General features: G+C 45.7%; 4 protein-coding genes across 5 annotated transcripts in view; 1 reads left to right on the forward strand and 3 right to left on the reverse strand.

Moving 5' to 3' along the window:
* Positions 1-1,711, reverse strand: part of ogfrl1 (opioid growth factor receptor-like 1) — a 13,560-nt gene extending 11,849 nt beyond the window's left edge. Inside the window, exons 1-2 of the mRNA XM_061227354.1 lie at positions 1,398-1,711; positions 136-222 (exon numbers count right to left, since the gene is read on the reverse strand). Of these exons, the coding sequence (XP_061083338.1) occupies positions 136-222; positions 1,398-1,583 (273 nt within the window). The 5' untranslated portion in view covers positions 1,584-1,711. The remainder of the gene's footprint in view (positions 1-135; positions 223-1,397) is intronic.
* A 9,210-nt stretch (positions 1,712-10,921) lies between these two features.
* Positions 10,922-23,651, forward strand: b3gat2 (beta-1,3-glucuronyltransferase 2 (glucuronosyltransferase S)). Its single transcript, XM_061228082.1, has 4 exons — positions 10,922-12,131; positions 15,946-16,090; positions 21,426-21,574; positions 23,265-23,651. Exons 1-4 carry the CDS (start codon positions 11,598-11,600, stop codon positions 23,349-23,351), a joined length of 915 nt encoding a protein of 304 aa, XP_061084066.1. The 5' UTR covers positions 10,922-11,597; the 3' UTR covers positions 23,352-23,651.
* A 617-nt stretch (positions 23,652-24,268) lies between these two features.
* smap1 (small ArfGAP 1) lies at positions 24,269-96,855 on the reverse strand. 2 transcript variants are annotated; one of them, XM_061228011.1, is made up of 11 exons: positions 96,554-96,855; positions 74,755-74,888; positions 73,391-73,476; positions 70,486-70,561; positions 66,720-66,791; positions 64,860-64,937; positions 39,256-39,340; positions 36,251-36,381; positions 29,246-29,435; positions 27,002-27,312; positions 24,269-24,844 (listed from the first exon to the last, which is right to left on the reverse strand). In XM_061228011.1, the coding sequence occupies exons 1-11, from the start codon at positions 96,669-96,671 to the stop codon at positions 24,710-24,712; spliced, it is 1,416 nt and encodes a 471-aa protein (XP_061083995.1). In that variant the 5' UTR covers positions 96,672-96,855; the 3' UTR covers positions 24,269-24,709. The 2 variants fall into 2 exon arrangements, with proteins under 2 accessions (XP_061083995.1, XP_061083996.1); XM_061228012.1 differs by lacking the exon at positions 66,720-66,791.
* Positions 96,856-103,777: 6,922 nt separating this feature from the next.
* On the reverse strand, positions 103,778-107,972 carry tlx1 (T cell leukemia homeobox 1). Its single transcript, XM_061228825.1, has 3 exons — positions 107,504-107,972; positions 105,548-105,749; positions 103,778-103,988 (listed from the first exon to the last, which is right to left on the reverse strand). Exons 1-3 carry the CDS (start codon positions 107,970-107,972, stop codon positions 103,778-103,780), a joined length of 882 nt encoding a protein of 293 aa, XP_061084809.1.
* Positions 107,973-142,500: the final 34,528 nt, after the last annotated feature.

Consider the following 142,500-nt stretch of genomic DNA (forward strand, 5'->3'; position numbering starts at 1 on the left):
AAACTTTCGCTTAAACCTCAGACTCATACATTTTAATGCGATGTGCTCTCCTGGGCCGTACATCCAAATTGGAAAGCTATCCACATAACAAAACGCACAAATAAATAAGCAACTTAATGGGAAAAGACGACTCACCGGGTAGTTGTGGCGATACTTGTACAAGTCCTTGGCTGCATAAAAGCTCCGTTTCATTTTAGCTGTGGATTCCTGCGAGTCGTCGAACTGAAACACGGAATTTACAACATCTGCACATCTGTATATTCCCAGACAGTATTACCGTCAGATAACGCCGTAGCCTACGTGCTGGACAACTTTTGCCCTAAAACAGGAAAAGAGGCTCGCAGTAAAAGTGAGATAAATGACGTTGTCTACTAGCAGATTCGTCGAAATGTCATGATTATATAGGCCTACGACAACCAGTTGTGATGGTCCAGGTGCATCCTGTTTACAACGATAAGAAAATACATTAACTTTTGGCAAGTAGCTTACCACAACTGACTCGTACTGCCTTACTCTTCCTGAGATGAGCACACATCCGATATAAAGAACTAGGTCATAGTTTCGAGATAAATAGCCTGTCTGAGCGGCCTTGTAAGTAGGCTATAGCATGAATAATAGTTTGTGACATTTAATTCACCAACTGCGTGTCGGTTGGATGTAGGGGATGGGGTTAGAGGCAGGGGGAGACGGCACGTGCAGCCTATATCGACGACTGTCATCGTGAATTAATTCAGTGTAAATTTATTCTAATATAAACTACATGGTAGTCTACATTTAAAGCTTCCATTGTTAGTCACTGGAACTGCAATACAGGCTGATTTAAGAGAGTCTGTGAAAATAAATGACATGCATAATTAACACAGGACAATCCGTTCCAGAAATGAACGAAGAACAATATCTCACGTGGGTAGGCTACTACATCGTCACTATCAAAATAACATGTTTTGGCAAGGGAAAAAAATATTATACCTGAATATGCTAATTGTAGCCTATATTTTTGTACAAATACAGGTGGTCTAAATATACACAGTCTATATTTTGCAATCGCAATTTTGTTTAAAATGGAGCATAACCTATTTCCAATCCCGCCCATGAGAATCCTAGATATGCCATAAAATACGATAGCATAACACTTGACAAAATTCAGTCAGTTGGGGCATAAACAGCAGACAAAGTGCGATGACTCTAACCCCAAGCCCGGAATTTGTCAGTGAAAAAATATTTGAATTACATGTAAATTATTTCACAAATTCTATCATTTGATATTAACAGAGGTGGTCTTCTCCAGAGTGCGCGACTTCGTTGACGTTCACATCGTTAAGCCACAGTTGTTGCCACGTCCTATGATAGTTCTAGATTTCATTAACGTATTTTGCGCTGCCCGACAAATCGGTTACCTGCTGAGGAGAGACCAGCTGCTCGGCACATTTCCCCGAATCTGTCGGGCTGATGGACTCGGATATCCCACTGTCTTCCTCGCCTGGCTGCGGCTCGTCGCTCTCCGAGTCCGTCTCCCAGGTCGAGTCGCATTCCTCCACTGTGCTTGGCTCCTTGTACCGCCAGCTCCCCATCAGATTTCCCATTTAAACCCCGCACCAGTTCGCCGTTCTCTCCGGCTGCCAGCGTGGCTACATATTCTAATTTACTGGACGCTCCATATTCGTCACAACCCGCGTTGCTGTACTGCCGGCCTGTCCGTCTGAATTGTAAACACCGCGTTTATAATGGCAGAATAAGGGAATTTCCACCACAGGCTCCGTCGAAACGCTGTGGACACGCCCCCTCTTGTGCGAAGCGCGCCGTATCAGCAGAAAGCGAAACGACAGCATCGGCATGAGCGTCAGGACCATAGACAGCTCACACAGGATTCACTGGTGAATTGATTTAAAAAAAGAAACTTAAAAAAAAAAAATTATCTTTCCTATTTGCAGGAAAGGGCTGAAATAACTTTTTGGATTAATTAAGATAATCTTTTAAGACAATGGTATAGCTACTATGAACTGTTATAAAGAAAGGGTTAATTCTTAAAAAGCAGCAGGCCAATGTAGACCCATTATGACTAAGACCAATAATAGGCCCACTTTTCATATCTAGGTGAATGGTCCACTGGAATAAAAACTTGACAGATAGTTTCATTCAAATGCGCAGGAGTACAGAGCCAAAACAGCAGAAATTGTGTCAATTCTGCTGCTGTGAGTCAGTGAGCCAGCACCCAAACCACAGCACCCGCAGCACTAGACCTTTCTCCAGAACTGCAGGCTTTTAGGCACAAACTCTAATCTGGTCATCCAGTATTTGTGGCTAACTGGTGGTTTGATTCTTGCAGGAGAGTCTGTGCAGTTCTGTTCCTGAAATCCAAGTGACTCATCCAGGCCTGCCTCTGGAAGTGCTTCCGATCTGTCGGCCAGGTGTTTGGGGGGACTCTTTATCATGGTGAGAATTCTTCAGTCATCAAAGGTGAATTGGTTGAGCCAATTATAAAAGCTTATGGTTTGGCTTACCTGACTTTGGGTCATTGGCACAGCTCTGGTCCTTGTGTTGACAAGCAAGCTCCAAAGGCAAGGCAATGCAATTTAACCACATGTGAATTGTTTGATTACAAATCTAAAATTGTGGAGTGGATCTAAAATTGTCAATTGTTGTCCCAAACATTTGATATCTGTCGCAAACATTATGGATTATTTTACAAACTCAACGCTGAAAAATAATATTTATCCTCCATCACCCACTAGGTGGCAGTGGCTGTGTGTGTGTGTGTGTGTGTGTGTGTGTGTGTGTGTGTGTGTGTGTGTATACAGTGACAGAGTGAGTGAGTGAGTGAGTGAGTGTGAGTGTGCGTGTGTGTGTGTGTGTATATACAGTGACAGAGTGAGTGAGTGTGCATGTGTGTGTGTATATACAGTGACAGAGTGAGTGAGTGAGTGTGTGCGTGTGGGTGTATATACAATGACAGAGTGAGTGAGTGTGCATGTGTGTATGCTTGTGTGTGAGTGTGTGTGTGAGAGTGAGCACACTTAAGCAGTTCTGAGAGAAACAGGGGAGTGTGTCTGCTTCTGTGTGTGTGTGTGTGTGTGCGTGTGTATGCAGTGACAGAGTGAATGAGTGTGTGTGTGTGTGTGTGTGTGTGTGTGTGTGTGTGTGTGTGTGTGTGTGTGTGTGTGTGAGAGAGAGAGAGAGAGAGAGAGAGAGAGAGAGAGAGAGAGAGAGAGAGAGAGAGAGAGAGAGCACACTTAAGCAGTTCTGACTCTGAGAAAGACAGCAGAAACAGGGGAGTGCCACATCGGTTCAGCTTCAGGTCCCAGGCGCACGCGGTGCCTCGGGCTGTTTACATAGCCTCGGAAACCGCGCGGTCCACTCTTAACAGCCGAATGGAAACCGCTCATACTTAAGGGGAGCGGCGTGGCGTGGGATTTAAAGAGCGCAGCGGCGGAAAGATGCAAAGATTCCTGAAGGCATCTCCGCAGGGTCCCCGCTGATTACAGAGGAAATCAACCCCCTCCGCCATTTATGTATTTCAGAGAGATAACGCATAATTCGCCACGAATTGCATCCGTTGTGTAATTTGCCGCGCAGCCCAGGGTAGTTATCCCCGCTGAAGAGTTGACTCAGCAACGACGACGGTAAACGACTCCCCGCAGCCCCGATGCCAATCGTCCCCTCGGTTTGCCAGGCGAAAATGTCCAGAGGCACAGCGACAGAAACGTGTGGCCTGGGGGACTGGAAGAGAAACTGTGTCATATTAAAAAACAAAGCGCGAGCCATACATCCCTCCTCAGCAGGGCACGGCCCCCAACAGAGGCTCCAGTTCCTCCTCTTCTACAGCACAATCCTTTATCGGGCTCTGGAGATGTTTCCGGAAAGTATTGTTCCTATCACTGCTAGGCCTGTACACATTTCATATCTACCGGAATACAACAATACAATTTAATACATGGAGGGAATCGCATTTATGCCAAACCTTTTTAAATTGCTGAACAAGGACCCGTGCTTTCTCGCCAACAAATTCTTTATGTCTGACACTATGGTTTGAAATTAATATTTAATAGTAAAGAGTATTCCCACAGAGATTCAAAAATGAGATTTTGCAAGACATACTTGGCAGTAGTAATGAAAAAGTGTGAGTCGCTCTGGCAGCCAACACGCTACATCTCCTGTTTTCCAGCAAGAAAGTGCTGAAGACAGCAATCAATTCTCTTGAGCACCATAATCAGAGATAGTGCATTTGACTTTTGCTTAAATTAATTCAGCAAACAATGGGCTATAACTTGGCGAGAGATTAATCCATACTGTCAATCAAACTCAGTAAATCTTACACAGATTAGAATAGAAAGCTAATAGGCTGATTACATGATTCAGCTAACTAGCAATTTGGTTAACAAAACAGATGGTTGTTAAAGCTAAAATATGCAAACTTAGAATGTGCAGGACCATGGTGTAGGCTAATATGAAATTATGGATGAATAAACAAAGTTAACTGATAACTGATAAGTAGCCAAGCTCAGACAGCTGAAGGCTGTTATGGCGATTCGCTCAGGAGGCAGACACAATTTGTTTACGGTTAGGGGATCCGTCGAAGGGCAACAAGGCCAGACATGTTCCACAGCAGCTCAGTAGATTTTCCCCCGACCTCCGGCTCCCGATGCCACTGGCAGATGCTGCGAGGGCAAGGGCGGATTTAATCTAATGTGATTCTCCACGTCGCGGCGCGCTGCCCTTTTCTAACGAGCCTCCTGGCCAGCCGTTGCTTCGGCGCCCGTTTCCGTCGAAGCTGCTAACACACCGCCCGGAGCCTTGGTGAGCTTCCAGGACACGTTCGTGATGCGGCCCATTGGTCGGCAGTACTCAGCTGTTCCTCCGCGGATTGTAATTGATGGGTTTCCTATGCGTGGAGCACCAGCCGGGGAATCTCACGGCTTTCCCCGGTCTACAGCTGTAAACACGCTCCCCCTCACCTCACAGGCACCGGAACATCTGCGCAGCCGAGGCTTTCGGAGGACCTGCGGTCCCAAAGGAGACGCCCTTATTTTACCCCTGTAGCTTTTCAGCCTGGCTTATCCTGCACCGCGCGGGAGAGTTGTGTGAACATGAAGGCAGCCTTCTGACACATGCAAGGGCCCGGTTAACTGTTTCAGCTCAGTTCTCACTTCATTTTATTAGGGCCTTTTTATGGTTGATTCTAAATATGCCCAATAATAAAGCAACTTACTGTCTTTGCGGAACGCTGTGAAATGGGTATTGTAATCTACGTGTTGTTGTCCTCGGTTGTATTTGTAATATAAAATGGAAAGTGCCAGAAATGATGTAGCTCTTCAGTGTTTGCAGATATATAGTCGCTACATGGCTATGCGCGCACGAGGGGAAATATATCAAGGGCCTCGCTGTGCTGTTCAAGTTAGTCACAAGGGGGCAGCAGTTCCTACCGAATAATATACCGTCGTTTTTTCTCAGCTCCCACTTATAAAGCGCATCACCCATTTCATTTATTGCTACAAATTCCATCGGTTATAAATCTATTTAGTTTAATCCTGCCTTTGAGGCGCTGCGTTTAGTCCGTATTGTATAGCATAAAGGAGCAGGCTGGTCACTGGAAGCGAAGGCACCAGATGGGTCATTATCTGTACAGCCGTGGCAGCAGTTGAAAGCCACGTTTGTAGTGGAGATGACATGCCATTAGTCAAATCAAGCAGGAACAAGCCAGAGAAATCCCCCAGATCCCCGCGGTGTCCCCCACTCTGGCTCATTCACTCTCTCTCAGTGCACAGTCACTGCCTCATCCTCCAGTGCTCAGGGAGCCTGTTATCATCTCTCCTGCACTGAAACAGTGGCACAGAACCGCCCTGATGCATTAATAACACATGTGTCTTAGCCTAGCTGAGGCTAATGATCTCTGAGAGCTTTAGCCCAATGAAGAAAGGGTAACTCAGTGTGGGGGCGGGGTCTCCTTTCACCTGGGGGCGGGGGCAACCTTGTCTCCCATAATGCCCCTGCGACAGGCCTGTGCCTTTCCGGCACTCTTGATTTGATGGTGTGAAAACATTTTTCCTCGCTCTCTCTCTCTCATAGTATTTTCTCGGTAGAAGCCTTCATCAAGAAGATGAAAGGCTTGCAGCAGGGAGGCAGGTTTTATTAATGTTAGCTGTTAGCCATCATTAGCATTGACCGTCTTCATCACATCAGAGAGCGCTCCGGGCAAAGTGCAGCCTTCTGAGCCCTTTCCCGCGATCGATGGGGGCCGCGCGGTTATTCTGTGTGTGTGTGTGTGTGTGTGTGTGGGAGGGGATTCTCAACACTGCTTTCACATTATTGATAGGCGTCACTGCATCTCCAGTCTGTACGTTCCTCTGGCCCTAGACCCCCGTCACGCCACGGCAGACCCACGCACGGCAAGGACGGCGGCTTCTAATTAGCTTCTAATCTCGGTCTGGATCAGTGTGGGAATGCTGGGGGCTGTAAACACGCAGGGAGGGGAGGGGGCTTCGCTCATTCACACAGTAGAGCGGTCACGTGAGAACACATTAAGGATAACAACCCGAATATAATGAGAACCTCCGCCCACGCTCGCGAAAACGCGATTCTCAAGAAGTTTCGCGTCTCAGCACGCCCTTCCCGAGCGGACCGGAGCGAGGAAAGCGCCGCGGCAGCACTACGTGTGTGGAAACGTCAAGCGCCGGTGCTTCCATGTGCTCGCTCTGCACACCAAATTACACTGATGACTGCAGTGGAAGATTAAAGACGCACTAAAGGAGCGCGACTTTTGTAACAGGCAGCTGCTCCATATGGCCGTGTTGTCGCGAACGCTTCCTTCCTTCCTCTGGCGGGGGCCGTTCCTCCCGGGCCGGCGGGAGCGCGTGTTTACGAGCGCAGGCGCCGCTTTGGCAGCGCCTGCGTACCCGGGAAACCTGCGAAGGTTACAAAACCCAGACGCCCCTGTTTTATCGCCCGTCTTGTTCACCGTTCATAACTCAGCGTGTACGGGTAGGGGCTGGGGAGAGAAATGATTGAGGATTGATTGGTTGGTCGGGGCGGGAGGTGATGTAAGGCAGAGTAAATGACAGGGCCCGGTAGCTGACAGTAGAGCGCCGGGTGCGGATATCCGCTCCGCGTTAATCGCGGCTGCTGACCCCAGGGGCCCCAGCCCTGACCCCGCCTCTGGCCGCCGTTACCGCGGGGACAGCACCCCCTGCAGGTGAGGCAGGGTACGGAGCCTAAGGCATTCAGCAGCAGGAAACACATTGCATCCTCCAGGGTCTGCTATTCCCAACGGAAAAGCACACAACTGGTGCAACACAGAGAATGTGGACACGGTCGTGCATCGAGTTCTCTGGAAAAAAAACTGGAGGTTTTCCAGAGAATCTGCATGTCTCTGCTCTCAGATGGAGGTGCACGGGAGTGAGGTACGGCGTCCACGTTTTGGATCAGCTGCATCGGAAACAGAATTGAAGCGAACCCTGCTTCATAGTCCTCCCCTCCCCTTACCCCTCACAACATCTCACTGCTTTCTGCTCCTGTCCGGATGTTGGAGAACACATGAACACTGGCCTACAGCAACTGTCCCACACCAAACCATATTGGAATGGAATTCAACACAAAATGAGGTAGACAATAAATTAACCACACATTAAAATCCATTTTACAATGGGATTCGATACAATAGATGATAGGATAGGATAGACTACAGACGATTTCTCTTGACCAATAGGACCCACATCTCCTTGGTGATACACGTTAGATAGTTATTTGCACATGAAAAGCTAGTGGGTCATAAAGGTCAGAGATGACAGTGAGATGGGTTGCCAATGTGGATTACCCAGAATTCTGAACAAATAGTCAGACATATTTTTACCCTGGTGCCTGCAAGATGGATACCATTGTGTTCATTCAAAGTAGTTTACAACATGCACGCACAGGAATTCCTTGCGTAAACATGTCTGAATGGCGGTTTCATGTGTGTCAACTAATCTACCGAATCCAGTCCGCATCCTAATAGCGGTCTGTGTTGCCAGAGACGCGCACTTTTGTCATGCTAATTAATTCCGCAGCAGAAAATATTGCCGGTGACTCAAGGTTATTTAAACATAAAGTTCATTGTGCGGCAGAATCAGACACGTGTCACGTGATTCCCACCGACAATGCTCCCGTTCGGCTATCGTAGTCTAAACGATTACGTGATTGTGTTGGAAGATTATCTTTTAATCCACACATTGTACTTTGTTCAGAGGCAGCAGGGAGATATTATAGTTAAATATTTCATGAAATCGAACTGCTAAATTTATCATTCTATATATACATATCAAATGGAATAGATAATGCACATAAAAGAGAGCTGTTTAAATGGTGGGATTATTGAACACTGGAGTGTTCAGGATATACAGCAGAAGCTCTTAAATACAGCAGACGGGCTGTGGACCATGATGCCCTTGACTGATCAGTCGTTCTTTAAAGCATCTTTTTAACCAGCCTGCCCCCTCTTTTTGTGAAAAACTGTAATTATTTCAGCACTAGTCCTTTCAATTCAACATATATGGGGAATCCAAAGCAAGTAGGTGTTCTTTTTTTCGAGTGCAATTATGGATGACTGACAGGCATTAATAACTATTGTTCAGGCTGTCATTTTGCCTGGATTGCAGACACATAAAAGAACAGCGAGTATCTATTCTTGGTTTCAGCCTTTGTTTTTATCTGTGGAGATTGCATTGGGAGTCAGAAGGCATTCACCATCATGAAGACCAGAGAACTAACTATGGCTGAAAAACAACTGATCTGTCAGCTTAGAGAACAGAAGAATTAATTAAGAAGGATAGCACAGTAACTGGGCATACCAAGCACAGCAGTTTGGAAAGTATCGAGAAGTAAAGAAACCACTGTGTGTTTGTGTTGGTGACACACACACACACACACACACACACACACACACTTGCTCAATGCTTGCTTCATCTTGCTTAAGTTAATTTAATGCTATATTCAAATATTCAATCTTGGCCTCATAGAAATTTCAGGTTAAATAATAAAAAAGTAAATAAATAAATACTCCCAAGACTGAAGGCCTCAGATTGGAATGCTCTATTGAAATTGTTTCAGGAAAACAGAGGCTCAAAGTTATCAACCGCAAACCTGAATCAATTGTGTTATGCAGCAACAATTTATTGGAACAATTCTAGTTCGCGCTATAAAATAGAAGAAATTGAAAGTCATTTCTATGCAAATGCTGTTTACACATGGAATTTATAATTCAATTTAGATCTGTTCTCTTTTCTGCATAGATCTAAATTGCCTGAGTCTATGTGTAGTGAATCATGCTCTTAGCTTCTCTTCTTCAGCAGTATTTTGTTTTTAAAGGGCAATGCCAAGTTGTTAGTCTTTTTTTCCCCCTTTGGCATTACTGAAAGGCTTTATTGAAAGAGGAGATTTTTCCCTCTGTAAAAACACCAGTGCCTCTGGGGGTGCGGGTGATGTCACGATCTATCACTTTCTCCCTTAGAATGCATCCATACTGAGCCTCTATTAATCACCTGTCAAAGTACGGAGAGTCCACTGGGACAATATTCTAAACATATCTCTGTGACATCCGTGCGGCTGATATTATTCCGCATGTGAAGCAAGGCAGGACTGTTGAAGTTTATTATGTTCCTTGCAGCTTATCATTTCCTCCTGACTAAAAACACCAGCGAATACTGAAGCTTTTACCCCTCTTACTTAAGCATTGTAGCTTTACATTCAACATAGGTGGTGCTGTGGTAGTTTGCTTATAAACATTATGTCCGTTAAAATACCGTTTGTGACCGTTACACGTAGGTCGAAAGGCTAAAAGGCTCAAAAGCCAGACCATTGCTGCTATAGGCAAGCTGACCATCAACCAGGCAAGGTTTGAACATATTGGTTGGACTAGCTGCTAATTGATTCAACCAGTATTTTTAACATTTCAATAAATGGATGCAGTTGTAATGCTTCTTGTTAAAAATCTCATTCATATACAAGTAAATATGCATGCTTCTTGAATAACACTCAAATTAAAGTTGCAAATGCAATTAAATGAGCGAGATTACTGATTTCTGTTTTGGCAACGTACACGGTATCACTAAATTGTGGCTGCTGATGGCATAAGGGATTTTTGGATATGACTGCAGGTTTGATTTACAAGCACTGAACCTTTGAACAAAGTACTTTGTAGAACTGACTCAGTGAACAACCAGTGGGATAAATGAATAAGAAGTAAAATGAGAGATGTCCTTGATAGAGGTGTCTGCTATAATGCACAATGATATATTACTTTAAAACATTGTGGAAGACCACCTATGTTTAGTTGAAATGTGTTAAATTGTGTTACATTTAGATTTTTTATCTTTCCTCCCTTTCATGCATCTCACTGACCAAATTATGAGCTTTCAAAGTAGGTATTAATGCAAGATTATTAAATTGAATAAAATTCCAATTATTTAAATAATGTATTGATTACTTCACAACTGTCAATCAACGTAGCAGCACGTACGATGTGCTTGCTATAACCCCTAAAAATCAAATATTGACTAAAACCTCAGGCTTACAATTTCTGTGTGAAGCGTCTAGTTCTATGTGGCTTAGTGCATGCATTAAATCTGAAAAATAGAAAATGACTGCATCTATAAGTTACCCAGGAAAACCAAAATTTCTGCGCAATTAAAATGCAGTCTGTTGTGTGGTTGCATTTAATGTCAAATATGCAATAGAAATAAAGTATTTTGTTTAAGCAGTCTAAATCAATTTTAAAGGCCAATGGGTTCAAATTAAAATCCTGGTGCAAGAGCTACGTTGTTGACAATAATAAATCATATCAGAGAGCAAATGTTTACGAAATACGTCAGATGTCAGTATACTGCGGTGCGCATCTCTCTCTCGCTCTATCGTTCGCGCGCTCACTCGCTCCTCTCTCTCTCCCCCGAAGACACTGTCGGTGAATACGGTGAAGCTCTTCTCTCAAGTCTCAGTGGACACTGACGTTTGTAGGTGGCAGCATTACAAAGACGCTCTTTTCAGCGCTGTACGGGTTAGCTCATCGGTCTCCAAACCGCTCCGCTACGACGCCAGCTGCTTATTATAAACATTACAGAAGTATTGTGTACTAATTCGAATATATTTTCCTCTCATTACAAGAGGTTCTACAGGACCAAACGCATCCGGCAAAAACGGAACATTTGCAATACAATACAATACTCGCTGTGCTGACATAGCCTATTTGTTTTTGGCTTTTAAGGAAACGTATAGGACGAAGGCAATCACCTTTGGCATACCTGTTGTTTGCGATTTCGGCCGTCTTTTCACTTGAGAGCGATGAGACATCATCTTTCTTTTCCTGTTAAGCGGAGGCTCTGTGGCGGTCAGCAGTGCAGGCAGGATCAAGAGGTAACTGTGTTTTGATTCCCAGAACAGGGAAACTTTGGATTGCATAGGCTACGGATGATCCGGGGAGCTTCGATATATCAAATCTCGTGAGTGAATAATGTTTTGGAGAAATTGTAGTTCTCCATGATAAGCAAACGACGATACAGAATGAACAGCGAGTCAAGGCAAATAATTAATGTTTTCATTTAGCCTAATTTTGATCGGCGATCAACTTTTACATCATGAAATCTCTGTTCTACAGTCGGCTTTTTATTCTCTTGCCTTGGGCGTTGATTGTTATTATCATGATTGACATAGATACCAAGAGGACTTCTGTCCGGAGCACTGCACACTTCTACCTCTCCCGGCTGGGGAATCCACAGCGACAGGACCGGACACCCCGGACTGGCAGTAACCGCACTGCTCTGCCGGTAATTTACGCCATCACTCCCACCTACAGCAGAGCGGTTCAAAAAGCGGAGCTCACCCGGCTGTCCAACACCTTTCGCCAGGTGCCAAGCTTCCACTGGATCGTGGTGGAGGACTCGAACGTACGCACGGAGCTGGTGTCGCGCTTCCTCGCCCGCTCCGGACTGCCGTACACGCACCTGCATATCCTCACGCCTCGTAGATATAAACGGTCCGGGATGCCGCGCGCAACAGAGCAGAGAAACGCAGCTCTGGGGTGGCTGCGTCTGCACCGCGCGCCAAGGGACTCCGGGGTGGTGTTCTTCGCGGACGATGACAACACGTACAGTTTGGAGCTGTTCGAGGAGGTATACGTTTGCTTTACACTAGTTTTGACCAGTGTTTCGTCCACTTAATTGGCAATCATCACCATCTGTATTATTAAAGTTTCATCCCACATCGATTTTCCAAATATGCAAGGGCACGTTCAGGCATTAATTGTGGATCTTTGACCAGGGACAGCAGGTGAGTCAAACGCCAGACAGTGTTTAGAGATGGATGCATTGTGTGAACATGCTTCACACAGATAAGTGAAGAGGATGGACGGGGAATAGAAACTCAGTGAGCCGTCTCGTTCATAGCGACATCAATCTTGAATCGCAAGAAAGCGCGCACCTTAGGTAGCCTGGGTTGGGGTCAACTGGCAAGATAGGACAGGTTGCTATCGCCCGCACAATTTCATCACAATAACTGTCTCTAATTAAGTCCCACTGTAATAAATTAATTCGGCTATATAAGCCTACTTGTATATTATTATACAGAGTATTATTACTATTATTATTATAATAATCATCCAACTGCTAGGTTGATAATGATCTCAAACCACTATTAGCATAGCTACTTAAGGAGTTACTTCAGTCAGTCCAGGCAGAAGAATTTTAAGCCGAGAAAATGCAGACAATTCGTAGCTTTAGTTTTGCGTTTTGAACTTCCATTAGGTTTAATCGTGGACCGAAACCTACCCCGATGTGGCAGAGGTCACAACCACTCCACAATAATATGATAATCGATAGGGTTGTCGCTGAAGGATTTTCGACGAGACAGCAAAAATGCAAGCTTCTTCATTGCAAAAGTAGCTCGTCTCGGGTTTTTGGCTCCTCCGTCCGATAATGTGCTGAAAACGGGTTTAAAGCACACGTTAGGCTACACCTCTGTGCAATTAAAATGTCACTGAAACATTCATTTGAAGTGATTTCCTGCCTGTACATTATGTCAGTACGGTATACCCATTCGTGCGCATTAATGAGGTAAGTCCAATTAGACCCTTTCTCACAATTTTGCCTGAAAACACAAAAGACATGTCGTACAGAAGGAAATTGACGTATGTTGATTGGAAGGAAACAACCTGGTTCTACCGCAGCCATTGTGCAGGCAGGTTGCTCAGCGTCGCGCGTAATGCGACTTCAAAGTCCACTTCAATCAATAGCTATTTGCCCATGCAATTTGGTCATTCTCCCCCACGGGAGGTCTACGATATAATGAAGCCTCTTTTTGGTCGTGGTCGTCGTCATCGACATCATCATCAGCACCAGTAGCGTCGGTCAGATCCCCCAGCTCGATTGAGACAACCCTGAGCTCGTACCGAGGCCAACATATGCCCCACATCCACGTTATTCAAGGTAAAAGCGGTCCATACGCTTCTCGTGTGAATGATTTCACGAAAGACTGAGCAAATGGCACATCAGCTCTGGTAACCAGACAAAATCACAGCAGGAAATGCGCCCTCGGCACGGCTCTGGGACCAGGCTTTTATAAAGGCCAGTGGGCCAGTAAGAGCTCCAGGCTCTCTCTCAGTGCGGTCTTTACCCGGTCTCCAGCAGATCTACCACCCGGCTAGAGCGAGAGTGGAAGGTGCTGAACAGCGCGGTCGCACCGTGTCAGTCCTTGAGCAGCCGCGTAGCATCACGCATTTCAATCTCCGATTCAGCGCCGTTCCGTTGCTTCAGCCATGCGTGTCAAGGAAAATAAATGCTTGATTAAAACAGCACTGAGAAATGAGTACTGAAGAGAGTACACGTTTTAATGCGAAGAATAAATAATTTAATCAGCGAAGGAATATATGCAGCCTTGTAGGCCTAATTGAATTATGTACGGTAACCCGTCTAAATGGCATCTTTCACCTTTTGGGGCTTCGCTAAACCAAATTGAAATGCTACATGCAGAGTTTTAAAACAACTATCCTAGTTACAAAGAAAAACTACCAAAACGCAGGGCAGAATTTGCATTATGCATTACTAATCAAAATACAAAAGTGGGTAATCGAATATTGGAAACTAAAAAATACAACCCCAACTGTAATTGCATCATTACAAAGCCCTGCAACGCCAAGAGTCCCATCACACAGCTGGTCCTGAGGTTGACCTGACCTTAAAGCCTCAGTACAGCATCACCATGAATGAAATTCGAGACACCCAAACTATAGCACAACACAAATAAAACTATATCACCTATTCGGCCATACCAAAAAAAAAAAAAAAAACGAACTGCAATGTTATCTGGCCCAAAAGAGAGTATATCAATGCAGATCATCTGACCATGCTGACTGGCAATAACTGAGAACTTGATGAGCACAGATTGGCCAAACCGGGGAGGTTGCGGAGGAGGAACGGAGGAAAGGCTGTGCAAGCATGCCGTCTCAACTAAGTGGAGAGAGAGCCGCATTTTGTGAAAAACACATCGAAAATAGAAACAAATATTTTCCAAAAATAAGTCTGAGATGCCCTCAATTTGAGAACCTGCCAGAGATCCAAGAACTCCCCATCCTATTAGGAGAGGAAGAGCAGTGAAGTGGCAGCAGAATACCGAGCCCCCTGCCGCCGTCAGGGACAGTGACTGACATCAATCTTACGGAATACTAAAAATACGTCCAACCTGCATTTATTTACAACCCATTTACTTTTTCATTACGTATTATTACATGATTGGCCGATATCATTCGTCATCATCACCAGCATCATTATCATTATTATAATCATTACTATTGACTTTATGTAGCTTATTTAATGTTCAGGATTTATCATTATTTCTCGATGCCCATCAGTCACGAGAGAAGTTCTTGCTTTCAGGTGTGGCTTACTGTTCATTGTTTCCAGTCTTGCATTTCTTTGTTTTATTCAGTGTGAAAAGCACGTTTCAAACATTGTATGCTTTCATCATACAAAATTTTAGTGTTTTGTCATGTCAGAAAAGCAAATAGAATTTAGAGAGATATTGAGAGAGCCCATCGTCGTTACTGTAAAAATCCAAGGATACAGCAACTCTGACTTCCAATACTTGAAGGACAGTCACCAATTGATTAAGGCTGCATCCCCCCCCCCCCCCCCATTTCAATACAGAATAAAACAAAAAATGTGATACAACAACCCCCTCCCCTGTGATTTACTCCTAACCTGAGCATATTCAATATCAGTGCGGATCGGGATATTCATCATCAAGTTGCCCGCGGGAAACAAACTGTCACGAGCGCTCTCCATTGCTTCTCCTTTGATTCCTTCCCAGACAGCAATTTTCCATTACAGAGGAAGCGATATTGAGAATTTCTCCGTGTGCGAATGAGGGGGAGGAAATTGAGCAATTGATTGCATTAGAGCCGCGGAGCGGTGACACGGCGGCGCTGAAAGGGAAGGCTCCGGAGAGCAGCGCCAGGAGAGCGGCACGCTGCCCCGGGACATTGCTCTCGGCACCAGCTAGCGTGACATTCGCTGCGTCGGGATGGAAATGCATCTCCGCGAAATGATCTCCCCGCTGCTTAGTGTACTGTCACCTTCAGTCAATATTGCTTTTTGGGTTCGTTTCATTCCGTTGTCTGTCAATTTATCCCACTTCCTGTTTTGCATGGCTTGTTTTGTGATTCTAAAAACTCGTTTTCGAGAGCCACTTAATAAAAACGGCAAAGGGGCCAAATGATAAAGCTATTGGACAAAAACAGGATGGTGGCTGTTATTTGATATTTTACCCAGTTGAGAATAATTATGGTTTAAAATGGAAATGCACCACAGGCATGTAATGCGTTTGATCTACACCCTCTGGGATTACTTTCCAACAACAAACAAAATTGCTTTCTAACTCCCCTCAACATTAAGAAATCCCACCGCTCAAAAGCCGTGATTCCTCTCTTGGCAGATGCGATCCACTCGGCAGGTGTCCGTTTGGCCGGTGGGGCTGGTGGGAGGGCGCCGCTACGAGCGCCCCCTGGTGGAGAAGGGCAGAGTGGTGGGCTGGTATACGGGCTGGAGGCCGGACCGACCGTTCGCTATCGACATGGCAGGTAAGGACCCTTATTGGTCACTGAGGACAACCATTGGCAACAGGCCTTATGGAATTTAGTTACGGTGTCTCAAGTAGGCGGAGGCCATTCCCACATCCCCTCAGGGTGAATTACTGTAAACGCATCTCAGCGAATTGTCTCACCCGAAAATAGGCAACGTCTTTTTACCCAATTATACGAGATTGCTTTTGTCCAGCCGGAACCACAGTTCTATCTTTGTCTCGTAATAAAATGTTAAATTAAGGAAATGAAAGAGTGAGTCAGCTTCGTGTTTTAAAATTGCTTTGCTAATCCTCTGCTCACCGGCTAAATAATAACAATGTGGAAATGTGTTTTATTAACAATTTTTCAGAGAATAACAACGTAAACCCCTGTGGGGACTCACTCAGCACCGTGGGAAAGGCTTTATTTGCAGCTTCTGAATTACACTGGATTTCTCATTTTATTCTCCCCATTGTAAGGAATCGTTGAAGTATTTAAGTTTCCCGCATATATTTTAATCCTTAGCTCGGGGTAAGCTTGCGGTTCATGTTGCCTGTGGCACTGAGCACGGAGCACGGGGGCACGGTAAATTACGCTGGCCAATTTTCGCGGCCAGACAGAAAATAACCACAGAAAAGTATGTGTGATGGTTTTACAAAGCAGTGCGCACTGAATCCAGATGGGTCGGGTGCGGAACCCGACACAGCCTCCGCCAATGAGACGGTTCTCTCACAAACGGCACCAGGGTGATAACCAGCCACGTCAAGTCAAGTTTACGTCACGGGAGGAGACTCGTAAAACAGAATAAATCGTACAGAGAAGGGAAAACGTTCTCAGTCCACGCTAAGCACTGCTCTAGAGATATTCAGAGATGTCACTCATACCATCTATGTGTGACCATCATCAGACAGGGGGTGAACCATTCTCACTCTTCGGCAGAACTCATATTAAATATTAGGAAAATATCAGCACAGAAAAATATCATACTGCAGTCATAATGCCAGAGCAACATTCATGAATGGAGTCCTCCCTTCACACGGAGTCGATAATGTACTGAATAGAACATTGATGCTGTGCGACAGTTAAAAAGATAGAAGGCACGTGACGAAGTCTAGATGGGCTTAATGGCCTGTTCCACTCAAATATTCTAAGGCTACTATCCATTATTTTAATATATTTATTCATAAAAGAATCATTATTAATTGGATAAAAAAACAACAACACCAGGTTGATGAAGCGAGTTCTTTCAGCAGAGGGGGTTATGTGGGTGCTCTGTAGTGAAAAAAGTGAGGGATGGGTCTCAGGACACAAACTAACCCCCAGTTCAGCAAAGGATGTGTGGGAGAGAGTGTGGTACACAGGAGGAGAGAGAAAGAGAGAGGGAGAGAGAGACACAGAGACAGAGAGAGAGAGGGAGAGAGAGACACAGAGAGAGAGAGACACAGAGACAGAGACAGAGACAGAGAGAGAGAGAGAGAGAGAGGGAGAGGGAGAGGGAGAGGGAGAGGGAGAGAGGGAGAGAGAGACACAGAGAGAGAGGGAGAGAGAGACACAGAGAGGGAGAGAGAGACATAGAGAGGGCAGGGGGGTTGAGCAATCTTTATTCTCAGGCTACAGAATCGCTGCATCGCTCCGTTTTCATAAACGTCCGGTCACGGTGTGGAGGTGCAAGATGACATTGAGCAGTGTGACTCAGAGCGTGGAGGGGGTTAGAGCGCCGTCACAGGGAGTAGCATGTCACCGGGTGTCACGGCCCGTCCCAGGACACAGCCTGCCCCAGCCAACAAAGGCCCAATCACACAGCACTCACTGTTCCTCACATTACATCAGCTCTGACTCCTCATCCGGGTGCCGGCGACGCTGAAAGACCAGCTGAAATGGAAGTTAGAGCAGCACTAGCTTCCGCGGTATGGCGGGTGAAAGGGATCTTTCGGGGGGAGTTTTCGGAGGGCGGGCAGTCGACGTTAAATGATGAGGAGGAATCAGAGCCGTAGCCTCTGACTCTGGGGGAAAGGTACGCCCAGCTGCCTGAAAGGGCATTGATTGGGAGAGGAACGAAAAATTGACAGACATTTTGATCTAAATACACACCCGCTGGTACATGATGATGTAAAATCTCGTAATATTTATATATATTTCTTGGAATATATACTTTCGTATGGTTTTGAAGAATTTAATAAATTGTGGAAAAAGTGATTTTTGATTTTACCACAGGGGAGGTACCACATGTGAATAGTGGAAGAAAAAAAACATATGCAAATTAGCTCATGAATAATTAGATATACATTTGAATATAATTAGAAAAACTTTTTTTGTCTCAGTGGATTCATTCAGAGTTCATTTTTCTATTTCAATGAGATGAATGACTCAATTCTGACTTTTTGCAATTTTTCCACATAAAATATCAAAAGCCCCCTGTAATTCTCCAGCTATTTTGGTGAAGAAGCACAAAGTTAAATTTAGTAGCTTTATCTATTTACAATACACTACATTAAAGGCATTTAGGAGACGCTCTTATCCACAGCAATGTACAATGAGGTGCAAATCAAACCCAGGAACAAGTAGGTTCAGGACCCTAGAGGAAAGTACCCTTCCGAGTCCTAGCATGATCACATAGATACAAATGGAACCCTTGAAAAGTACATCAACTTTCCAACTAGCACACCACGGTTGGCAGCTAGAGTAACCCGAGTCCTACAATACCTATACTCAAGTGCTATTATAATCTATGACACAGACTAGGTTAATCATGGTAGTGGGGTAGGGAGGGAAAGGCGCAGTCTAAAGAAATGAGTCTTCAGTCTGTTCTTGAAAATGGTCACAGACTCTGCTGTTCTGACATCCACAGGAAGGTCATTCCACCACCGTGGGGCCAGAACAGACAGCAGTCGTGACTGAGAAGTGCAGGTGCGATGAGGGGAAGGTGCCAGGCATCCTGAAGTAGCAGAACAGAGGGGTCTTGCTGGTGTATAGGTTCTGATTAGTAATCTATAAGTTAAATTGGAAAGAAAAATATTTCCTGCACAAAAAAATGTTCAATCCAGAAAATGCCAGTTACGGTTTTTATTTTTGGTGTTGGTGAACATGACAAGGCTGCTTGTGCTGTAACAGTAAAAAGGCCAACAGGATTCTAGGATTCATATACAATATTTATACTCAATACTCTTGGCTAAGGAAGTTATACAGACCCTATGATACATATACAGTATTTATACTCAATACTCTTGGCTAAGGAAGTTATACAGACCCTATGATACATATACAGTATTTATACTCAATACTCTTGGCTAAGGAAGTTATACAGACCTTATACAATGCCCTTGTCAGACTACGGTCAGAGTTTTATTTGCAGTTATGGGGACCATACCACAAGGAAGATATTGGAGGTGCTGGAAAAGGTTCAAAGAAGGGCAACCAGATTGATTCCATGAATAAAAGATAAAAGTTATGAGGAAAGACTTAACTTAATCCCTTCAAGTTTAGTAAAAGGAGATTTAGGGGTAATTTGATTGTTAATCCCTTGAATTAATTTAAAAGCCTTAAAGTGAACTACAGGCGACTCAGGGTGAACTTGGTTAGCAGAATAAGGGGGCGTAAATGGAAATTGGCAAAGGATAAATTCCACAGTTATTAGGAAGTATTTCTTTCCCCCCACACATAGAGTCACTGTGGAATATCTTGCCAGTACATGCGGTGGAGGCAGAAACACTGGGTTTTTTTTTCAAGAACAGGCTTGATAAGGTGCTAGGTACCATTTAGCTTTTAGGCAATCTAAGCACTTTACTGGCAGGAAAAGGCGAGCATTGCTGGGCAGAATGGCTTATTCTCATCATTATGTTGTATTGTTAAAAACATGTAAATTAACAACTTGTTAAGTTTATATTTTATGAAACTACAGTCGTTATTGAAGCTAAATATCATAATATCTCTAAATTCACCGATCAAACCAAAATCGGGCTTTTCACCGGCTGTGCATCACCCTCGGACACGGGTTAATTAAACCGGATTCTGATTCAGAAACGTATAATCACTATTCATATGTGGCAATTTAAGAGCGACGGTTCTTCCAACGATATATTATTTATTTTCTTCAAAGTCTTGGGTCTATTAGATTTGTTGTGGCTAAAAAGCAGGAGACAATGGGATTAGTTAGTATTCCCTTCGCGCGCTTCCAGCCACTCGGCTCTGCCTGTGTGCTCCACAGCACAATGCGATGATCCGCCTGGCCTTTCTCCGGGAGCACGGCGCTCGCTTCAAGTGGGATTCGAGTGCCGTCTCTACTTGAAAGCTTTTAGTACAAATTAGCCTGTGATTTTTTCTGATGAGCCTATGGATTCAAATAATAAAAAAGAAAAAAACGCAATATATCAGGGGAAATTTAAGTGGTTCACGAAGAACTTTTGAACTGTGAACTGCGTTACGCAAGTAATCATCCATTTTAGTCTGTTGCGCATTTTTGATGGAACGCGAGGCTGCTGCTGCGTCACCTGTGCGCAAAAGCCACACAGCTCACCCCACGATTTAACAAGGACAGCAGATCCATCTCTGAGAGCAGCGTCTCGTTCAGCGAAATCATCAAAGCGGCGACTGCACCGTAACTAAATTATGGGCAGGGAGCCGTTCCAGGGCCTTATAAACTCACGCAGGGTAATGGTGTTTTTTTGCGGAGTGTCGAGATCTAACCTGGTTTAATGTGATCCTGGGAGAGCTGAGCTACCATAAGGAATGAGCTGTTGCCGAGGCTGAGATATATTTTTATTTCTCAGCACTTCCCCTGCGCGTCTGGAAGGAGCCCATAACGCTTCCAGCTCTAAGACTTTATACACAGTGGAGCCATCCTAGAAAACAACGAGCCGGTTGAAGATTAAAGGCTTCAAGTGCACAAGGCTCGAGTGGCTCAATCAGTAAAGGCGCGACCTAAATGCACGGGCATGAACGCCAGCAGTTCACTGCGCAGGTGCAAGTAGCACTGGCTACTCGAGAAAATTGCTCTGTAATAGAACTTGGGTCTGTTCCAGAAAGCAGGATCACTAATAACGGCACTGACTAAAACCCGGACTCAGCCTAAATGTAGAATGTAGAAATGTAGAAAACAACAACAACTCAGTAATCCTGCTTTGTGGAACATGGCCCAGGTGGTAGCCTTTGTATTGGGACCATTGTACCATTGACCATGTCCCATTTCTGCCCTGTAAGATTGCATTGTGGGAGCAACAGACAACAGACTTAGATAATTTTATGGGAACAGCATATTGGTTGAGAACAGTGACAGAAGTGATTGGTTGGGGGGGGGCTGTCAGATACGGTACTGAAAAGGATGGCGAGTTTAGCTTTGTGGTCGTTTCTCCTCCAGGGTTCGCGGTGAACCTCCAGGTGGTCCTGGCGAACCCCAGGGCCCTGTTCAAGCGCCGAGGGTCCCAGCCGGGCATGCAGGAGTCCGACTTCCTGAAACAGATCACCCGAGTGGAGCAGCTGGAGCCCAAGGCCCGGAACTGCACCCGGGTCAGTCACCCCCGACCTCACAATCACTTCCTGTTTCCAGTTTCCTCCTTTCTACCACCAACAGCACCACGTTCAAGCACACAAGACTAATATTAGAAAAGACAATTAACACCGCTCACATTCGGCTGCACTGTTGCCTAAATCACTCTGAGCCAAACGCACGTTCCATAAATACTCAGACTGTTTGGCTGCTGCTACATTCGCAGCACTAATAGTCTCAGACAGGTGGCGGGATCTAATGAAGATGAGAAGTGAATTAGCTAATTGTTTGTAATGCAAAACGCGCAGAATTTAAACTCGGCTCACCGTTTAGGACAGCTTATCAATTAAGGGATTGATGGTTTAAAGGCGATCGATTCTGCGGACCTGATAAACGAGTGGGGATTTCAGATAAGCAGCGGACTTGGTGGAAGCAGAAGAGGAAAATTATGATGGTGTGTGATGAGGAACATCAGAAGCCTTTTGTTGAACTGCTGTTGAAGGGCTACCAACACCGTAAGGATGCCTCAGCTATCTCTGTCAGATATTCTGAGCCCATATGCAGCCCACTCCCAGAATGCAGTTGTTAAGCTCATCAGTGTCTGTTTGAGATGGGGCTGAGGAGCTGGGAGAGAGTGAGAGAAGTAGGAAGAGAGAGAGGGAGGGAGGGAGAGGGAGAGAATAAGAGCAAGAGGGAGAGAGGTAGGAAGAGAATAAGAACAAGAGGGAGAGAGGTAGGAAGAGAGGGAGGGAGGGGAGAGGGCGAGAGTGAGAGCGAGACAGGAAGAGAGGAGCAGGCGGGAAAAGGAAAAGGGGAGAGAGAGGGGGAGAGAGAGAGAGGTGCAGGTGTACACACTCACCGCCCAGCAGTTCCTCATTACCGCCAGTCCACCGCTGCTCCGGCTGACCGGCCGCTCTCCCACGCCGGCGGGCCAAGGCTCCCCCGCAGAACCAGGGGAACAGGCTGACTGGAGCCTCCCTCAGAGCGCACCCCCCGCCCTAACCCCCACGGCTCCCCTGCCTGGTTACGTCCTGCCCCGAGGAGGGGGCGTGGATCTCTCCATGGCGACGGCTCCCGTCCGAGGCACACAGGGTTAGCGAGGAGCGGTGAGGTTTGGGGTTCTTTCCCCCCAGGAGGAGCTAGCCTCGGTCAGACTACCGTTCACTCCTGACTGCAGCCGGCCAAGACTTCTGCCAGTGCAGTGTGAACAGAGCCATCCGACCCTCCTCAGCCAGTCAGTCACTCAGTCACATCAACCACACAGTGAACGGAATGCATACGAGTGTCATTAAAAGAAGAGGGTGAGGTTGAGGTGCGTGTGCTAGATGATTCCAGGGTAGAGGGGTGTCATTCTATCCCAAAAGTTCCTGATTTCAAAAGTTACGAGACCCCAAATTAAAGAAAAAGTTGTTTTCACGTGTGGTTACTGTTAATTTGTTTCTAGTCTTTATTTGTGTTCAGTGTTGGTGTGCTAGACCACGTGATTTCACTAATTAGTTTACCTGCTTGGTTCAGATAATACGCTCATTAGTGAAATCGGGTGGTGCTGAATGGTTGGAGCGAATGCCTGCAGACACTGCGGCCCGCAGGAGTTGAGTAGCGCTGCTGTATGTTTTGGCGAAAGAAAACGTAGGTTTTTGTCATGCCAATGAATTGTAATTGAGAGAAAGAGAGATCATCCTTTTCTCACCCCACAATCCTCTTCCGCAGGTCCTGGTGTGGCACACTCGCACAGAGAAGGTGAACTTGGCGAATGAGCCCAAACACAGGCAGGACTCTGTTCTGATAGAGGTGTGAGGAGGAGGGGGTAGCTGACCCAAATGGACTTTAAGACTGAGGCCTCTCATTCTCACACTGGTGCTACCACTGACAGCAGCACTCACCCCAGCTGGCCCCTCCCACCCTTTGTGACATCAGCCCCGGTTCCCGAGAGACCGCTGCCCGGCGACCAGCAGGCTGTGCATCAGAACTACAGGAACGGACTACAACGTTCACTCCTCTACTCCAAATGACTCCATTTTAAAATAAAGGAGAACAGACTGAATGACAAAATAAAAAAACATCTTTACAATAAACGAGTCATTGGACAAAAACGATCAGACGACGTTTCATGGCTATTCACTGTTTAATGCACGGAAATAACATTTTAAATCTGTACTAGGCACCAGAAAATGTAAACACAAGATGGACATAAACCTGGAGGACCAGGTCGCAGCTAGTTTTCCGTTATTGCAAGGCAGAGAGACCCTGTCCATGTTGATTGAAATTCTGCCACAACATTCAACTAAGTGTTCATTTACCCACTTTGTTCGATTCTACCCCCCCCCCACTCAGTATCCTATTTGTACCCTCGAGACCCCCACCCCCATATAATCCTGTCTGACATACCCTTGACCCCCCACCCCAATATAATCCTATTTGTACCCTTGAACCCCCCAGCTCACAGAATCCTATTTGCACCCCGTAACCCACCCCTCAGAATCCTATTTGCACCCTTGACCCCCCCCCATCCCCATATAATCCTATATTCACCCCTTGAACCCCCATCCCACAGCGCCCTATCCCTACCCCTTGACCCCCCCCCCCCCCCCGCCTCCCCCCCCTCCCAGACATCCGCAGCAGCCTCTCAGCCGGAGCACAATGATTGGTCGTCCAGGTTTATGTTCCTCTGCCTAACTGTGCTTCTCTGCAGCGCACACAATAAAACACCACAGTAAGATGGAGGGTTTATTTCAACCGAACAGATGAGGGGTGAAATGAGAGGCGGTGTTCACGCGACGGCGGATATCTCTATTCATGGGAACATACAGCACATCTGGTCATACGCTACCGTCTAGGGGATCGCCGGGGGAGGGAGGGTTCACAAACATGATAGCCATATTTCTGCCATTTAAATACTATTACTCACTATTGATTTGGTACTGATATATTAGACGCTCGCGTAATTGGTCCAGCAGCTTGTTTCGCTGATATGTTTTTTTTAAAAGGAAATAAAGAAAAAGAAATGACAAAAGAAACACTCTTTTGCAAGTAAGACGGACGAAGCTGCCGGTCTGCAACTCCACACTGGTCACTGGACACACAGCAGGCGTCTCTCAGAGCGTTCCTGCCGGGACAGGAGGAGGTGTCAGTACGAGGGTAAGGTGGGGGCGTTCTCACTTCCACAGCTGTGTGCTGAGGGTCTGGCCTGAGGGGGGCGCCACCCAGCCCCCCACGCCGGGGCCCGGCTGCCCCAGACCCAGGGCTCCGCCCGCCCCGTTCACATTCAGCCCCGACATGTGCTGGTTCATCTGCAGAGACAGAGAGGCAGGACAGAGGGGTGAGAAGAGCACACACACACACACACACACAGTCACACACACACACACACACACAGTCACACACACACACACCCCCTCCACCACACACACACACACACACACCCTCAACCACACACACACACACACACACAGTCACACACACACACACCCTCCACCACACACACACACACACACACACACACACACACACCCTCCCTCAACCACACACACAGTCACACACACACACACACACACACACACACACACAGTCACACACACACACACACACACACACACACACAGTCACACACACACACACACACACACACACACACACAGTCACACACACACACACACACACACACACACACACACAGTCACACACACACACACACACACACACACACACACAGATACACAGAGACACACAGAGACACACACAGACACACAGAGACAGACACACACACAGACACACACAGACACACACAGACACACACAGACACACACAGACACACACACACACACACTCTGGCGGTTAGCGAGCTGTCCGCACATTCCCCACCATCCCCCTCCCCGCAGGCTCCGTGACGGTTAGCGGTGTTATAAATGCCCCGGAGCGGTCAGGTGGCAGGCTCCGCTATCGGGGCATCTGTGTCCAGGTGATTAATACCCAGCCCCTGCCACTTCCTCTTCCCCGCGACAGCGCACCCGCGCCGGCTCCATTAAACTCGGGACAAATATCTTCCAGCCCGGATGGCGGGGCGACGGCCGATAAGGCCGGGATAACTCTGATAAACGGACAGACAAGGGGACGCGGGCACTCTGTCAGGCACAATCGGCCCGGCTCTGCCTCCAGCATGACAAATCGCTCCCGTGTTTTAATTACCCGGGCTACCTCCTTACACCTGGTACACGCGAATCCGGGAGGGAGGAGAGAACAGCAGCGCGGCTCTTCTGGGACGCCGGGAGCGCTGTCAATCGGGCGCTATATTTACTCCTGCGAAACGGGCTCGTTAACGGCGGGGGGAAAGCCGGCTCCGCGCGGGAGGACCGGAGAGGGGGAGAGCGTGTTCCAGGCAGGACTCCGGGATAGGAGCCGGTGACAGTGACAAATGCGGAGCTCGGAGAGGCTGCCGTGCTCAAACGCTGTGACGAGGACTTTAATTAAAACAGCCAGACCCAAAGTGCGCTCAATCGATTCATGATATGCAATTAACCTCCTGGGCTCCGATATCGCCTACAATAACACAGGAGGGGCAGGACTGGGGGGAGCCACGCCCATGTGTACACACCCACCAGGGGTGTCTGAGAGCAGGGTCACTGGGCAAGTTGTGCCTGTGATATTACAGTCGCGTGTGTGATATTACAGTAGTGTATGATGTGTGATGTGGTCAGGCAGTCGTACCTGGCTGATGTTCCACTGTGATATTACAGTAGTGTACGTAGTATTACAGTAGTGTGTGTGATATTACAGAAGTGTATGGTACGATGTGGTCAGACACTTGTACCTGGCTGATGTTCCACTGCAGTATTACAGTAGTGTGTGTGATATTACAGTAGTGTATGTGGTATTACAGTTGTGTGTGTGATATTACAGTAGTGTACATAGTATTACAGTAGTGTATGTGATATTACAGTAGTGTACGCAGTATTACAGTAGTGTATGGTGTGTGATGTGGTCAGGCACTCGTACCTGGCTGATGTTCCACTGCAGTATTACAGTAGTGTGTGTGATATTACAGTAGTGTATGTGGTATTACAGTAGTGTACGCAGTATTTCAGTAGTGAATGTGGTATTACAGTAGTGTACGCAGTATTACAGTAGTGTATGGTGTGTGATGTGGTCAGGCACTCGTACCTGGCTGATGTTCCACTGCAGTATTACAGTAGTGTGTGTGATATTACAGTAGTGTATGTGGTATTACAGTAGTGTACGTAGTATTTCAGTAGTGAATGTGGTATTACAGTAGTGTACGCAGTATTACAGTAGTGTATGGTGTGTGATGTGGTCAGGCACTCATACCTGGCTGATGTTCCACTGCAGTATTACAGTAGTGTGTGTGATATTACAGTAGTGAATGTGGTATTACAGTAGTGTACGCAGTATTACAGTAGTGTATGATGTGTGATGTGGTCAGGCACTCATACCTGGCTGATGTTCCACTGTTGCTGCTGGCCCGGCTGCATGGCGTACATGTTCTGGGGGGGCACCACTCCGGGCGGGACGCCCCCCCCCTGCGCCCCCATCACCCCGCCGGGGGCCAGGCCCATCACCCCCGCCTGAGCGGCCCCCATGAAGCCGTTGGGCATGGTCATGCCCACCATCATGCTCTGCCCCATGGCCGGGCCGCTCTGCCCCAGCACCGTGCCCATCATGGTGGTGGGGGGCGCGAAGCCCTGGTACCCCTGCCCCGGCTGGGAGGGGAACTGCATCTGAGAGGGGCCCATGAACATGGCCGCTAGGGAGGAGAGAGGAGAGGAACATGACCGACCACCTTCAGACACAGAGCCAGGACTCACCGCTTCAGTGGGCCCCTCTCCCAACCTCTCAGACATTTATAATTACTCCAGTTCTGCTGGAAGTCCTTCTTTGTACTTACCTATGGGCAGTCCCACGGCAACAGACATTACAACTAGGGCTAGCACGATATGCGGAAAATCTGAGATATCCAATAACGTTCAATATTGCAATGACGATATGACTTGTGGTAAATAAACAAATATTTAAGTGTGCACAGTTCGGTCTTTCAGCTTTAGGTTTACTGCTAACATAGACCCCAGAGAATGAATAGCCTATGCCCAACAAATAAAAGTAAATAAATACATTACTTATATCCTAAATGCTTTTATTGAATAAATTGCACATGAACAGCCAATCAATTTAATAGAACATCAATTTAAATAAATACTATGCATCGCAGTTCAAGCAGATTTCTGCGATGTTTTTATCTTGCATGTTCATATCTTGATTTGTGTGTATTTGTGTGATGAGCTTCTATACCGCTACATAATAGACTGCTCCAGATGGTTATAGAAGCTAATATCAAATAACCCTGTCTCTCTTATGTAGCTGTATTGCACTTTACCATGCAGATATACTGCATTTATAATGTTGGCTTCCATGGAATTGCCTCTATCCTGGTTTCATTATTATTGCTAGCTTCATGTTTGCCAGGACTATTTTACTGATAATTTTTTTGTTTGTCTTTTCAGCAACCCCGCTCTTCAAAAGAAAGACTTCAAAGGTGTGAGTGAAAAGAATTAAAAAGGTAACAGGAATAGAAGCGAAAGTTGAGGAAAAGGTTAAGAACGCCGCCAACCTGGCGGAAGAAAATCTATAAGTGAGCACTTTCCCTTTTCCGTCTTTTTTCTGTACGGATTTAAGTGCAGAGTCCGCGGGTAGAGTCGGGCCCCGTCCAGCGGGACTGGAGTGCGGAGCCGTGGCGGGGGCTGAATTATTGATGCCTCCGTTAATGGAGGCTGCGCTTCTGAAGCCGCCCGTCACATCCACACTCCGCCCACTACCTAACGGGAAGGGGAGGGGCCTCCAAACCAGGGCGTTTATCAGCATTACACCTTCAGATCTGCCACACTATTCTAGTCCCATCCATCCATCCATCCATTATCTGAACCCGCTTATCCTGATCAGGGTCGCAGGGGGGCTGGAGCCTATCCCAGCATACATTGGGCGAAAGGCAGGAATACACCCTGGACAGGTCGCCAGTCTATCGCAGGGCACACACACCATTCACTCACACACTCATACCTACGGGCAATTTAGACTCTCCAATCAGCCTAACGTGCATGTCTTTGGACTGTGGGAGGAAACCGGAGTACCCAGAGGAAACCCACGCAGACACGGGGAGAACATGCAAACTCCGCACAGAGAGGCCCCGGCCGACGGGGATACGAACCCAGGACCTCCTTGCTGTGAGGTGGCAGTGCTACCCACTGCACCATCCGTGCTGCCCACTATTCTAGTCCATCTCAGGAAAATTAAAAGAGCCGAACATACAGACCAACCTGGCAAGCAGGTATCTGTGGATAAGTGATGCATTCTGGGATACAGGGGGTGTTTTCCACACATTTACATGGATCAGCATTACACCTTTAGATCTGCCACACTATTCTAGTCCATCTCAGGAAAATTAAAAGAGCCTAACGTACAGACCAACCTGGCAAGCAGGTATCTGTGGATAAGTGATGCATTCTGGGATACAGGGGGTGTTTTCCACACATTTACATGGATCAGCATTACACCTTTAGATCTGGTGCACTATTCTAGTACATCTCAGGAACATTAAAACAGCCTAACATAAGGACCAACCAGGCAAGCAGATATCTGTGGATAAGTGATGCATTGTGGGATGCTGGGTGAGTGGGGTGCAGTACCAGGGGCAGGCTGTGGGGGCAGGCTGCTGGTGCTGTAGAGGGACAGGATGGAGTCCTTGGAGAGGAGCTTCTTGGCTGAGTCTTCCGCCTTCCCGCTGCCGCTCTCGGTGAACAGGTCCAGGTCTCCCTGGGCGGGGGCCGAACTTCCTGCTCCCGCTGCAGGGGCCCCTGTGGCTTTACTGGAACTGGCCTGCGGAGGTAGGGGGCGGGGGGAGAGACAGAACAATTATTGTGACCTCCGCGTTCACCTTTCAAAACTTAACAACAACTGGTTTCTCCGTTTGAGCCCACCTGTATTGTCCCTTTTGAAACCAGGACGCAGCGGGACACTGGTAAATGGGACATGAAAAAAAGAAAAAAAAGAAAACAGGGGCGTACGGCAAGACGACACAGGTGTGACCTCATTCAGACTGCTGAAAAAAAAACCCCAATGATCAACCCTTTGCAGTGTAGGATTTTTGGAACGTTGTTTTGAACGTTCCAAGTCAGTGTTCTGGAACTCCATTGCACTCCATTACCAGTAGTGATTGTGACATCAGCATTAAAATGTTCAGTTATAAGCATCCATTTGTGATCTTCCACACCAACGGGTTAAGAAAACTGCACAGGCAATGACTGAGCGCCTACAGATCGAGCAGCAAGCCAGCAGATGAAGCGCGCTACAGCCGTCTGCTCTACACAACGCTGCGTTGACGTGGATGCAGTTTAATTGAGTCAGATATAGAAGACGGTCATAAAGCGCCGAGGAGCATCCTCCACTCGGCAGGGGAGTGGGGGGGGAGGGCGGGTAGGTGTCATCGCTCCAAACGAGGCGCCCACTTTACCGCAGCCTCCGCAGTTAACCTCATTACTGAGGGATGATGGGAAAGGAGCGGTCCTGGCGGAGGCGGGCTCCGGACCGTTCCGCGGAGCAGCGGATTGGGAGTCAGATAGCGCATGAATAATGCATGGAGCAGGCCCACTGCAGGCCAGGACTGTCTCTTAAAGATCTTTACCGCGCGGCTGACGGATAGTAGCTCTTCTGTGAGGACGGAGCAGGGCTAACAGAGCTCCAGATAAGCTCCGAGGCGTGCGGAGGCTACGCTAGCGCTAATTTAGAGCCCAGTCTCAAGGGCACGAGGCAGTAGGCCAAACTCAATCAGACACCAGACAAACAAACACATTCAAAATGGCCGCCGTAAATCTTCCGATAAAAGGTCGGCTCGCGACACGGCAGAACGGACAAACCGGGACATAAAAACGCGTACGCCATTTCAGGGTGGCTTTATTGTGACCATTAAAATTATGATGGTTATTTTATTGGGAGTGTTGAGCGTGTGTTGGCTTGCTTTTCCTGACTGTGAAGCGAAATTAAAATGAATAAAAGAAAAAAACAGGAACAAAAAAGAAAACCTTTTTATGTGCAAAAATAAACCAGGCTTTTTGTTCCCGGAGCTTTATTTTTGGCTGAAACAGCCGTGTGTGAACAGGGATAGAGGAGTGGCTGTTGATGGGCACACGCTGCCTCTCTGGCTGTCACTGTGATGACTGAGGGACGGGGGGGGGGGGGGGGGGGGGGGTGCATCGACCCTTCACAGTGGCACTCTTCCGAATCGGACGGCTGACGGGGGTCCGCGTGGCATCCCGAACCTGCAGGCTCTGGTTCCGCTGCGACGCGGCTCCGATTGGCAGCCGGCGGCTAGGAATGCTGGGGCATGCGCAGGCCGCAGCCAGGCCAGCGGAGCAAAGCGGGCTATCTGACAAGCCGAATAACGCTGCTGCTTTAACGTACAACCTCAGCTAACTAACGTAGCGCTGCTTTAACGTACAACTACAGCTAATGTAGCGCTGCTTTAACGTACAACCTCAGCTAACTAACGTAGCGCTGCTTTACCGTACAACCTCAGCTAACTAACGTAGTGCTGCTTTAAAGTACAACTACAGCTAACTAACATAGCGCTGCTTTAACGTACAACTACAGCCAACATAGAGCTGCTTTTACGTACAACTACAGCTAACTAACGTAGCGCTGCTTTAACGTACAACCTCAGCGAACTAACGGAGCACTGCTTTAACATACAACCTCAGCTAACAAACGTAGCGCTGATTTAACGTACAACCCCAGCTAACTAACGTAGCTCTGCTTAACCGTACACCAAAGTATCGTAGCTCTGCTTTACCGTACAACAAAGCAACATAGCTCTGCTTTACTGTCCAACAAAGTAACATAGCTCTACTTTACTGTACAACAAAGTAACGTAGCTGTGCTTTAGTGTACAGCTAACTAATGTAGCGCTGCTTTACTGTAAAGCCAAAGCATAACTCCCAGATAATAGCCAGTGGCTCAAACAATGTGACAATGTGTGGAGAAGATCCATCAAATGGAAGGGGTATGCAAACGAGGAGGCAGGAGGGGGAAAGCCAATCTGAATAAATAATTCATGGGGGAGGGGGCGGTACACACTGCCCCTACATCCAGTAACTCAGGGACAGAACAGTGCTGTGTGTTTGGGGAAATTCTCCCTTTCCACTGAGACGCACTGCTGACCGGTATTCCTGAGAGACCTGAGCACGCACACACAGCTGACTTGTATCCCAGAGAGACCTGAACACATCCACACCCACACACAGCTGACTCGTATACCATTGTGTGGCATCAATATTCCACCCTCACACATGCATGCACACACAGACATCACATGCATGGCGCAAACACACACCACAGAAACACCCACCACACATATGCACGCATACAGCTGACCCTGCACACACCACTGTGCTCCATCAATATTCCACCCTCACACACGCATGACACACACACCATGTGTGCGGCACACAAGCACACACACTCAAATGCAAGTCCAAATAACCCAAATTGAAAAGAAAGAAGATTCAATTGATTGCTAATTCTGACAAGAAACCATACACGGTCAGTCAGACTGCACAGTGCTGATTACACACCCACAGTGACCCCTGACCTTCCACACAGTGACCTCTCCTGTGCTGCATACGCAGTGTGCTATCTGTGTGCTGCAGAGAGCTGAGGCTACATCCCCAGGGGATCAGAGAAGCCCCCCCAGGCTGTCAGAAGCCCTTCCCCAACCTGCAGCAGGGCGAAATGAGCACTGTGTGAAGTGGCCTTCTCCACAACCACCCAACCCCCCAGACTCTGCCGCCCTCTCCTCCCCTGCTCTTCTAATGGAGCTGCAGATTATCTCCACGCCACAGGCAGCTCCGGGCTCACACGGCCGATTATTATTATGTGTGTGTTTGTGTGTGTGTGTGTGTGTGTGTGTGCGCGTGTGTGTTTCTGTGTGTGTGTGTGTGTGTGTGTGTGTGTGTGTGTGTGTGCGTGTGTATGTTTCTCTGAGCGTTTGTGTGTGGGGACGGTGGGGGCAAAGGCCACGCTCGTTGCGAACAAACCTCACGGAGCTCGAGCGCTTTCCAAGAAGAGGGCACGGAAGGTTCTGGAGACAGTAAATTAGAGCCGTTTCACAGATAAATTATGGTGGTTTGCCGATGCAGCGCTTTCCCGTTTACGCATGCCGAGGCTCTTTACGGTATCTTACGGATTCACACGCGGTCAGAAGAGCCAGCATCCCCCCCCTCTCGTCACATCTCTGCCGAACATCATTAGCGCGTTTAGCTGTCTGTTCAGAGCCTTATCTGCACCGCACCGCTCCCGGCTGCCTGGAGAGTGCTGGGACAGAGCAGCCTGTGAAATAAGCCAATCCTCAGGCAGAAGGGGCCCAACCTCCGCCAGTCAGGGGAGAAACGGATGGTGTCTGTGTGTGTGTGTGTCTGTGTGTGTGTCTGTGTGTCTGTGTGTGTGCGAAGACTAGTGCCTCTCCCTCATCACCCCTCAGGCAACAGAACGCACAGAGATGACCACTCACTGAGACGGCAGTAAGCTCACTCAGGACAGCTCTCGTTTCATAAGGACTTCCTTCCAATTTGAATACATCATGCAACTTCACCGCTGGGAGGAGGCACCTTTTAACAGGGATGCTGACCGCGAGGGCTGCGCTGATGAGCACAGTCACCCTTTATATCTACACAGGGAGAGGACAGGCTACGCGCGCGCTCTGAGAAATAAACACACACGTGGGTTTGAGACCGTTCTGCAGGCAAAGCATCAAGCACCATCGGCACATAACGCGGGATTCACGGCCGTATGCCCAGAACGGTGGGCCCTGGTGCGTGTTCGACAGAAAAAGGCCCTCAGTTAGGACAGCCAGTCTCCGACAGAGGACCTCTGAAGAGAGCCTCAATGAATCCGAAATGGCAGTTTGCATGTGAATTAAACTCCTACTTCAGGCTGGTAGAAATAATGACAGCAGGCAGAGAGTTCACTCTGAGTGGGGAAATGAAAGCATATCAATGGCAGACTACGCAGGTTAGATTTGAAAGCACTCCACCGTTTCATCATCTCTCCAAAGGGCTCAAACTCATTATTTCTGTTATCAAATATTGGTTCCGATGCTTCGGTTTGCCTGGTCGCCATTCGTTGGCATTTGCCGGCTTTAAAAAATCAGCTTTGTCTTTTCATCTGATTTTTCCATTGTGTTTCATTGGGGAATGTAGGGGTATGTTCCAGAAATTCATAATGGTGCGAATGACCTTTAGACCACTGGTTAGCATGCCAAAAATCATGAACCTGATTCATCAAAATAAATGTCCACTATCGTGGGGTATTCTCCACCCATAAATAAACTTCACGTATTTAATATCCAGGGCACACCCCCTTTCACAGGTTTCAGGACTGCCAAGAGGTTTATTTAAACCGCATTATAAAAGCTTTCAGAAAATGGTCCAGGACTGTAAATAAAACACAAAAGCCAGCTCTGACTGCACACACTGCCTATGCCCTTTTGAAAACCAGGCTCAGAAGTCTTTTCAGGTCTTGCTGGCAAATTCTTTCAAACGGCAAAAATATTTTGCGGAAGTTTCAATAATTCAGGCTGATGTAAAGAAAACGTACATCATGGCTCGCAATTAATATTTCAGCAATATTTTCCGTCTCCCTCTCTACAGTTTCCCCGGGGTTTTATTGTGCGGATGTGATTGAAAAGCGTAGGCCATAGGCCTACCAGCAGATTGTTGAGTCTGACTTACAGCTGAAAACTGAACGCAAGAGTCTATTGGCTGAAGGACAAACTCTGATTGGATAGGAGGGAGAGGAGGCCACACCCTGCTTTCCTGCCCACTCTCACAGCTCTGTTACAGCGGAGACTGAACTCCAGACCGTGTGAACACCATCTTTAATCTGGGTTCTGAAAAGGTGGAATTCAGGACCTGCCACCGGAGAAAAAACCTTGGCCTTCTGTGCACAACTTTAAGGGCTGGTTTCCCAGATGAGGATTAAGCAGTTCCTGACCAAAACATGTTTTTAATGGAGATCTTCATTGAATTTTTCTTTTAGTCTAAGACCAGGCTTAATCCCTGTCTGGGAAACCTGCCATAAAAGTTTCAAAGCGTGCAGGGTTTTACTCCAGAAACACACCCATTAGGGACTTATGACTCTTGTCAGATAAATGGCTGACTACACACCTGTCACTGGCTGACTACTTTTAGAGGTATATTCAAGGTTTGCCAATTCCTTTCGTGAAAATTATGGCATTGGAACAATATGTCCCCACTACTGCAAACACCCCTGTCTGGCTACTTTTCAGCCTCGGCTAGCTCGACTGGCTTCACCCTAACCCCCCCCACAATGTGTCTCCACTGCTGCGAACACGCCTGCCTGGCTACTTTGCTGCCATTACTGCCTACTTTTCTCCCCAGGCAGGCCACTTTTCTCCCCAGGCAGGCAACTTTTCTCCCGAGGCAGGCAACTTTTCTCCCCAGGCAGGCAACTTTTCTCCCCAGGCAGGCTACTTTTCACCCCATGTAGGCAACTTTTCTCCCCAGGCAGGCAACTTTTCTCCCCAGGTAGGATCCCCCTGCTGACTATAACCTTCACAGAGCTTCACCCGTCCCAGAGATGGGGAAAAGCCTGCCTCTCCCTATCAATAAAACACCCACTGCGGAGCAAAGTGCTTCTGCTCGCTGCGAACCACAATCCCAGCCCAGCTCCTCACAGGCGAGCCAGAGGCTCCTCCAGCCCAAACTCCCCTGTGGGACGGTGTGAGGGACACCCGCTCTTCACAGCCTCTTTCCCCCCGGACAGCCTGGGAAAAGGCCGGAGCAGCCGTGTCAGGGGGAACGTGTCCCCTCGGGGCGTCTCTGGAGAGGAAGAGTCTGAAGCCGGTTGGGAGAGCCACGGGGAGCGCCTGGTGCAGGCCTCAGAGGCTAACGCTAACACTCCTGCATTATGCGCTCACATTCTCCAATCTCACACACCCCACAAATCAATCCTGCCAGCGGAGACCAGACAGGTAAATATAATCTCTCCACTCGCAGAGAGGAAATTAAACAAGAGCACTACCTCTCCTCTCTACTCTCTCTCTCTTTCGGGCAGTGTGTGCACATATTTGTTAGGGTCAGGGTTGTACCTGAGAGAGGTGTGTGTTTGAGGGGGTTAGGGTTGTACCTGAGAGAGGTGTGTGTTTGAGGGGGTTAGGGTTGTACCTGAGAGAGGTGTGTGTTGGAGGGGGTTAGGGTTGTACCTGAGAGAGGTGTGTGTTGGAGGGGGTTAGAGTTGTACCTGAGAGAGGTGTGTGTTTGAGGGGGTTAGGGTTGAACCTGAGAGAGGTGTGTGTTTGAGGGGGTTAGGGTTGTACCTGAGAGAGGTGTGTGTTGGAGGGGGTTAGGGTTGTACCTGAGAGAGGTGTGTGTTGGAGGGGGTTAGAGTTGTACCTGAGAGAGGTGTGTGTTGGAGGGGGTTAGGGTTGTACCTGAGAGAGGTGTGTGTTGGAGGGGGTTAGGGTTGTACCTGAGAGAGGTGTGTGTTGGAGGGGGTTACGGTTGTACCTGAGAGAGGTGTGTGTTGGAGGGGGTTAGGGTTGTACCTGAGAGAGGTGTGTGTTGGAGGGGGTTAGGGTTGTACCTGAGAGAGGTGTGTGTTGGGGGGGGTTAGGGTTGTACCTGAGAGAACTGTGTGTTGGAGGGGGGGAGGGGGTTGGACACCATGGGGCCGAAAATGTCCAGGTCATCGCTGAGAGTGGCGGAGGCAGCAGAGCCACTCCCACCGTGGGCAGCGGCAGCCGCAGGGGCATCTGGGAGAGAGAGAATAAGAGAAAGAGAGGAGAGAGAAAAGGACGACAAATTCAGCAGGGTCTCCTTCAAAGACCAAAAAAAATCTCATTTGGCCACAGTTGCTAAGGACTAGACATTTTTTTAAAGAAGCTGACAGTTACATTAGCCGGGCTGCTCCACAGACAGAGTGGGAGAGAGAGGGAGGGAGGGAGGGGGCTGGAGGAGGAGGGGAGCAGAGAGACACGGGGGGGGGGTCAAGTGTTACGGGGCAAGCGAGAGTCATTGGGCTCATTCCAACCGCTTATTTTTCTCCTCATTTTTCTTTTTCTCGCTCTGTTTTCTACTCCCAGCTCCACCCATCTTGAGATTAAATAAAAGCGGTAAGAAAAGAGGACAGAAAAAAAAAAAATAATAAGTGAAGATGAGGAAATTGAAAAGACGTGAATTAGGCAACTGGGATGTCCTTGTCATGTCAGTTACAGACTTTGCAGATGTGTGGCAGATGGGAGAAGTGGACGTAGAGATGCATGTACTCTGAGAAGGGCCGCTCGGCCGTACAGCTGAGGAAACACCACGAGGAGAATCATGCACACTGTCCCTCCCTCCCACTCTCCCTCCCTCCCTCCCGCCCGCTCCCTCTCTCTGTGGAAAACGAGTGAAATGCATCAAAAAGCTGTGCAGGATCTAGGTGCTGCAGTTAATCTTCACACTGCCCCCCCCCCCCCCCCCGCTACAGGATGCTGGAGCTAATTACGCAACGGGAGAAAGAAAAGACCTGAGGTGATGGGGAAGGAGCAGAGGAAGAGTGTGATTGGGACAGAGCAGAGGAAGAGTGTGATGGAGAGAACGATCAGAGGAAGAGTGTGATGGAGAGAACGATCAGAGGAAGAGTGTGATTGGGAAAGAGCAGAGGAAGAGTGTGATTGGGAAAGAGCAGAGGAAGAGTGTGATTGGGACAGAGCAGAGGAAGAGTGTGATTGGGACAGAGCAGAGGAAGAGTGTGATGGAGAGAAAGATCAGAGGAAGAGTGTGATGGAGGAATGTGATGGCGTGGTCTGGGCAGGACAGAGGAAGCTCAGCCTGATCACACACCACTGTGCCTTTAATTACCATTAAACATTGAAGAAGAGAACACTCCTGAAGAGAAAAAGCCCACTCCTTTATTTAAGTGCACCCACTCCACCGTGGCTTCATCAGTGCTGAATGGAGAGCAGCAGATACGAGGAGGGAGGGGGAGAGAGAGAAAGACAGAGAACCAGCGACAGAGCGAGAGAGAGAACCAGGGAGAGAGAGCGTGTGAGTGAGAGAGAGCGTGTGTGAGAGAGTGAGAGAGAGTGTGAGAGAGAGAGTGTGAGAGAGAGAGTGTGAGAGAGAGAGTGTGAGAGAGAGAGAGTGTGAGAGAGAGAGTGTGTGTGAGAGAGAGCGTGTGTGGGAGAGCGTGAGAGAGAGAGAGAGAGAGAGAGAGTGTGTGAGAGAGAGCGTGAGAGAGAGCGTGAGAGAAACATTTAGGAGAGAATCTTGAATCAGTGAGTGAGAGAGCGAGAGAGAGAGCTGGTGAGAGAGAGCAAATGAGAGAGCGAGTGAGAGAGAAAGAGTGAGAGAGAGCGAGGTAGACTCCATTAACAACCCCCATTAAAACGGCCCTCCAACAGTGCCCCTGGTAACTATGGCGATGTGGCGGCAGCGGGAAAAGGCCATTTCATCTGTATTTACCGCGGGACGGCTGCTCTGAAGGCGGCCTCACTCAGAGTGCAGAAACGCATCAGACGCGGGGCTTAGCCTGAGTCCCATCACTCCCTCAGCCCCACACCCGCCTGGTACCCCCCCCCCCCATCAGCGCCCCCCATAACCGCCCGCATCCCTGCCCAGCCCAGGAGATAAACCATCCAAACAACACTCTCGCCTCCCGCAAACCCCCACCGCTCTACACACTGGCGCCATCGAGAAAAGATAAAAACACGCCAAAGAACATACCCAGAGGCCTAAAATAATAATAATTACATTTAAAAAAAACATTAAAAAATGTGTCATTTTGGGATAAATAATGGGCCACTGCTCTGCTCTACCTGCGGTGACCGGAGCCCGGCAGATGGACGTGGTAGTGACGCTCTGGCTGAGGGGCGCACTGTCTCCCTCTCTCCAGAACGGGGCCACTACGCAGCTGTGGGATTGTGGGTGGTGGGGGACCAGGAAAGGTGCTTTTATAACACTGCGCTAACCGCTGCGAATGAGTTCTGTCTGATACGGCTGATCTGGGAGGCCCGCGTGACCGCACTCAGATACCCACAATTCCCAGGGAGGGCCCCGGAGTGGCAAGAAGAAGCCAGCCGGCCAAGCCAAGCTCAGATTATTATTCAGTCTACAGAACGGACTGCGCCTTGAACAGTGCAAAGCCTGGTCTTGAAACCCCGTTTTCAAGTTCCACACAAGCGCATTGACTTCAGTGTTCAAGGGATTTAGTTTGCCTATATACATAATTTGCTTCTTTACCAAGTGAATCTTGCAATGGGCGACCATCACAGTTGACATAACCACACCCTATATGTTTTATACATGCAGGACTCTTAATTCCTTAACCTAGTCCAGGATGACCCCGAAGGTCACAGGCCATGTCCTGTGTGTTCTGTGCTGTGCGCTGTGTCCTGTGTCCTGTGCCCTGTGTCCTGTGTGTTCTGTGCTGTGCGCTGTGTCCTGCGCGCTGTGACCTGTGTCCTGTGCCCTGTGTCCTGTGCGCTGTGACCTGTGTGCTGTGCACTGTGCCCTGTGCCCTGGGCACTGTTTCCTGTGTGCTGGGCACTGTGTCCTGTGTGCTGGTTCTGCCGATTAAAATGAAGTACTAAAGCCTTAATGCCATGATCGATGGCACGATCGGCAATCCATTACTCGGGACTTACCCAGGCCTAACAAGTCGATGGCTGGCTCTGCGTGTTTCATGGGGCTGGGCCGGGGCTCTGGCTGGGGCTCGTCCCGTTTCTGGGGCTGAAAGACAAAGAGAACACAGTCTGACTGCTGGCTCGGGTACCACAGAGCAGGTTGAGCTAACGCATACAGAACTACAGGCACTGCCACTCTCCATTCTCTTTCAGAGGTATCCAACCTGGCCAAGCCACTCAAACCAGCCCACCACAAAATGGAGCCAAACCCGCACACCCAACATCTCTCCAGCAACATGAACTTAGCCTGGACCAAGTCTTTACCTCACCCTTAAAAGGATGTTTCACGTGGGTATATCACAAGTTACCTTCTGGAGATTACCACATTGTATTTGCATAACACGAATACTAGCAACATCAGCTATTCCCGCTGACCGCTAGCGTCATCGCTGTTAGTCCCGGCCAATGAAACTTCACCTGCAACTCTCTCCAGCCTATTGAACCGTACGTCTTGGGTTCAGCTTTTTAAAGTCTTTTTGATTCTACGTCGGCGGAGAAAAGTCAGTCTCCCAGGCGAGAGACAGAGCCTCAACCCAAACCGACTTCTCCAGATCGATAGACCTTCTACGGCAGTGTCAATCAAAGGGGGACGCAGGCCTGATACGCCCCGCGACGCCCACGCGGAGAGCGCAGGAAGGGCCGCATTTCCAGCACCGCCCGATCCTGTCTCCTGCCCCGTCTCTGCCTTCTTCAGTCTGCAGCCGCCTGCCAAGGCTGTCGTATCTGCATGAAAGAGCCCTACCCAGCACCTGCCTTATTAGCAGCATGAAAGGGCATAATAAAGATGATTTTGTCTGGATCTGTCAGACGGCCGACTGGAAACACCCAGACGGGAACGAGGGTGGGCGGGCGGGTAGAGAGGGGGAAGGATGGAGAAAAATCCACCCAAAAAATAAAAAATAAAAAATAAAAATCTAATACTGTAGACAATGCAGGATAAGAAAACCAAATTTCACGCAAGGACGTCTCCCGATTGTTAGCAGGGCTCAGGGAACTGGTCCAAAATATAAATGAAATATCAGTAGCTGCCCGCTAAAAGTGTGAACCGCGACCGGCTTCAAACCACAACCGCTCTATTAAAAAGGCACTCACATTTTCGCATGAATATATAAATAAAGAAATAAAAATAGGAGAATATCTCGGAGGCTTCCTTCCAGGCTGAAATTGGGTTCAGAGCCGCGCTGTGGCACGACGGCAGTGTTGGCAGGGCCTGACCGCTCATGTGACCACTGTGCAGAAGAACCAGCCAATTACGCAGCGGGGAGAACTCCACACAGCCTTCATCTCAGAGAGAAGAGAACACGCACTCAAAGACACAGAAAAAAATAACTACTTTTACTCCGTGAATCCACAGCCCCATTAGCTGAGACGCAGAGAGAGAGAGATGGACAGAGAGAGAGCGAGAGAGAAATCCAAGAGGTGGTACAATAATGGGGGTGAAGGTCAGTAGAGAAGTGTGGAGAGACGAAGGGGGAGCCACGGAGGGAGAGAACGAGAGAGAGGGAAGAGGAGGAGGCCGGGGGTGAGTTTAAAAAAAAAAAAAAAAGAGCACAGAAAAGAAAGCGCTTTTGCTCTTGTGCTCAGAAGGTGCGATTCTGGGGGAGAGCGTTTCTGAAGCAGAGGTGGTTGACACAAAGCCATCGTCTCCAGCTTCAGCCCCGCACTCAGCTCCCCAGCGCCATCGGGACCGCCGCTGATCTCGGTCACCTTTCAAAAGTCCCGTCTGCAAAGCAGAGCCCCGATCTCACACATCTCGTTTCTGCCTCGCGCAACGCCGCAAACTTTGAGCTCACATCCAGTTAATAACCTATTATTATTTTCCCCTTACAGATACTGTTGGCGGGTTTTAATCTAAACAACGGTTAAGGCTGTGCATATTGATCATGCCTTTAGACTGGGTAATGAGTCCTTGATGTATTCAAATGCGCTTAGACCGTGTTCGCCACTGCGCTCGGGCTAATTATCTCCTGTAAATGTGAAAATGAAACGCGTATGAAAATACGATCCAGATAAACAAAGATTTTATCGCGGGTGACCTTTCCGCGCGGGCCCGTTGTGCATAAAAGCTGGAACGCGTGAGGACACCGCGGCGTAAAACTGTCAGGGAGACGGAGGGCTTGTGGCTGGTCAGGGTGACGTGCCGCACTACCCGAAACGGCTTTAGCTGAACAGCCCGTGGTTACCGGAGAACTGCCTCTAAACTGAAGTGGCGGCAGACTTCTGCAACACAAAACACACTCAAATATGGACAGTCATTCCAGCAGCCACTTGGTTTTATAAAGGTAGTGAAATCGGTGTTGTCCGCCGCACCACTTTTTATTTGTTTGTTTTGTGTAATGCGACTGCATGCCAAGGCATTGAAACCAAATTAATTTAGCCACAATGGGCTAATAAACCGTCACATAACTTCTGCCTTTCTCCTCTTTAAAGCTGCACTAGGTAACATTTCCGTCCTGTTGACCTGCATCAGATAACACACGAATAGCACTGAGGCCATCTAAACCTTCCAACGGGCCTCCCTGCTGCAAAATCCAGCTATGCCAGCTTGACCAGCCTGACCAGCTTGAAAACTGAGCTGGTCATGAAGCTGGTCTCGCTGGGTAGGAGCTGATCAACCAGCTTGTGCTGGTTACTTGTCTGAGCTGGTGTCCGATCGACCAGCTACCAGCTATTTCAAAACATAGCTTGAGCTCGTCAAACCATGTCAAGCTGAGAGCTGGACTGAACTGGTCAACAGCTACCAGGTGTTTCAAAATCCTTTTCAGAAGAGCTTCATGGTGAAATCATTCAGTCAATACTGGCCTGCAGACACACAGATGCAGACACGAAACACAGTCCCATAGTAGCTCAGTGATGATTTTTCAGTTCAGGTCAGGTACGAGGCTGCACACGGAAGTAGACCCACAGACACAAGGTTTCCTCAGGAACACAGTTCTCATAGGGGCGAAGCCTGGAGCTGTAACAGCACACACTTCCACGGCCCACTTAAGCGCAAGCGAAAACGGACCCACGACCAAACGGATTAACATCAATCGGCCGTGGCGCCTCACTCATTTCACAGCTCCCTTTTCATCCGTCCTTGGTTTCCCGCGGAAGGGATGAACCCAGGAGAGCGTTTAGACGAGTGCAAGCACTACTCGCGCTGAATCAAACGGCGAACAAACCGAACGGGCTTTTTCACTTGGGAAGCGCCGCGAGGAACGATCGGTGACATCAATGCGGCGGACGCATTCCGTCAGGAGACGGTGAAGGCAAACGCGCGCTAACCGCCCCGCGCTAACCGCCCCGCGCTAACCGCCCTGCGGGTGTGGAGCCTTCTGTCCCACTGGACAAACACACACACACACACACACAAACACACACACACACACACACACACACACACAAACACAAACACAAACACACACACACACACACACACACAAACACAAACACACACCACACACATACCAGACACCACCAGACACACACCACAAACACACACCACAAACACACCTAAAGCGAGGGACGGCATCGACCCGCGCTTATCTCCCGAACGCAGAGGTGGAGAGGCGCGGTCACGGTGGATCCGGGGAGCGGCGGGGCGTGACGAGCCAGAGCAAGAGAGGGAGAGAGGGAGAGAGGGAGAGAGGGAGAGAGGGAGAGAAACGCGCGCGGCGGCGGGGAGCCTGTTCCAGCCGCTTCAGCCACACTCTCAACATCAAAGCCAGCTGTGCGGCTCGGGGGGTACGGCGATGGTACCCCGTAACCATCGCTCCCGCACGCACACTCCAACAGCGTCGCTAGGAGACCGGGCCTTAATGACCTCATCACCAAAATTATCCTTTAGAGAAAGATCCTACACGGAAACACTCAGAGCTTCTGAGAGAGGAGTCCGTACGGCCAGCGCAGAGCACTCATGGCCCAAATGTACATTAAGACTGAACGCAAGGGTACAATCTCGGTACGGCTCCAACAATGCGGAAATGTTACTTTCACGTACTTGTACGATATGAAGGGCCCGGACTCAATCCATGTCCTTATTTCTCGTCAAGTTAAGTGCCAATTTATTTTCCTTCACGGTTTGGTCAATTCAGCACTCCACAAATGTAACTGTGAAGATAATGTGACAAGAACAAAGGCATTATTTTTTACATAAAATTTAAGAACAGCTGCTGATTAAACAGGGATGATAATCTCCCAGGCCTGGGTTGCCAGGTTATCAACAGGGAGGAATTAGAAAAAAAACAGTGTGAGAGCACCCGCTAAGAAACAGTCCCGACTTTAGAACGGAAATCTTCACCATCTCGATTGTGTTGCGTACTGCCATGCACCAAATAAGACCGTTCGGCTGTGCTTCTTGGAAGCTCTTCACGGTTGATACATCTTTGTGCTTTTGCCAGGATGACTCTGAAGCAGAGCTAAAACAAAAACCTGCAGCCACACCGATCCGTCCTGCAGAGAAGATACGACTCGCTCGAACGAACAAACAAATCAACGGGCGAACGAACAACCGAACAAAGGCATCGGCCGATAGTTTGTGAGCTCAGATGGAGCTTGCTGAGTGGAAGGAATCAGGGAGGTAATCTACGGCCACACACAGCTCAGCTTCTCAGCTGACTCGACCTGTAAGGGCTTCTACCTCAGGACTCTGAGAAAAGAAAACACCAATTTGCTAAAAAACTCCCAACGCTTCAGTTCTGGTTTTCCCAGCGCTAAACACACCTGACAGTGTGGAGTCTGGGGGTGTCTTCTCCGCTGGAGGACAGCAGGTGTGTGTTTAGCATCACGGGACTGGAGTTTGAAGCTGCGAGTTCTATCACGCCCTAGAGGGTGCTGGGAAATCAGTCAGTCAGGAGCGCAGAGGAGACCTTCCAAGAACCGTCAGTCACGTGGAGGCCAGGTTCCCATTGGCTGAGGGCTGTGACCTCACAGTGCGACACTGAGGAGCAGTGTCAAGCCGGCAGCCATTTCCCACCCGCCACCAGGGATTCATTTCACAGCTTCTCCCACATCCAGCCCAATGGGTTTCATTTATTTATTAAAAATGTCCACTGAGACGTGGTGTGACCAGCTCTATACAGGGCTAAATAAAGTCTTGAGCCTGAATTCTGCTGAAAGCGTATTCGTGCAGAGCAGGAGACCAACATAGCAGCATGCGTAACACGAACTTTTTGACAGGCGCAGTAGAGAAGTCTACTTTTATTCACTTTCTTGTTATTTTTCAGACCCTTTTGCACACCGGGCCTCCTGCAATCGCAGGGAGGCCATTCATTTATTCAGTTTAAACAGCTCCAGACAAAGAAAGGTTGATCGATCAATTGTTATTTCACAGTCTATTTCCTGACTGCAGGCAGCTACTCTTTCATGGGAAGCTAGGGACGTCATTCCCATGTACAGCAATTGAAGCGGTTGACATGGAGGTCCTTGGACCGGGGCATTTTAAACCCTAACCTTGTGATAACAGGAGCACTCAGCGTCTCGCTGCGGGAGACCCACCCCTGCTCTATGTCTGCACACCGTCTGTCTGTCCATCCGATTAAATCTACTGAAACCATCTCGTCTCACCACATCAATCCGCAACGACATTGACCTCCAGGCAACAAACGCCAGCGTGGCTCGATTCCGACTGCTACCTGTACCCCTCTTTCTCTCTCCCCCTTTCCCTCCCTCCCTCCGGGCACGTATCCCTCTTTCTCCATCACTCTGAATAGCCCTCTCTCCCTGCCCCTCTCCGACCAAGCGTCTCATCAAAGCCATGATAAAGGCACACTCCAAAATCCAATAATGTAATAAAACAATAAACGGCTAACACGATGACAGTGAATGAACAGAACAAGACTGTTGAGCGATGTGAGGAAGCGTTCCCTAAAATGAATAGACGACATCAGTGTTCTGTGTTCTCCACGGCCCGGATCAGGGTGCCGTGTCCAGATGACTGATGGGTAATGTAGTGTCAGTCTCGGGCAGCGAGGTTAATGGCCGGCTCCCCGCTGCAGCACTGATGAAGCTCGTGAAGGATTAGCACACGGGCGATCAGAGCCCGAGACAGCGAGATACCGTGCGTCACGTCCCCGGCAACAGCTCCATCACCGGGGAGAGGGAGAGGGAGAGGGAGAGGGCGAGGAACCCCTGTCCGGGACGTTCCGGCTCGTAACGCCATGGCGGGACACACCGTGCCTTTTTCACACGGACAGGCCCTGGCCCTGTCAGCTCTGACAGCCGCTCTGACGCAGTACGCAAACCAAACCCGCGCCTGGCGCCGTAAAATGTTTTCCAGCTTATTATTGTCCACAGCCCATTAAAACGCATCCAATAAAAGCACAAACCCCGAGCACAATGCCCCGGCCGCTGCAGACATCTGAACGATGCGTGCGCAATGAAAGAGCATCCTGCGGCAGTATTATAGAGCATGGCATTATTCCCCAATAAATTACGCGGGGGCCCTTTATTCCCCTGTTACGAGTTAAAGCGCTGAAATACGGCCGCGCTTTATACGCCACAACTCATGTTTACACACAACCTAACAGGACCGGGCAGGATGACACACAGCCCGCACAAAACGCTCGGCAAACGCTGCGGCAACGTGGCGGCAACGTCACTCCCGGCCGAGGGAGATCCGCGTGTTCGAGGAGAGACATTAAAAGCAGGAGTAACGGAGAAGGCAATTTCAGACCCTACCGGGAGCTCCGAGTTATCGATCAAGACGCGAGATGGAATCAGAAGCGCCCGCAGCTAGAGACGGCAGAGAGGGATGTGGAGCGAAGGAGATAAAACCGGCGCGGGGTTTAACCAATCGCCTTCTCTCGCCATAGGGCTGGATCAATCTGGGGCCCAGCCTGGTTACCGCTGGGATAATTGCTTCTCGGAGGGGAGCCGGTGGGTAATTGGGGGCCGAGTAACAGGACACTGTGCTGCAGGAGACATGTCTCCCCTGCTGAAGATGAGAGGGTAAAAGACAGGGTTCCGTCTCAGGGTTGGCACTCGCCACAGACCGTGGCAGAGTCCCTGGCCAGCTGTTGGAGAGAAATACGGCTGCCATACATCACCCATGAGGGATCTGCATGTTGTCAGGGGGCCAGTTTACCTGCTGGCATTAACTCTTTGAAGAGTAGGCCTTGTCAAGATGTTTTCTAGAGTGTTCACAATTCTAGTGTTCTAGTTCTAGTGTGTCAGTGTTCTAGAACTCAATTTCTTTCAATTACCAGTCACAATTGTCACATCAGCATTAGAACGTTCAGTTAAGAACATTCTAATCGTACATTTGTGAACTCGGACCTCCAAGGGTGAAGGCAACAAAAGTAGTCTACAGGGAGTACACAACATGCATTTCATTCAAAATAATGTTTCTCCACTAGTTTGTGCAAGTGCCTAAGAGGAGTTATTTTTCTCCAAACATTTTTATCAACCTCCCACACATTTGAGTATGTGTGTAAAGAACAAAACGAAGAGGAATCAAGTGCTGCACTGAACTCTGATGCACGTTCACTTGCAGCCAAATTGCGGAGCAGTCCACAAAAGCCCACACAGCCCAAACGGTCCCATCATGCCACAGTCAGGAATCAGAAAGCTCAACACGAGTGAAATCTACAAGAACATGCTCGACTCCAGTCTTGGAAGTGAAAAATTGAAAAAGGACAAAACTCAATCAGCGAGGAAACAAATTGAAAAAGGGGACAATGTTGTAAGAGGCTTTCAATCTCCCTTTATGTCTCTAATACCAAGTTCACTCTCCCATTACATTGCGTTAGGTTAATTTAGCAGAGCGACAGTGTGAATTTTAATCTCATACTTAAAATCTTTTTCTTCTTTTTTTAAAAACTTTTTGCTAAATAAGACAAAAATATTGGCAATGGAATAAGACAATTTCACTGGTGAAGAAAACATTAAATCCTCAAACAAGGGCATTTTCTATTTGAGAGAAGAATGCTTGTTAAGGCGGTCACATTTCGCAATGGAGACGAACGAAATATAAAATCTAACACCACAAAAACACTGATGGAAATCAAGTGAAAAATCAAGAACCAGGGTGCAAATCAGCAAGTTAAAGACAGGCTTTTAAAGCGAGGGGGTGTTTTTGCCTTTGAAAGTGCATGGTGCCCAAAAGCGTTTTCTGCCAGCAGACGTGTACGGGTGAAGATTTTCAAAAAGCCTCGGCCTTGAATAATGCAGGGGCGAGAGGAGCGGATGAAAGTCAAAACCCAGTGAACCTTAACACGGCCGCGCGCAAACCCAGCGCAGACCCAACGCACGTCCCAAACGCACAGAACCCCCGCCCCACCACACACCAGCCTGGGCTCCTTCTTCATCCCAGCTCTCCTCAAACATCCTCCTCTTCCTCACGGTGGGGGCGAACCTTCACCCCCTCAGCTGAGGAAACGCACCTGAGGGTTGAGTCACGGTAACGGCAACGCTCGACCAAAACGACAGAAAACAATATATTTGTGTCAGAGAGACGATCCAGAGCCCCTCGTGCCTATCGCAATAACAGACAGTCCATGCAGGGGAAACGGAGGGTGAGACCCTGGAGAAGCCGCAGGGCTGAGTGTTGCGTTAGCCGCAGGGGTTTAGTGAAGCCGGTGAGAACAGAACCGCAGGAGTGCAGAGGAGGGCAGCAGGGCCCGGAGGACGAGCCGCACAGAGGAGGTGTGAGAAAGGGGCGGAGCCTCCGTCCAGCGAAAGGCTGAGGCCCGGTGTCCCGCGCGAGACGCTCTGATGTGAGGGGAGGAAATGAGCATTTGCTCACGAGGCGGCCGGTCATAGCGGCTAACGCGCGTCTTATTTCCGCACTTATTAAACGGAAGCTGCGGCCGCTTTGCATAAAGTAATTGGATTTGTGTTTCTGCCGGGCCGACTCTAGCGGGAAGCCGGACGGGAGTCCTGGGAGGGGTTAGCGGGGAGAGCGGCCGCACCTCCGCTCAAAGCTGTGTCTGTGTGTCTGTGCGTCTGTGCGTCTGTGCGTCTGTGCGTCTGTGCGTCTGTGCGCCTGTGCGCCTGTGCGTCTGTGCGCCTGTGCGTCTGTGCGTCTGTGCGTCTGTGCGTCTGTGTGCCTGTGCGCCTGTGCGCCTGTGCGTCTGTGTGTCTGTGCGTCTGTGCGTCTGTGCGTCTGTGCGTCTGTGTGCCTGTGTGCCTGTGTGTCTGTGTGCCTGCGTGTCTGTGTGACTGTCCATACGAGTGAGCCTCATCCCCGCTCAGAGTGTCTCTGGCTCTGAGATGCGGAGATCTCCTGCGGCTTACGCTAGCGCTGTGGAGGCCTGCTCTTCGTCTGCCTGCCTGACAGCGATAAAGTTTTAATTAAGACTTTTTACAAGCTTATCTTCACCATGAATGTTCCGCACAAGAATAGAGCAAGTTCTGTCTGAAGCCCATTAATGGAGAAAAAATGTATGATATCAGTAATAATTAACCTGTGTTAATAAGAATAAATAAAAATTATAACAATAACAACAATACAACTAATAATATTGGGGCTGCTTTTGGGGTGACGTTAGCTCAGGAGGTAAGAGCAGTCGTCTGGCAGTCGGAGGGTTGCCAGTTTGATCCCGTCCTGGGTGTGTCGAAATGTCCCTGAGCAAGACGCCTAACCCCCAAATGCTCCTGACGAGCTGGTTGGTGCCTTGCATGGCAGCCAATCGAAGTTGGTGTGTGTGTGTGTGTGTGTGTGTATGAATGGGTGAATGAGAAGCATCAATTTTACAGCGCTTTGGATAAAGGCGCTATATAAATGCCAACCATTTACCGTGTGTGTGTGTGTGTGTGTGTGTGTGTGTGTGTGTGAATGAGAAGCATCAATTGTACAGCGCTTTGGATAGGAGCAGAGAGGTGCCGCGACCACCACACAGCGTTAGAGAAAGAGCGGCAGCTTGATCTCCCTCCCTCCCTCCCTCCCTCCCGTTCCCGGAGCTATCGTGGCTGTTTGAAGAGTCACTCTGCAGGCCACCTGCAGCGAGGGCCTCTCCTGCACTGGCACAACCTGGCGACTCGCGCAGGCTTGTTCTGGAGTACGTTTTGACGGTGTTAGTGTGCAGAGCGAGAGCGGGACTCTTACGCACTGCGGGGAAGCTCTCACACACTGTAATGGGCAGTTTGGTGGTGTTAACTGAGCAGTGCTCTCTATGTGCCTATTACAACGTTCAATGGAATATCATCTGCTTACAGCTGCTCCAGTTCTGCTGAATTGGCCCTGTGCTGCTCTGCTGTGGGGCTCTCAGCTCTGCTGAATGGGCCCTGTGTGCTGCTCCACTGTGAGGCTCTCAGCTCTGCTGAATGGGCCCTGTGCTGCTCTGCTGTGGGGCTGTGTCAACTCTGCTGAATGAACCCTGTGCTGCTCCACTGTGGGGCTCTCAGCTCTGCTGAATGAACCCTGTGCTGCTCTGCTGTGGGGCTCTTAGCTCTGCTGAATGGGCCCTGTGCTGCTCTGTTGTGGGGCTCTCAGCCCTGCTGAATACAAGAACAACCAACAGTACAGCAGTCAGATAACAGATAATAGACTCAATACAAGTACAACAGACACCAGCCACAACACAAAACATACACCAGCCACATACTCAATACAGAACATAGGGCCAGATGTACAAAGCCTTTTACATCGATTTTGCACATATGACACATTCGGCCAAGGAAACATGCCTTGTATGTATCAAACTGGCGCACGGGGCTAAATGTAGCTGATTATGTATTCTGTTGAATTTAAGTTTCACGCAATTAACAAGGGTTGAACTGTGCGTGAAATGCATCTGCCTCTAAAGAGCAGGTGTAAAGCAAGTGCAACACAGAGACACAGATCTAGGCTTCCAAGATGCACCGAAATAATCTTTGCAACAAGAATCACACTATTACAACCCCCAGAGCAAGAAATCATCAAACAGATTATTAATAGTAAATATTAATTAATGATTGCAGCCAAGCAATAATTAAGGCTGAGTGTTTGTCACAGAAAATACTTACAAAATTATTTATGAAATTAACCAATCTCATACGAAGCAGAGAGAAGCAACTGAAATAACATGTTCAACCGTAGTGACAGTAACTGAAGTTTCCTCTAGAAACAATGAGCAGGCTAAATGCAATGATACGCTGCTTTTAATCGCTTGTGTCCATCGTGGAAAGAGCTTGTGTTTATTTTGATTAGTTATCCTCTGAAACAATCACGGAAAAGAAACTGCCAAAAGAGCAAAAATCACCTGTGAGTTCTGTGACAAACACCCAGCCGTACAAGTAATTCAGCTTCTGGGAGAAATAAAAGATGTCCTGGAACCGCCTGCACAACGTTCCCATTCTATCCCGGCAATAGTGACACACATCTCACATTTAATTAAACCGACACTAGCTGCCATGGCTGGAATACGTACACATTTTGTCCTGCGCTGGGTAGATTTTTACGTGGCAGCCGGTACATGGATATCGCCAGACGCAGTGAAGATATTCAAAGCGCTGAACACCTGTTTTAACTGCGCTGTTTAAGATCCGTCTCCAGCACAATGCGGTTTGTAGGCAGTCCCATTAACTGATTTGCGTAATGGGCTGTAAATAAGGTGTTAATTTCAGGCAGCCTGCGACCGCACCAACTCACCCTCGTCAGGCCGCATTGTGCGCTGGGAGCTTGGCGTGCGTAAATCTGGCCCAGAGAGACCAGCCGCAACTCAGCACAACAAAGAGACCCACCAGGTACTCGGGAACAATCGAACACCAGCAAGGACATAGACAAGGTGACAGAATCCCGCGTCAATGCCAGGACAGAGGCAGGGAAGGCGCTCAGCTGTAAGACGCTGCAGAGCTTTTCCAGTGAAGTGGTCTGAGATGATGAGGCAGTGGTTTAGGCTCAGTGCAGTGTTACAGTACTTCACACAGAGCCTAGAGCACATGTATTAGCCAATCTCAGGTTTAATCTGTGAGCATTTGGATATTCTCGTCTACAGAGCGTAATGGATTTCCGTCCCGCCGTGCATGATGAATTACGGGTTTGTAATCGTCAAGACTGGGAACATGATGAGCGATCGATCGGTTGACGGACTGGATGACGAAATGATTGAACGACTGCCTGCTCGACTGATTGATTGACTGATTGACTGAAATAAGCGACGTGTTCAGAGGGCGGCGTGAGATGTAGAGTCTCGGAGGAGCGGACGGCTCGCCAGGCAGAGAGGATGCTGGGAAACGAGGGGCCGTCCCCGACGTCCCGGCTGCCAATCAAACAGCCCCGTGCCAAAGAAGGACGACAAGAACGAAAGTGGTCAGAGAGTGGCCCCGCCCAACGTGTCAGAACACGCCCATCCATCCCAGCCGTGAGCTGGCAGAAGCCGTCCGTCTGTCTGTCTGAGCTACTCGGTCAATCACTACTGAACCCGTCCTTCCGTCTGTCCGTGTGAGCCACTCCGCCCCGGCCTCCTCAGTGCGGCTGGCAGGCTGAAGTGGAGAGAGTGTCAGGCCCCTGCAGGTGACGGGAGAGCCGCAGAAGCTTATTAAACTCCCATCATGCCCCAGAGGCAGGGCTCAGTCAGCGCAGTCACTCAGAGCGGAGAGGGGAGGGGAGGGGTATTCTGGCTCTGACTGTCTCAGTGCTCCTCAACATTAATTACCACCGCTGGCCTGGGGCGAGGCTCTGCACACTGCAGTGTGTGTCTAAACCCCACCACGGCAGCCGGGAACTTCCCTCCAGTCAGCCGGCCTCTTGGTCACCAACCCCCTCCAATCAGCCGGCTTCAAAACCAACTCTAATTCAGTCAAACACTGTTGCAGGGGTAAGACTAGGGCTTCCCAACACTTTCGCCAGCGCCCCTACAAGCAGCATCACAGGCGATTTTATACACTAGTACATGCAAGTCTCATTTCTACACCTTTACATAATCATAATAAGATACTACGTCAAAAATGAATCGCTAATAAATACAATATCCACAATATTCAGAATGAGGCTTAACCCAGATGAGGCTTCCCATCCTAAAATATTTCAGAAATAAAACTATGGAAATCCAAACAAACCGGTCTTCAGAGGGGATTTTTCTCCATTCTCTAAGAGAGCCCTGGGGATGCCTGGGTCCCAGGTTGGGAAGTTCTGTCAGGAAGCGAGAATCTGTGCTTTCAAAGTGAGGAAACGCACAGCCTGAAGACTACAGCTCAAACGTCCCGTGTTTCACTTCAGTAAAGTGCTTTACTTCCTTTGACCAGTAAACTGAACAGAAACTCTCTCCTCAGGGAAAGGATTTCCCCTGGTTCTCTCATAGGTGCTGTTTCAGGATATGAGGCTGTTCATAGGAGTTTTTACAAGTTCACATTCACATTAATTATTTAGCAGACAATTTTATCCATGATTCGACAATCCGCCCAGGAGCGATGCCGGGTAAAGGGCCTTGCTCAAGGGCCCAACAGCTGCACAGATCGTATCATGGGCGTACACCAGGGCTTGAACCACCATCCAGGTTGCAGTCAAGCACCTTAGACACTAGGCTCAAGGCTGCCCCAATCTGGCTCGCCCCAAAGGCTGCTGGAAAACTGACGGAACAGACCCGCTGACACATGCCCTGCCTCTACCACCCTGGAGGGGCCTCCTAAGGGTCGCTGGGGCCCAGGGGCACCCTGGCCTGCTGCTCCTCCAGCAGGAGCGCACTGCGCCTCCTCCTCCTGTTTAACTCTAGAGGCTTCTGCCTGATTCCACTGCAGCAGCGTTAACGTTCTCTTCAGAGGAGGAAACTAAATGCTTAACCCTTTAAGGCGTGATATCAGAAAAAAGCGATTACAATGTTCTTAACTGAACAGTCTGGTGCTGATGTCACAATCGCAACGGGTAATTAAAAGCAATGGTGTTCTTGAAGGCAGCCTTTTGGAGACATGGCTCTCACACGCACAGCCACTCACACACACACACACACTCACACACTCACACACTCACACACTCTCACACTCTCACACTCTCACACTCTCACACTCTCACACTCTCACACTCTCACACTCTCACACTCTCACACTCTCACACTCTCACACTCTCACACTCTCACACTCTCACACTCTCACACTCTCACACTCACACACTCACACACTCACACACTCACACACTCACACACTCACACACTCACACACTCACACACTCACACACTCACACACTCACACACTCACACTCACACTCACACTCACACTCACACTCACACGCCCCAGGAGCGAGCCGGCCCAGCTCTCAGACAGGCTAACTCCGTGAAGGCCACAGTAAAGCAGGAGTTTCTGCCACTGAGGGGGGAGGAGGATGTAAAAGACTCCCTGTTCATTTCCCCGTCCTGTCGTGTGCAATAGAGAGTGAAATAAGGCTGCGGTAGTGTAGTTCTCCACAGCGACTGGGACCTGGACCCGTTAAACTCCACTAGGATTTCTGCATGCGTACATTCGCTTCGCTGTCGTTCTCCAGTAAATAACTGCTAAAGGACAGACGCGCTTTTCTCAAGGTCGGGGTCTCGTGTCGCCGGCAGGCTTGCGTCTCCAGATTTGCGGGAGAATTGTGTGTGTGACCGACATGGCGAAAGTTCACCTGGGATTTGGAGAGCTGCAATATGCAGGGTCACGGAGGCAATTACTGCCAGTCCTGTAGCTTAAATACATTCACATCAGATACAAGGGGACTGGCTGAGTCCTGTTGCTTAAATACATTCACATCAGATACAAGGGGACTGGCTGAGTCCTGTTGCTTAAATACATTCACATCAGATACAAGGGGACAGGCTCAGTCCTGTCGCTTAAATACATTCACATCAGATACACAGGGACCGGCTGAGTCCAGTCGCTTAAATACATTCACATCAGATACACAGGGACCGGCTGAGTCCTGTTGCTTAAATAAACTCACATCAGATACACAGTGTGCCGCGATGGAGGAGGCTGTCCCTGCCACAGGCCTACAGGGGCTGCAGGATAAAGAGCAGGGCTGTGGCTGTGCCTGGGGCTGGGAGTTCCCCCAGTTCTGAAGTAGTCAGGCACAGCTCAAAAGTAGCCGCTATTGTCCGTTTTCTCTTCCTGATTGTCTAATTGCTTGTTACATACGGCCATTGTATTACACATTGCACTTCATTGTAGGTAATAAAATAATAATCCAAAGCGATTTATCCAAAGTTGACTGACCAGGGGACAATCCCCCCTGGAGAAATGTGGGCTTAAGGACTTTTCTCAAGGGCTCAACAGCTGTGCAGATCTTGTGGCTACTCCCAGTCATGTACCTTAACCACAAGGCTACAGGCCGCCCCGTCAACTCCACTCAACCGACAGTGTAAGGAGCTTATTTTTCATCAAGTTTAGTCAAATGAAGCCCTTCAGCTGAAGATGCGATGTTACTGCCCGTGCTGCCTGCGTCTATACACCTACATCATCTTGTGAGATGCTGGCTCTAAGGATGCACATCTGAGACTAACTGACCTGTTGCTCTCTCTGCAGCTGGATGATCAAAGTCATCCTCACTCTACAAAAATAAACAATTCATTTTTATTTAATCTTACAATAACTGTTCAATGAACCGTTCAATGTTTAAATATTTTCTCTACCTTCGAATAAAAATGAAGATGGCATTATGCACAGAACTACAAAATTGGGAGCGATCAAGCTCGATAGGCTACGCACATGTGTATATAACTACATATTTCATAAGCTACCAAAGATATATGTTGACTCAGAATGTGAAGAACACACTGTTTTTGTGTTCACATTCTCAGCAGTAAAAGAACACATTGCTCTTTTTTAACAAAGCCAGTGATTGTCCGCTGCCCACACTTCCTTGGGCTTCTATTTTCGTTGGCCACGGTGGAGCTGTAAAAACACTGAAGACTGCACAGATTACACTAGGCCAGGAACATCGGAAAGCATGCACGACCGTGAGGCTATATTGCCAATATCAATGCGCACGTTTTTTCTGAATTATAGCCAACTAAAGCCGTAGCGTGGCTGGGATTTGTTACCCTCATGCATACGCTAATCTTCCGCTGTCAGCACCGCGGCCCATGAATTTTCTTTGAGCTGCGGTGGAGGCTGCGTAAGGAAAACATCGAGACGGAACAGAGGAAAGTGGGGACTTTTCTCTACTTGATCAAATTTCGAGTGGGATTCCGTTCTGACATCAGCTAGTTTGAGCTAGACAGCGGTGTGACAGCAGGGAATGGTCGCTTCTGCGTGAATCAGGCTTTAGGTTATGTTTTCATTTGACTAGCTGCAGTTCAGACAACGGCGAGTTAACAAAAAAAAAGCAAAATTATCTGGCACAAAAAAATAGGTAGGTTACTTAGACAAACTGTAGGATGAACGGTCTGTTTAACCTGCCTCCCAAAGCATACTGAAGAGGCAAGTGCACGTTAGACACATAAGACTGGTGAGAGTACACTCTGAGTGCTCTCTGGTCTTGGCACTGGATGCTCTGAGACCTAATAACCAAACACACCAAACATCTGTGAGCTTGCTGCAGTTTGTTTTTGTTTTAATTGGCCAAGAGGGCTCAAGTTAAAATCCGTGACTGACGGGATTGGAAAGAGGATAGGTGGTCTAGACTATTGAAAAATCAACATCAGGTTGTATTGGGCGGCTAGTTCCCGCACGTTTTGCTCCTACAGAAGTAGCCGGGCTTTACCAGTGCAGTAGCCGGCCTATATAGCCGGCGGCCGGCTCTTGTGGAACTCACTGCCTCCAGGGGCTGCCTGTGCCTGGGGCTGGCTGTCTAACGTTCCAGAGAAATACACAGCTGCAGGGACCATTATGCTCAAACAAACCCACTGCCAATACTGTGCACCAACCTACTCTCAGAACTGCGCACTAACCCACTGACAAAACAGCTCTCACTAGCCTAGTCTCAGAACTGCATTAACCTACTCTCAGAACTGTGTACAAACTAACCCACTGCCCAAACAACGCTCTAAATAGCCTACCCTCAGAACTATGCATTAACCCACTGCCCAAACAACGCTCTAAATAGCCTACTCTCAGAACTGTGCACTAACCCACTGCCCAAACAGCGCTCTAAATAGCCTAGTCTCAGAAGTCAAAGCAGAGAACTCAGAAGCAGAGAACAGTCACCCTGGGCGGTGTGGAGGATTTCCATACCGCCCTTTACATTGTGCATGAGGTCTTCTTTTCTCTGGCTAAAAGATGCAGCTCTGACATTTGTTACTGCTTTCGACACGGCCTTAAATATCTTATCAGCATTAATTATGCATTACACCTCGGAGGGAGTTGAGAGAATAGATCACCTGCCAGCAGTACACATACATTATCACAAGAAGAGGGGGCTGAGCCAGAGAAAGGAAGACCTCATGCACAATGCAGAGGGCGGTGAGTGAATCCTCCCCATCCGCCCAGGGTGACTGTTCTCTGCCTGCACAGCGCGACTGAGCCTCTGATATACAAACACAGGCAATATCTGCGCCGGAATGGAGGGCCGGAGTCCATCCCGGCTCAGATAAAGGTTTGCTGCTGCAGGCTCGGGGGCAGGGAGGCTCTTTCCCTTGTCACCTTCGTTCAGCTCTCTGCCCTGGCTCAGGCCCGAAATCAGGGGGCGCATGATGCAATGCAGCTACTACTGCAGTGGGTTAATTAGCTATGGTACATTAGCATGCAGTCAGTGCTTTAGTACATTAGCATTCTGTTTACCTGCAGTGGGTTAATTAGAGTGTTAGCTGCGGTGTATTAGCATGCGGTCAGTGTGTTAGCTGCAGTACATTAGCATGTGGTTTACCTACAGTGGGTTAATTAGAGCACGTTAACTGCAGTACATTAGCATGTGGTTTACCTGCAGTGGGTTAATTAGAGCATGTTAGCTCCAGTACATTAGCATGCAGTCAGTGCGTTAGCTGCAGTACTTTAGCATGTGGTTTACCTGCAGTGGGTTATTTATAGCATGTCATCTGCAGTACATTAGCATGCAGTCAGTGCATTAGCTATGTTGAGCAAGGCTTTGTCAGTGGGTTAGGTAATGCACAGTTCTGAGACTAGGCTAGTTAGAGCACAGTTTAGTCAGTGGGTTAGTTAGTGCGCAGTTCTGAAGGAAGGGTAATGCAGTTTAGTCAGTGTGTTAGTGCACAGTATTGGCAGTGGGTTTGTTTGAGCATAATGGTCCCTGCAGCTGTGGATTTCTCTGGAACGTTACACAGCCAGCCCCAGGCACAGCCACAGCCCTGCTCTTTATCCTGCAGCCCCTGTAGACCTGTGGCAGGGACAGCCTCCTCCATCACGGCTCACCCTGTATCTGATGTGAGTTTATTTAAGCAACAGGACTCAGCCGGTCCCTGTGTATCTGATGTGAATGTATTTAAGCAACAGGACTCAGCCGGTCCCCTTGTATCTGATGTGAACGTATTTAAGCTACAGGACTGGCAGTAATTGCCTCCGTGACCCTGCATATCGCAGCTCTCCAAATCCCAGGTGAACTTTCGCCATGTCGGTCACACACACAATTCTCCCGTGAATCTGAAGACGCAAGCCTGCCGGCGACACGAGACCCCGACCTTGAGAAAAGCGCGTCTGTCCTTTAGCAGTTATTTACTGGAGAACGACAGCGAAGCGAATGTACGCATGCAGAAATCCTAGTGGAGTTTAACGGGTCCAGGTCCCAGTCACTGTGGAGAACTACACTACTGCAGCCTTATTTCACTCTCTATCGCACACTACAGGACTTTTCTCTGCGCATAACGTCTTCAAAAACAGACCAGTCTCGCAGTGCATCTTCACGCACTGTAGCTGTAAGATTTTCGTCAGTGCAAACAGCTTATCAGATCTTGCAAACAGCTGTTGTCTGTTTTGAATTCCCTAACGTATAATTCCGATTCTAAAATGGAGCTTTGGCAAGATTTGTGAAAATGGCAGAAGTAACCAGAGTCATTTCAACATGCGTTAATACTGGAGATGTGGGTAAAATCTCGCTCTGGCAGCAAGACGCCGGCCTCGAAAGCGTCACTCGCCCCGGCAGCAACGTGCCGGGCCTGGAGCGGGTCCCGAACGGAAGCACAGGAGGGAGCACGGCACTGTCAGTGGAGGACCACGCGAGCCTGGCCGCCCTCGGATCAGCTGACCCGGCGTCACTGCGAAGGCCGCTTTTCCGGGGCCTTCCGTCACCACCGGCAGGGCGAGGCGGAGGGCGTGGGGCCGATACGCCCCTGGTGTCCCCTGACGGGGGGGGGGGGGGGGATGCACCCCCACATCACACACGCTGAAACAAGGCCAGCGCCACTTTCAAAGCAAGGGAATGGCACGGGCTCTACTTTGATAATTTATTCATGCTGCAAAATAAAGAAAACATGCACTTCCTCTCCACGGGAAGAGAGAGAGAGAGAGAGAGAGAGAGAGAGAGAGAGAGAGAGAGAGAGAGAGAGAGAGAGAGAGAGAGAGAGAGAGAGAGGAGAGAGAGAGAGAGAGAGAGAGAGAGAGAGAGAGAGAGAGAGAGAGAGAGAGAGAGAGACGTACGTTTATATGATACGTTTTATATCATAACAGTTCATAGCTAATAAATGCTGGAACAGTGTTATAGCCGTTATTTTTGCCACACTGTTTGTTTTGTTAGTATTATTACTATGATTGATTGACTGTTGTTGTTGTCATCTTCATCACTATGCTTTGGCAATACGTATTTTGTAGCATGTCGTGACAATAAAGCATTTGAATTTCATTGAAAATTAAATTGAGAGAAAGAGAGCGGAGAGGGATAGACGGAGAGAGAGGGAGAGGGAGAGGGAGAGGGAGAGAGGGAGAGAGAGAGGGAGAGGGATAGAGGGAGAGAGACACTGCAGCCTCGTGCCCCTCCCCCAGGTCATCACTCCCACGGTGTCGGAGGAACGTGTGAAATCTGCAGCTTACACACATCTCTGCAAGAGCATATGCGCACACACACATTCAGATACGCATGCATGCGCACGCGTATACACACATTACTGAGCACACATGCGCCAAGACATACATACATGCACACACACACACACACACACACACACACACACACACACACACACACACACACACACACACACACACACACACACACACACACACACACACACACACAGGCAAACAGGATGCACGCACACACAGAATTTCTGATTTCTGGGACTGTCAGCAGCTTAAAGAAAGAGGACAGGAGTGAAAACAAGGGGCAAGAACAACAGGATTTAAAGGGCTTAGAGAACGAGAGGAAATACTGCAGGTATCAGTCCTATCTACCCTCCTACTGCCACACACACACACACACACACACCTCAACCACGCACACACACACACACACACACACACACACACACACACACAACCAGAAGCCAGTGTGTGAAAACACCTGCATCACACACACACTCCCCGGCTGACCTCCGGTGACACTTGCGTAATGCTGGGAAACAGCCAGCGACACGGTCAGGCCACAAACGCGCTCATCAGCCGCACAATCCCGCTTTAATGAGGACAGGGAGCTGCTAATGGCGCTTCTACTTAAGGCCTGAAAGGGCTCTGTTCCTCTTAATGAGCACACTGAAGACTGCACAGCTGCACGCGTGTTTCCAAACTCAACATCGCTCCTCTTTCCAGCTCTAGCCAGGCCTCCAATCAAAAGCCAGCGCCCACCCCTCGCCCCGAGTAGCCTCCTGACTGGCTCGTACTGTTAAGGCACTGTTCTGCGGCACAGATGGGCTCCAGGGTGTGGTATCGAACCCGGGCCGAACCAGAGCCGTGCACAACCGGCTGAGGATGAGGGCGACTCTCTGACGCGTCGGAAGGCCGGAAGCATGTCGGTTGAGTCGGTCTCACTCTTCCCCTGACTCACGTCTGTGTGAGTCTGGCTTGTGAACGGAGGCGCGATAAGAAGCGGGGCTCGTACGACACGCCTGTCTGCACTCGCCAAGAGACCACCTTCCAGGTTGCAGCGATGACAAAATGCATGATAAAATAAGCCTGATGTGATAAAACATGCTGATAAAAATAGGATGGCCATTAAAAAAAAAGTGGAGAAAAAGTAGAGAATTTTTTTGTTATGATAAAAAAAGAGCCTCCCTGTCTGAGACAACACCCACTCTGAACCGTGCCAAAACTTAACGATCCTCGGTAAACCCAGCCGGGAGTACGCCGCTAATGCTAATGCTACAGCTAATGCTAACGTTAATGCTACCGCTACTGTGTGTCGCTCTCTCCATACCCGCTGATAGACAGCCGGGTGCATGAATGTGGTCACAATCAATCTGGAGTAAGCCTTTATCTGGAGCTGGCAGTGGTCTCGAGAGGAAAGGGGGGGAAAAAAGAAATAAAAATGAAAAATCAGCACAGCTGCGTCTTAACCGGGAAGATCTCCCCGCTCTTCGCAGTCCTTCTGTAAGCCTGGCTGTTCTCCTGCCCCAGCTGGGGGAGTAATTATTTTAAAAGCTCTGCTCGTCTCAGACTGCTGAAACGCATTACCAGGACAGCGCGCTGCGTGGGCGCTGGGATTCGCACCGCCGTTTAAGGGGAAGAAAGCCTCCGTTAGCGCAACTGTCAAACGCCAGCGCCATTTCAGCGTTTCAGAGAGGAGAGCCCCATCAGCATCAACACACGCTGCAGAGAGGGCCACTCACACACACACACACTGCAGAGAGGCCCATTCACACACTCTCACACACACACACTCACACTCACACTCACACTCACACTCACACTCACACTCACACTCACACTCACACTCACACTCACACTCACACTCACACTCACACTCACACTCACACACCGCAGAGAGGACCCATTCACACACACACACACACACACACACACACACCGCAGAGAGGACCCATTCACACACACACTCGCACACACTCACACACTCACACACACTCACACACTCACACACTCACACACTCACACACTCACACACACTCACACACTCACACACACTCACACACACTCACACACACTCACACACACACACACACACACGCTGCAGAGAGGACCCATTCACACACACACACTCACACACTGCAGAGAGGACCCATTCACACACACACACACACACACTCACACACACACACACACACACACACACACACACACACTCAAATACAAACACAGCAGAGAGGACCCATTCACTCACACACACACACACACACACACACACACACGCTGCAGAGAGGACCCATTCACACACACACACACTGCAGAGGACTCTCACACACTCTCACACACTCTCACACACTCTCACACACTCTCACACACTCTCACACACTCACACACACTCACACACACTCACACACACACTCTCACACACACTCTCACACACACTCTCACACACACTCTCACACACACTCTCACACACACTCACACTCACACACACACACTCACACACACACACTCACACACACACACTCACACACACACTCACACACACACTCACACACACACTCACACACACTCACACACACTCACACACACTCACACACACACTCACACACACACTCTGACACTGCAGAGAGGCCCCATTCACACACACACACACACACACACACACACTGCCGAGGACTCACTCACACACACACTCTCACATACACTCTCACACACACACACACACACACAGGGCCCATTCTCTCTCACACACACACACACACACACACACAGGGCCCATTCTCACACACAGACACACTATAATTATGCCTACATACAGGCGCACAAGCGCACCCTCATAACTATGCCTGCGCACACACTGCATTAACCAGGAGATTTCTCCTTGACATTGTGCTGAACTGAGTGGAATCCAGCTGATGGTGCCTCTGATGGTACAAGCAAACGTGCATCCCCGCAATTCAGCCATGTTCACGCGCCGTACTGTTGTACAAACAGCCTTTCAGTGCTCGCAGAAACATGCAGGTGTACAGCTTGGAGCACGGTCGCTTAACAGCTTAACCCGGGAGAGCCCGACCCCCGGCCGACAGGGATGGGGAAAAAACGTCACATGACAAACCCGCCAGGCCCGCCCACCGCTCCAGACCTCCTCCTGACCCCTCTGCGACCCCAAGGGACCGCTCCGCTGCATCTGAGGGCCCCGCCTCCCGAGCAGGTAACCCCCAAACCCGCCTCCCCAGCTCCCCCTGCCTGTCACCCCGCATTCCCACAGCTGCACAGTAACCGCTCCGCTAGTTCAGCCCAGGGGCCGTCACGGTAGTCTTTTTATTCCCAGCATGCTTTTCCAAAGCGGGTGGCCCAGGCGACCCCCCCCTTTACCCCCCGGTCTCCCCCCTCCGGTGGGCTGCTCAGGCACTGCACTGGCCCAGGCGGGGGCTATGAATATCACTGCGCTCCTCTCTCTCCCCCATTACACAGGCAGGTCTGAAGCGCGTGGAGATTAACCGGCAGTGACAGGTAAATGAAGGCGGGTGATGGGGACGCATTCCGCTCCGTGGCGAAGGCGCGGCTCAGAGACGCGCGTGGACAGCCCTTTTCGCCGGGCCGTTCCGGCGAGCCCCGACACGATTAAGTATTGATGAACAGCTCCCGTCGCCTTCCCGCTCTCCGGCTTTCCGGCGGGGAAGCGCGGGCGGGAACAGAACACGCGTTTAAACGGCTGGGATCGCGCGCTAAAGTGGCGACAACACACGCTCATTCGCTCTCACACTCACTCTCACTCTCACTCTCACACTCACACTCACTCTCACACTCACTCTCACACTCACTCTCACACTCACTCTCACTCTCACTCTCACTCTCACTCTCACTCTCACTCTCACTCTCACACTCACACTCACACTCACACACTCACACTCACACTCACTCTCACTCTCACTCTCACTCTCACTCTCACTCTCACTCTCACTCTCACTCTCACTCTCACACTCACTCACACTCACTCTCTCTCACTCTCACTCTCACACTCACTCTCACTCTCACTCTCACTCTCACACTCACTCTCACACTCACTCTCACACTCACTCTCACACTCACTCTCACACTCACACTCACTCTCACACTCACACTCACTCTCACACTCACACTCACACTCACTCTCACACTCACTCTCACTCTCACACTCACTCTCACACTCACTCTCACACTCACACACGCACGCACACACACACACGCACACACACACGCACGCACACACATGCTGCTGTAATTAACGAGGCGGAGGCAGCCAGGCGGCCGGCGGGAAGAGCGTATCGCCGCGGTAACCTCCGCATCCCAGAGAGGTGAGCGGGCTCTCTGACCCACGCCCGCGCCTCACTTCCTGCGGGAGGAAGTCCGGGACCGCGGGAGGAGAGAGTTGGCGGGCGGGGCCTCGGCGAAGGTCAGCGCTAATAAGTAAGAAGGACGGGGCCTGCCAGCAGTGTTCACGCTTAACGGACAACCTGATTATGACTTATTACACGCCACGCCCGCGCTCACACACAGGCCTGAGGAACCAGAGAGAGTGGGGCTCTACTGCACCCTGCTAGTGCATTTTACACACACACACACACACACACACACACACACAGCCCCACACTCATTTCACACACACACACACACACACACACACAGCCCCACACTCATTTCTCACACACACACACACACACACACACACACACAGCCCCACACTCATTTTACACACACACACACACACACACACACACGCACTCATTTTACACACACACACACACACACACACACACACACACACACACACACAGCCCCACACTCATTTTACACACACACACACACACACACACACACACAGCCCCACACTAATTTTACACACACACACACACACACACACACGCACTCATTTTACACACACACACGCACACACACACACGCACACGCACACATTTTACACACACCCCCCCACGCTCATTTTACACACCCCCACACTCATTATGTTCACGGTTCATTTCTCCGATACCCTGTAACTCAGAAACTGTCTAAGTTAAAAACCCTTACGTTCAGTATGGGGACTGTTTGAGGAATTTGACAATTACTTGCAGTATTATGGGATGCATGTGTGTAGAGCGGCACAAACAGCCCGGTGGAATGCACAGAGCTTTGAAGAAAAGGACGTGTAATTATCCTGCATCAGCCACAATGAGCCAGAAGAAATGCTCGCCCACTGCATCACAAGACTGTGAGATCTGTGCTGTGTGTGTGGGCACCGTCCTGTGTGACACGCATGTATGGCTGTACACACACACACAGATATGATGGGAATCTCCAGAGGTTAAAACCAGGCCAGCTTCTTGGCATGGAGAGGGGACTGCATCTATAATCCACCCACCCCAGAGGCTGAACCCTGGACCCAAGGTCCCCCCGTCCTCCCCAGCCAATTACAGCCCTCACAGAGAGAGAGCAGCTTCCTGCCCAGCTCTGTGTGCATAGCATGCTAATCTCACACACACACCCGCCACACACACACGCATACACACACACCACACACATACACACACGCCACACACACACACACACACACACACACGCATACACGCATACACACACACACACACACACACACACACACACACACACGCCACACGCCACACGCCACACACACACACACACGCATACACGCATACACACACCACACACCACACACCACACACCACACACCACACACCACGCATACACACACCACACACCACACACCACACACACACTTCCACTGCTGCCCTCACCTTCTCCAAGGAGCTGGGCTTGGTCCCTCTTTCACTCTCTCTTTCCTTCTTCTTCTCTTCCTTCTTCTCCCTTTCTTTCTGTGAGAGAGAGAGGGGAGGGAAAGAAAGAAAGGGTGTAGAGATGGGAGAGAAAGAGAAAGAGAGGGGGGAAGAGAGAAAGGGGGTAGAGATGGGAGAGAAGGACAGAGAGAAAGAGAAAGAGAGGGAGAAGAGAGAAAGAGAAAGAGAGAGAGAGAACTGGTAAGCGGCAGCTTTGGAGTAGAGTCATTTACAGTCCAAACATGTGGGAATAACACTGCTTCCCTGGCAGAGGGAGATAAGTTGGGAGAAAAATGTTGATTTGATGAGAAGAAAGAAAGAAAAAAAAAAAAGGTCTGCTAAGTTTGCAGGGTTCAAAGTGAAGCCGAGAGAGATAACTCTGACAGATTATCTCCTGCAGTTTGAAATGAGGCAGGGAAATCAACAGCCCCCACCCCAAAGACAGGTTAGCAGCCTGACAGACTCCAGCGCGTTGAACAAATTCCTGCTCTGTGGGGATATCCTGCAATCAAATTAGACCTCTGGTGAGATGCCAGAGCAATTATGAATAATGAAAACCTCATAAAGAGTTCAAACACTGTTATCGAACAGACATGCCCACCCCACCCTCTGCTCCCTCCTCCCTCTCCCAGGTTGGAATAAAATCAATTTTCGGAGAAGAGAACTGGCATATCTCTCTGGAGCGCGTTTTAAAGACAAATAAGCGTCTGCATATTTTCATGGCAAAGGAGCGCTATGATTAGCTTTGAAAGGAATAAAGGGGCTGCTTAACGAGACCCTTTTTGCACATTTGCAGATTTTATGAGCATATTGATCAGCCCAAGTCTTCCTCCTTTACGGACTGGGCACAGGCTTTGATCAATTTTAACGCTCCTCAGGACAGACGTACGGAAAACACTGGACAGATTGCTATTGTGGCTATTGAGAACGGCCAACCTAACAGAGCCTTACAGAACTGACCTGATAAGTGTGTCATAAAACACACATACCATCTAGCAAAAATGTTATGGCCCTAACGGAAGATCCATAACAAATCTTTGTCTCGGGAAGCTTGGTTTCCATGGCATGTTTCCCAACTATCGTCACTGTCAGTGCCGGTTATAGTTGTGGTGTGGTCTCCGGTATCCATTTCAGTTACAACGATTTTTAAAATGACATTTATAGTTATCGTTATAGTTATCGCTCTTGGTGTGGATGGGTCTTTATGTCTTATAAGTTGTTTGTATTGTACGTGCAGTTTGCCTGGTCTTGTACTCGTTCCCGCCTTGTGGTAGTATTCTCAAATAACATGTCCATGTTGAGTAGTACTCCAGACTTCTCCCACAGGAGGTCACGCCCCCCCAGCTTTGAGTGACAGCCTGTCTGTGATGTCGCTCCTCTCCCACAGGGCCTGGGCTACAGCACTACAGACCCTTCTGATGTCTCCCCGTCTGACAGGAAGTCCCCTCTCTCTCACACGAGAGCGCTTGGAGTCTTCCTCGGAGGAGGGCTACGGTGTCAGATCACAGACAGGGTTGGCCAGGCTTTGTTCGGATACACCAGTGTCAGAAGATGACGTTTCCTCCGCTTTCCGAACGGAGCGGTCGGCAGGCTGCGGCCCTATGCCCTGACTCAGTGATGTCACGCTAGACTGCGCTCAGACTCACAGGGAGATGGGACATCAAGGCTCCACAGAGCTGGTGTCAGCACATTTTTCACATGGCATATAGAACAACAAACCACATGGAAAAATCACAGTGTAGCACAGGGCACAGAGACGGCAAAGTGTAGCACAGGGTATAGGACAGCACAGTGCAGCACAGGGCACAGAGACTGCAGTACCTCCAGCTTGCTTTTCTCAGCTTGGTGCGAGGAGGGCGAGGAGGCCGAGGGAAGAGCAGCATCATTAGACTTCTGCACAGAGAAAGGTAGAGGGAGAGAGAGGGAGAGCAAGGCAGAGCGAGGGAGAGGGAGAGGGAGAGAGAGAGAGAGAGAGAGAGAGAGAGAGAGAGGGCAAGAGAATTAGCGCGAGAAGGTGAGCAAAGGAGGGGGAAGAAAGGGAGTGAGGGGGTGAGCAAGAGAGGGGAACAGAGTGAGAGAGAGAAAGCGAGAGAGGAGGAGGGCAAGAGAAAGAGAGAGAGGCAGATGAAGAGAAATCAGATTTAACAGGCAGCAGTGACAATGCCTACACACTGCCTAATTATACCGCCTCTGGGAGATCTGGAGAGAGACAACACTGTGATGTTCAGAAGCAGAAAAAACGCCTCATAAAGAATACAAATGGTCCCATAAGAAATTCCAGGAAAGAAACGCAGACAGACACTTGAAATGAAGCAATCAGAAATGAGGCTCACAGAAAGCAGCGCACACACCGCACAGGGGGGGCAAGGGGACCAAAATCCAACGGTTGAGAATTAGTCTTGGCTGCGGACGTTGTGACCGGGAGAGGCAGTAAAGTCTATCCGGTGACGCCGTACGGGTTTAGACTGATGCCCCCGCTGACCTCCGCAGAGCGCCCTGACGGGACCTCGCTGGGAGGACGCCAGAGGTTCCGCGGCCCCCGCGTTCGATCCGCCGGGCGAAAGCGGCTCCGCCCGGGCCCCAGCTCTCCACACCCCGGGCCCTGGAGGCCGCGGCGGGGCCGGGTTATTGCAGAGTGTCGGGGACGGCCGTTATTCGGCTGATGGATTCCCTCATAAGGCGCCTTTTATTGGGTTAGCATCAACGGGACACTTAGGCCCGCCAGACGCCCGGATTCATTAGAGGCCGGCTAAGTAATACTCTTCAAAACTTCCTCGCCCATTAATAACGCAAACGGCATCATGGGAAATAACAGGAGGCGGCGGGCTGCAGCTCGGCGGGGCGAGCCGGCGGCCGGTCAATACGCTGTCACGGCAACCCTCCGAACGCGCAACTTCATTACATTTACAGACCTGCGAACACTCGGCTCCGCACCGCGCGCGGAGAATCGACATCCCGGTTTACTTTCACACGCTCTGCCGCTTTCAGGCCAGAAGAAGAATACATTATCAATACATAAGCGCGCTTACTTACAGGGGCTGCACCGCAGCCCACAGTACAAATAACGAATTGATAAACAAATTGAATAACTGGAAAAGGAAAACAGTCAGTAATTACGCTTTCCTGGAGGGAAGCCTTTTCTAGATTTCAGACTTTGAGCAAAGAGGAGTTGAAAGAGGTGCCAGGGGGCACGAGGAAACACACGCACACACGCACACGCACGCACACGCACACACACGCACACACACGCACACACACGCACACACACGCACACACACAGGCCTGTGGCCATTGAAGACGGGGCACAGTCTGTTATCCAAAACGAAATGCCGAACTCGTTTTCGCTAATTAGGAAAGCCCTCTGGGAAATCTAGCGAAATAATTTTCTTCATTTGTTTTTCCTACACACTTTAATATGGAGGAGTGGTGAAAACATTCTTTCAATTTTATTCCAACAATGGCCATCTCCTCCGACTCTTGTTACTCATCCAGCGCTCCCCATGCAGAAAGGCCTCGGAGTCATTTTGCTCCCTCATAAATTTAACTGCATTACTTTATTTTTCTTTTCCATGTGGGCACATTTGTTTTGATGCTCAAAATAACATCAAAAAATGATGACAAGAATGCATAAACAAGGAAGACGGCTGACGGTAAATCTCCAAGGACATTGATCTACTCCGCTCCCACATCTGTGCGCAGCGGGCAAAAGCCATTCAAATAATAACGCAATTACTCCCGTACGAAAGGAGGGAAAAAAGAAACCAGAAATCTCACGTCGAAATAACCCGGCTATGGAAAGTGATCAGGAACAGTGTGTGACTATTCTGCTGAACCGAATGCACTCCGGTCACCGTGGTTACCAACAATGCTGATGTCACAGAGGACTCGAGTGAATTCTGCCTCGCATGCATCCTCAAACAGGCCTGTAATACCACTGCGTAATTTGCTGTTCCTGACAAGAGAACACAGAAATCTCTGTCACTCACACACACACACACACACACACACACAGAATGCGCTGTCCTCACTCTCCATTGAGGCAACCCGTATCATAACTCCTATACGCATTCAATGGGGGATGTTTTTTTTTTCTCCTACGTCCTCCAGCTGAGATAAGGACTTAAACTGATAAGGAGTTGTTTTTAATAATTCATCTGCATATAAAAGGAAGCGCTTGTGTAGGCGGCTCTCGAAGAGCAGTCTTACTGTGGACGCTTCGTCGCAGAAGGGGCTGGCAGAGGACTGAGAACGGAGCAGAGGAACCTGCGTACAAAGGCCGCCATTCGAGAAGCGACAAAAGCCAACGGGCAGCTTCAGAATGAGGGTGGAGGTGACCCAGGCCAGGACTGAGGCAGGCTGATGCAGACGGTACACAGAGCTCTATTCAGGAGCCCGGTGAAGGCAGCGCTCACAGCACAATGCCACAGTGAGTCCCTCATAACTCACATCTTTGTCAAGGTCCCTCGAACAAGCAATAGTTTCCAGCCAATTCATCCCATTAATTCCTTTCATGCATTCCCTTGGGAGTCGGGAGTTCGGAGTCGGGAGTTGGGAGTCGAGAGTCCAAAGGAGTCATCTACAGACTGAATCTAATTTAGGCAGCGTAAGCGTACCTGCCTCGTTGCTTCAGTCACACAGAAGGATCAGCCAATGTCAGGCAACGGTCCAGAACTGGGGGTCAACTGCATTTAAATTCAGTAAATTCAGGAAGGGAAACTGAAATTTTGATTCATGACCTAAAAGTGCCTCTAATGTTCCAGGAGGATTTTAGAGAATTAATTTCCCAAACAGAGACTGATAAATGGGAGTGACCTCCCAACCCTGCAGCGTCTCCATGACTACAATAAGCAGAAGTGCTCCTCTCGCTGATGCGGCTCTTCAGAGGGGTGCATTAGAAGAATCTGCTGCTGCCTTCCCCAAACTGTCCAAGGGATCACACAGGCTGGGCGAAACGGCTGTGCACCAATCAGACGCTGTCCTGCATGTCAGAGAACCAGCCCATTGGCCCGGGAGGGGAGGTTCAGGGTTGAGCGATTGGTTTGGCTACTTCTGTACCTCTGACTGAGCTGGGAGGCTTAGGGAGGGCTGGGGGGGGGGGGGGGCGATGGAGGGGGGAGATGGAGGAAGGAGAGAGAGGGGGGGGGGTGAAGGGGGAGCTGGAGTTCTGGAGGAGGTGTTGGGGTAGCAGCTGAAGCCCTTGAGGTGGAAAATGGCTTCCTGGCCTCCTGATCCAGAACAGCCAATCAGCCTGCCTTCCCACCACAGCTGCAACAGCTCAGAGCGCACTGATGAGCATTTAGGGCAGAACGTGTGCGTGTCTCTCTCGCTCTCACACACCACACACACAGCCACAGCCACGTCTCACACACCACACACACAGCCACGTCTCTCACTCTCACACACCACACACACACACAGCCACAGCCACAGCCACGTCTCTCACTCTCACACACCACACACACAGCCACGTCTCTCACTCTCACACACCACACACACACACAGCCACAGCCACGTCTCACACACCACACACACAGCCACGTCTCTCGCGCTCACACACCACACACACAGCCACGGCGACCATACTTACGAGGCCACCGTTGATGGCGTTCTTGTCGTAATATTTCTTCCTCTCGTATTTGTCCCGGATGAAAAACTCCACGGCTCTGTGGGTGGGGTTAAGGAGATAGGACACTGCTGCCACTGGTCATGGCTCATGGGATTTTGGACTGTGAGACAGGGGCAGGGGCCTCTGTTAGGCGACAGCAGGGTAGCAGGAAGCCAGTGGGCGAGGCCGCCCTGGCCTTATACATCCTGTTTTCCTTCAGTATGCTGCTATTTCTCTCTCCCACACCTCTAATGCTCCCTCTCTCCTCCTACCCCTCTTTCTCATCCTAGTGTTCGCTTCTCTTGCTCTCTCTCTCTTTCTACTTGGTCTAAACAACTCTGCCCTTCTACCCTTTCTCTCCTCCTCTCCCTCCTGTTCCCTCTCTGTGTGCAGCAGGGTCAGTGGTGTAGGAGGGCAGTAGGCAGGGCCGGCCCTCAGTGGTGTGGAGATCAGAGAGAGGAGAGCAGCGGGGCTCCGGATCTCCCTCAGAACGCCCCACCTGCTCAGCCTCCACATCCTTTTATCGGATTCACACCTTCATGAAACTTTGATCACAACACAATGGCACAGCTAATAAAGAATGTATAAGCTAGAGGCAGGGGAGAGAGAGAGAGCCGCGGGCTGTCAGGATCAAGCTGCAGCACGCAGCACGGGCTGGGGAGAGGGGGGAGGGGAGAGAGACCCCGCGAAGGCCTGTACGACGTACCTGCATCCCACAGAGCACAAACCAGAAAAATCTCAATTTAAAAACAAAAACGTAAGATGAAAATACTCAGAAGAAAAATATGCTTTTAAGGAAACATGCTTAATGCGGGGGAAACGTGCCAACGGGAGGGGAAACATGCAAATGGGAGGGGAAACGTGCTAGCTGGGGGGGGAAACGTGCTAACGGGAGGGGAAACGTGCTAGCTGGGGGGGAAACGTGCTAGCTGGGGGGGAAACGTGCTAACGGGGGGAACACGTGCTAGCTGGGGGGGAAACGTGCTAACGGGGGAACACGTGCTAACGGGAGGGGAAACGTGCTAGCTGAAGGGGAAACGTGCTAGCTGGGGGGGAAACGTGCTAGCTGGGGGGGAAACGTGCTAAGGGGGGAACACGTGCTAGCTGGGGGGGAAACGTGCTAACGGGGGAACACGTGCTAACGGGAGGGGAAACGTGCTAGCTGGGGGGAAACGTGCTAACGGGGAACACGTGCTAACGGGAGGGGAAACGTGCTAGCTGGGGGGGAAACATGCTAACGGGGGAACACGTGCTAACGGGAGGGGAAACGTGCTAGCTGGGGGGGAAACGTGCTAACGGGGGAACACGTGCTAACGGGAGGGGAAACGTGCTAGCTGGGGGGGAAACGTGCTAACGGGGGAACATGTGCTAGCTGGGGGGAAACGTGTTAATAGATTAAAATCAGCTGTGCTGGAGCTCAGAGGCAGTCTGGATTTTAGCAAAGGCACCTCATTTAACTGGAATGAAGGAAGGAAAGCCGAAGCGTTTCTCACGCTGTCGGCATGAAGAGGGAGAGAGGGTTCGAGCACAAATCATTTCTCCCCACCGCAAGAACACAAGACCGACGATAGTCCTACAAGAGAGCGGCAATTTTACCCGTCATCCTCCCCGGGCCTGCCCTGGTACGGCAATTCTCACATCAGCGAAACCACTAACGCTCTGTAACGGGGGCACCCGGGCGAGATCGCTAACGCTCTGTAACGGGCGAGACCGCTAACGCTCTGTAACGGCGCCCCCGGGCGAGACCGCTAACGCTCTGTAACGGCGCACTCGGGCGAGACCGCTAACGCTCTGTAACGGGCGAGACCACTAACGCTCTGTAACGGGCGAGACCGCTAACGTTCTGTAACGGCGCCCCCGGGCGAGACCGCTAACGCTCTGTAACGGCGCCCCCGGGCGAGACCGCTAACGCTCTGTAACGGGCGAGACCACTAACGCTCTGTAACGGGCGAGACCGCTAACGTTCTGTAACGGCGGCCCCGGGCGAGACCGCTAACGCTCTGTAACGGGCGCACCCGGGCGAGACTGCACCGCGCGATGCAGGGAAGCAGGGAAAAGAAAGAAAGAAAGGAAGGAAAAACGAATTAGGGATGTGAGAATTCCATGCCGGAGAACACATTTCCATCAGGAGGGTGCCTTGGGGAGGGCACCTGTGGTAACCAGACGAATATTTCTGCGCTCAGGAATATTGTTGCGGAGCGGTCAGCATACAAATGAAGCCATTTACATAAGCGCACTAAACACCGTATCAGAGATAAGCGCGTCGTCGCAGAGAAATTCAATTACAGCCAGCAGAGGCTGGGTGGAGGAGAATATGGAATTAGCCGGGCTGCCTTGCGGCCCCAATTAGAGCAGCACTGAAAGAGGGGCCATTAGGGCCCCCCGAAAGGGCTCCTGGAGAGGAGAGCGGCCCCTTCTGATTCTGCATCGCGAGCGCAGGTAAGAGCTTTTTTTCCACCACGCTTTTGGTGCCCGAGGCTGGCTCTGACTTTGGTCCGGATCTGTCTGGCCGAGCTGGTCCAGGTAAGTGACTGTGTGTGTGTGTGTGTGTGTGTGTGTGTGTGTGTGTGTGTGTGTGTGTGTGTGTGTCTGGGAAGTGATGTAGCAAGGAGTGTCCTCACAGTGCACTGTACTTCTGACGCAAACCCCAAAGTCACTGCAGCCGAGTGCCCAGAAACGCATGCCTTTGTCACATGCACACACAGAGAAAAACAGACAGATGCGCGTGCGTACGCATGCACGCATACGCATGCACACACACACGTACGCATGCACGCATACGCATGCACACACACACTATATATATATATATATATATATATATATATATATATATATATATATATATATATATATATATATATAGACAGGTGAAGGAGGAGGATACTGGTCCGTTTGGGGTCGTCTGAAGTTGTCTGGAAGAGTGGCCTCATACAGCCGCCTGGCCCTGGTGTTCCCCATGTCCTGCACACTCTACAGGAGGAGAGAGAGAGAGCTGTCACTCACAGACACAGGCAGAGAGAGAGAGAGAGAGAGAGCTGTCACTCACAGACACAGGCAGAGAGAGAGAGAGAGAGAGAGAGAGAGAGAGAGAGAGAGAGAGAGAGAGAGAGCTGTCACTCACAGACATAGGCAGAGAGAGAGAGAGCCGTCACTCACAGACACAGGCAGAGAGAAAGAGAGGGAGCTGTCACTCACAGACACAGGCAGAGAGAGAGAGAGAGAGAGAGAGACGTCACTCACAGACACAGGCAGAGAGAAAGAGAGAAAGAGAGAGAGATGTCACTCACAGACACAGGCAGAGAGAGAGAGAGAGAGAGAGAGAGAGAGAGAGAGAGAGTCATCACTCACAGGCAGAGAGCGAGCTGTCACTCACAGACACAGGCAGAGAGAGAGAGCAGCCACTCACAGACACAGGCAGACAGAGAGAGCAGCCACTCAGACACAGGCAGAGAGAGAGAGCAGCCACTCACAGACACAGGCAGAGAGAGAGAGCAGTGACAGGTCCAGCTATAACATCACTGCAGCCATCCCACAACAACATTACTGTCTACACCCTGCACAGTACCTCACTTATCATATTCACCCAACAGAAATGGACACACACACACACACACACACACACACACACACACACAAGCTGTTCTAACAGAAATGAACACCTGTCACAGCCTTGAGCCAAAACAAAAGCGTGCGCACCCACTCACACACACACACACACACACACACACACAAACACACGGCTGACATTGTCAAAGACAAATGAACACAGAGATGAAAGATTTGATTGAGTGAAGAGGGGGGGGGGCATCATCACCCATCAGGAATTAATTACCCATTAAAATGTCTATTAACATTCAGAGAGGCGACGCAAGGCAGCCTTTGTGCGTTCAATCCGCCATATAAGAATTAATTACCACAGAAACCAGTTTCTCAAGTCATCTGGGACTGGGCCCCCATTTTGAAACTCCCAAGGAAATGGAGAAATCAGACTATTAATTCACTCACATTTGTTTTAATGTGAGGTTTAGCTGTGCTTGGAAATGACTGAAAGAGTAAGCAACATTTTCATTAGCGTGTGGAATATTTGCGGGGCCTTTCCCCAGCTTCCACACACACACACACACACACACACACACACACACACACACACACACACACACACACACACACACACACACACACACACACACACACACACACACACACACACACACACACAGTAAGAGTAATCTAGATCCACAGGGATACCTGGATCTGTTCGGGGGTCCACTGGTCCAGGTTGACGGATTTGACGCGTGATATGTGCACGCCCAGGTTACGATGGATCCCAGCACAGCGGATACACATGAACACACCCAGGTTCCACGAAGCCCATCGAGGACCTACAAGGAGGGAGAACAGGATGAGTATACACCATTAAACACAGCCTACACCCTTACAGCAAAGCCTCTACTTTAAAGCAGAGTCTATACCTTAAAGCAGTGGTTCCCAACCTCGGTCCAGGGGGACCCCTGTACACGCTGGTTGTCCTTCCAACCACACCTTGATTTGTATTCTTCACAGCAAGCATACCCATTTCAGACATAAAGCGGCTTAAGAATTTAACTAAATGTCCCCTTAAGCATGAAAAGCACAAAGAAAAATGAACAGCTTATCAGCAATTCTGGGATTAAAACTGCGGTTGGAACAAAAAACAGCATACACAAGGGGTCCTCAGAACCAAGGTTAAGGTATACACTAAGTCCCTATGGCTCAGTCCACACAGTATAGCATATATAGTCTATACCCGTTAGAGCCTATACTGAAGGTTGTAACACCTTATAGGCCTTTACGCTTAATGTGGGAACTCCAGCAAAAATGAAAATCTGAAAGCAAATGCCTTACAGGCTCAATATTTGTTAAACAGCTTCTGACGGTAACGCAACGCTGAGTTTGGCACTTTTCTGAGGCTTTGAGAAATTGCCCTGTCAGCCGGATAGACCACAGCCACATCTGGGCTGCAAGAGACGCCTGCTCCCCACTACGTTCACCACTAACGACAGAAATCAAATGTGACAAAACCAGAGCCAGATTCTTGTTCTGTCACAAGGTCTGTGACAGGAAATAAAATTTACAAAAGAAAAAAAGAAAAAAGGGAAAATCATTATTTGCAGATATTGAGCTTTTCCGACAACCTCCAATTTCTACCCAAAAAAGCAGGCGCGTTGAGTTATATGCGCAGTAATGTGTTTTAAATGATTAATTACCTGTTCAGTAAAACTAAAACCAGCAGAATGGAGCTCTGCAAGACCAGGGCTTGGCTCCCATGATATGTCTAATACACAAAATGTCCTCACAATGTTGCTGCGATGTAGTAGCAATGTTATAACCCTCACATTGCAGGGACGCTTTGTGTTAGCTGGACTTATCACAGGAGCCAAGCCCTGGTCACCACACTCTCAGTTTACTCTCAGTGATACGCAAACTCCGCTACCTCCATCTCCTCCAACCCTGCATTCAACCCGACTTAGACGAGGTGTTCGCTTTCATTTTGTGCATTCACTGGCTCAGTGTTAGCTTAGCATAAAGACTTGAAGCCTATTGCAGTCAGTAGCCTACCTCCTTCAAAGTGAAGAAATACACCTTATAGCAACTTCGAAGCGGTCTTATTTACATGCGGTATTGTGTCTTTGAAATATACGTGGGGGAAGAAAGAGACGAAAGAGACATTACATTACATTACATTAATGGCATTTGGCAGACGCTCTTATCCAGAGTGACGTACAACAAAGTGCAAAGTGCATACCCATAACCAGGGATAAGTGCGCTTTTTCGGAGAAGATCTACCTTTAAAAAATACCTTCAGAAGGTGCAAAGATTACTGCACTCAACCAGCGGAAGATGGAAGAGGATACATGCGTGTTCAGTGGTTATAACCTACAACCTAACATTTCCGAAAACGTCTCTCGTTTAAATTAACTTCCTGCATGTGTATTTCAAATAGACAACACCTCGTGTAAATAATATAATATTCTTATTTATAAATAAGCTTCGGAGTTGCAGTCGGGTGTATTTCTTCACTTTGAAGGAGTTCTCGAACAGTGACTTCGAATTTTGAAAAGTTGGAGTCCAGCCCGAAATAGCGTATCCCCAGCAACCACACCGAGCTCTCTCTGAAGCCTGAACTGTTCTCAACTGCACTGAAAGCCCCTCTGGGTTTTGGGAGCCGTTCTGAGACGGGTTTAATCCTGAGTCTTCTGCGGGCGGCCCTTAGGCGCGGTGTATTAGTCTGAGCCCGGACGTAATCCCGCTTCTTCCCTGACCAATCAGAGGTTGAGGTCTGAACATCCCTGACCAATCAGAGGATGAGGTCCGCACATCCGCCCAATGTGAGCGCCTCCGTCCCAATCGCACGCACATTCATAATTTGAATAAATAATAACAGGCTTCATTTTCATTCATTTCCCCATCTTTATTTTCACATCATCCATAATTCACACACAACACTCAATTGGCCTGGGTATCAACACGCCTTCAGAAGGGAACACTGGCCAAGCAAACAGGAAACGAGACCCACCCCACCGACGGGCTCGCGAAAACAGAGACAGCGAGAGAGAGAGATAATTATATTCAGAGACAATTAGCCTATTATCCTGTTCTTTTTTTATTCAATCATATTACAATAGTTATTTTCCTTTGTTTAACATGTTCCTTGCCATGTTATCGCAATACAAATGCAAATGCGAATTTTGCCACGCCAATAAAGCAATTTGAATTGAGAGAGAGAGTTGGGAGATAGCGAGAGAGGGCGAGCGAGAGGGAGATGGCCTCGTTCCACAGCCCAAACGATTATGCACATCGCCACATCTGGGTTAGGACAATTAACAGCGTGCTGTATGCTCACTGGAAGCCCCGTCCTGCTGAGAGAGATTTATGGCACCAATAAAGCTCTGAGATTGTGCGTTGCGCAGGCCGGGAGAGCAGCATACTGTGGGAACATGAGTGAATTGCTTTAATTTGTCATTCACTCCACATCAGTGTGGTTCCCCCCGCTCCCAGAGGGGTGAGGCCCACGCTCCCCCCGCCCTCCTCCCGGTAAAACCCGGGGGTTTGTGGGTCACAGGACAGCGGTGTTCTCCTCTCGGCAGCTGGCCCAGGCAGATGCCCGTGGTCGCAGGTCATCGCAGCGGTTAACCCCCCGGCGGTCAGGTGGGCCCGCTGTGCGACCGTGACCGTCCGGGACGGCGTGTCCGGCCCTGACCCAAGGCCCCGCCCACTACGGTCGCCCTCCCGGAATCGGCCAATCGCCGAGCTTCCCTGCCCAGCAGACAGAGCTGAATCTGAGCCGACAGCGGGGGGTGATTCATGTGCTACAGAGGGGCCACTAATGCACAGTGTTGCGCTCATTCCATAAGCCAAGCTGCAGATAGCCCAAGACTGATTTCTGTGTACATTTCCACAGTACAGACCCTGAACGGGCTCAACAACCGGAAAAACACACATTCAATTAAACGCGTCCACGTAGCGCTTTTAACCGCATCATAATTCACATCGGGCACAAAGTCGTATTTCGCAGATACGATCTTCAGCTATATACCAGACCCCGTAGCCTTCGCCGTTTCATAGCTGTTCGTGTTGCTCCTGGCTGCCAAGTAAACAGATAAAAACTGAAATAAACTGGATCAAACCCAGATAAGCCACCTGTAAGCAAGTCGTTTGACTTTCAAAATATTCAAATTTTTACTGTCATGTAGCCTTCGGAAAAATAACTAGAATTCCACAGGGACATAGATTACTTTGCGATGCAAAAGAGAGATCGATCTTTCGCAAATCTCTTCGTGCTCAACATACCGTCCAAAACACGTTTAGCAATTCTACTCTGGTGAGCAGCACACATCTGACAAGTCTGATGGGAAGCACCGTAATTGATATTAATGTTGCAGTGAAATACTCATAAAAAGTGAAACACACGTAATAAAGCCTGTAACCTGAAACCAAGCTACTTATTTGGAAGGTCCCACGTGGGAGGCCCTGTGCACAGCATAAAACTAAATACTTCTGAAAATGTCAATGTTTGTGGATCAAATACTTTGCTTCAAGAAAATTCCTGAACCATTTAGAAACCAATAAGATTTCTGTAGGATGACACATTTTCACCCATATTCAGAGTGCAAATCATTGAATATGATTGTGAGTTCTGGGAAGCAATGTTGACCTGAAAATATTCAGGGGACTGATGTATAAAGAGTTGAAGCAGAAATGCAGTACATATTTGTTGGCAAATGTGGCATCCTTCATCTTAGCTGCTCATAATAAAATACATTTGTTTTTCCAGGTAAGGGTTTCAGCTTCTCTCCATGTCTTTACACAGCTGGCTTCAGTCCCCTAAAGAAAACCCTTTCACAGGAAGGCACTTCTGCTGTAATCACTTTGGTATTTAAAAAATAAATGAACAGGAAAGTGCACGCCGAGTTAATGTTCACATTTTTAAGATGCACATTCATTTATGTAATTGTATCAGCTATCCCGCTAAGTGGGCATTCCGGGTCTATTAAAATAAGGTGCATACATTTCAGGCTGACTGTTCATGGAGCCCCATTACATAAACTTTACACTGAGCACTGAGTCCCATTACATATATTTTACACTGAGCACTGAGTCCCATTACATATACTTTACACTGAGCACTGAGTCCCATTACAGAATCCCATTACATATACTTTACACTGAGCACTGAGTCCCATTACGGAGTCCCATTACATATACTTTACACTGAGCACTGAGTCCCATTACAGAGTCCCATTACATATACTTTACACTGAGCACTGAGTCCCATTACATATACTTTACACTGAGCACTGAGTCCCATTACATATACTGTACACTGAGCACTGAGTCCCATTACATATACTTTACACTGAGCCCCATTACTGAGTCCCATTACATATACTTTACACCAAGTACCATTACATGCAGTATACTTCACACTTTAGGCATTAACAGAAGCATTTATCCAGAGTGACAAACCCAACTTTAAATTGCATACAGTGCATTTATAGGGCTGGATGTTTACTGCCGTAAATATCACGTACACTCAGGTAAAGCACTCTGCTCAAAGTTACTACAGTAAAGCTGAGCCGGCGACCGGACCTACAGCAGGCCTGGTACCCTCAGCACTGCACCACACTGTATGAGGGAGTCTGCAGCGGGTCAGAACCGGGCCAGAACAGTGGTACTGGCGGTTTCGCAGTGTCCTCCGCCGCGCTTCGATCCCGGCACACCGGCGGGTCAGCCGCTAATCCCCAGAGAGCTTCCGGCACCTGCTCCACCGTCAGCATCGATCGGCCGCAACGCTGATACCGCCAGGGTGAGGAGAGCTGCCCCGCCGTCATTAATCACAGGCTCTGTGCACAGTTTAGCATCCTCTCTCTCTCTCTCTCTCTCTCTCTCTCTCTCTCTCTCTCTCTCTCTCTCTCTCTCTCTCTCTCTCTCTCTCTCTCTCTCTCTCTCTCTCTCTCTCTCTCTCTCTCTCTCTCTCTCTCTCTCTCTCTCTCTCTCTCATGTCTGTTACAGTGCGTGTGGAACAGGATACTGAGCTCACAGATTCTCTGTGAATGATGCATCACAGTGCCACTCTCACAGGCTCTGTGGGTTCAGGGCCCTCTTCCCTTCTCTCTTGTTCCAGAGGAGGCACAACCCATCCCCTTCTCCCCTTCCTGTCTCTGTTCCAGAGTGTATGGGACATGTGGAACAGGATACTGCCCTCACTCTGGCAGTATTCTATCAGCAAATGATACATCTCCGTCCCATCATCCGCACTGCAACATTACCAAAAGGACCCTGTAAATGTTGTGAGCCGTTATTAAACACGGCCGTCTCAGAAGGGCAGGGATGAGGCGAGCTCCACACAGGGAATGCAGAGGGAACGTACAGCGCTCTGAATTAGCTTTAACGAGGTTGTCGAATGGAGATTCCGTGTAATGGTGTTTCTGATGGAAGGACAGAGCAGTACCTCTCACCTTTTCAGGATGTTTCCTGTGTGTGTGTGTGTGTGTGTGTGTGTGTGTGTGTGTGGAGAGGTGAGTGCGCGTATGCGTTTGTGTGTGTGTGGGGAAGTGTGCCTTTATGTGTGTGTGCGTGTGTGCATCTGTGTGTGTGGATGTATGTGCGTGTATGTGTTTATGTGTGTGTGTGTGTGTGTATGGATGGATGTATGTGCGAGTGTGCATTTATGTGTGCATGTGTTGCTCTGCATGCGTGTGTGTGCGTGGGTTTCTGTGCGTGTGTGTACAGAAATAATAATGGACAAGGAGCCTCTTTCTCTCCCTCGCTTTCCTGCTCCCCTGCTCTGCTGGTGAAAGGCTGTCCGTAGTACTCTGTCAGCATCACCCCGGACACAACAGCAGCACATTCATGAAAATTAACAATAGCCTTATTCTCCACCCAGCCACACACTCACAACACATACGAGGTGGAGGAGAAAGAGGGATCCCTGCTTCCCTCTCTCCCTTTCTGAACGTGGGAAAGGGACGTGCCGCGGAGTAAACGTGATATTTTTGGACCTCGTCAAATACACGTTCGCGAGACGCCCCTTTGTGTCGCCTCGCCGTGGTCGAACCTGCGGCCACCGGGACCGGGCCCCGCCCACAGACCTGAGGGCCCCGCTGCCATCGTATCAGACCAGGGCTCGAACCCGCGACACACGGCTTGTGACTGCCAGGAGCCTGCCGCGGTCACACAGGCCTCAGGCCAAGGCATAGAGGCCCCACGGTGTCTTTACGGAGTGCCAAACAGGCTGTTTACCAGGGGTTTCCGCACAAACACGAACCGACACATGCACAATTCTACATATGAATAATTAAAATATTAGCCCATTACACTGAGCATAATTACAAACAGAGGGAGAGGATGAAGAGAGAGCGGACATGGGAAACTAATGAGGGCTTTCAGTAAATGCGCAATATGCTCTCATCAAGGACAAGCTGGTGGAACCAAGAACAGAGCGGGAAAACGCACACATACATAAACGGGCGCACACACACACACACATTGACACACACACGTGCACACGCATACATAAACACACTGACGCACACTGACACGCAAACATGCACAGGCATACACATAAACACACAAACACACACACTAACACACACACGTGTGCGGGTGTGTATACATTTTTGAAGGTGAACGTCAGTGTGTGCCCCACAGGCAGGTCCATGCACGTCAGCCATGACTAAAGCCCGCCTGTGAGCATGTTCCTAAACGTCCCCGCTGCAGTGTTGTTCATTTTAGTCCTTTAACAAGTAAACTGAAATGGGCTGGACCTCCATTAACTGCCTGTCAAAAGCACTCTGGTTGGTGGGTCCCCATCTGCACAAGCTGAAGCTTTACTACACCAGCCTGAGACATTTAACTCTGTATTACAGGGGGGGGGGGGGGGTCAAAGTCCCCCCAGAAAACCCACCCGCATCTCACTTTTCTGAAAATAAAATCTGTCAAACTACTAATGAAACCTGTGTGGCCTTGCGTGCTTATGAAGGCGAAGAAGCAGACATTCAGAGGTAGTAAACGCGCTGCGGTCTTCATGCTTCCCTGACCCTGCTCCATATTCAGCCCGCGTCACGGGGGAGCGTCTTCAAACGCCAATGACAGCCAAGGCGTATGTTCCACAGCAAATTTAAATAAATAAACGGAGGAACAGACGATCGTGAAAACGACCTTCCGGCCCGGTGCCCTGGGAAGCGCGGTGCATCGTGGGATAGGGACGCGGCGGTCTCCGGCAGGGGAGCCGACAGGCTGCGCTAATGCTGCTAATTGCTGTTGGTAGGGGTCTAATGTAGTGAAACGGCACAGCCGCGCTCCACTGCTCCCGTCAGCAACACTGCCGCATCCTTCCCCCATCTGCATCTGCGTGCGCGCGCGTGTGTGTGTGTGTGTGTGTGTGGATCCCGCAGGCCTCCGCTCCCGCTCCCCTCTTCATCGGGGTAAACAGAAAGGAGAGGACGGAGAACGGGGAGAGGGCAGGAGTGGAGATGCGCCGTTTTGACCGGAGGACAGGGAGAGTGCAGCTCCAGGCCGGCTCGTGCAGGCTATCGGCCTTAGCGTGTGCACACAGCGCCCCCTGGTGTCCCCGAGTAGAACTGGTCTCGACCAATGCACACCGGTTATGGTTACCGGACCCATGTGACCTCACACGGACGCAGGACTGCGATGATGTTGGTGTGGGTAGGGTTTCAGTCAAGTCAGTCTGACAGCGAATCAGAAAACATGCATATTCACCATGGTGTGAATGTTGAGTAAATTAAGATGAGGAATACAGAGCTGTCAGTCAGAATGCACAAACCGCACCCGTTCAGCAATTCCTGCCACGGCAAACTGGCTTCTGTATCACCACCACTGCTAAATCTATGCCAGACTGAGTCACCCTGAAGAAACTTCCAGAAAAGCAGGAATAGCAGAATGAGGGCTGCTGTGTGACGATGAGAACAGATGTGAAAGGATGAGGACAGACACCCACCAGGATGTTTAACCAAAATGTGGCAGAGACTACAGCTCTGCAGAAAGCCTTCTCAAAAAAAAAAAAATCACACGGAACATCCCAGGTGACTGCCAAACCGAGGGATATAAACGAAGATTAATCGAAGAAGCGAGAAGTTATTCATCTCGCACGTTTTCTAAATGTGCTTCGCAGTCACTGCGACCTCCATTCCGTTACCGTGGCATTTTGGAAATACTGTGAACGGCCCGTCACAGTTCCCATGGTGATAGCCTGTTCCTCTTTCCACCTTCTACAGCAGAGTTATCACTGACATCTGGGCCCCAAACTAATTCAACCCCCTACATCTGCCGACCGCCTTTGCCAATTATTTAAACCATTAAAATTACTCACCTCAACTACCGAACTGCCTAAAAAGTACCAAGCCGGGAGAGCGACAGAAAACAAATGCCCGCGATTCGCTCCGGTTTCAAATTAGCCTCCACCACTCGTAGTGCAGACAAATGCGCGTTCAAACGCGAGTACGTCTGCAAAAAAACTACTCGGGTGAATAACATTCCGAGTAAAGTCCAAATCTGTTATCGGCTTTAAATAATCTAAAAAACATCTCGCAGCGAGCGTCTCGGAGCAGAATTTATTATGTTGTCGTTTATCTATAAACAGCCGGCGTCCTCGCGCTGCTTTTCAGCTTATCTCAAAGCTTCCGAGCCGCGGTCCCCTGCATGCCAATTACCGCCCGCGAAAGACGCATCAGCAATCAAGTCAGAAAATTCTAGATGTTCGTTTGACAACCCGTTCTCAATCAATGTCGGGGAGAAACGCGGTGTTAACGCAATTATTTTTATATCCGAGCTGATGCATTCTGGGAGCCAGCTCCTTCTGACAGGCTGAGGGGTCTCAAAGCGGACGGGACTCTTTATCGCAGCGACTCTCTACACTCCAGCTCACAAGCTAGCCTTCAGAATCACCGACTCCTCTTTACTGAAGAGCACCGAGGAGCCACAAAGCGCCAGTTAACGTCAGTGGAAAGATCAGTGAATGGATTCAGACTACATTGTACATGCTAAGCATCAGCAAAATGAGAACTCGAATGCATTACAATGTGGAATCGAATCCTGAACGGGGCCATTCTGTGTTTGCATTTAGCCATTTTCCAGCCGGTAATCCCTCTACCGACCTTATCCCTCTCCCAGTCTCCCACCTTCTCAAATACAATTTACTTGTGGGTGGGACATTTGGAGCTGAGGAGGGAGGTGGGGTGGCAAAGCAGTTCGGACCACACCCATACAACCTTGAGATTGTCTTCAATACAGACTTTATGTCGGATTTGAAATGTGTGTCGTTACAGTTATTGACATTACTTTGAATGCATATTTGGTGGATGTCTTGTGGATACATCCCATTGTGATAATAGTAACAATACATTTCCAGCCACAGTGACTTTAATGTTTGAAACTTGTTTCGCCTAGTTAAGCCACATCGTGCTCGTAAATGTTTGAAACTTGTTTCGCTTAGTTCAACCACAACCCGTTTCCTCTGCTTTTGGACAATCCAAGCTAAATTTGATTTGGTCAAACTGGGGGCCAGCCCTATATAGTTGCTACTACAATCACGTCTCCTCTCGGCTCTTGGCCAGCCAAAGCTACATTTGATTTGGTCAGCCTGGTGACCAGTGCTAAATAGTTGTTACTTTTGACACGAAATGTCTACATTCATAAGACTTTATTTTTTTATAAAAACAAGAAAAGGATAGCTAAGGATCAGCAGACTATAGCTGTAGCTTTGGATACGGATGGCAGTATTAATCATTGTAATGCAAACACCAAGCAAACAGTAAGCAGTCAATGAAAGCCATAGATTCTAGGACTGGCACACGTCCCAATTTAGTGTTCCTCGAAGCAGAAGCGATGGGGGTTGGACCCGATCCAACGCGACTGTTCCCACCCTGCCGGGCAGAACCGGGAGGCGAGCCGGCACACCTGGCTGGGGCGGGCAGAGAGCCGGTCTGTCCAGTACAGGGGATGGGTCGGGCCACAGAACCAGATGGCCCACAGCACCTGTCCTGAGGCGTACAGAGGACAAACCGGCCCCCTCCATTTCCACATCCACCCCTTTCTGTACGTCCCTCCTCATCCTGCCAGGGTCTAGTTCAGGACAGCTGAAAACCACGTCCCGACTCGACTTCACCCTCAAGGGGGTTCAGTGTAGACTCACAAAAACATCTCCGAAATCTTCAGCAATAAATCACCGGTGCCGTGCAGCCTCCTGGTGCCAACCTACATATGAACTGGGCAGCCCTTCTAGTCCGGCGGGCTGATCTCAGAGCAGCGCTTCGGACTGTTCCGGAAAACCTGCGAGGAGGCGAGGGCAACATCAGAAGGACGGACCCATTATCCCCACAGGCGCCGGGACAGAGAGCATGCTGGGTAAAAGCAGCCGCAGGATACGACCTTGAAGCGAGACGCGGGTCAAAGTGTCTCAGCGGGCAGACCCGGCGCTGGTCTCTAAACCTCAAATCAAAGGCCTGAACGGGCGAGGTGAGAGACCCAGCGCAGCGCCCGCCAGTAAGTTATAACTTCCATTAAAAACACTGGAGGAAAGCGGCCGTCTTCTCAGCCCAAAACAAAAAAATGTCATTACTGCTAAAAGCACATTAAAGGCACCTTAATGGGTAATGGAATAAAGGCGCTGATGAATAGGAGAGTCGGGGGGCGGTGGAAAGGGTGTCTCGCCACACAGAAACATTAGATCACCAGTAAAAGGGAGGATTTACTGCGCCGCTGTGTGCAGTCGTTCCTGTTTATTCATATTTTACAGGAAGTACACGATTCTATCTCCGAAATGGATGTGCGCTATCTTCAGGTCTTTTGACGTCTTGCCAGCTGCTGAATACGGATGAATGAATGCGTGCGTAAATACATGCAGCGGGGCGTGGAATGCGAGAACACTTATTATGAAAAAGGTTCAGTTCAGTTCTCCTTTCCTGATAACGCTCCCCTCCCAGTAAAAAGAGCCCAGTTCTCCTTTCCTGGGTCACATTTAACCCTGGGAAAAGGTAGCGTAACGCTTATTTAAACGGAAATGGTGCCGTGTTGCACACCCTGACGCAAACCGTGGACTGACGTGGGTACGGTTTGCTCCTATGGCGTCCGAGAAGTTATTCTGCGGGCTTTAAAGCGCAGGCCGATGTCATTATTGATTCAGGGCTACACCCCCGACACACATCTACATTTACATTTTAGTCATTTGGCAGACGCTCTTAATCCAAAGCGACTTACAAGTGCATAGGTTGCACACCCACCAAACGGGAGAACACATACCTCAAAGGCTGTTGCAAAACGTTGACACCAACAAGAAGAAACATAACGTTCAACACAGAAACCGTAGCAAAACGTTTTCCGATTGAACGTGCCCTGGTTACGAGCCCCACCCAGCAGAAAGACCTCAGTTCAGCTTTCGCTCAGAGGCTCACCAGGGTCCAAAATACCCCAGCTTGAGCTCACAACACCTCCCCTCACTGCAGCCCAAATCAGAGTCACTGTCCACTTACAGGTCTCACTGGAGCTCATACACGGCACGTGACAACAGATGTTAATCTCAGTGTGAGTTCCCTGGTTAAGTAAAGGATGGATGGATGGATGGATGGATGAATTTCTCAAAATTATGAGTGAGTGCTCTGGAACTCCACTGCTTTCACACAGCACTAGAATGTTCAGCTAAGAGCTTGCCTCACTCACCTTAAAGGGTTAACGCAGATTTATAAATGGAGAAGGGGGTTGTGCTGCCCCCTGGTGGTGAGAAGGATGCATTGTAACTCAGTGTCACGTTTGAGAAAAAGTAATTTACCAGCGGGTCGATGATGTTATTCTACTCAGAGGATACAGAAGCTGGTTCTCTCCCTTTTCCCTCTCTGGCCAGAGCTGGCATGCCTACATTTATGGCAGGCAGACTGGTACACTGGCTTAGACTTCAATGGGACTAGATTCACCAGGTGCAGACCGCAGGAATAGGATGATGAACTCAGCACCCTAAACACGTTTCCTGGCATCCTCCCTTGGCTCTTATTCTCCTACAAGATGCAAGGTCCTACCATTTTAACTTCTTCCATTTTTAAAATGGACACTGAACAGTAACAGCCACACATAAGTTACATTTAATGTATCTGGGCAAATAAGTATGAGCATTAAGAAAGGCCTGAAATAGCTTCAAGCAAACAGGCAGCAGGAGTTTTCTGAACACTCCTCACACGCCACACAGGCCTCTAGCGCCATCTGCTGGGTGTTGACTGCAAACAGAAATACTGTACAGTGGCCACTGTATCAGCTCTCTGTGGTACATGGGTCAGCAAGGAGATCAGCTTTATTGAGACTGGAGGGAGACTGCAGTATCTGAGAGTAAAAGGGTCATAGTTTTCTCCTACCTTCAGGTTGTTATTCCTGACCACTTTCATATTTACTAAATGAGAACTATGAACACGGCAATCAGTTTCTTACTTTAGAATGTAAATGAATGAAAGACTTTTAGCCTCATTTCTGCAAGGGGAAGACTAAGTTGTGAAGTGTTTAAATCATATCCATCCATCCATCCATCCATCCATCCATTATCTGAACCCGCTTATCCTGAACAGGGTCGCAGGGTGGCTGGAGCCTATCCCAGCATACATTGGGCGAAAGGCAGGAATATACCCCGGACAGGTCGCCAGTCCATCGCAGGGCACACACACACACTCATACCTACGGGCAATTTAGACTCTCCAATCAGCCTAACCTGCATGTCTTTGGACTGTGGGAGGAAACCGGAGTACCCGGAGGAAACCCACGCAGACACGGGGAGAACATGCAAACTCCGCACAGAGAGGCCCTGGCCGACGGGGATTCGAACCCAGGACCTCCTTGCTGTGAGGCGGCAGTGCTACCCACTGCACCATCCGTGCCGCCACGTTTAAATCATATCGGCAATCAAAATATAATTCAATCCCAGAATTATCCCAGAAATATCACAACTGTGCAAATACCACAACATTAATGTAAGTGTAAAGTTGATTCAATCATCCATCCAACCATCATGCCCTGTTGAGTTTTCAGGGAAGCTGACCTGACTGGACTGACACACTCTCCCACTGACTCTCATATCCCACCTGGCAGCTGCCAGCTCATGGGAGTGATCTATGCGTCTGTATGGTTGGAGTTAGAGGACAGAACGGCTCGAAAGACAGCTTATCAAGGATAAACAGGATAAATGTGCAGTACTCTGGGTGAGCAGGAGGGGGCAGCAGAACCCAGCAGTATTCATTCCACACAAGCCAGGTTCACCACACACTCACTGTACGATGAGTGTCCTCCGGGTAACCTTCACCAGCATACGGCCCTTTTGTTATATATAACATAATAATAATAATATATATGCAATATATAATCCTTGACTTACAAATATAAGCAAAATGACCATGTTTTTATTAATGAATGTCAATCAGCATTACATGGCAACTGTACACACTGGTTCATTTGCCAGAACAAACTCATGGGTATGACGCAGGGTACCCAGGGGAATACCCTGGGCTATGCGCTCCTTCATTTACTGTACAAACACGCTCACGCTTCCCTGACCGACCTTGAGTCATGAGCTGTCCGCATCATTATCGCCGTGACGACTAACGACGGCGTCAGTGGTGTCATAATGGCATTGAGTAACTGTCAGAGCCCAGCCTGAGAGCAGCACTGTGGGGCCCTCAGGGCAGCCTCAGGGGGGAGCTGAGCTATCAGACACAAGGACAGCTCTGCTAACTGCAGAAACTGCAGGGCAGAGCAATTCTGAGGCTGAGAGAGAGAGAGAGAGAGAGAGAGAGAGAGAGAGAGAGAGAGAGAGAGAGAGAGAGAGAGGGGGAGAGAGAACGTGTGTGCACGAGAGAGTGAGAGTGAGAGAGAGAGTGAGTGAGAGAGAGAGCATGTGTACACGAGAGAGAGAGAGTGAGAGAGCATGTCTGAGAGTGAGAGTGTGAGTGAGTGTGAGTGTGAGTGTGTGAGAGAGAGAGAGAGAGAGCGTGTGAGTGTGAGACAGAGAGAGAGGGAGGGAGAGAGGGAGGGAGGGAGGGAGGGAGGGAGGGGGAGAGAGCATGTGTGAGAAAGAGAGAGAGCGTGAGTGAGAGAGCGTATGAGAGAGTGTGAGAGAGAGAGAGAGAGACAGAGAGCGAGAGGGAGAGAGAGAGTGTGAGAGAGAGCATGTGTGTGAGAGAAAGAGAGAGCGTGTGTAACAGAGAGAGAGTGTGTGTGAGAGAGACACCATTGTAACACTCCAACAAAATGGCACAAGACACAGAAAACTATTAAATCACAAGGATAAAAAAGGGACAGAAACAACTGTAGAGAGGGAATGAGAGGAGAGAGAAAGAAAGACAAGGAAGAGGGAGGGAGAGAGAGAAGAGGGGGTGGGAAGAATGGAGAGGAGAGGTATCAGGGTGAGCCAAGACACGTGCAGCAGCAATGACGTTGGGAAAAGCCAACAATGCGCAAAAGGGACAAAACAAAAGCTGCAGCAATGCAGAAAGGTCAGGATCTGGTTACGTTACTGAAGACCTGGACACTGCAAAGATCTCACACACACACAGACACACAGACACACACAGACACACACAGACACACATACACACACATATATACACACATATACACACACACACACACACACACAGACACACACACACACAGTAACACACACACCTCTATCCTCGGACTTCACTTCCCCACACACTGCTGTATTAAGCAGGTCACGCAGTGTGTGTGGAAATAAAGCAGCGTCTTCACTGGCCCGACTGGCTCCACCGCACCGCACAGCGCTGAGTGGGGTGAGGGCTTCTGCCACGCCCAGGAAGCAGAGCTCCCTCCCATCCCATTACCTCCCTCAGTGCCCTAGCCTCCTCCAGACCGCCATTTAACCACTCTCACACGCACACACGCCGATAATGTACTCGCCTTAATCTGGGCTTAATGGGCCATTATCAATCACAGGCAGCCCAGATGACAGCGAGGCCAGTGAACTGCAAGGCGGCTACACGCGGGGTTAGCGATGATGCTAGCCGTCTGGGACATATAATGAGGGAGCGCTCATAATGGAGTCTGTACACTCATAACAGTGCTCCAGTCACTCACCAGAGGGAGTTTATGCCTTGGCTTAGCTCCCCGGTATCAGACACAGACACGGGCGTCAAGTCTACAGGCAGATACCAATCTAACCGGTTAGCCACCACAAGCTCAATGAACAGCTATGAGAATGACTTACAAACAGTTGGTAATCTAATCGATTAGCTGCACGTTGAGCTTGTGGTGGCTATGAGAACGACCTACAGACAGGCTGCTGTAGTATCCAATCACCACTGGGGGAGCTGTGTCTCAGGACTCACAAACAGGCATTTACAGCAGGAGCAGCCAATCAGAGGGCCGGTGAGAGAGAAGGCCAGGGAGATACTGCCTACACGACAGGAGACATTCTGGAGCCAGAGCCTAGGGCGAGACAGGAAGTGACAGGGGCTCACTTCCTGTTTCATGGAGCGGTCTGTGGGGTGACCTGAGCTTCCTGAAGTAGAACGAGAAGTAAAAGAGAAGGTGGGAAAAGTGTGTGAGAGGACCGGGTGGATGCAGGGTGAGAGCCACAGAGACCCCTGCTACCCACAACACCCCTCAGCGAGATGAACACGCAAGCTCTGTGGGAATATATCAGTGCTGGAGTTCTATGGGTATGCGTACATAGTTCCAGAATAGCTCAATCTAAGTGTCTAAATCTCACACACAGTCACACTCAAATGCATTTCATAAGCCAATATCCAAGCATACAGAACACACAATGAAGCTTATAAATACAAAAAGCACCATAATTGGGACCATGTACAAGAGGTGCTGTCATTTCTAAACGGTTCATCCGATATGGATGAAAATACCCTCAAATTACAGCTGAATTATGGTGCTTACTGTATAGACTGTAGACCATGTCATTAATATGCTCTACCTGGAGAGGTTTTCCCGTCAGGAAAAAAGTGGAATTCTCTTCTTTTCCCTGTGAGAATGTGCCGGTGAGTAATTGGTTCTGGTAAGGGGGGCACGAAGCAAGACCAATTTACCTTATCAAAGGGCAGCTCGCCCTGAGGAGTAACAGAGAAAAGGCTCTACTTCAGCTGAAAACCCCGTTCAACCCTCTGCCTGAACCTAATGGCCTCTCTGGCAGAGGGAAACCTCATCAGGAGTCTTTAAATCACCGTCATTAGGACAGAGCAGCACACGAAGATGTTCTCATTAGAACTTAATGTAACTTCAATTACCTTAATAAGCACTGAATTCGGTTTTCAGTCCAATGCGGCTGTAAGCGATGAGAGATGGAGGCAGACAGGACATGAAGGAGGTGGCTCCCAGGTGGATCGTCCTGGTCTTGCGGAGGAGCGGGTCAAACTTTCCGGGATGGAATCCCGACTGAGCCAGCTCGCTTTCAGAGGTTTTTTTCAGGAACATTTAGGACATCTTAACTGAAAAGGGCCAGAGTGGGAGCAGGTTTTTGTTTTCACCCAGCGCTACTACACCCAATTCGACTCATCAAGGTCTTGAATGAAAACCATGATTAGTTAATTCATTGAATCATGCGTCGTAGTGCTGGGCTTAAACACAACACTGCACCCACACCGGCCCTTTTCAGATCAGACAGGACACCCCTGATCTGAGAAACCGTATGGCTAATAACCAGCAGTGAAACCCAGGGTGTTCAGGACGGACATTCACCTCCAAGAAGATACCTCAAACTAAAGCTGTAAGTGTTCTGATTGGCAGCCATGTTATGAATATTATGTAGGAAATGAACTCATCCCCAGCACACGAGCACTGGTGGCAGGAGTGTGGGTGACAGCAGGAACACCCTTATTAACAGTGTTGAGCAATAAAGCGCAGCAGTTTTGGGTCAAATAGAAACAGACTTGTCTGTTTAGTATGGTGGGCACACGGTGTGAAACCTTCCACAGCGGAGAGAGGCGGTGCTCAACCCGCAGCCAATGGGCACCACTCACCAGCACAGCTCTCATATTCAGAGTCCTGATTGGCTGCAGACTACAGGTCCGTTCCCAGTGAGAAGGAAGCAGGAAGCAGGAAACTGCAGGCTGGCCCTGGTCAGACCGTACGCAGTGAAACACTGAACACACTGCTGAGTTAAGGTGCTGTAGAGCACACATCAGCACAGTGACAGCGGAGGTCAGCGTGGTCCACAGCACGTCATTTCCCATGTCCTCGCTTTTATACAGAGAACAGTGCTGAGCCAGCAGATTCTCCAACACCCTCTATAACAGCGGCGTCCCACCTTACCCGCAAAGGGCCAGCGTGGGTGCAGGCTTGTGTTTTATCCCAACACCTCATTCAGCACATTAACTAATCATGGTCTGCAATCAACACCTCGATCAGTAGTGTTAGGTGTCTTAGCACTGGGCTAAAACAAAGCCTACACCCACTCTGGCCCACTTTGGATCAGATTGGACACCCCTGCACCAAACTGCCAACCGGACAGTTTGAAAGGGTGTACACAAGGGAGTGAAATATGGAAGGACCGTGTAGGGGGCGGGGCCGGGACATTGTAGGGGGCGGGGTCAGGACATTGTAGGGGGCGGGGTCGGGACAGTGTAGGGGGTGGGGTCGGGACAGTGTAGGGGGTGGGGTCGGGACAGTGTAGGGGGCGGGGCCAGGACATTGTAGGGGGCGGGGCCAGGACATTGTAGGGGGCGGGGCAGTGTAGGGGGCGGGGCTGGGACATTGTAGTGGGCGGGATCGGGACAGTGTAGGGGGCGGGGCCGGGGCAGTGTAGGGGGCGGGGCCAGGACATTGTAGGGGTCGGGACAGTGTAGGGGGCGGGGGCGGGACATTGTAGGGGTCGGGACAGTGTAGGGGGCGGGGGCGGGACATTGTAGGGGTCGGGACAGTGTAGGGGGCGGGGTCGGGACATTGTAGGGGTCGGGACATTGTAGGGGTCGGGACAGTGTAGGGGGCGGGGTCGGGACATTGTAGGGGGCGGGGCCAGGACATTGTAGGGGGTGGGGTCGGGACAGTGTAGGGGGCAGGAGAGTGACGGCCGTGCTGACACAGATAGTCGGAGCCCTGCTCTGAAACACAGGCGCTCTTTGGCACCGCTCACACAGCACACACCAGCAGTCAGCCATGCGAGCACGACACAGCCCTGTCAGTCACCTGGCCCGGGGGTCAGCCACCGCTCAGAAGGCACGACCGCACCTCAGCACGAGCCCGACAGAGAGCAGGAGCGTACGCGGGGCTGTGGGGACGGAGCTCAACTCTTCAGCACACTGAAGATGCAGACACATCCTTCTCCTTCAAGTTTACGCCACTGGCACAGTGGGCTTCGGGATACGGTGAAAACCCCCTGATGCCACCGAGCAATCCTGGCATGGAGTAACCATTGATCACTCGCTGTGCAATGAACTCGCTGCAAGAGGAAGTTCAGCTTGAGAATACTCCTGTTAGACTGTAATTCAAAATGTCAGAAAGGCACCTACAGCTATGGCTGCAAAAGTCAACAAAACAGAGGCAGCACTTCAGCCCCTGGGCAGGATCTTCCCTCAGGCTCAGCACAAACAGGCTCAGCACAAACAGAAGAGTAAACCCAGAGCCAGGCCATTCTGCTCACCTCAACCTGAGAAAAATCTATGGAAATGAAGCAGGCCTAGTTTCTAAGGATATTTTAAAAAATACAGAGATGAAGCTTCAAATTGGAGGACTTCAACAAAAGTTTTACATTTCAAGGAATGGGGGAACGCTAAGTCTAGAGTCAGCGTTAACCAACAAGTTCTTTATTTCATTACACATGCTTTCCACACACCAGCTATCATTTTGTACTTAGTGTCTTTCTGATCCTCTGACTGGAAACTGAACCATGAGCGGGCAAACGACACCACAGAGCAAGCTCGGGAGTCACATATCCTCTTTTCCCTGGCACTGTCCGTGACAGGAAACGGGTCAAACAGGCCAGAACCTCACCGCGCTCCTGATATGCAGGTTCAGAGGGCCTCGGTCGGGCAGGTAGGGCCGTGGGAGTTCACGGAAAGACGACAGAGACGCCACGCACTCGCACACAGCCCCTCTCCGAACGCCACGTGGCGGGTCATGGCCCAGGCACACAGTAATGGAGACGGCGGGGACGAGCACTGCTCTCTCCAGCCAATAAGAGCAGATATCGCCTGCAATGACCAGCCCCTTCCGGGCCACGACTGCCTCTTATTGGCCGAGGGGCCAGCTCAGCCAGTAATGAACCAGCCCACAGCGGCGCAGGTGAAAAGCCACACACCAACACTGGTCTAGCCCCTCCCCATCCACTCAACTCTCAGCATCTCTAACACAAAAGGCCTTGATTTCTGCTGACATTCAATAGGTTCCCAAAGGAAAAAAACTATACAGAACCGCAACAGAAGACAGAATATGGGGTGTAACGGGATCAGGAGTTTTCATTTTCTTCTGCTTTTTATTTTTTGTCCCAATTGATTCCAAACAGTTCCTGAAACCAGAGATTTTAGGCAACAGAAATGACGGGAGAAAACTGACTGCTGAAGTCATAGGCCTAGTCTTGTTATATCTGAATAAAAAATATGATTCATTTGTCAAAGCTGACTTGTGCAATGAAATAATGCCTAGCCTATTGAACGCCTTCTTTTGACAGCTGTAGCTTTGGAGGTCATTTGTCCTTTAAAGATCATTATAATACCACTGCATGACAGCCACAAATCCCAGTGTAAGAAGACCATAATGCATCATAATTCACAACCAATCAAGAGAGTCCCACACGAGTAACCAGGCCGGATTTTTTTTTTTTTTTTTACATGTACATGCATACCGTTGGCATGGTTAGGAACATGTCATATGCTAGATTAGGTAAAATGCTGAAATAATGAAAGTACACCAATTAAGACAGAAACAGCAACAGCAGGTAAACAATTTATTTCTAATCTCTGTAAGGCCAATTTTTTCTGTCCGAGCAAATGGAAATGCATAATTTGTTGGTAGGATTATAGACTCCACTCACATTCAGAAGGTTGGCATACAGCCATTTTCTTATCATTCCCAACACTTCAGGAGAGCAGCCCACACTATGAATTGGCTGAAAATGTTCTGCTCCTGGTAAGAGACAGCTTTGCTGAAAGCCAAGGGAAAAATCGCAGCCAAATACGTATAACTAGGTCGCCAGTACAATTACTGCACATTAATGCAGGATAATAATGGTTTTGTGATGTTCTGCGTCAGTCTGGCACAACAAAAGTGATGGCTTTGCGTGGAAAACTCAAATCGACGGTACAAAATGGCACTACAGGTCAGAGAACACAAAGGTCTATGCTTTGATTAGACAAACAACCACTGCACACTGGATACCACCAACCGTAGAGCACGCCCTTAACTCACAAGTTATCACAATTAAATTCCAATCATGTCTTGAGAAGCGATGGTACATACTGACTGTGAAATATTCATGATTGTGTACGGTCATTCCAGGCGATCCGCCATCGGCAGATGGAAGAGAAGATGCCTCAAGTGTATTTCTCAAAACCACACGTTATCCCACTGCCGGGGGCACTCAAGCAAACAAGCAACAACTTTAACAAATAGACACATCAGCTGTACATGAATAAACTGTGCTGCTCTCCCAAGGTCAGGAAAAAATATCCTAGGCCAGATGAAGCGATAATGACAAGTGAACAATAAAGACATTTGAAGTGACACTTAGGTTGGTTAGACAACATTGAATAAATCAAGTTCGTTACACCTGCTACGCTGCTGTCAGCGGAATTATGAAGATTATATACATGGCTCCACCTTAATAAAGACTAGCAGATTTGCTAGCCGGCTAACAGTTAATCATATCTAGGTTGATTTACCACTAGACAGCAGATATGCATATTGCTATAGCTAGTGGTACGATAACGCAGTAAAAGTCAGAACATCGTTGATAGCTTGGTAGGAAAGGAGCCAAATTACATCGCTAACGTCAGTTACCAAGTCCTTCTCTTTAGGCTAGCTTCTAACGTTAGCTAACACACACGTTAGACACACTAGATAGCATTGATAATTCGGCACGTACCTGTCTAGCGTTAACTAACTTCATTGAAATTATGGTAAAGCGTTTCGAAAAACGTATTGTCATACATAATGCCATTATTTTTTCTATCTATGTTACTACAATATATTCGGCTAAGAATATAGTCGCAACAAAAAAATTAAACAATGAAAAAACAAACACAGTGTGACACCTCGCTATAATGCAATGGCCCGAACAGAACGGCAGCATGGAAAAAACAGGGAGGTTGCAATCGATACAACCTGCTGGTTAGCAAGCTAGCTCATTGATACAAGTTAACGTCAGCTGTCTAGGTAGCTAACGTCAACGTGAAGGTAGCGGGCTTAGCTCGCTAAATTGAACCAGCAAGCCAATTCCTCGATTACATAAAAATGGTGAATGAACAACAGTATGGTATTTACAAAAACCGCGACTGAATGACATGAATGAAGTGTAACGTTAAAGCTAATCGGTCTTTCAGGTACGTAGCGTTACCTTTCGCCTCACAGTCGGCGCAGTATTTGTTATCTTCTTCTCTCAGCATTTTAGACAGGATGGCCTGGTGCTGTTCATTGAGTTTCTGGGCCTTCTCTCTTTCCGAACGCGTCGCCATCTCGCCACAAGCGTTGTCACACACTGCTTGAATAAAACACACACACCTTCCCCTAATGCTTCGTAACTAAATAATGAGTTAAAACAGGACCATTCCCCGAGGCAGTGTTGCTCACAACCGTGAAGCAAGAAGCGGCAGCGTAAAATGACAGATATTCGGAAGTACCCGGAAACGGAACTAAATTCCAGAAGGCGAGTAAGTTGCAGAAACAAGCACCGGACTCTGATTGGTTGAACGGTCATTTCTGGGGTTCTAAACGGATCATCGATTACTACGCACGAAGCACGGTGAGGAAAACAGCGATTGGAAGTGAGTCAGAATCCGGTATGATTTTTACCGTGGAACAGGATATTGTAGTACAGGGATGGGCAGTATTTCTGAAAAAAATCTCCATGTAATTTGTATCAAGAGTTTCAAAATAAATATTCTTTATTCCAAACTCTTCATTCTGTACATTTGATTTGCAGCCTGGGTTTTGCCATTTTGTAATATCAACCTGTTCACAAGAAACCTGTTCGAGAAACATTTTACCTTGTCCATAACATTATTCATCAAGCAGCATACTTAGGCAGCATACGAGTGTACAGACTGGCAAACCAAACGCAGTTGTTTAATGTAAATATCATGAAATAAAAACTGCCCGCACTTTTCTATCACATTCATCTATTGATCTCAAATACAAATGTCTTAAGTAACATAGCAACACAATCCACTGTGGTTTTAATGCACGTTAGCATCTGGGCAAAAACAGCATATTAGTACCATATTCTATACATGAATTACATATTCTTGAGAAAATTCATTGGGATTTTACTGTGGTGTGATTTGTAAGAACACAGCTGGATGGCAGCTACTCAAGAGCTTCTGAGCTTCTGTATATTCACTTGGATTTGTAAAATAGTATTCAGTGATTTTCATACAGTACATGCATACATACATACATACATACATGTAGCAGTATTTCTAACATGTTCCCAGTTATGAAAGGTCACATACATATACTGATATAGCAAATAAAACCATACCACAATTTGACTTCATAGAATAACATCTTTATTCATCATCCCAATTCTATAAGAAACACGCTTAACAGATGATCCTGCATTGTTATATACATTATATTTAAAATTGCATTCTAATTTCAGGTATATGGTCCAATTATGACTGCTTGGATAAACTTGGACTAACACCACCTGAAATGTTTGTTCAATGAACAATGTTGAGTAATAAAATGCCAAATTCCTTCAAGTTGTTGACACAAATATAATTGCTGCCATGTAGAATACCTGTACTTGAATACTAATTTCCATATTTATAGTGTAGTTGTGTTGTCGTCCTGTGTTTTTACTTTCAAGTAGCTCAGACCCTGGTCGGCATAGGTGAGTTTTAAACATTATCCAGTTATAAACTAAAAGTCTATGCAGCGCCCCTTTCTCTCCCAATCGCCGTATCGAGTGGGCTCTGGGCCCTTGGGTCCTCCTTTTTCCTTTGTAGCAGGGTTCACGCCATCCGGGAATCCTGTAACGATCAACACATGAAACTACAACATAAAACTGCTTGCAAGAATACTAGTATTATTGATTTCTCACAGAATACAAACTAATTTCCAAACAATATGTTCGATTTGACACTGGCAAAATGTCATAGCTAAGTGAAAATAACCGGCCCTACGTTCCAGGACGTCCTTTGGCGTTTCTTGCTCTGGAATATCGAAACGTCCAAGCGGGGTTTTGGCTTTCCTCAGCGGTTTCTTGTCCTGAGTCTTCCCACCTGCCGCTGATCCTGCCGTCCGTGAGCAGGCTTCGCGAGAGGCATAGTCATTATAATCATGTATGCGATATTCGTACCAAGCTTTTGTATTTAGCTATTCTACGCAGCCTATACATACACACAACTGTTTAGCTTTGGATGATTTTTCTCGTAACTCGCATTATACGTAGTTACAGAAACTCCACAAGCAATAGCTGGCTAACCAACCTAACTCTGTAGGTTAAACGGTGAATATTTTTGCGAATTTCGAACACCATTGTACTCACCTTTAAAAATAGACTCCCCAAGTACACCTTTAAAAAAAATATTATTGTGAATAACAAAGACGCGGGACAAAGACATGCTGTTCTCTGCAGAATGCTCTCTGCTGTCAAATTATACAATCGTCTTGTTTTGGCGAGAGATAATGACGTTTTCAAACGTCATCTTAAAGGGACGGTCCAATGAACTGAAGCTTTTCCCGTAACCTATATCTCGATGGCTTTTCCATGTACATGTATATTCGGTCCACGAGATTAACGGATTAAAGGAATATGATTTATAGAATTGTATTTTCTTATACATTTAATATTTTTATATTCAAAATTGAGGTTTGAGATATGAAGAAATATGCATACCTCCTTATCAGTCGTTGCAATGATTCTCGGTGTGAAAAGCAGATGCCGACCACTGTCGGTAAAGGTGGGCAATGTCGCCATCTATCGGATGTAGAGCAATCTGCAATCTACTGGAGCGAATGATATCGTCCTGCGTCACTCACTCATGTCCTCACCAACGTGTAAACAATATTCAGTCTTCTTGATTAAACGACACAGAAACTATATCACCAATTTTGTTGGACTGTTTATAAAATATCTTTAAAAATGATCTACGATCAAAATTCGTGGTGCAATCTCAACAGAACAGGCATGGTGACTGCTGCTCCACTCCAATATAGATGCTTGCAACAAATTAAGAACTATTTTTGTCGAGGGGCGTAACCAAAAGGAAGTGATGAAATTTATTTTCTGAAGTGTAAAATGTTTCACATCTTTACATTCAGGATTTGTCCGGCATTTCATTTTTATACATCAAAAACCTTGTGAGTTTAGAGAGTTGAAGGGTAAAAATGAAGTGGATATGTGAGCTGGTTTGTGGGCAGCTTGTGTCTTTATATTTATTAATGTTTTTTTTTTTTTTTACAAACAAATGGCTTTAAAATATCTATAAATATTCAATGTGTAATGAATATTTAGATGTCTAATAAAACATGTAGATGTTTAATGAACCATTATATGTATTCTTCATTTAGCAAAGTTGTTGGTCCAAGTGAGGGGCAGAGAAAAATATCCTTATGGAAAGAACTTTATGTGAAATGTACCTATTCACAAGTGAAAATCGCAATGTAGTCTGTGAATTTAACATATTCATACTTGAAAACAAAATGTGACATGTAAACTGGATGTCTCCATGTGTGATTGGCTTTTTCCCCCAAGTGAATGAGAATGCCCACATGCGACAACAAAACCTGTGACATTAAATTACATGAAATTCTACATTTTCACATTTTTAAAAACTGAGTTACAATTTTCACTTGGGAAACCAATACATGTGACTTGAAATGGCGTATTTCAATGTGATTTTTAGACATGTGGTTTTTGGACAAGGGTGGTTAAGTATATTATCTTGAAGAATAATACATCTTTCAAAATTCATAATGTTCATAATGGCTAAAAAGTCAGACTTTCTGTAATTATCAATAATAATAATAAATAATAATAATAATAATAATAATAATAATAATAATAATAATAATAATAATAATAATAATATACTTGTTGTCCATTACAATTATATAATGCCTTTCACAATCACATAGATAAATGATAAAATGTCAGAAGAACCACCTCCAATGTGACAGAACAGTAATGGGAACACTCTGCATTGTCTGAATGTCTGTACTGAAATTCAGCTCACTCTGGGCAGGGCCAATTTTCAGCAACAGATGCTAGGTTGGAAAAGCAAGTGCAACAATAAAAAAATAAGGAGTTTCAGAATTGGCAGTAAGGCGGTGCAGAATTGTATAATTCCACAGATTATGTCAATGTACTGTATATGAAGTTGATATGTTAATATACATGTATACGTTATGGTGATTTCAGAAAAATATTTGAGGAAATACAAACATATGGCTCCTTGCATTAATAAAATTAATCAATCATTAAATTAAGACTGGGATACATCATACATATTCATATATACATTAATATGGTACACTACTATATTCAGTGGTTTGTAAGTGTAGCAGTTGTTGTTTTTTCTTGCCATGTGCAATACATTCAATTAAATAAAATGACATTAAGTTATATGTAAAATTACTCAGCAGAACAGTTACATTACCAAAAATATGTAAAAACAGCTATGTAATTCCTTTTAGGTGAAAAACAAATACAAAGCACAGTACCTCACAGAATACGTAATGTAGTTTACGACTGTTTAACTGTATTGATTATTATATTCTAACCTTCAGAGCAAAATAACCCGACTTCAATAGCATGTTCACAGATGCATAGTGTGTGTGTGAATATGGTGTGATTTTGTACAGAAATCAACACAAGACTGCTCCTGTGTTCTTCCTTTAAATGTGGAAACACCTGTAATACAGCAGCAATATGGAGAATTTCACTTTTATCAACTGAATACTTTTCACATAGTGTGAGCTGAGAATTAAATATGTTGTTAATAGGAAACTAAATATATGTGTGAAATTTTATTTCAAAATAACAATTTAAAAGTCTAATTTAAAAGTCAAATCTGCATGGAGCCCATTCACTTTGGCATCTTTGAAGCTCAATAGCTCAAAACTACTCGGAACACAGACTGAACCTTCTAATTCTCAGTTCATGATTGACTGAATTGTCCCCTTCCACTGTTCATTTAAAAACAGATATGATTTAATCGACCAGTTATTTAAACGCAGAAAGTTGACATTTCATTGGTTCCTGACTCTCACAGCCTTCCATCTTGGCACTGGACAGTAGATAATGACCCAAACCTTTCATGTAATTCTGCTTTTACAAATGCAATTTAATACTTTCCCATTCCTTTTCTCCTTAGACTATGTTTCCTGGGATTAGAGGCTTGACGACGAGCCACTAACATCTGAAGTGGAGGCTGAAATGAAACACCGCATTCCTGCAATGGTGGAAACAATCTCATGGTCTGAGTCAGCCACACTATGTCCCATCTGCATTGAATCAGCACGATGAAATATTACTCCTTCACCTGGTACAGTAGTGCAGCCAAACAAATTCAATGCCACCACAAATCATACCCATGTTTCTATAAATACCACTATTATTGATAGTGGATCATGAAAACCAACTACAAGTAAAGTATAGAATGAGAAATCATGATTAGTCACCAATAATGCATAGTAGCGTAAACTATATAGACACATGAAAGCTGTTTGATTGATTGGCATGATTTTCCTATACTTTTTGAGCAAATGTTATGATTTAAGTAGGGTACATCGGGATTGTATTTTGGAATGAAAAAATGTGTTGTGAATGGGGTCCTTATCATCTCTTATCTTTAAGAAGGAGAAGAAAAAGGGAAATTCATCATTTAACGCTGCCCTGAGACACTACAGAAAGCAAGGCCTTTCTTTTTCCCCATATGAAAACCTACACTAATAGTGAGGTCACTCATTCTCATATGTGGACAGGGAAAAGAAGAATGTGAATTTAAAGTTCTGTGATGTTTGCAGGTTCCCAATGGCAGACTTTTGAGCAGACTATGTGTCAACACAGTCTGCTCACAGAACTATCACAGAAAGTCATGTCAAACTTGTGTTGAAGTAATATTTCAGGGATGTGTGCCTGGGATGTATAGTTTTTGGAAAACATACTCCAGATTCAGTGTTCATTACCAGAACAAGTGTTTTATTTTATTTTCCATATTTTTTTGCTTAGTTTTGTTTGTTTTTTTTAGTTAATATTATTTATGAAAAAGTTAGGATTTAATGTAATTCAAACTTTCGACCAAACCTATAAGAAGCTTTGTTATTACAACCGGCATTGTTGACTCACTTCAGTGCCTTTGGCACCCCTCATGCTGTTTTTGGCAGTCGACTTGGGTTCCAAACTTCATTCACTGCTTCATTGATTTTAAAACCAGGACACAAAAGCTTTGACAGACACTAAACATGATCAGTGTTTATAGTGTTGTGATGGGTAACTGATACATGTATAATATGAAATTAAATATGTCAGTAAATACATCATTAGCCTACTATCATCACTGCTGTTATTGTTATTGATTTGTATTTCCTTAGTGTCATTTAATAAACAACGCTTGGATCTGAATTGGCTATAGCGAAGTATGAAAGTGGAATTCATATTTTAAATTCTTCTGTAACTGCACTACACAGTTTGCAATGCAGACAGGGCGCAGTACAGAAACTGCATACACAGAAACGTTTTTACATTACCATTTGATAATCCATATAAAACCCTATAAAATTCTATTACAGCTCAAAAATAATGACATGGCAGTTCAGAATTGAACAAAGTGCTAAAGGAAGTGCTTAATTTTAGAGTGTAAAATAGGTAAAATAATTCTTCTTCTGAATCGAATTATTGTTGATAAATCCCAGTAATGTTCTTAACCTTTGCATTTTCAAATAAATACTCAAACAAAGCATGTCGTGAAAAGCATGGAGGGTAGTCATTAACCGTTTCAAAACACAAATATAACTTTAAAGAGTAACAGATGTCTCGATAGTTTAAAAACTGGATGTTACCAAAATTGCTCCAAAATAAAGTATAGACCTACTCCACGGTACATTGTCGGTATTATACTCTGACTGTAGCTACTGTAGGCTAATTTTGGCTTTGTCGAGATATGTTTAAATGTGGATGCGACAACAGTGGACGTCGCCTATAGGTTAACGTCCCGTGTTCCGGTTCCAATCATTTCTGATTATTTTTAAAATAGTAGTTGTCTGTTTTAAGTGTTAAAGAATACTATGAAATATAAATAATTTGTCTCTTAGGAATACTAATACGCGCTAATTGCACTTTTTTCTTATATGGCCCCAAAGCCTATACACTGACGTAGCCAAAACTAATTTAAGCAGACTTCAAGTATCAGTAGCTATATGGGGGCACCATTAAGCCTCGTATTGGTAGCCTACATGTGCTATCCCAATACATGTATTATAGAAAGTTCGATTTTTATTTATTTTATCCGACTACTGTTGTTATGTCGTTTCCACTGTTGTGTTTATTGCGCTACCCCTCAAAGTCTGTGACAGGACTATAATTAAAATAGAGTATAAATCAATCGCTATTTCTCTATTCACACGTAGACACGCTGCTGATTTTACTTGTGCTCTCAGTCCATGGCTGAAGATTCTGAAGGGCGAAAAGGGAGCTGTTGTGCAGGCAGATTGGGTCTGGGTTGACTGGCTGGTTTAATGTTTTTTGAAAGGCTTCTTGCTGGAGTTGCATGAGGATTCGGTTCGCTTGCTGCCGTTCGGCCTCCCTCTCCTCTGCAGTCTGACGTCTGAAAGAACACAGGCACGAGGCAGACAGCCATCATAAAATCCATCAGCTATTACCTTGGCCTAATGTTCATAGCCTACTACGGCCTTTCGGTGGATCACGATATACACGAGAGAACCCCTTAAAATTAACTATAAATATCAAATTTTTAATTTACCAATAATTTTCTAAACCCACAATTCCAATTCCAAGAATCGACAGGTTCTCTAATACTTACTCTGACACTGCCAAACCTGTTCACATGATGTTCACATGATTGAAGCCTACTCCATATTATACTGCATAATTCAAATATTGAAACTAATATTGACACAAACCAGTCGAAAAGTCCTAATCCACTGCCAATTATATTAGCCAATAATAAAACAAGGCCATACAATTGACAGACTTTACTTGCACGGCTGAAACTACAGCGAAGGTGCAGTTATGAACACGTATTCGGCAGTATTCCCCTACCACAGGAGCAAAGCGTGTGTGCGTGTGTCTGCCTGTTTATCGTTTATTAGTGATTGTTTATTAATATTATTATTATCAGACATCAGGATGCTGTGTTAGTTCACCATTTGTTTTAGATAGCATATCTCCGATATTACAATATTTCATCCAGCGCAATTTTGTTCTTATATGCAAAAACCTCATGTTAAAAAAAATAATTCTTAGGCCCTTCACGTATGTGTGAGTTAATAACTGTTTCCTTAATTAATAGTTAAAACCTTCTGCAAGCTTGTTTTCATGAGAACCCCATACAGCGTCACAATTCATTAGTGTAGTGCTGAATATATTTGGGAAAAATATTTCAGAAGCTAATTTGGTTAAATATTAATACCATCTCGTGAATAAATGGAAGGGATGTTAACTCTGTAATGCAGTCACATATTTATTGTGGTATTACTGCTCATGACTTTCATATATGGCATAAATGACATAACACGCAAAAACAAAAAGGCATAGAAATGATTACATGTCAAATTCATTTAAAAAATGCGTTTTAGCAATATACATAGGCTGTAAGATTAGGCTTAACAATCTGTTGCAGTATAAGCAGTAGACAATAATAATAATAATAATAATAATAATAATAATAATAATAATAATAATTCTTATTATTCAAACAATAACAACAATAACAATATTTATTATTATTATTATGTTTTGTATAAATAATATTCATTATACTGCAATGTTAACAGTATTAATACTAATAATGGCATATGATTCCTTTATTGGAAGTGCATTGTGGTCACTAAGAATTTATGCACAAGGGTAATACACTTCACTTGATATAGCATGGGCTTTTTTTTCCAATTGTATATATCTGTATGTAGGAGAGTTAGGTTATATATTTACGTTTAGCTAAATATTTTTACATTTGTGTTTAGGCCTATGTTACATTTTTGGTAAAGTTATTGGAAGCCTTAAATATTCACAACGATATAAATCGTCATAACATGAATAATTGTATTAATATTATTATAATTAATAATAATTTCGACGTTGTCGGTGTAGTCATACATTTATGAATGATAATATTAATAATAATATGTAACAGCAGATTCTCACCTCCATTTTGTCCTCCTGTTCTGGAACCATGTTTTGACTTGCGCATCAGTCATTTTAAGTGCCTTGGCCAAGGCCGCTCTCTCTGCAGACGCCAGGTATTTCTGTCGGTGAAAGCGCTTCTCCAGTTCGCAGATCTGGAGTCTGGTGAAGGATGTCCTTGGCTTTTTCTTCTTTGGTGGTGTCCGGTTCTGGTACGGGTGACCTATACGGCGTGTTACAGTGAAGGGTGAGAGCGCCACTGGATTGGGAGACAGGGCGAAAGCAAGCGGCAGAAATCAGCAGCAGAATTGCGAAGCAGCTCTATGGCAAAGGCAAGCACAGCTGGGTCCAAGTGACCGAAGCAGAGTTTAGAGGTTTCTCCTTTTCTAATATAGCGAGCAATCATCGATGCTTTTTTCACCCAGAAAAAGCCACAGCACTCCTTGACCATATTCGTTATGTTCAATATACATAATTAGGCCTAATCGTATGTAAACACAACTCATAACTATTTACGAAAAGGTAGGGCTACATTTTAAGCATTTAGCTGACGCTTATCCAGTCTGGGCAACAAAGAGAGGACAAATAGGCTACAATACCCTAGTTATTAATCCTGAGGCATGAAAACATCTCCTTATGTTCTATTGATCATGCATTCACACTTTCTTGCAGGCCTATCTGTAAACGACATCAGGGATTCACACGAGTTTATTTACTAATATACCTGTTAATGTATACAATAGTGAATCATACAAGTCACAACACAGATCGGTTCAAATCGCGATACTGGCAGTCAAATATTGCAATTAAAATCGAATATTCTGTAATGATATTAGGTACCCTAGCTTTCGTATAATGTACGTTTATTTTACATCTTACTGCACATAGGTTTAAATTCGTGAAATTAGACACGAGCTTTGTTTAGGTCTGCGTGTTACAGGGAAAAGGAACATATACAGAAGATAATACTTATAGTTAAAAATGATGCCATGTGGCCATTGTTGTCAAAAGTATACTTCATGTTACTTGTTGATCTTATGATGAGACCAGCCGAGTTAGCTTTATTATACATTTATGCATTGCGTCAATACCCACATTTTATATTAATATAATATTAATCTTAGAGAAAATCACTGAAACAACACAAGCAGGTTGACTTCACACTCAATAGTTGCACATGTCTAGTCTTCCTTTGTTTTCTACCCTGTTGCTAAATGTGTTTAAAGTATTGGTTAAGTATACTGTAACCATCTTAAAATACATTTTCATAAAAATTCTTTCTTCCGAATAACGCAATTAAAGAAGTTATGACAATAATAATAATAATAATAATAATAATAATAATAATAATAGAAAGCAGTTTGCCTGTGTTGTGACAACTCTTCCTGTACAGGCCTTGTTTTTAGCACTTTCTTCGTATATTTTGTTACTAAAAACAAGGCCGATGTTCCAAATATCATGAACATGTGAAATATTTAAAAGAAATACTATTGGCCTCGTCATGATAATAGGCCTACATAAAATCGAATTTTGCACAACATTCAAACACGCGCAAAATGTATGGTTCAACAGTGGGTCGTCAAGGCATAACGCATCAAATAATACGGATTTAATTATCAAATAAAAGAAACGTGTATTCACGTGATATCGCCTGACACAAAGTTCAAGTTATCAGCCCATATGCGAAAAAAGACAAATTCGAAATGATATATTTAAATCTTTCTTTTTAAAATCATGATGGAATATCATATCCCTACCTAACTTTATGTGCGTCAGGTTATATTTACGTTTATCATAATTGAATTTTGACTCTTCCCAGGAAACTGCATGAACCAAAACCTATTTGTTGTAAATTCGTTGTCACCAGGCCAGAAAAATGCTACATTCGTAGCTCAACGGAAACCGCAATATACAACGGAGGCGCTTACATAATGCGCCTCCCTCCAGAGTGTCCTGAAATAAAATGAAAATTTTTACCTGTAAATCTATCTTTGGTGTATCTTCTGTTACTCTCCATCCAGGGAAAAGTTAATCCCGTGAGATTGTTGATAGAATTGACGTTTCCCATACCTGGCATCGTAGACATGCTGCAGGGTATTGATGAGTGGACGGTACTCAGCGGTCGATGCGCTGGCACACGGATGACTCCAGCCGAATTAAGATTATTCCCGTTCATGTTCATGCCCATATTCACATTGTAAGACCCATTCAAAGATGCGACGCTGCATGCGTTGCTGCTGTATCCCACAGAATTATTGGTGTTATAGTTGCCAGTCATCGTATTGTACGCGCTGCTGACGATGCATCCTAAACCATAGTCGGAGTCTTGCAGCCTGGGATTGGAAATCATACAGCTCCCCTGATCCGCATTGTTCAAAATTTGATCGATACCAAAACTTATGGGCTCTGCCTGGTTCTGGTGCAGATGAATTCCTATATGATCCATGATAGTCGGCTATGCCCCCAGTAAAATATATAAGTCCTTCGCGCGTTATCGGTGATTTAAAATGTCGTCTCGCTCCAGTCGCTCTCAAATAGGTGTGAGTGCATGTATGTGAGGAAGGCTAAACTGGAGCTGATTGTCTGTTTTTTCTTCGCTTTTTTCCCTTCGTTTTTTTCCCTTTTTTTCTTTGGGAGCCTGCCTGCCGGAGCAGCGAGGACATCAATCAAAAGGCCAAATAGGCTGGTTGAGATTAAGACCCAATTTTAGGCTTCGGGACCCAATTGGCTGAAAAAAAGAAAAGGAAAAGTACCACGAGCTCATTCACTGACATATATAGGAAGCCAGGGGTCCGAAATTACATTAACGACAAACCTCAAAACAATATCTCTGCCACGACTCGCTTCGCTGTCCTGTTAACAAGAGGGAGACTCACAAGATACTGAAATTAATGCATGGTACAGAATAGCGCGGTTAGCTCTACCAATCTAATTTTCTGTTTTATTGTATAATCCAGCCAATAGGCCAATTATAGTAGGCATATGTAAAAAAAAATAGCACATACAGTAATCAAACAGCGTAGGCGAAATCATTTTTAAGAGCAGCCAATTGCCTTCGTAGTCTTACATCTAGACTGAAAATATTTCAGAATCAGTTCCTCATAAAGAAAGTAATATTTCCCCACTATGAACAGATCGAATATGTTAAAAATCATATCAAGTCCAGTCTATTGTTTGAAAGTCACTTACATTCAAAAATTATACAAACGATGAGATTTAACGATTATCATCAGACAGATCAAATTTGAAAACAGCAACAACTGCTTTCTCGGTGCAGTTAAACTTAGATAATTACAGGTTCAGCTAAGGCCTGCGCGTCAGTGGCAGGTCTAAGATACATTCGTGTTATGTTGCCCCAGCTCGTTCTTAAAATACACTCGATCAAACGCGCGAGTTCGACAGATTATCATTAGATCTACATTTCAATCTAGATAACTATGGCTGTTTTATAATGTAGTGTTTTATTAACCTGTGATGAAATCAGTGACGGTTTGCGCTTGTCTTTAGCTGGAATTAAAGTGCTCGGCATTCCTACTATATCGCCTTGGCATAGGTACACGGCATGTCGGTGGAAATGCTACTTTTACGCACGATTAAATGGTCTCATCGATCGACAATAAGAACCTTAGTGTCGGCAAATGTCGAGGGTATCATTTTTAATCAATGTAGAGCGCTCTGGGATATGGCGGGTCGGGTGGCAAATGCAATACCAAGCGATTGAGTACATGCAGCTTATAGGCCAAAATGTAATGAAAGTAGGCTATAGTGGCAAGTAACAAAGTGCACGTCGTTAGAAGGTGCTCATTGACTTTACTGGCATAACCTTATTAAGCCTGCGATGTTTTATAAGGGTGTAGGCAATTAAGAAGCCAACGTGTAACAAGAGACTCGGAGCAACATCTCAGCATCAGTAGAGGCCACTCCTGAGACAATGCAGGTCAGATGGTTGTAATGACACAGACACGTATACGGTCTCAAATAAACTGTAGTTTTATACTTTTCGTCCTCTGATTCAAAGGACTGTGTTATATTGATCAAATACGATTATATTGATTATTTTACGAATTACTCCGGCTTGTTTACTAGTTGCAGTGCACCAATACACATACACTCATATGTTTTTCTTTAGAGCACGAGTGTGTAATTGGTTATGTAGCATTAAATGGTGTCATACTTTTGTGTATGAACCAGTAGTAGTCAAACTAGCACACCACACTACTTCATTGTATGACTGCTCACATAAGTTTACACAAATCCTGTCATCATTTCAATGTCAATACAAGTACAGTACTTCAAACGTCTTTTTAAACAAAATTTCGCAAATAAATAGGCTAATACTAATATAAAGTGCAGAAACCTATTTATGTTTTGTCCGTGGTATAAACGTGGTATAGACAATTTAATTTGTGCCCCCGTTCTTGGAAACCAATGAATAAATACATAACTATAAACAGTCGCAGACATAATTATTTTCGCTCTCACTTCGTCCATTTAGAATTTGATGTTGGGCCTTACCTTTTGTAATTATTACATACGTGACATCAGTTGATAACTAAATACTAACTTACACAAACTAAATTAGTTGTCCGAATAGAGTTTGTGCATTAAATGAATACAAACCAAAACCAAATAATACAGTTAACGAAATACCATTGTTAGCAAAGCATAGCAGTACATCTCACTGAAATATTTATCATTTTAAATGCGTAAAAGACAGAAAGTAATGTTCTGCAATTTAAGGTAAATGGAAGCATTTATGTTATTGATTTCTCATATGAAATCTTTTGGGACATGATTATTTAACAAAAAGCATTAAAGTATTAATATTTGATATAGGATCTCTGGATTCTAGCTGGCCAATTGACCTACATTAATCATTAATGAAATGTCTTGCAGCCACATTTTGTGTGATGTCAACTCGCTGGAACAGGGTCTAATAGGGAAATTTGGGAACTTCCAATAGCGAAGTAAATAATTTACAAGACACAGTAGCCTAGAAATGCAGTCACAGATTACTACTTACATTCATATCTTAATTTCCGATATTTAAAATAGGGTAGCAAGAAATTGCAGTTTAATTTTACATAGGCTTTTCGATTTGGTTCTGTTCGGAGGGATAAGTCATAGGCTAATATATCACCATTTGAATTCTGTCGTCTCGGTTCCTACGGCCTAAAATATGTGCATGCACGGCGGTCATGCCTAGGCTATATGCAGTCCGGTGTAGTGCCTACAAGTACAAGCAGAGGCATCTAATAAAACTCAATTATTGAACGGCCGTTTTGAAAGCGTGCCAAGTGTCAATTAGGCTAAGTGCTTCACCAAATTCTTATCCTACCCCATTATATTAAATAAACGTTGATATTGATATTTTGTGTAATGCGTAGTACCATACATGGAATAAAAACATAAATAAATTGCACCATTTCTATGAATAGCTACTAATGCCTGATTTTCTGTTCATATTTTTTCAATGAGAAACCTAGTATTATCATTTCTGCGCCCAGCGAAAAGGCTCTATTTCTGACTCCATTTTGCTTTCAAATACTGCCCCAGTCAAACTCTTTCTGAAAGTATCAGCTTTCCATATCTACCTGCCCAGTCCTTGACATTTGTTCTCAACCTCCCTGGCGCCAAGTCCATCAACCAAATTCCTCCCTCACACTAAGGGTCGGAGAGAAACGCACACGTAGAAGAAATCCAACAAGAGGCGACCCGACACCACAATATACGACCCTTCTTAAATGAACGAAAAATAATGAGTCAGTAGCATTTTGTGCATGCCTGAGATTCGTGCTGTCACTTTACCATATCTACTAGGATGGATAAGTATTCCGTTGAATCCTATTTTTTTTATCTCGTGATTTCACAGAAATCTACGAATTCATATTTCACGTACATATACCAACTGTTAATTAGGATACTGATACTGCGACATACCTATAATTTTGTATGTCAAATGTTGTTTGCAAATATACTCGTTCAAGCGGTTTAATTTTATTCATCGGTTTGGACATAGCTGCCTAATAGCCACCAGTCTAAAGCGGTAGCCTCGGGGACAGACCTCTTCTCCACTCTCTCCTCAAACACTGTCATTGAAGCAAATTAATTTCACCTCATCTTCATAAAGACGATCAGCCAACAGCAAATGCCAAATGTATCCGACAAAGTGATTTATGTTGATGAGAATGGAAGCACCAATGAGTTATTTCATTGACTTTGTGTGACTTCTTTGGTGTGTGTCCACGTGTGTTTTCCTTGCAACCAGTTCATGAAAATAATGGTTCACAACAAGACGTCCCTTTGGCATACACACATTGTTACATATTTAAGACAAAACAAACAAAACCATATTACGCAAAAATGTATTTTCTTTTGCTTCCTTCATAACTTTTCGAGATATTAAGGGAGGGGTGGGGATGCATTTCGCAATTCTGCCAGTCGTAAATCCCTTTTGAGACAATATTATGTGAAGATTATGTGGAAAATGACGAGACGGCCATACCACCGCAGCCTGCTTGGAAAAAGAGACCACGAACTACTACTATCATGTTTCTAAATGTCAGGCCCACATTTAATTTAAAATGAGAAATCACATTTACTTTTAAGATATGTGAGGAAGCTAACCATCTGTTTTACATATCAGGATAATGGACACTGGGATATCACACAGAACCAAAAGAAAGGGCGGTGAAAACACAAGGAAATCACCCATTAAAAGACGCTTTCCATACCGCTTTCAGTTGCTGATGAAGAGAAAAATAAGTCTATATTTTAGTTCACACCACTCAAGCGGAGCAATCCATCACATTTAACACCGCTTTGTTGTCACATCTGGTCCGTAATGCAAAGCAGCGAAGACAAAATAATAACTCGGGCGCGAAGTGTCTCTGATGTTAGATAAACGCGTATTCTCCGGTCATTAGTTTCAGTGGCATGAAGTGAACACACTTTCTGCTGAAAGTCGCTAAAAATTTTATACTTAGGTCATTTTATTTTGCCACACAGATGTTTTCTTACACCAGATGGCAAAGGGTATTTGTATTGTATTTACTGTATTTGACTTCCTAGTCAAATAAAGCTATTGTCACAAGCAGGCATTGGTTTACACAATGTTTACCCAACTCTTGGTAAACCCATGAATTCTGTTTTTCAGTATATTCCATTCTGAATTAAAATATACCAGTAGTGGCCCTGGCACTAATTCACTGCTGAAGGATTGGACACAGTCAACAGGCTGAAAAGGTTACCAGGGTGACCCTATGAGAAATTAAACCAGAGGGATGTGCTACACTCAGCAATGCTTCTTATACATTAGCCTTCATAGACTGTAATTAATATGTACACTTGTTACTTCTGTTTTGCTTCCAAATGCATATTTTCCCTTTCCTTTAAATGGTTAAAAATAAATGTTAACCCTCCTATTATGTTTGGGGTCAATTTGATTTAAGCCTAGTGTTTGACTTATCTTAAAAACCAGTTAACCTTTTTTTCATCTTAAAACTATGATTAGTTAAAAACAATTCTATTTTGGTGAGACAGTGTCAACATTTTTCTTTTGCAATAATTTTGCGTTTATGTAAACTGTTGCGCTCAATTTGACCCCAAACAAAAAAGCGGTCATAAACTCTGAACATAATTGGAGGGTTTAGCTCAGTTTCCCCTGCACATTGGAAAAAACAACAGTAGGATGAATAACTGATCCATTTTTAAAAAAAGAAATGACCAATCAAACACTCCTTCATTCATTATCCATCACAGCTCTTGAAGTAGCAGTATGCACAAATGAAAAGAGCTTTAGTCCATTGGCTGAAGAAGGGGAACAATAGCAGACTGTATACCTACAGTCACTGGGACACTAAGCCCTGCGGGGGAAAACGCAGAGTCAGCTGAAGCTCTGTCTTTTCCCATAAAAGGAAGACCTCAAGTCAGGTTCACCGTCTTTAACCTCGTGTGGTGAATTAATGCAGTGGGTGAGCAGCGTGTCCTGAGTGTACAAGTCAGAGAAGAAAAGATGTGAAGTTTCTGGCACGTAACCACAGAACGGAAGCAGGGACCTTCGATCTCTGACTGAAGGGGGTACAGAACCTTCACGACCCCCTTTTTATATGAACCGTCACACGCTGGTGTAACCGCCTTATTCTGCATGGGCCGGTTTGCATTCATGGTTTACATTTATTTGTTTAACTGAGACACGGCGTGTCCTGTCTCGGCCAGACCATGTCCGTGTGCATAGGTAGAAGCTTCCTAAATCAAATGTAATGTTTTCCAACGTGAACTATAACAGTATAACAGAACTATATTCAGTTTGCCAATGGCTAGGCCATTATATGGATAATGCAAAATATAGTCAGCATGTTAGCATCCCTGAAAATGAAATAATTCAGGAAATGTAGGTTAAGTTACCTGTTTTCATCAGATCAGGGATGAATCACACACTGTGGGCTAACATTAATTGGTCAGGACAGACATCTAGCACTACATGGGGGAGGTGACTGGGAATCACTTCTTTTTTTTCCATTTTTGAACATAATACACTGATCCCCCTGGGAATGAATGAAGAACTCGATCCATCATAGTTTCCCCGGAATAAACACAGCATTTTTAGTGTGCTCTTACTGCCACTCACATCACTCAATATCTTTTTGTGTGTTGCCAGCTGAACATAATACTCATGTCCAAATCTGTAGCTTTAACAAGATTTTTAATATAGAATCACTTACCATTACCATGTAAGATAATTCCGTCAATAATAAAGCACGCAGCTAATACAGCTCTCTGCTCTTTTTAGATGTGGTTTTCGCTGTGCATACAGTGTGTTCTTCACATACTGTTAACCAAAATGTAGCCTGTGAAGTCTGTATTCATGAGTGTTATACACTCACTGAGCACTTTATTAGGGAAATTTTTACTCTATTACAGGTCCTTATTAATGTGATTAACTAATCAGCCAATTGTGTGGCAGCAGTGCAATGCATACAATCATGCATTGCACTGCTGCCACTGCTTCAGTTAATGTTCACATCAATGTGTTCTAAGTGACTTTGACCGTGGAATGATTGTTGGTGGCAGACACAGTGGTTTGAGTATCTCAGAAACTGCTGATCTCCTGGGATTTTCATGCACACTAGTATCTAGAGTTTGCAAAGAATGGTGCAAAAAAACCACCAAAAATAAATAAATAAATAAAATAAAATAAGTGAGCACCAAAAAAACATCAAAGGAGAATGGCCAGACTGGTCAAAGCTGACAGGAAGGTGAAAGCAATGAAAATAACCACACATTACAATAGTGGTATGCAGAAGAGCACATCTGAACACACAACGCCTCAAGTGGATAGGCTACAGCATAAGTCTATATAAGTCTAATAAATACCTAATAAAGTGCTCACTGAGTGTATGTGTTACCATCTCACCATCTTTAGCATGTCAGTAAAAAACAACATCCCTAATTGCTGACACGTTAGTGCTGGCGAGATTGACAGGAGATCCACTGTACAGGAGTTTTTTTTCTCTTTACCAGTCAGTTTAGTTCTCCAAGCACATGGACACCACAAGGCGCATGCAAATATCCATATTCTAAACCTAATCAATTCATTCATTTGTGAAGTCATTTTTTGGTTGTCCCATATAATACGTACATTTTGCTTATCCGTTGATCAGTTGGATGTTAAAAATACTCTTAAGTTGAATAAGTACATAACTATGCTGGTGGATGCTTGTGTAATTCTCTCATTCGATGCACCTACAAGACAACAGCTCAGCCTTCAATGTAACCTGATGGTGCACTGATGGTCAAATACTATGAAATGTATTCTAAGTTACACTTACAAATGTTGACAATCTTTTCACCCCGTGAATCCACAATTACATCTGCAAAGAAACTTAACTTCTACAGTATTTTATATATGAATGCCCTTGCATGAACGTCTGTCATCTACCTAGTACAGCTCAGCTGAGATAGAAGGTCGTTATAAAGAAAACCAAATAAAACATCTTTTGCAAGACCCAACCAGGGCTCTATCGTCCTGTTCTCCAGTCCTCCAGCCCCCTTTACATTTGGTTGGTGAACTGGCCGCATAAATAAACATAATTTGCCCAGTTCACAATTTGGACAAGCTGGACTAAACAAGAGCCGAGCACTGCATTAGTAAAAGATGATTCCACATCATCGTTTTTACGCGCAGCTTTTAGGGAAATTTATTGTCCACGGTGCAGATGCAGTTTGTCAGGGCCATAAAAAGAAGATCAGTCAGGAGTGAATTAGGGTATAGATTTATCGCCCAGAGGTTTCCTCTGTAACATACGGGGAAGATCCCTGTCCCTGGCGGCATGTGGAGTCGCTCCGCGCTTTAGCGCAGACTTGACTCCCTGACAGAAGAAGCTTCGCTGTCTCTCACCACTGGATCCTCTCAAGTGTGGGTGCATCCTGTCGTCTGCGTTTTATTTTGAAAAGACAAGTGGGGCAGCTTCGTTTCCCTTCCCCATCCTGACAGCAGGAGCACAGCTGGGAGATGTTTATTTCACAGAGACGAGTGGACTCGTCCCACGCGCCCTGGTTATTCGCGCCGATTCCCGTAAACTTGCCCCGCACAACAAACAACAGTAGCATATCGTTTCCGATTCCACCTTTTTTTATCTGTGCCGTTCAGCAGACGTCCCTGGCTCTTTGAATAAAGGCCAGCTAGTAATGAATACGTTTCACCAGGGTTTCTGCTTTTACTTATTTTGAAAGATTTTCTTAGTGTAAAACTTCCACATTTCCATCTATTTGATTCAAACTGAAAATAATAACTTGCCAGCACCCAGTCAGATCAAAGAAAATCGGTCTTACACGAACAAGCAGCACATTCAGATTAGACAACAAAACCTGCCGTGCTATAAAAGCACCAATGTGGTTTGAACCAGTAACACTTACCCGTTGAAGATATGTATCCACTCAAGTAGCATTTAAACAAAAGTCAAACCCTACTCGAGTGAGTTATCTCTATACTCTGGTTTTAACATAGCATCAATCATAAATGTTAAGTAATCAGTTGGTTCAATATCTTAGTCTGTTTGAATTACTCTCCTTGATGTAATGCAAGTTAGGGTTGCCAAATTCTGGGAATATTCAAAATGAAATCCAAATTCCTCATGAAAACCAATGGGAATTAAGAATGACGTAACTTTGAATTAAAATTCAACTTAACTGAAATTCTTTGAACATTACTTCACTTGTTTTGTGGGCATAAAGTTCAAAGCCTTTTTTTATAACATGACAAGAATAAAAAACGCACTGAACCAAAGCGTTGCGGCCTTCATCTTGTATGTTTGCTGGTGAACTTGCATTGATTCACACACACAAACTGTACACAGACTAGCCATTGTCTATAATGTGGACACATTATATGTATGACTTGGAAGGAACCGCTTAACTTACCTGCATGTATTTATGGGCCACTTTTGCAGAGACAGGTTAAGCCTTGTCCAAGACTAAATTCAAATTTGAATGGAGATTCTCCATAAAAAAACTAGTCCAGGCCTAAGCTTAATAACTGTGTGTGAAAACGGTCCTAAATCTTTTAAAGAACAGCAGACAGTCTGAGGTCAAATATTATTTGTTTCATTCAAAGTGCAAAGGATGGTTTGCCCATGAATGGAACCATCATCATAATTTAGATTATAATTGAGATTATTTTACACAATATCAAATGTACTTACATAATGCCTTTAATAAAACCTCTATCAGATTCGTATCAGCTGTATAGAACATCATTCCACTGAATTTCAGTTTAAATCAACAATATTTATGAAATGCAATTATTATCATTTATAACATATCAATAAATCTGTAATTATTCAGCAAGTTTAAATGTTGCAGCATAGTTATTTGAAACATTGTTCCTCATTACATTTTTATGTCATGCAAACTTTGGGGAGTCAAAATGGGGTAACAAGCATTAATGGTAAAATGGTTTAATAGTAACGACAAGGCCACAGTGTTCTCGTATTCTGGTATGGCAAGTCCTGCTCCTACTTTGCATTGTTGTTGTACAACCTGCTCTTTTTGCCATCATCAATTAACTAAATATATACTTAGAAAACAGTGTTGGTGGATAAATGATGATAATTACTGGACCTGTTTTAATAATGGGTATCTGTGTAATTGAGTGATTACTTTGGTACAGCACAAGCAAGGGTCACATTAATCTAAGCAACCCAAAGCACGAAGCCTAATTTGTCTTTATTAATTAGTTCTAATATTTTCCCATTATCAGATGCTTTACTCCTGTCCACAAATAAATTAATAAATAGCACAAAAATAATTCATAAATGTATTCATGATATAAATAAAACAGAGCAATAGTGTGCTTTTAAACCCTTGACCGGTACCCTCCTGTGCTGCGCTCTTTTAAATAGGAGAGCACAAGTGGGAGACAACAACAAAGGTAATTGGGTTCTGATTTTACCCTCCTCCCACGAAAGCGGCCCAACCACTAACAACTATCTGTCGTCAAGGTGACTTTAATAGGTATGTCTCCTTGGTTATCCATCAGCCGACCCCCCCAACACAACCCCAATTATGCAGCAGCTTACACCAAAACAAACATGTACTTCAGCCCAAACGTACAACACAGACACAGACTGACTGGTGCCAAAGCCAGGCTCAGGAGCTGATAATTAGGCCTAATGATCTCCTCCGATTGGCCAAGGCTTTAGGCATGAGTTAAGTGCCTCCCCTGTCAATGAAACTCGCAGTGAAGATGCGTATCACCAGTATCACCAATTAATACGTAATCAAGCTCACTCCAGCAGAACTTACATATTGAAGCCCTCCAGGCAGGCAGCTACCTTATATCAACTGAAACAGAAAAACCAACGACTACTTTTCCTCGTAAGAGGGTCTTTATTTCAACATCGTCTTTGGCTAATTGTTTATATTGTAGACCAAAGTATCCAAAGACAAAAATGCACATGTATGTAGACATTCATATAATACATTGTGTACCAGTTTATATACAGCAGGTATCCAAATAATATACACTGGTTGTATTCGTTTTGAGTAAATATAATTTGACACTGCAGCAAGGACTTTTCTTTGAAACTTCACAGCTCATCTTATGAGCATGGAGTAAAAAGGGAACATCCATTACAGTGAAAGATACTTTTACTATTTGTTGCGTGTCATGCGATCAGCTTAGCCATGCTATTACCGTACCACTACACCAATGAGAGGCTTAAGCCACAGGCAAAGTACTGTTTATGGGTACAGTCCATTGTCCCCCTGTTAATGCAGGGGATGATGGGATACTGCATATAAGCCGTGTACACAGTTTTCGGTAAGTTTTTTTTCGTTTTTACATGGTTCCCAGCCTTTTCAAAATATAGTTACCATTACTTGCCTGGAGTGCATTTCTATAGTTATTGTCCTATGGTTATTCAACTATGTTAGGACTAAAAAAAAGCAGCTATTGTAATCAGTGTTAAGGCACATAAGGTGTCTATAACTAAAAGTTGGTCAAATGGAAAACGGGTATTTTAGCACACCGTTTATCTGGCCTTTTATATCCAATTCTTGACTACTACATAACAAAGTGTGTGTTATCTATTTTTAATAATAAGAATAATAATAATAATAATAATAATAATAATAATAATACACATCAATTCAACAATTATTTACAATATTATTTTTCCTTCTTGCAGCATCACAAATTTACATAGGTACCAGTATTTAGTAACTGCAATGTATATTCTTCTTAACTAAACTGTGCTTCTGATAATGGTAAAAAAAATATATATTTCAGATGCTTTGGCAGTTCTGCTTCTCAAAAAATCTTGCGTTCAGCGTCTGCCGTAGAACTCCCTTCTGCTTTTCAGACACGACATGAAAGGCAGCAGCCGCAGAGGTCAGAGGTCACTGCTGATAGAGTTACTGGTACATGGCAAACAAAACAAACAACTTTTCAGTGGCAGCACTTTGGGAACGGTGGAATACGGTACGGAAGGCCGCCAATCCCGAGAACGAAGTGAACAGAAACGAGAAACGAACCGTTAAACTGGCTTACCTGACACAGCCGCAGGCAGCTGTGGGGTTTTGGGGCTTTGCCATAAGAGAGAGGGCCCCGTCATCTTCATGCATGTCCGTCATTCCACTTTCGCAACACAGATTGGGACTTAAGTCACGCTTCTCTGCGTGTGTTGCAAGCGTCTTCTTTTTTTCCCAGAAACAAAACAAAAAAAGGCAATTAGAGCATTTTACGTCAACCGTTTTTACATTGCAGGTTAATTTGTTGTGCTAAATGTAGAATTATCGCTCAACAGTTTGTCTTTATGATATGATATGCCTCAGTCAGTTGGTAAAAGAAAAGAAATTACGATTTTGTTACTTAAATATGCACGCTGCTTTTTGTTGAGGGCTCCTCACTGGAATGTGTATTCTAACTGAGGAGATATATTGAAAAGCTTTGAACTTGGTGGTTCACAGTCCCCGGTGATAGTTCACTAGCCACCACTTCATGCCCTTCAAAAAACTTCATCACAACAGTATTCTACACAATAGGTGCGCCAAAGGAGTGGTGCAGCGTCTGTAGACCCCGTTCCCTGTTGTTATGACTAGTGTGACGCACAGCCCTGCAGGTCACTTCCATGTGGAGGTTATTCCAGTTTTCCTGTGCACTGGAGTCCCCAGTGTGGAGCTGTTTCCTCAGCAGGTTCTCTGAGCTCCAGAGAGCCTCAGCCTTCCCCTCATCCCAGCCTTGACCCTGGAGGCCTTCTTTCCTGACGGGCGAGGGCCACGGAGCATTGCCACGGTGTTACGCTTTCTAAATTCTACATGGATTCATCATGTTAATGAGGAAGTAAGCTGGTGAGTGTGCCCCTTCAAGTACCCGAAGGCTGGACTGGAGACGTTATGTGAAGTGGCCTTACAAGGGCACCCACACGTGAATACAAGAGAATTGTACTTGAATTGTTTCAGTTGAAAAGAGTGTCATTCTGGGAGAACTAAATTCAACTTGCATCTGCAACAAAAGTTCACTGTTTGGAAACTTGACCCGTTTCCCATTGGACGATGAGTATCAATGAATATGCATTCAGCAGATGAAACCAAGTAGATACATTTTTTACCATCATATGAACAATTTCAAACATCTATTAAAAATAGATATATTTTGAAAATGCAAAAGCTCTGAGTGTCTGGATTGACTATTGTAACTATATAGTACACAATGAACAAACCCTTTCTGTGCGTAAATCCTGTGTATAGAATCGAATGGATTCATGGATGTATTTCTGTGTATTTATTTATTTATTTATTTTAGAAATTATATTTAGAAACAAAAACATTCTCGTGGTAAAGTATATACATTACTCTACGCTGCCGTGTTTAGGTTAGTTGGATTCTGGTAAGCGGTCGCACGTCAGAAGTCTGCATGGTAAACACTGTCAGATCCCAACACTGTGCAGACCCTCTCTCTGTCTCAGGAAAATGCACTCGCAAGTCAAGTGTCAACATGACACACTTTGGCACTGTAACGTCTTCCCAAGTCCCCCGTGGGAGGCTTACTTTCGTTGGGTTTAATTGAACAAACTTCGGTAAGACATCGCTAAAACACAAAAGCAGTCAGTTTTGCAGGCAATTAAAAATGGCCTCGCGCCAGGGAAGCCTTCCTAGCTCAGGATGACTGGCTGTCTGGCTGACAGGCGGAAGATTGATTACCTGGCTACGCTTGCTTTTATAACTTGATCAGCCAAATTAAACCCTTGACTGTGGGGGCCCATCTGAGGTCTGGCTCGGCAAATTAAATTACAACCCCGTTCTCTCTTCGCCGCTCACACTACCTCCCTCCCCTCCACACGTCTCACGAACAGGCGCTCTCTCCCTCCCGGAAACCGAGCACGCCCCTTTAAGCCTTCCGCCCTTTGGAGAATTGTGCGCCAGGTGATCGCCCCAGCCAATGCTGAGGGAACATTAAGAAGGACATACGAACGCACTAAAGACTTAATGAAGTTCGGGAGAACGCGTAGGGGGGTGGGGTGGTGGGTGTGTGTACAAGCTCGTGTGCGAGCGCCGCTTACTTTATTAGTTTACAACAGATTAATGGGGATAATCATTAAAGTGATGGAGATAGATTACCCTGTTCAATCTGGTCCGTTCGTAAGCTCACCCAGGAAGAAACAGCGTGCGCCCGGGCAATCTGCATCGGCTGACTTAATGAAGGGCCCTAACCCTGCCCAATCAAACCGCAATGAATAGACCAAATGAATAACACATCACCAAAGTAAAGTGGCTGCAGATTATATTTACTGGAGATGACACGTTTGCAGCTGTTTCCTATTGCACTGGAATTAAAGAACTGGAGTTGTGCGTAAATATGCTGTGCTGCATTATCGCACACAACGTGAGATAGCCAATGAAAATGTGATCAAGTTGATGGACGTGCATTCTGTTTGCATAACAAATAATTTGCATTATTAAAGACTGAATTTAAAATATCGCCATATCAAGAAGATACACAATCTCTTTCAAGATATCACAAAGCAGTGATTGCTATACTTTGCTCTCATTTAAAATAATACATGGCCGAATTATGCAAGAGCAGCCCTTTATCCAGTTGTAGTTACTGATAAAATACATATAAAAAAATAATAGGCTGGTGGGGGGCCTAATGTGAGATTTTTTCATGAGGACCAAAATCCCTGTTGGTGTCACTGCTTGCAGTGTTTGGACAGAGGAGAAGTACATTTGCACAGCGGTGGCTTAAACACACGGTTAATTGAAGATAAGAAATAAAAACAGGACTTTCCAAGCACAGGAAAGCAAAACCATCTGGCCTCAACACAGTTTATACACTTGGTCACCCTTTTAGAGAGCGTGATCCATGAGCAGACCAAAACTTATGGTGAACAATTGTAATATTAAAATGGATTAGGATCTTTGACATTATTTCAAGCATGTGTTTCACCTCTTACCTTTCCTTACCTCTGTCAAAAGTTACCAACTACACTGTTTGGTCAGAGTGAAAGGTGCTCAAATTGAGTATTAGCTATTTAAATATATATTTTACACTTGACTACTGTGCTTGTGGATAGTGTATGCATGACTGAACATGTTTTATGTTCCAAACACAGTTTCCAAGCTCCTTTGCCGATAATCAATATGCCCAGCTGTGACATACAGATACAGATTCTATTTTGTTTATATTCATGAAGTTTCACTTGGAAATCCAGAATAGTCGATAAAACATGTGACCCCATGAGGAAGATTCCCAGTCAAGATAATGTCCTGATTTATTTGATATTCTGGCATCAGAATTCCAGAAATTCTAGAATTAGTAATGGTAATTCAATCGCAATCCATTCCAATCGCATATCTTTTTCCTCTTTTTTCTTTTTCTTTATCTACTTCTAGCTCCACCCATCGGGAAGGGAAATGGCAAGCAAAAGAAGTGAAGAACGAGATGGAGAACATGAATTAGGCAAATGGAATGTATGAAAACGTCAGTATGAAGCCATGTCTGACATGGCAGATGTATGGCAGATAGGGGGAGGTGGATCATTTATACGTCAGGCTTTCAGAAAAAATACTTCCACAAAGGATGCGCTGATGTTTTCTTGCTTCAAGGAAAAATTGGGAGTTCCTCACCTCCACTTCCTAAGCTCCTAGAAGGAACATTTAAGCGGGTGGAATGTCCCTAAAGCTGGCGGACCTCAATGGATTTTCTGGGTCAGGAGCAAGCTAAGGAAGAGAGCTGAGAGCAATAAGTGAGTAAGTTGGAATGAGCCCAAAGTCTCTCACCGTGGCGGATGATGTATGACTTGCTGAGGACAGAACACTCTCCAGCCCTTTGCAGGACTGTGTGTGTCTCCACACTCTTCTCAGCAGGTACTTCACAGCAGGTTGATCGAACGCAGGCCCTTTAATCCCTGCCTCACTCTGGGCTGATTGAGTGCAGCTGTGCTCAGTCCTAGCCCGGAAGTCCAAATATGGCAAGGGGGAGGAGCCAGTGGGAGAGACCGGCTGTCACTCACTCGTCCCCGTGTCATGCCCTCTGTCATTCCACTACGCACATGTATGCAGTGTGTCTTGGGACGCAGAGATTAGTCGACACAACTCCTCATGTTAACTAACTCAAGGCCATAAGAAGCACAGAATCAAGAGTAGATACTGAAAGCTCTCATACCTGCCCTGAGAAAGTAATTGAATACACCCTCCTGATCATAAACACAGATGAAATCATTTGTCTCAAATATTGTGGTCTTATAGGAGGGGGGCTATGTATAAAGAGTGCTGTGATTTATAGATGGTGAAACCAAAGTGTAAAAAGTAAATGTGCCACATTTAACCACATGTGACTTGAAGATTGTGGACTACACAGCCAAATTCAGAAAAAAATGTCTTTGTCCCAAACGTTACTAACCTGACTGAGTATGGTTTGTTTAATAGCAGTTCATTTCTACTTGCAAAATGCCTCTTAATAAATAAAATAGTTACTGAAGTACACACCTCCCCATTAACCTGCACTAGCTACTTTCTGTAGTACTGTGTGGGTTGTACACTGGTCTTTGATTGACAGGTAAGGACAGTAGCTCATGCTGAGCTTAGACAAATGGCCCTTTGAGTTGCAAGCCAAAGTAATCCCTTCAACTTTTTATTTAGCTTTTTTTTTAGGGAATGATGGATCACTGTTAAAAATGTCAGAGCCCAAAAGAATGACTGTGAATTTTACCCTCATTTCAGAGTTCTGTTAATGAATCAAATAGCTTGCCATGTCATGTTTGGAAGAGATAGTAAGAGACAACGAGGATGTTCAAGATTTGGCACAGTGCTATACTCTGGACAGTATAAAGAATGACACACCAAGATGGACTGAATGTCATCTCCTTTGTTCTTCAATGTGATGACCACACAAACACTCTGGTAATACAGCACCACCAGTTACTGTAACAGTCAAACCTCTGTAGTCTGCCCAGCAGTCTGTTTCTAACACACAGCAAGGTGTTGCTAATGAGTAGGGTTACTCTTTTACCGTCTCTTAACTGAAACTTGTACCAAAGATGTTTGGTTGCTGTTCGCCAGCTGGTTTTGGTCAGAACAAAACAACCAACAGCCAAAAGACCAAAACAACGTTCTAATGCACCCGTAACCCAGCAGGGAACACAGCCCACCCTGACCATCAACAGGTATCTGTCCTCCTGGTTTATGGTCAGTCCTCGTGCATCAGTTTTTTCTGTTGCTTTTTATAAACCACATAAATTGTAAACAACAGCAGTAAGGGATGACAGATTGAAAATGTTTACAGTATTGTTCAGCCACCCAGCCAAATATAGCATGAGGACACAAACATGAACCTACCATATTATAGCAAAATTTTTAAATGTGTGATCAATATTATGTCACATGTAATTGACTCTTGTTTTCATTTTTCTATATCCTTCATAATAGAACAAACATGAACATTATTATTATTATTATTATTATTATTATTATTATTATTATTATTGACATTGAAGAAATGGCCCTTTGAAGGTCAGTAGATTTAATGACAAGCTGTAATGTACAGTACATGCATTCTGCACCATTACATTTTGGATTTTTTTGTTGTTGTCTCCATTTTTTGTGCTTTGGACCATCTCATACGAAATAATTTCGGAAGAGACCTCGGTCCCCCGCCCCGCGCGCCTGCGACTCCAATTTAGAAACGGGGGACGCAGCGTTTGGGAGCTGCCGGCCAGCCGCTCAGACAGGATATTGCATCTCTTCGACGGCAATAAAAGTGTCATCCCTCCGCCACTGGCAGCGCTGTCTCCCCCTCTCTCCAGTGAGAGCTTTAATTATTGTTTGGCTTTCTCCGGCCCGTTTGAAGATGGATCTCACTGTCAGGGGCTCTGACAGATGAAGACAAAGCGCAGGTACGGCCTCGCATGCACGCGGGCCCTCCGGACGCTCGCCGCCGGTGACACCAGCCGAATACAAATTCGCAGCCGGAGAGAGAGAGAGACAAACGCCAAACGACCCGAATATCTGTGCTTTTCAGGACACCGACCCTGACCGCGGACAGCGCGCTAACGCAGTGATTAGCCGAGGGTTATTACAGATTGCTCGTGTTAGAGATGAAGATATGAAGATATATATGTAGGGTTTTTGAGAGCGGGGGGCCAGATACAGGAGGGGAGAGATTTGGTGCGAACTTCTGATTAATCTTTGTATTTGGCCGCTGAGAAGCCCAAAAGCACCCAAAGAATATCCACAAAGGAAGTTTTCTCTCATGAGTCTCACAAGATGCTGCAAGATTACTGCAGTTGCTCATTTAGCACAGCTTACATTTTTACAGCTCACATGTATTTTCAGTTTATACAGCTGTCATAACCCGGTTGGTATTTAATGAAACAGTAAAGGCAAAGATACAAGTTACAAGTAATACTGGTTACAAGCCAGTTCCTGCTGTGATTTGAATATAAAACTTTATGGTTACAAGGGAACTCCTGCTGATATTTGAAAGTAAAACATTCTGTTTCGCAGAAGTTTCCTAACTACCACACCAAATGTATGTGTTTATGTATATCATTATCATGTATATAATTGTAAACACACAATAAAAAAAAATCAGACTGATTGTGTTTTATTATACCATGGTCTTGATAAATAATTCTGATTAGACGCTAGGTGGTGATTAAATTCAAATAATCATTCAACATTTGGCAGGTAGTGCAGGTCAGGCTTAATCACCATTCTAAATTCATAAGCTTGTGTGATATAGTCTGAATTGTCTAAATTGTGTGACACAGTTGTGAATGTGTGGCCCAAGACTATTTTGCCATTTAAAAACTTTTCTGTGAAATTACTAATACAGATACAGGTATGGTGGACCGGGAATTACGAATAAGAACTGACGAATAAGAAACCAATTTAAGCCTAGTTTAAAACCTTGAATTTAATCAAAAAATAAAAATAATCAAAACCGCACTGCCTAACTGCTCTATTTTGAGCAGAACAACATATGTAACCATAGCAACATGCTGAAACCATAGCCATCTTAATGGCTTGAAGTAGATTGTGCCAGCAAATTTCTTTTTTTTTTGAGGGTTAGGCTTAAGGAAGATGGTGAGAAAGGCCATACGTAACCCAATGATTCCAGTTTAAGAATTGCAGTGATTTGTTGTGTCTTGGGGCACCAAGTTAAAAAAAAAAAAAAAAAAAAAAAAACTGGCATCTCCATACCAGCTATTTTTTTGGAAGGGTGGTAAAAAGACAGCCCATATTGAGTACAATAAACAAAATCAAGCATCTTGAGTTTGGCAAATCTCATAGAAATGATGACCGGGAGAGACAATGATCAGATGAGACCAAAATTGAATGTTTTGGCTATACACACCATCAACTAGTACTAGAAAATCTTGGCAGACAATCTGGTTGCCTCTGTTAGGAAGCTGAGTCTTGGTCATAGGTAGATTGTCCAGCAGGACAATAACTCAAGGCATAGATCAAAATCCATACAGAAATGGTTTAGTAAAAACAACAACAAATGTTCTGCAATGGCCATCTCAGCCTCAGTCCCATGAAAAACCTGAGGGTTGCACTGAAAAGGGGGTATCCCAAGGATATCAATGATTTGTAAAGGTTCTACATGAAAGAATGGTCAAAAGTCCCTCCAAATGTGTTCTCTAACCTTATCAGAAATTATAGGAAAAGATTAATCTTTGCCAGGGGTGCCAATAATTGTGGAACCTCGTTTTGGGGAAATATTATTTTGTGCATGTTTATCAAGGGTGCCAATGATTCTCCAATTAGATTTCCTTTCTGCAGTTACCAGTGGGTGTCATTAAGGTTGTGCACTCATACCAATGTGTTTGGCGATGAACATGGTAACTGAAAGTGTTGCTAATGACTTGGATGTAACTGGGTGAAATGACTGGTACTGCAACAAAAAGAGATGATTGGATTATGGTTATTACATTGCTTCTTCAATGGTAGGGACCCATTTATTGTAGCTAATCTACATGGTCAGCAAAAATACACGTCTAGTAACGCAAAAATACAGATTTACAAATTCGGATAAAGAAGTTGAATATCTCTATTAAGCATTTGAGGCACTTTGAAGGTTGTGTAGTATTCTAATGTTGTTCCCTTGTGGGGACACTGGAGCCATTTTGATTCGATCTGTTTGATTTGTTCAGTGTCAGAGTAACTGGCATTGCTCATCCTGGCTTTATGCCGTACTGTGCATCTAAAACTACATGCCAGCCTGAATGTAACCAATGTCAGACATTTCTCTTTTGTTATTTCTCCTAATAGCAATCTAATTTACTTTTGTTAAATAATGTTCATCCATTCTACTTATTTTTCGAATTATTTCATATAAATAACTCAGGAATTATGGAATCAACCTACTGTAGAAATTTTATGCAAGATACTGTATGCTGCAACGATAAAATATGGTACCGCATGCACAATATCAAGATTAACATGCTAGCTCTAAATAATTTTGAAGACTTTAACCATTTTACTATCGCTGTGAGAATTCTTACTATTTACAAAACCCCCAAATCCAAGTATTATCAACAAACACACGCCATCTTCTGGCCATAACAAGTAATGAGCTCCCAACAGGCTGCGCTGCAAAACACATTATAGTCAGATACACCACAGGGTATATATACCCAATCTCAAATAATCCTTATTACTGTCAGATACACCACAGGGAAGCCCCAAACTCAAACAATCTTTATTACAGTCAGATACACCATAGACAGGGCAGCCCCAAACTCAAATAATCCTTATTACAATCAGATACACCGCAGGGAAGCTCCAAACTCAAATATTCCTTTTTACGGTCAGATACACCACAGGGCAGGTCAAATAAACCTTTGGAATTTCATGATGTACAGTAGAGCTAATATTTTCACTATGAATATCAGAAAATGTGTTGTTGAGTTAATGAAAAGTATTATGTCTTTCACTGCAAAAGAAAAAAGAAAACACATTTGAATTACCCAGATCACAGAAGGTGCTTATAGAGTTCAAAATTTTATCAAAATTTTTAAGTCAGTAATTCATATATTTCAAAAGTCTGGTCTATTTACTGATCCAATCCTCAGTATAAAATTAAAAAATCTAAATCAATGTTTTGACACTTTTTCAGCTCATAAACTCATAAAAATCAAACAAAAAACAATAATGATTGTCTAGGGTAGACTGTCGAATTACAGCACTCTCAAAACCTCTATCCTGTTGAGCTCAGATCAGTTAAATGTACAGTGGGTGTTGAATATTGGTTAATTATATCATTGGATTCATCATTGCAAACCTAGCTGCATTGTAAGCCTATCCCACAGAGCATGAGGGTGGGATCTAGTGAATATTTTTATGGACAGCCTGCATATTAATGCAGTGACAACCACCTGGCTGTGTTGAATTTAGTAGAAAATCTGTTATTTTAAAATGAATGATCGTGAATTTGTGGAGGACTCATTTGACATTCATCATAACATGTCTTTATCATCGGCAGATTGTGACCAATAGCTAATCTATTACTATGACCAAAAACTGCAATTAAAAGCAATTAATGCTAAAAGCGCTTTGCTCACAGGCAAATTAGGAGTGCCTTACATGTAAAAGCAACCTGTTACTTTGTGGATACGACTCTCCGAAATCCTTTATTCGGGAGACAGGAGCTGTGAACAGGAAATGAGAAGCAACGGAAATGAGAAGTGAGCCGGGCTGAGTGCCTGACAGAGCGTCGCTGCAGACAGGCCCATAACTCAGCCGGATAGCTGTGGGGTTGCCTCTGAAACGGGCTGTGTCATTGGCACGCACTCCGCGCCGTTTCCCTGGCGATAAACAAGGAGGGGCCTAGCCCTTAGCAGGCTCGCTGTAGGCCCAACGGTGAAGCCTGCGGCTCACTGCTGACAGCCCGGGCCTTATGGGTCGTCCTTGCCTGGAAAAGGAGCTGTCCGCACCAGCCTAATCACCAGGCCTGTCTGCCAGCCCCTCGGCAGGCCCAGACAAAGCGCAGGCCTTCCCCAGGGGCGGAAAACATCACTTCTAACAACAGAAGCCCAGCGAGGTTTGATAACAGAAGGTCAGAGGTCATTACAGTGAATGGACATTATCACTCTGCGAGAGGCCGCTGCGGCACGCAAAAGTATGTCTGCTGTAATCTTCTGTGAGAGCCTACGCCATTATTCTCCAGGCCCGCTGGTCAACTACTCTAAAAGCCTGTGTAGTCATGAATAAACGCGCCGCAGTTCAGCATTTTCAGTGAAGCAAAAAAAAACAACCCTATTAACATCCCTGCTGAAATAAAACAGCTCAATGTAGGTTTTGAAACAGCTGGTAGCTGTTGACCAGATCAGACCAGCTCCCAGCTCAACATGGGTTGACCAGCTCAAGCTGTGTTTGAAACAGCCAGGAGCTAGTAATTTCAAGATTGTCATAGCTGGATTTTACTGCAGGGATACTTTGGTAGCGATGACATTTGTGCTTCAAGTATTCAAGTTGTATTGAAGTTTTCACTTGGTATTATCTGTGTCGCAGGTTCAACCAAGAAAAAAGGACAAAAGTTTGTAAGTTCAAAAAAGAAAGAAATCTATAAGGAAAAATACATGAGGAAAAAAAAAAGATGGACGCATTGTCTAGTACTTCACAGATTGTTTAAACACCCTTGACGGATCTCTTATTTGATTGGCCATTTGGTGTTAGCTCAAATAGAGAGGACTGAACAATTGTTTTAAACCAAGAATTGGTTGTAATGTAATGTAATGTAATGTCTGCTAAGAAGTTTGGTCAGCAGTGCTTATTGTCTATTTAAAAGGCTAGACGTTAAAATGTCTGCCATCTTGTTTTATCTTTTCTACACCAACAACTGCTACTGCTATATTTATACAGTTGTACTACAACTTTTGTGGGATCCCTGTAGGAAAACATTTATTTGAAGCACTAAAAGAGATAATTTCAGGGACACTTGCTGATATTCCATGGGGTAATTTGTTAACATGCAGGGAAAATAAAATCATTGGCAGCATTGGACACTTCCTTGAATAAGATTGGATGGGATTAGAATGCATGCAGATACGTCAGGAGATCTGGCATTCTTCTGATCATAAAGAAGACAAATAGATAAACAGTCTTCATAAAATGTTTTGCTGAATATATTACGCAATACCATGACATTCTGAAAAAAAGAAGATAATAAATAGGTGCCTATAAAACACATAAAAATTTGCGTGACATAATTAAGAAGCCAGGCACTGCAATTGATTACCATTCTGATAAAACTGTAAAACCTGTCACTTGGTGGTGAATTTACTGCCCCCTGCTGGTAATTTGGAGTCATGCGGATGAGCCGTTTGCTCGCCCCCCTCCCCGTGGCCCACTCAGCTTCCCTCCAGCCAGAGAAGAGGTGGGCTCCTGATGAGCTCATATTAGACTTTTAAGCAGGATTCAAATTGTTGTATTTATATGGGGACTTATATTTATATATAATAAAACTTCCACTGGTTTTCCCCACTCCCGCCATCCTTCTTAGTGGGTGGGTGACTGTTACTCCACAGGGTGAACTTCAGTTATTTCCAAACTTGGGTGGTATTAATGATGTTAAGGACATAATAAAGTTCCCAAAATAATTCTGGAATATGTCCAGCTTAGTCAACTGCATTTCGCCCTAGACAATTATTGAAATCTTGTCCACCACAAGGTGGCAGGCATAGCACATTCATTTGGCTGCAGATTCCCAGTGAGAAATGATGATGGATAAATTCAACCGCACGGTGCAATGCGCAGATTGGCCACAAGGTGGCAGTTGTGGCACATGATTCTGATTTGAAGAGTCAAGAAAAATAACAAAGGAAGTCTCGTACAGTTAGCAAGTGTTTTCCTGCTGTGAGTAAGATGCCATTAGAAATGTTCACCGCTAGATGACAGCTATGCATTAGACCAAAAAAAAAATGGAAGTAAACATGCTGCTGTATATTTTCATCACACTGTCGAATTGAGCATTTATCAGGATGTTAGTCTCCTACACGTTCTACTTCAGAGTGGGAGATTCCCTGAATTCTCTCACCTCACCTGTGTTTTTTGATCAAGATTAAATAATTAAATAACAAAATAACCAACAAATAACAAATATTACATGATGTCAATAAGGAGGTCACCGCACATTAATCTATGAAAAAGGTGCTTCTCCAGCCTTTGCTCCGTTAAACAGCTTATTTTGCATCCGGGTGTTCGTTTAACAAATATTTTTTTTATGTTATGTTCTTATGTTCCGTACTTTGACCAATAACAACAGGTTAACAACTCATGCTTTTATAATAATGACATCATATCAAGAAGGCCTTTTCCAAGGTTTCAAAGAACATTACATTTTTTTCTTTTTTGATTTTTGTGTTATGAAACATAACAGAGACAAGTCTTACGTTTGTTAGTGGAGTTATTTATTTTTAACTGCTGTGTCCTCCTTGCTGCACAACTGAGGATTTATTCTGAGGTATACACTCACCGAGCACTTTATTAGGTATTGATTAGACTTATTTTTTACACTTCTACTGATGTAGCCTTAGATTTATGATGCATTGTGTGAGGTGCTCTTCTGCATACCACTGTTATAATGCATGGTCATTTGCATTGCGGTCATCTTCCTGTCAGCTTTGACCAGTCTGGCCCTTCTCCTCTGACGTCTCTCATTAACAAGGCGTTTCGGTCTGCAGAACTGCGGCTCACAGGTTTTTTTGTTTTTGTTTTCTGTACCATTCTTTGCAAACTCTAGAGACTAGAGTGCGTGAAAATCCCAGGAGATCAGCAGTCTGAGATACTCAAACCACCCTGTCTGCCACCAACAATCATTCCATGGTCACTTATATCACATACTTCCCCCATTCTGATGGTTGAAGTGAACATTAACTGAAGCTTCTGACCCATATCCACATGATTGTATGCATTGCACTGCTGCAACATAATTGGCGGATTAGATATTCGCATGAGTAAGTAGGTGTAATAAAGTAAAAATGTTCATAATAAAGTTCTTGGTGAGTGTAGGTCTGATAGTGATAACTGAAGACATAGGTCTGATCATAATAACTGCCTGTACTAATGAAACAGCACTGAGCTGGGGATTTGTGTTAGTTATGTGGCTGATCCTCCATTTTATGTATGTGCACGTTCTTTGTGGTTTTGCTGTGTGTTTGTGTGTGTGTGTGTGTGTGTGTGTGTTTGTCTGTGTGCGTGACAAACGTCATCCTGACTAAACTCTAACTAAACAAGAGCATTTTTGTATTGTTCTTGTTGAGAGATGAAAAATAATATTCTATATTTTAAACATCCAGTTGTCCTAGTACGCGCTCTGCTGTCTGGTTCCCATGTGTGATTTTTATTTGACAGCTTGTCAGGTCGTTTTAGGCCTTTTCTGTTTCTCGCGATCCAGATTTCAGCATTTGCTTTGTATAGGGAGGATGTAGGCGTATTGTATGAGTCAGCACTTGGCTTCTTTCTTGCAGCAGTCAAACAGCAAGATCCACCTCTGGGCCAAGCACCTCCAGCAGTTCCCCATTTAAATCCTATTCACAGTAAATGCTTCTCAACGGCAGCACAGCACACTGGGGCTTCCTGAACAAGGCATCCTCCTCTCTGTTTAGTTAGCATCTCATCTATCTCAATTCACCATATTGTGGCTCTCGTAGCTTATGCAGTCCTATAAGCGTAGCGTTTGCTGAACGGAGAAGGGGCCAGGGCAGAATTCAGCCTCTTTACGTACTCTGCTGGCACTTAGCTGCCGCTCCTGTCCACAGCGATACACGAAGCAAACTCAAGTTCAAAGGTCAGGGAGGGAGATTCTCTGGAAGGGGTGAGTACAGTCTCAAGAGAGCCAGCAATTGCAAGAACTGTAGACGTGACTGACTATAGAGGCATTCAACTAAGTTATAGAAATAAGAGCAAAACTAGGTAATGCTTTATCTTACAGACCGTTACTTACTGGGTAAGGTAACTACTTTGATTTCAGTGGTAAGTACTATGAAAAAAAAGTCAGTAAGTACCACATGTACTTGTATGTTTTACAGCCCGTTTTATATAGTGCTTACCTCTGAAATCAAAACAGTTACCTGATAAGTAACTGGTAATTACCCAGTGAATGCTAATTGGCTGTAAAATAAAGCGTTACCCAAAACTGTCCTGGGGCCTGTACTGCAGAGCATGATTATGGAGCTAGGTGGATAACTGCACTGAGTAAGACCTGGGAACAGCTCTTCCTATGTTAGTCCATCTTCCAGATTTTGTGGGTTCAGGCTTTTACCCAGCACAGTTACCACTCTAACTTGGCTTGTGCTCCAGGCCCCAGATGAGCACTAAACTACAGTACATGTTATATACACGCAAGTGCAAAGGACCCCAGGCTCTGGAAAGAGAAGGTATACTGAATCAGGTGTTGGGGTTTGGTCAAACCTCCCAAGAAGGGTGGGGTGCAGTCTGAAGGTGCACATGGTAAAATGGAGAAAAGGCTCTTTCAATATAACAAATAAATTTAGTCTTAGATTTTTAGTTTTCTGCATTACTGTGTCAAGAAAAAAGAACAAAAAATGTAATGGTACAAAAAAAGACATTTATATATTTTGTTAAATAAAGTATAATATTAAGTATGGATTTTAAAGACATGTTTAAGAAGTTTATTTTTATTGAGACTGTCTGGGATTACCTGGAGGGCCAGAAGCAAGCAAGACAGCCAAGGTCTGCAGCAGAACTGTGGAAAGTTCTCCAATATGTTTGGAACAAGCGACCAGCCAATCTTATAAAACTGCAGGACAGTGTACCTAAGAGAATTGTTGCAGTTGTAAAGGCGAAGGTTGGTCACAACAAATATTGATTTTATTTGGTTTATTGATTCGATTAACCGTTTACTGCTCTTTATAGTAAATTGTTTGACATTTAGAAACTTTTCATTTCATTATTTTTGAAAGTATCATCGCTTCGGAATTTAAGTTCTCTTCAGAAATGTTTACATGTCCCAAAAACTTTTGCGCAGTACTGTACATCCCATTATTGATGGTTTTTCATCTGAAAATATGGAAAAAATTCACTGTATCAATTAAGTATTAATCAGTCCAATCAATTAACTAATGTTTATATCACTCAAGACATTTAGGTAGAAAAACAGTTGAAATGCATAATGGAGTCACCATTATTAGGCAAAACGGACAAAATCATTTTGGTTATGACTTATGAAAAGGGAAAGGTAATGGGAGAAGATGTGCAGCCTGTATTGTAACATAAGCTTATTGAGCTTTTTATATAAGGTGAAATGGTTAGTGTCACCTGCACTACCACCAGCAAGCAAAGCATCCTTTCATACAGAGATCGAAATGGGGAAAAACGCAGCCAGACTGGTGGCATGTCACATCAAACAAGCAGCCTTAGCCTTAGCAGTATTGAGTGCGTGGAAAGGAATCACACTTCAGTTGGACTATGGATTGCAATGAAATGGCAGGCCAATTAACATGGTCAAGGACAGGGGGTTGGTTTGGATTACAAGGAATAATTTAATTGATATTTCAATAACGGGTCAATAGTTTCATGATTAATTTGCCATATGTACAATGAGCTCCATAAGTCTTGAGAGAAAGACATATTTTTTGTATTCGGCAAAAATGGGAACACTTTTGATTAAAGTGCCAATTTTCAGCTTTTATTAAAGAGTATTTTTATACAAACTGGTTTTACCATGTAGGTATAAGAGAGTTTTCAGTATCTTGTCTTTATACTAGGCCTTTGATTGCCTTTGGATTCTGTTATTGCTGTTTGTCAACATGATGACCAGTTATGCCAATGAAAGTAAAGGAAGCCATTATGAGGCCAAAAATAAAAAAAACAGTCAGAGACGTTGGCCAACGTTGGGCTTAAAGCACTGCTGAGCTAAGAAAGTACAAAGGGCCTGGTTGCCCAAGGCAAGGTTGACCAAAGTTCTCACCATAATGAAGAAAAACCACCAAACACCCATTCAACAGATCTGAAACACTTCAGGATGTGACTACTGTCCACAGAATACTTCATGAACAGAACAACAGAGCCTACACTAGAAGACACAAACCATTAGTTATATAATGGCTCAGGCAGTAAGAGCAGTCGTCTGGCCGTCGGAGGGTTGCCGGTTCGATCCCCCGCCCGGGCTGTGTCGAGGTGTCCCTGAGCAAGACACCTAACCCCCAAATGCTCCTGATGAGCTGGTCGGGGCCTTGCATGGCAGCCAATCGCCGTTGGTGTGTGAGTGTGTGTATGAATGGGTGAATGGAGAAGTATCAATTGTACAGCGCTTTGGATAAAGGTGCTACATAAATGCCTGCCAATTACCATAATAGTATTTTGTAATGGCATTTTACTTTTAGAAAATTACAACTGGCCATGGGTTAGTCAAGGTGCCAGGAAAACAGCTGAGATAGTAGAGTAATTGAACCCTTTGCTGTCACCTCTTCATGTCACTCTTTAGACCTGTCCACAACTAGAAACTAGAACTATAAACGATAGCTATAACAGTAACGATGTGAGCATCCAATGATAATGTTCTGCAAATAGTGGTGCCAAGCCATTTTGAACGTGACGCCCTGTAAATTCGAATGGATTTTGATTGGCTGCCAGTGCTTCCATCAGTCATGCAGTTGCCTGGAAAAATCGCTCTGGAAGTGAAACAAACGATATTGTTCATCACTGTCCTGGTCATTATAGTTGTAGTGTGGACCCACCCCCATTCCACTTCAGTTCAACTATTTTAGAAACAATATATTTACAGTTATCGTTATAGTTATTGTTCTTGGTGTGGACAGGCCTTTGCACAACATATACTGTAGATTACCATGTACAAGCCTGACATGGTGTAGGCCTGATTATGACTATGTAAGTACACTCCATAAACAGGAATAAGCTACAGTATGAGGCTCACAGTGAACACATTAGTTTTGCAACACCCCTTAAAACACGGTTGCACAATAACAGTCCATACATTTGGTTTGATATTGGAGTGAGTCAGAAATAGAGTGTTTAGCCGTTTATGAAATGAAGACAGAATAATTTGTTGGAACTAAAACCTGCATACAAATCTGCCAGAGATCAGAGGAATGGGGTTCTGTACCCCTGTTCTAAGTCTGATTAAGCATCGCTGGGTAACAGGGATGTTCTTTGATTGAACATGAGTGAATTTCAACTCACAGACTACCACAATACTGGGCTGCAGGTGTTAAAATATTCTAAATATGTATAAGGGCATTGGAATGGTCATTCCCATGTCCAGACCATTCTGCATTTTATGGTCTGCCGATCAATTATTCAATCAATCAAAAAAAATCCATAAATGAATTGATTATTTTATTCAGCATTAACATCGCAGAATGTTCTACTGAAACAACAGAGACACTGTAAAAGTTACAGATGCATGCAAGTGTGTCATTTATGTGCAGGATAGGAGGACTGCAACCTCATGGATATTGCACAACAGGTCAAATACCCCACAAGAAGAAGCCTCTTGCGTGGTCCAGAGGCATGGCCCTCGGCCATATTTTTTGGTAAAGGCTAATGGGAATTATTTCAGTAACGGCTAATGGGAATTATTTCAGTAACGGCTAATGGGAATTATTTCAGTAACCTGAAATATTTGACCTGTTGTGCAATATCCATGAGGTTGCAGTCCTCCTATCCTGCACATAAATGACACACTTGCATGCATCTGTAACTTTTACAGTGTCTCTGTTGTTTCAGTAGAACATTCTGCGATGTTAATGCTGAATAAAATAATCAATTCATTTATGGATTTTTTTTGATTGATTGAATAATTGATCGGCAGACCCTAAAATGCAGAATGGTCTGGACATGGGAATGACCATTCCAATGCCCTTATACATATTTAGAATATTTTAACACCTGCAGCCCAGTATTGTGGTAGTCTGTGAGTTGAAATTCACTCGTGTTCAATCAAAGAACATCCCTGTTACCCAGCGATGCTTAATCAGACTTAGAACAGGGGTACAGAACCCCATTCCTCTGATCTCTGGCAGATTTGTATGCAGGTTTTAGTTCCAACAAATTATTCTGTCTTCATTTCATAAACGGCTGAACACTCTATTTCTGACTCACTCCAATATCAAACCAAATGTATGGACTGTTATTGTGCAACCGTGTTTTAAGGGGTGTTGCAAAAGTAATGTGTTCACTGTGAGCCTCATACTGTAGCTTATTCCTGTTTATGGAGTGTACTTACATAGTCATAATCAGGCCTACACCATGTCAGGCTTGTACATGGTAATCTACAGTATATGTTGTGTAAAGGCCCGTCCACACCAAGAACAATAACTATAACGATAACTGAAAAAATATTGTTTCTAAAATAGTTTAACTCAAGTGGAATGCCGGAGTCCACACTACAACTATAACGACCAGGACAGTGATGAACAATATCGTTAACCTGAAATAATTCCCATTAGCCGTTACTGAAATAATTCCCATTAGCCTTTACCAAAAAATATGGCCCAGGGCCATGCCTCTGGACCACACAAGAGGCTTCTTCTTTCTCACTTCCTTATGCGTGAGTAGCGCCTCCTTCTGGACATAACGGGGCGCACCTATTGTTTCGCTGAGTGTTGAAACGTTCAACCAACAAATCCACGTCCACGTAATTAGTACTTTAACATACGTTTAAGTGGTTTTGCATTTTGTTTCGCAGAAAACTGTGGTTATTGATAAAAGGCATAAACACGCGGAGGCAAGAAAAAGGAAGGGCAATTTAAATGTGTTTCACAGTATACTCATAAACCGTAACACTGACAACAAACTAAAAACTGCAGTCATCGGCAGCCCGAAACCCAACTTCTTTGCGGCATACACTGGTATTATCCATTCATAGCTTAGGATGCATGCCTCTTTTACAATGCAACCACACCATGCACCCCTGTTGCACCCCTGTTAACATAATCTATTTTTTTACATGGATCGCTACTCACAATTGATTCTCTCTCTCTCTCTCTCTCTCTCTCTCTCTCTCTCTCTCTCTCACACACACACACACACACACACACACGCGCTCGTGTACACACACACACACACACACACACAAATGAGGTACGTGTTGAGTAAGCCTCTTTCCCCTTTAAATCTTAGACATTTTGACAGGGCATATTAAGATCTGTCTGCTCAGCATGAACACATCATAAAACTGGACAGGCAATTTCTGTTTTCACCAAATAGCCAGGCTAGCTCGTTCTGCATCTTTGACTTTAATACAGTAGACAAGCAGCTTAGCGGCAAGGGAGAGAAAAAATCTTTCCAAGTCATGCTTCTCAATTCCCATAAATCCACTCCACTGTGTGAATTATCAACTAGAATTTGATTAATATGCAAATTTGAGGCAAGCAGTCCCATATAATTTTTTCGGTGAAGAGTAATTAATCAACAGTTAAAGAAAATTAATACATATATCAATTTTGTCAGGGACATGCTTAGTTCAATCGCCCGTAAAATTGAAGTTTGAAGTATTAAGGGGCTCTACAGGAACGTTATGACTACAACTTTCAAATTCGTTCTATTTAGTGATCAATCAAGCTTTCCCCTTAGGTTAATCTAGTTAATTTTTCACCTAAAAATCATACCCTTTGGTGACATGCCGTCTAGCATAGAGTCGATAAAAAGTTTTTAAAAATGATAAGGACTTTACCACTATGTCCTTTTCACTGTGTTTAATATATCTAAGTATGTGTATTAGTAAAACTGTCTGTCAGTCTGTCTGTCCTTTGATGTGCACTGTTTGAACTTTGACATTTGAACTTCTACCATTACGAGCAAATCATCCATGCTTTGACTGTACAACCCTCAACCCAAGGAATTATTGAATAATAATAAGAATATTATTATTACTATTGTAAGTATTTTCATGAATAATAACAATGAGTCACCTGATGATAATAATAGTAATAATGATAACAATTATTATTATTATTATTATTATTATTATTATTATTAGTAGTAGTAGTAGTAGTAGCAGTAGTAGTAGTAGTAGTAGTATTGTTATTGTTATTATTATCTATATTAAACTATTATATCGAGAAAGAGAGAGAGAGAGAGAGAGAGAGAGAGAGAGAGAGAGAGAGAGAGAGAGAGAGAGAGAGAGAGAAATAGAGAAATAGAGAGAGAGACCTATTGTTTCAGCAGGGACTCATGCATCAAACTTCAATTTTCCGGACGATTGAATTAGTGATTTTTTGTGCTCTTGAACTGAAATACACTTAAGACTTTTGGATTAATTACCACGTCGTGGTCCCTCAGATTGTAGTAAAATTTATGGTTGCCACGTTTGACAATACCTCATAAAATAAGAAACTGGAATGTAAGGACTCCATATTTGCTTGTATAATAAACAAGTTTCATTGTACAGCATTTTGGCGTTTAGGATACGTCATATGTATGGTAGATGAACTGCATCGACTCCACCCTGAAAGAAAGTAGACAACTGGGAGCTGCATCGAGATGGTAGAATATGTACAAGAATGCTTTCTTATGACCGTCTTCTTATCTTTCATTATCAGTCAGGTAAATAAAATAAGCTGTTAGTAGGCCTACAACCGTTCTGTTACACGCCCACACAACAAATGTCAATTTTAGAAACTCGTTCTATTCTGATACTTAAATCGCACGTTAATATATTTTCGAAGATGTGAGCATTTATTCTGTAAATTCAACTTCCATCTCAAAATAACTATCTCAAAGCGCCACGGATATATAGTAGGCAAAATGTTCTTAAAGATTATGCCAAAACCTTTCCTCTTTTTGCATGCACAGTGTTATAGCGTGTACCCATTTGGATAGCCATGAGGATCTGGCCGGTATATCCTCATACTGTTGTAGAGTTGTAGGAGCCTAAATGTCGTTATATGGAATAAGAAAGGCCTAAAACTGTCACACGCTGCTTCGAATTAAAAAAATGCAGTAGTGAACAGTTTCTTCACTTTTTTCGATTTTATCTCTTATTTCTGATTATGTGGCATAATACCGGAATTTGGCAATTTCCATTAACAAAATAAACAATTCATACTGACAATAACTTCATTGCTTTTTAACCTAACAAATAAATAAATAAATACATAATAATAATAATAATAAAAATAATAATAATAACAACAACAGTAAGAACAACAACAATAATAATAATAATAGTCGGCAGTCATAATAATGATCATAACAATAATAATAACAAAAATAATAATAATAATAATAATAATAATAATAATAATAATAATAATAAATAATAATAATAATAATAATAATAATAATAATAATAATAATGCGGTGTTGTTGTTGTAACGAAAACAAACAAATCTATCAGTGGATAATAATATCTATTACATAGAATAAAAGCAAACAGTTATATTCTTGCAAAACAGATTATTAAAAGGCTAATTTAAGCAAGTTGTTAAAAAAAACATATATATATTTGTTGTTTAAATGCTATTATGTTTACAGCTTCTATGCATTGTAAAAAGGCACAAAGAAAAAAAAAGAAAAAATTCTATGTTATTTTACCATATGCTACACTCACACTAATGTAGCAGATTAAAACGTTCTACGACTTTTCAACTTATACGATCAAAAACATTGGCACTGCAAAATGTAGTGCTTCACAAAAATCGCAAGACAAAAGTCAAACATATCACTTCGGTGATCCAAGAATGGGCGTAGGACAAACGCGGTAGAAAAAAAAGAGTCAGTTTCATTGTAATTCATAGACTTGCTCAAAGTGGTAACCAAAAAAGACTAATGAAAGAACCGACATTAATGGCCGCAGATGCCCTCGTAAGGAAAGGGTCTATGCATTATCGCCTTTGAAAAAACGGAGTTAAACAGTTTAAATAGGAGGGTTAACTCAATCCATCAAATTGTCTGAAAATTGTGAGGAAAATTCAAAAACCATATGGCCTCCAAACGTTTGTGTCCTTTTTGTGCAGCGGGACACGCTTGTCACAGTATTGAGAGCCGCAGGAGTCTGTGCACGGCTCCATTGTCACTTGTCACATCAGGGAAGACTGCTCATTTGTCCCCAGTTTTCACGCTTTACTCTAAAAATTACAGCCTCGTCACTTTCAAAAAAGGATTATATAGCCTCGGAGAAATTGGCCGAAAACGCCGTTTTTGTGGCATCCTCCTTCCTTTTTTCTTTTCCGCGGGCCAGATTTGTGTTTCTCACATAAATTTCTTTCAGGAAAGGAAAACACTCGTCGCAGGGTCAGGAAGGCAGGGGTACGCTTTTTAAATATGAAAAGAAAGAATGACGCCGAGCTGAAACAAGTCGAAGAATAAGAACTGTTTAAATGTTTTCTAACCTGAAACAATGGGAAAAAAGAGGACAAAAACATTTAAAGGGACGATGGGAGTATTTACACTTGCTTTCTCTGTATTTTGGATTAAATAGCAAGCATCCCTCGCGTTTCTTCTCTTAGAAGCGATCACAATGGAAGCACGTTTCATGTGTTTTAAACATAAAAAGACTCGTGAAGATCAGGCCAGATATACATTTTTAATGCAACAATGTCACATTCCACGAAACACTCCAAATACTGTCTGTAGTAGTACCAACTGCTATACCATTGCTAAGAATGCTAAGGTAATATATAAATATATGAAATATAAGAAATACTGTTGAAATGCGATTTTTATTTCCATGTTATATACATTAGACATTATACATTGCTTTTAAATAGTGTCCTGGTTTTAAAAGGCACTTACAGGCATACAAATCATAAGAAATATATTAAAATGTAAATTACTGTATTCAGATAGAAGAATCAAACACTGCGGAAAAGTCGGCCATTTTTTTAAATAAATGTTTTTGTTTTCCAGTTTTGTGTGAAATGTTCAAGGCTATTTTACATTTTTTGACGATCAGGTCGTTTAAATTTGTTTGAATCATGCAGTAATCTAAATACTCGTAGTGTGTGTTCACACACAGGCACACACACCGAGCTATAGGCCGT

Source organism: Conger conger, chromosome 18, assembly GCF_963514075.1.
Source record: "Conger conger chromosome 18, fConCon1.1, whole genome shotgun sequence".
Lineage (NCBI taxonomy): Eukaryota > Metazoa > Chordata > Actinopteri > Anguilliformes > Congridae > Conger > Conger conger.

What these genes read in the sequence shown, in the direction of transcription:
- b3gat2 (XM_061228082.1), top strand. Translation starts at nt 11,598, where the DNA reads ATGAAATCTCTGTTCTACAGTCGGCTTTTTATTCTCTTGCCTTGGGCG. An exon ending in GTTTGGAGCTGTTCGAGGAG is followed by an intron (nt 12,132 to 15,945) that starts GTATACGTTTGC and finishes CTCTCTTGGCAG; the next exon opens with ATGCGATCCACTCGGCAGGT. An exon ending in GTTCGCTATCGACATGGCAG is followed by an intron (nt 16,091 to 21,425) that starts GTAAGGACCCTT and finishes TTTCTCCTCCAG; the next exon opens with GGTTCGCGGTGAACCTCCAG.
- smap1 (XM_061228011.1), bottom strand. Translation starts at nt 96,671, where the DNA reads ATGGCGACGCGTTCGGAAAGAGAGAAGGCCCAGAAACTCAATGAACAG. An exon ending in CTGAGAAAAGCAAGCTGGAG is followed by an intron (nt 64,938 to 66,719) that starts GTACTGCAGTCT and finishes TCTCTCTCACAG; the next exon opens with AAAGAAAGGGAGAAGAAGGA. An exon ending in AACAGTGGAACATCAGCCAG is followed by an intron (nt 24,845 to 27,001) that starts GTATGAGTGCCT and finishes CTGTCTCTGCAG; the next exon opens with ATGAACCAGCACATGTCGGG.
- tlx1 (XM_061228825.1), bottom strand. Translation starts at nt 107,972, where the DNA reads ATGGATCATATAGGAATTCATCTGCACCAGAACCAGGCAGAGCCCATA. An exon ending in CACCAAAGATAGATTTACAG is followed by an intron (nt 105,750 to 107,503) that starts GTAAAAATTTTC and finishes CACGCCGTATAG; the next exon opens with GTCACCCGTACCAGAACCGG. An exon ending in AACAGGAGGACAAAATGGAG is followed by an intron (nt 103,989 to 105,547) that starts GTGAGAATCTGC and finishes GTGTTCTTTCAG; the next exon opens with ACGTCAGACTGCAGAGGAGA.